Source organism: Colossoma macropomum, unplaced genomic scaffold (genome assembly GCF_904425465.1).
Source record: "Colossoma macropomum unplaced genomic scaffold, Colossoma_macropomum, whole genome shotgun sequence".
Lineage (NCBI taxonomy): Eukaryota > Metazoa > Chordata > Actinopteri > Characiformes > Serrasalmidae > Colossoma > Colossoma macropomum.
Window position 1 is genome coordinate 15,606,643 of NW_023494784.1, and position 121,896 is coordinate 15,728,538.

The window sequence follows — 121,896 nt, forward strand, 5'->3', positions numbered from 1 at the left end:
AAACTGACCAAAACTGTGCTAATTTGTCTTCGTATTCTGATTGTCACTAAACAAAGAAACTTTTAAATTATCTGTTAAAACATTTTTCATTTTATATTTTGTATGTTTAAATGTAGATTGATTGATTTTCACTCACGTATGTTTTTGCCACTATACTTTTACTGTTAACTGAGTAAGATTTTGATACAGTACCCATACTTATCCTCACTTAAGTACAGTTTCTCTGTACTTTTTCCATACCTGTTTATACATCACAGTCAAATCTGAACGAACCGAACTACAGTAACACTTCTATAAAACTGCTGTGGACAGAGGAATAATGGATGGAAGTAAAAAAGGACAAAAAAGAAAGAAATAAAGAAAAAAGTCCTTCCAAAAACATGCGTCCCAGCATTATGTGACTGGACGCCAAAAAACAGAAAAAGAAGTGTGAGACAGACAGAAAGAAAAAGGAGAACAATGGTGAACAAACCCCGAGAGCAGAAGCAGAGTGAGTGAGAGAAAGAGAGAGAGAGACAGAGGGCGGGAGGAAGAGGCACATGTGTTATTTATTCCTCTGGTAAACAGAATCGGAGGCAGACATAATCAATAGGAAACTCCAGATTGTAAATAGGCCGCTCTAATAGCCTAAACACAGAGCGCTATGGTTACAGCGGCCCAGAGAGCAGCGGCCCAGCCTTATTTACCAATAAAGAGCCTGATGATAAGATAAACACATGGGAGACAGAGAAAGGAGGGGGATGGAGGGAGAGAGGGAGCAAGAAGAGGAGAGAAGGCCGAGCTTTCATCCTCCATTTACTGCTATAGGAGTGAGCAAGCAGCGAAGGAGGCAGCCGGTGTCAAAAGGCATCAGAGTGACGCTGAGCCATGACCCAACGACCCCATCACAACACACACCCACACGCAGACACACACACGCAGACACACACACACACACACACACGTGCACTAACACACACACACACATTACCCATCAAAAGTTTGGGGACACTTTGCCTTCTTCTGACATTTTAATTCCCCCACTTATTTTTCAATTAAATAGTATATTCAGGTAATATAATAACATTTTATATGTTTACAAGTCTGATATTATTTATCGGGTTACTCATGAATCCCTCAAACTCTGAGATAACCTCACTCATATATATATATATATATATATATATATATATATATATATACACACATAAGAAATACAATTTCTATTATATATATATATATATATATATATATATATATATATATATATACGTAAGAAATATAATTTCTATTGTATATATTTTTTTTTCAAGGTCCTATTAAATGTATGTAGTACATGTATATAATTTAAATATTACTAAATATTTTTACTAAACTAAAATTTTTACTATACGAAATAATATTTAGTAGTTATAATAACAAGATGTGAGATTAATTACTGAGTTATTACCTAGAATCTTTCTTTTCAGAAGACTTGATTTCAGTTTTTGAAAGACATCTGCAAGGATATTTTTAAGTTGGTTGCACTGGTTGGACAGTTATTGAATTATACTAAATAATACTTAGTAGTTACTAAATAATTCATAACACTTACTGACTAATTCAAAGTAGTTCCTCAAACAATTATAGTGGTTCCTGAATAATAAGTCTTAAGATTAATTACTGAGTTACAATCTAGAGTTTAAAAATAATTATTAAAATGTTAAATTACTGCAAAGTAACCAAGGAAACTCACTTGTAGGTGTCCTTAATCTCTTTATAGGAAGTGTAGGCACTCTCTCTCTCTCACACACACACACACACACACACACACACACACACACACACACGTAGCAGATTGAAGAGTGAGGCCCCTGACTCAGTTGAAGGTTTATGATGCTGACTGTGGCGTTGTGGTGAAAGCGATTAAGGCCCAGACTCTGACAGCGTTGGTGGTCTTATTGTTGCTGTATTCAGACTGTGGTGTGAAACGTATCTCTGCATGACTACCAGCTCACACACATCCATCTGAGTGCAGGAATCAGACTGAGCAGCACTGAGTTTCTCAGTGTAAATTACGACAGGGTAAAAGTGAAAGGAGAGCATAGAGCAGCCGTGCGGTTACAGACTCCGGGGCTGTAGGTCATGAGAACTTCACAAAACAAAAGACAAAGATTTGGCTGAATGAATTTTGATATTTCTAGTGAAAGGAAAGAAAAGAAAAATGTTTACAGTGTAAGATCACTACATTTTTCAGTCAAAGCACAATCTCAGGCAATCATCTGTCAGCCCCACTCATTATACTAGTCCTGTCATATGAGTAGTTATCTCTCCTCTACTGGAAGTAAGTGGGGCTCACTTCTGGTTAACAATGTTTAATATCAGGGAGAGAAAGACAGGCTGGTACATTTCGAATTTACAAGTCAGGAGAAATCACAGATCCCAGGATGTAACATTAGAATGCTGCCCTCTTGACCTACACCCATTCCATGACCTTAGTGAATCTATTTTCTCCAGACATTGGAAAGTCAGAATCTATCAAGGTGGGAAAAACTGTTCCAAAATGTAGAAACTTTTTTTTTAAATGAGGACAAACAAAATGATGACAGAAGTAACTATGCCAAACAACTCTGGTCTCTGGCCATCCACTACACACTTACAGCATTAAGGTGGGCATGACTTCTTCAAAAACTTGTGTTATTTTCCCTTAATAGATACTTTATAAAATTGTTTAAGAGAGACATAAAGAAGTTACATTTTTCCGTAACATTTCTACATTTCTCTGAGATTGTGTGTTAACTGAATGAACAAGTTGTACTTGCAGTACTGTGCAAAAGACAGAGATCACTTTTCATTTATTTAATTCCTATTCAAAACAGCCATTTATTTCTCAGTGTAAAGACTAAGCAGAAAACTTATATTTAACACAAAAGCCTCGAGTACATATGACTTCATAGTTTTCAGTATTTTGTATGTCCACTATTTGCCTTTATTACAGATTACATTCTTTTCAGGAGACTTGCTTTCAGTTTTTCAAAGAAAGTCTTAGAAGTTGGTTGCATTTTCTGCTTCTCACAATCCAAATAATCTCAGTCTCAAATGTTGAAGTCTGGGCTTTGAGTTGGCCAGTGCATTTGTTTGACATGCAAATTTTCTTTTTATCTGTTTACTTTTCTCAGTAACCGCTTCTTGATAGCTACTCATCCTTTCAGGCCCATTGTGTTAATTTTTTTTTTATAATGGAAGGATGAGCTCAAACACCTGTGGATTTTTTCAGATTGGAGGCCTAATTTTCTTCTGTCTCTCAAAGATGAAAGTCCCAATAACAAAGCAGCAGTTCATAGAAAATGAACTAACAACAAAGATGAGTATGGGCATCATACAACCATCTAGCTCTCCCTGGACAGCGCTGGTGGTCTTAGTTCCAAGGAAAGGTGGAGATTTTGTGTAGATTACAGAGCACTGAGTGCAAAGACCCTATTGGATGGATATCCAATTCTGCTAATATCAGACACTTTAGAATCCTCGCCCCAGTGTTTAGCTTGCTGAATATAAAGAGCGGCTACTGGCAAGTCACTATCCAAAAAACAGACAGCATTCAAAAAATAGCATTTGCAGTAACAGGCAACTTTTTGTGTTTTTGCGTTACCCTTTCAGGCTCAAAAATGCCCCTGCCACATTTCAGAGATTGATGACCCATGCCTTGGAGGACTACACTGGCCAGTTCTTCTTTGTCTGTATCAATGATGTTGTATACTCACAAAACATCAGCTGTTTAGCACATTGGAGGTACTAGGGCTTGTCGTTCCTTGGACATGTAATATCCAGTGAAGGGACTATGATTGAAGCAGGCAGGTGCAGGCCGTTCAGATTTTCCCAGATCCACATAAGCTAAAATATGTTCAGCACCTTCTTGGGTTAGTTGGCTGGTATCACCAGTTTATCACTCAGTTTTCTGAACCTGCAGTCACACACTCTACTCAAGTAGAAAGGATCTGTGTGGGAATCGACCAGTCATTATCAGAAAGGTTTTGAGGATCTTAAGTATACATTACTATGAGCTCCAGTGTTGCAACCACCTAATTTTAAGAAGCCTTTCAGGGTGCAGACTGATGCAAGATTGGATTAGGAGCAGTGCTTTTCACTTAGTTCACTTTTTCACTTACTTTACTGATATAGATATTAGTTTAATTTTTGAATAAAAAAATATTCAAAAAAAGTCCATTATTTTAGCCACACCTTTGCAGGAAATGAGACTGCATCTCTGTCCTTTATAGCCACATAGTGACCAAAGAAAGTGGTCCTATCAGTAACACATCAACAACAGATCAGTGAAGTGGCAGCAGTAGAACATCTGAGTACCTTGAGGTGAATACCTTGAAGATGTACTGTTGATACCTTACTTACATTAAATAGATGTAGTGTTCATATGTTACATAAAGTATACTTAATATGTTACTTCCATTAAGCATAACTTTATCTAACCTTACCCATCCTTACCCCAAACCTAACCCCAATCTTGGCCTTAACCCTAGCCTCAACCCAAAACATAATCCTAACCTTCACCCTCACCCTAATCCTAACTTTAATCCAAAAACCTAATCCTAACCCTCACCCTGGCCCTAAGCCTAACTTTAATCCAAAAATCTAATCTTAACTCTCACCCTGGACCTAATCTTAACCATAACCTCAACCCAAAACCTCATCCTAACCCTAAATTTACCTTAAACCTAATCAGTTGGTTTTTTTTTTAAGTGAAAAACAACTGAATTCAGCAGATTATTCATCAACAACCTTAATTTATGCAGTTAATAAAAGTCTCTTGTTAATGCACTGAATGTATTCACTGCTGCTACATCATTGAAATGTTGCTGATGTGTTACTGAGAGTCTGTTGAGTGTTCATTTCATCTAAAAAAGACCTCTTAAAGTGTCACCGACAGTAAATGTATTCCCAAGGTCTGAAAACCAGTGTGTAACATTAAAAACTGCCACTACACAGTTCCTGAAATCAAGTTAACTTATTTGTTTTCATGAAAAATACTATGATTTTATGTGTGTGCAACAATTTAAGGCTGTGTTTGCTGTTCGCTAGTGATGTTTCTGTTGTCTCTTGGCAGGTAAGGAACTACAACTCGAGGAACACATAATCGTTCAATAACTCACAGTAGGCAACATTGTACACATGTAAGCATGTACATAGTGATGTGGAGTCAGCCCTGTCACAGTGAGTGAACTGCAAGCTGGAGAAAACAGACCTAGGAAAAGAAAAGAAAAGAAAAGAAAAGAAAAGAAAAGAAAAGAAAAGAAGTGAGGGATGGAAAGGAAGGACATCAGAGAGGTCTGTCTCTGCTCTTCCCTCCACACACTGATTGTTGACTGCAACCATTAATTGCTGGTGTTGTGTTTGTTCAAGTCAGTGCTTATTTTGTCACAGGAATGCAGGGCTGGGGAACCAGAGAGAGGGATGGAGAGAGGGATGGAGAAAGGGATGGAGTGAGGGAGGATGATGGAGGGGGTAATAACAGGGCGGAGAATAGCCAGTGTTTAGCTGGCTGACCACGCAGGCCAGCGCTTCTCAGCCCCAGACGCCCCGTCTCTGCCTGACCACACCGTCTGTGGTCACACTACACACTCTGTAGTGTGTGGAAACGGGCTGCACCAAGGGGATTTACACAGCACTGTCATCATACACGTCCTGATACACCAAATTAGCCTACTTTTCAACTTAATAAATGTAGCATATGAGATGTTACATGATACATGTGAACAAGTGTACTTCTCCACCGTCACACCACTCTTGACATGATTCCTGATAAGCAGCCTGTAAGTTCACTCATGTAATACAGTACTGTGTAACGATTTGATTTATATTTGACACGGTAATTTTTTCAACTCAGTTTTAATCCTTAAATGCAATTTTAACCCCTCAAGTGACCTGTGATCCATGGCCTTATTTCCCTCCTTCTATCTTTTAAGTTTTACCTTCTATGTTTTTAAGTCAATAAAATGTCAGTTTTACACCGTTGTGGCATCTCCTGCAGTAGGATATTAGAAACAGCCCCCAGCATTTGTATGCAATGCATGTGAGTTGGGCTTCTAAGGCATGAGAGGAGCATTTGATAGAGGTTCTCCATTCACTCCCATTCATTTTGAGGTATTCTGAATCAACAAATATAAGCCCAAAATTTTTTTCTCTGAACAGCCTCTACTCTTCTGGGAAGGCTTTACTTTTAGATATTGGAACATTGCTATCAAGATTTGATGGCAGCCACAAGAGCATTAGTGAGGTCAGCTGCTGATGGTGAATGCCACTCCAACCCATCCTTAAGGCATTGGATGGAGAGCCATAACTCCAGAGAACACAGTTCTACTGCTCCACAGCCAAGTGCGGGGAGCTTTATACCCCTCTAACCAGCGCATTTCATGTGCATCCGCTCCAGAGTGTCCCATTCTATTGGCAATGCTTTTCTAAGGAGATTATTCAGGCTGAGTGTGCAATCAAACTCCTGTTTCAGCAGTGGGTGCACATTAAATTAGCAGAATTCACTAATTAAAGAGGCTAACTGGATATCTCTGAGTTATTGCAGACTATTATATGGCCCTGGTCATCTTCTCAAAAGATTACATTTTCTATCTATTCTTTCTATCTATTTGATCCACAAGCTTGACTGTCACTTCATAGTTCCAAAGAAATGACAGTATGACATAACAAAAACTGATTCAGTAAAGCTGCGACCTGTAAGACAGTGCTGTAATATTTAAAGAACAATCTCTTTAATAATCCTAAAGCACTTAAATGTTGTGGACAGTAGCTTAATTCTTTTATTGAAAACAATACCTACACCACACAATTCATGTCACCCCTTTCCTTTGCATTCATGAAAAGTGGCCTATTGTTGATCAAAATACAAGTGGGTGACAAACAACAATAACTGGCTAGAACAGCTTTAGTTCACCTTGGAATAGATTCGACAAGTCTCTGGAGATAAACTCAAAGGATGGAACATCCAATAAGATCTCCCATAAGTGATCAAATGAGTTGTGGTGACTGCAAAAGCTGTAACTAATGATCTACCTTCTTTTTTATACTCATCAAACTACACAGTGAACATTCATGGCCTGTGCATGTGGCATTGTCATCCTGAAATGTTTCATTACAGGATAAAAGTTAACAGTCAGAATAACTCTGTATTTGCAGAGACCACTCCCTCTAAGGGGCAGCAAGAAGCCCCCCACAGTATAACAGAGCCACCAGGCCCATCACTGTATGGGGTCAAGTATTCAGGCCTGTACTGTTCTCTTGGTGTATACCACACATGCACTCGGCTACTTGTGGAGAATATGGTGGAGGATGACTCATGTGACAATTTCCCATCTCTGTAGACCACTGCTTATGGCTTTCACACCACTGAACTTTTCAGTGTGCATTCTTTTTTGTTACAGAGGGTTTACGCTCTGCAACCCCACCATAATGCTCTTCATTGACATTCTCAGTCATCTGAGAAACAATTGCTCTTCTGTTCTTCCTAAAATGTCGCACTAATGCACAAGCATCACAGCCATTAAATATTTCAGGCACAATTTCTAACCCTATTTACTAATGTCTTTCACATAGATCTAAAGATGAAGATGTCACTTTAGTCACTGTTCCTATTGAAACAGCAGTCAGTTGAGTAGTATTTGTGACTGAAGCTCCTGCCATTCATGCCACAATAATGAACCCTCTTTCAAAGTTACTTAGATCTTTTCCTCTATCTGTATTGAACCAAAATCAACATCAGCTGGGCCTCTTCAGCATTTTTATATTTGCCAATGAGCATCATGCAGTACACCTGTCTGGACACATCTGCAAGTTTTTCCTTTGTCACCCATCTGTACATACACAATAATAATATTAATGATATAAATAATAAAACAATAGCAATTCATTACTTTGTTGGAATATGTATGACATATACACTCACTGAGCTCTTTATTAGGAACACTACCTTGCGTCTACACTCACTGTCCATTTTATCAGCTTCTTATACCATATAGGTGCACTTTGTAGTCCATCTGTTTTTTAGCATACTTTGTTAGCCCCCTTTCAGCGGTCCTGTGGGGGTCCTACACTAAGAAACAGGGTGAAAGGGGCTAACAAAGTATGCAAAGATGGACTACAGTCTGTAATTGTAGAACTACAATGTGCACCTATGTGGTAAGTGAAGCTGAAAAAATGGACAATGGACTACTACTCAGTGTATATGTATATTTCTACATATATATATATATATATATATATATATATATATATATATATATGCTATATTTTCAATGAGATTTCATGCCCTCTCATGTCATTGTTTAACAAATGTATAAAACAGCTAATGATGAAAGTCATGAATAAAATTGATGATGTGGTGAACTTCTGCTTCTGCTAAAACATTTCCTGTGTAATTTCTGCAAAAAGTGTGGTTGTTTGCATTGGAAGCCAAAGAATTTGGCTCCTCCAGGTGACTGCATAGTCTTAGGAGAGAAGCTGACCAGAAAGTGATCTCATTGAGAATAGTAGGGCAAATGGGTTTTGTATTTGTATTTATCGTCAATGTTACTGTCAAAAAAAAAAAACTTCCACAGCCATCCATCACTCAGAGACCGCAATGCATGAGTGAGCCACACTGCTAGAATGGCTGCTGCTCATTTTGCTTCATCTTATACCTGAAGAGCGGTTGTTTCCTTCTGTCCTTATCCTACATTTTTCTCTTTTTCAGTCTCGCTTTTTTTTTAGCCTCTCTCCTCCGTTACTTGTCTATGGGCTTTCTTCAGTCATTGTGCTGAGAGCTTTGAGTTTTGTCTTTTCTCAGGATCTCTCTCTCTCTCTGTCTCTGTCTCTCTCTCTGTCTCTCCCTCTCTTCTCTCTCTCTCTCCCTCTCTTTGTACTGTCTCTGTATTCACCTCTGTATCTTTAGTGGAGTGTAATGGAGACATGGATCTAAAGACTCCAGGGGGAAAGATTGATCTGAGCAATTCCCCGCAGCGGGAAACAGCAGGAGGTAGCTGTCACTCACTTTCTGTGTGTGTGTATGTGTGTGTGTGTGTGTGTGTGCGTGCGTGCGTGCGTGTGTGTGTGTGTGTGTGTGTGTGTGTGTGTGTGTGCGTTTGCAAGAGCTCTTACTTGAATCATTTAAGAGTCTTTAAAACACCCATCAACAACCTGTATAAATGGGTATGTTTAATAGTGTCAACTCCAGTCACTGTCTATTGCACTGTTTGTTTCCTCAATCATCTGGAAACAACAAACTGCACTGCAACTAAAATGCCATTCACGGCATTGCACTTCATACAAGCTTGAAGGTGTAACAAAATGCCTTTACCAATCATAACCATTACACTTCAGTTATGAATGTAAATGCAGGAAAGACCTTTCAACAATCCAACATACTATATACTCTCTACAGTACTGTGCAAAAGTCAGAGACCACCCTTTTCATTATTAAATTCTCATTTATTCAATTAGGTACTGGTTATTCCTTTTTAAGTGGAAGCATGAAACATTTATTTAACAGAATAATACACAGAAGCTTCAACAGCTAAATATAATATGAAATATTATATATTCAAACTCAACAACTGCATACTGAAAAAATGTGACTTCTAACAAACATGCAAGACCTAGTAGACCACCAGAACTGTCACCATGAGACAGTACTTAAAGCTTTCGTCTTTGAGAGGGAGGAGCAAATCATGCTCCACTCTTGCTTCAGCTCTAAAAAAAAGTCTGTCTGTCCTTCCACTGTGAGAAGACAACTTAAGACTATGAGTCTGAAAGGATGTGTAGTTGTCAAGAAGCCCTTACTGAGAAAAGAAATTAGACAAAAAATAATAATAAATTGCATTAGAACACCGGAAACTAAACATTTAAGATGAGGATTAAAGTTTTCTGGAGTCTAAGTTTGAGATCTTTGGAAGTAACAGAAGGTAGTATGTACACTGCCAATGTAATGAAAGATTCTTCAAACTAAGTCTGCAGCCATCAGTCAAGCGTGGTGGAGGATCAATGCAAGTTTGGGAAAGTATAAAACAAAAAAATTGAGCTGGAGATTTGTTTTTGATTGAAGGCATCATAAATGTGAATAAAAGCAAAACACTATGAAAGCATTTCAGTCGGAAGAAATTCTTTCTACTGCAAAATAATGATCCCAAGCACGTTGCTGTGAAGATCAACACATGCATTTCAAACAAAGAAGTGTTCTCAGAACAGTGAATCAGCCCAAGAGTCCAGACCTCAACATCACTGAAGGAGTTTGGGATTGCTTGGATCGTGAGAAGCAGAAAATGCAACTTAATTCTAAGACTGAACTTTGGTGGTGTGAAAAAATATCCCTGCAGGTTTCTTTGAGGAACTGAAAAGAATGGAAGCTAATAGGTCTTTTTCTTGATGCTTGTTGATGTTCATTTGTCCCAAAATTCAAACTTTCCCTGTGAGCAGATAGGCATGTTATTATCACTATGGTTTGTTGTAATAGAAAATTGACGTATGTTGTTCTTGCTTGGTTGATATTCAGTTGACTTCAGAGTCAAGGAACTACGAATGAATTTCAGTTTTATCCCTTTTCTTCTTATTATTTTTGTAAGCTGAAAAAATCTGGTCTCGGTCCTGATTCAGACTCAACTACTACAGCCTAACTCAGACTCAATGTGTCCAGGTCTCAGTCTTGACTTGGACTTGCCTCCAGTGGTCTTGACCACAACACCACTAAATACAGAAAGATTCTATATTTAATTCGTGAGGCTTCTCTGTAATGTTCTGTTATTTTTTTTAATGAATAACTTAATACCTAATGGCTGTTTAGACTGAATACTGAATAAACAAAAGGGATGTCTCTGACTTTTGCACAGTACTGTATAACCTCCACTCTTAGAAACCTCTCTCTATGGAGAAACATTAAGTCAAGCATTTACCTTTACTCTGAGGGGGGGGTATTGCAATGCTCTTTCACTTTCTAATTGCTCTGAGAAATGCCAAAGGCATGCAGTAAGCCCTCTCAATTAGCCAAGCCTACTCCTGCTTCTCTTAAAGCCTCCTGTGTTTAGAGTGAAAGGCACTGGCTAGCCTCTCGCACGCTGATTTAGTCCAAGGCTCTCTCAACGAAATCATACACACACAAACATTCATATTTCCCTTATGTAAGGCATCTGTGCACACACACACATAAACACACACACACACACATTCTCTAAGACATATACACACATGCAAACACACAAGCATGGCAGTTATATTTGGGCGCTTCACATTGTCCAGACGGCGCACTGTCAGAGGGTGAAATGAATGGCTGTTTATATTAGAGCTCTGGTTTAATGAATTAACCAGCTGCCTGCTCATGTCAAATAGAGACTCGCAGAAAGCAGAAAGCCTTCCTACCTCTGTCTCTCTCTCTCTCTCTCACACACACACACACACACACACATACACACACACACAGAGACACTCAGAGATTTTATACAAATGAGGGCATACATTTGTCCAATACATATAATATACATATAAGTATCATTATGTAATAACAATAATAATAATAACAATAATGTGTCCCATATGTATTACAGACATGTAAGTACCTACAGTCCTGTGCTGAAGCAAATTGTTTAAAACCATTTATACTGACAGTATGAGTGTTTCTGCCAAATAAAAAGTGAAACATAACAAGAATTTCTTGTCATTGAGGTGTTGTGAGCCCCAGCTTTCACATAGTTTTGATAAATTTCATTAAAAACACAGTCGACTTCATTAAATGAAGGATTCATTAGCCAAACCATGTGCTGGATGCAGAGATGGACTACTGACCGGACCAGTGGTGCCAGTGCACAGAGGTCTCTGGCTATCAGGCACCTTGGGGGGACCACAAGGCCTGAGGTGGCCTGAAGGCCTGGGACAGTCCTCTGCAGATGCAAAAATGAAATAAACACATAGCTCTTATGTGTAACCACTAAATAAATGGCCAAACACTGCCACTATATTTGAAATAATTAGATTTTTGCACAAAAATGTGCAGAAATACAAATGCATGAAATAATAGGCTATTGCACATTATCTGAAAATGTATTATTTTGCTTACATTACGTTTGCCTGCACCACTGTTCAAAGTGCTCATAAACAAACATGAGCATTTTTCTTATTAATACTTTTCCTTGATGACATTTGAGAATGGGACATTTAGAAACTTTAACAGTGTTTATATACTACATCAATCCCTTGTTTTCTCAAAATGTGACACACATGATGAGAAATGATGTCCTTTAAAGTTATCTTGAAGGTCTTTTTCAATTTTTTATTTTCTGCCTTATTTTGGGAGTGTAAGGGTACAGGAGCCTTCAGAGATACTTGTGACCAGTGGTCTCTTGAGACTGTGATCCAATCCTGGCTGGATGATAACTATTTAGTTAAATAAATAGTACAGGGCTTCTTCGAGACTATCTATTGGTCTGGCCATCATAAAATTTTAACACAATGCAAAAGATAAGTGGAGTTTTTAAATTAAGCAAGAAGCTAGAAAACAACAAAAATGAAGATAGAAGATTTTTACAAAGCAGCAACAATATGTAATAATAATGTGCCCCATATGTAACCTCATAACCTCATGTGTCCAAAATGGCAGAAGAAGAAGGAAGACGTGTTCTTAACTTAAAATGTTAGTTGAATTGAAATTTTAACACAACGTAAAGGGTAGCTTGATTTTTTTTTTCAAATTATGCAAAAAAGTCAAAAAACTACAAAAATGGATTTTTTGCACAACAACAAACAGATTTGCACAATCTATGTATATTGTTTTTCAAGCCTAACCCTACAACTAACCCTGAGTTTAACTTCAAAATGAAACCATCTCTTTCAAAATATAAAATGCAGCTTTTTAACTCAGAAAAACACTTTATAAAGTTAGGAGCATTTGTTGGTCCCGTAGGTTAGCCCTGTTTTTCTCTGTTCTGTCCTACAAAGTCAGGACATTTTTGTCCTGAAAATGTGTGAAAATAAGCACACCCACACACACACACACACACACACACACACAGTGGCACAGTGTGATTGCGTCCTAGGGGAGCGGAAAGGGCGAGATGCCCAACATCTCTCCAAGGATCCTCACTCATTTAGCAGAAGGCATCTGGCAAAGGGTCTCTCTCTCTGCTTGTGTGGTTGCCTCCATTTTTCAGAAATTGGCATATGTTTAAACAAATGGCAAAAATATGTATACAACGGTGGGTTCCGCCGTGTCTCGGGGCAGGCCCTGCTTTTTAACCCAAATTCTTTTGCCTCTTTTCCTCTCTTTCTTTCTCTTTCCACCTCTTCTTCTTTATTTTCCTCTGCTTACATGCTTTTTGCCACCCTCACAACTGTATTACTTTGACCCTTGCTGGCTTACTTGCTCTTGATCCATCATACTTGACCTATTTCTGGTTCCTTATGGAATTTTTAATTCATATGTCGCAAAGACATATTACATGATACATATCACAATATTCACTTTGATCAGTTGGAACAGACACAATCCACCATAAAAATCAGTACTTCACTCTACATCTAATTAAACATTAGATCATTCTCACAGTCACTGTGTCATCACATTCAGCAGTTTGAAGCATTTCGCCTGCACCACTTAATAGAGCAGCAAAGCTGGTGATCACTGGTTTTCAGCCTCCTTAAAAAATCTTCTTTAGGTCAAGTCTCAGCCCGGCCAATAGGACAGCAGTCAGTGTGTCTGGTAGCTCCCTTCAACAAGGCTAGTTTGACTTGGCCAAAGCTCGTCACATTAAAGTTGAAAAAAATTGGAAAAACTTGCACTTACTGTGCTTCAGTTGGAGAAAATGTCCACTGAGTTTAATTCTTCCTGCTCAACCCATGTAAACATTAGACACGTTAATGATTGTCCTGAACACCACAACCAGCAAACAGATATAACATCATATTTCTACATTAAACTACTCACCAAAATACAGTGGTGAGGGATCCATTTCTCAAGATTTTTAAGCAAACCTCAGGATAACAATTTCCAGGATGGAACAAAACACCAGTGAATTAATATTTATCTTCAAGCTGAGTATTTTTACATACTTACTTGTGAGCAAATCTGTCCTACTGTCCAGCCCTGCATTCACCCTCAGCTTCAGTCATTTAAAACTACTATTTACACTTCCAAATAAGCTATCATCCTTGCTTTGCCGAAATTCAAAGTGCCAGTTTCATGACAGAATGAAACCTTAGACAGCTACTACACTTAGGATCATCTTCTAAACCGGTGCAGTTGGTCAGTGTACTGGAAGTACTGACCATGGCAAGAGTATGCTCAGAAAAGCTTATTATGGTGTAATGCGTAGTCATAATGATATCATATTGTCATATTACCCACCTCTAGAACGCTAGAGATTATATGTCATCTCAGACCTCCATTGACAGCCTTGAGGGAACAGAAATCCACTCATTGCCTCAGGAAAGACAAGAACTAGCAGATGGAGAGAGACAGAGAGAGGGAAGATCAAATGGAATGAAGCAATAAAGAATAAATGACATGATGCTCTTATCAGACCAGAGTGTAACTTGGGAGAAAAGTTTGGTTTCAGCCATGACATTAACTCTGCGAAATAGTAGATGGCTGATGATATGTCCAAAACTATCCAGACACTCCTTCCAATGAGTGAATCCAGTTACTTTAAAGTGCCTGATTTGTTACATTAGCATTTGGCAGTCAGCTTCTTATTCGCAGCTTCTTGTTCATATTTTCCTGTTCTACCTTAAATGGTGGCTGAGGCACCAGAATGTAACTAACTATGTACCTAACTGTTGCACTATTTAAGGAGGAACAGGAAAATTTGAACAAGAAGCTGCCGAGCAAGAAGCTGACTTCAGCCTTGTGACTTTTCAGTGTTTGACTATTTCTCGTTGCAGATTAAATGTAACAGGAAACCAGAGTGCTTATAAATGCAAGTAAGTCCATTCGTCTCCAAATTATCGATGTTCATCTTAAATCTCTCTCTTTGCTTTTTTGATAGCTACTAGCTAGGCTAGATTGTTGTCGTTGCTATGGTGACCAGCAGTCTGCACGCCAACCTTCAGGGTTAAAGGTTGGTGAATTAGCAGTTATACATTAACTCCAGTGTTTAAGACCATTTACTGTTTAAACTGTGTTAGAACGATCAGCAGAGCTTTATTTTACTACAAAGGAGGATTATTTTACTTTTACCTAGAAATCTATTTCTGCTGTGGAGCTACAACAGGGCAGTAAAAGAGCCACCCGGGCTCCAGAGTGACTGTTTCAGCAGTGACAGTTTTTACTAATTTTGAGCATAACTCAGAAACAGTAACTAAACTTCACTTTAAAAGAAATCAAAAAGATCTTTTAAAAACTACATGGGAAAGGCAGAAAAAAAAATCATACAGAGGCAACTTTAGAAATAGACAAAAAACTTTGTTAACTTTGCACAATAGTTAATGAAACTAGATTTTTTTCAAGTAATTTTGGAGCATTTCCATTGATCCATTCATCATGAAATTATAACATAAGATCACCTGGCATTTTCAAATTATGTTAAATATGTTCAAATAATGCTTTGCTTTGCATAGAGGGGTATAAAGCCTCAGTACTTGGGGCAGTACTGAGCTGTGGAGCAGTGGAAATTCCTTTCTGGAGTGCTAGACAACCATCCAATATCTTCAGGATGAATTGGATGAGATGGAGTGACATTTGTGATCCAGAACTAATCGACCAACATCAATATCTGACCTAATTAACACTTTTGTCGCAGAATGCAATCAAATTTTCACATCAGTTTTCCAAAATCAGGTGGTTGCAGGTGTTTATAAAATTTTGCACGTATATTGTATCTGCCCAAAGCTGCATATAACTCCAATACTGACCCATGTTGTTAACTTTCAATGATCTTTAAATGATTATGCACATATTTGAGAAATAATATTCAGTTCTCTTTAATATTTTATGTAACTACAATCAAGATTTTTTTTAAAGTGCAGAACCTGAGAAACTTTGAGGACGAAAACGTCATGTTGAGATAAATTGCAAAAAAGGTATCTGTCATTTTTTAAATAACACGCAGCATTACAACTGCTTGTCCCCTTGATAAACCTTTGAGCACATCTTTAGCATGTTCTGTGCAAACCTGAGCTTTCAATGAAGATGTACATGTTTTATCTCTGTCGTAAACACACCCTTGTGCTCCGTACGCCGCTCCCACACTAAATGACCAATAATAGCCAGTTATTACATTTAAATCTCTCTCTTCAGGCTCCTTTGTTTTCCTCTGCAGCTTCTCTCTCTCCCTCTGGCCTCTTCCTCTAGCTTCTGCAGAATCCTGCAGGGCCTGGGCTCTTTTTAGGCTTTGTGTGGTCCAGACCAGTGTGTATGACGAATGTGTGTGCTTGTGTGTGTGCGTAGGGGGGGTAAGATTGCGGTAATTACCCAGTCGTACCTGTTCATTAAGCTCACAGTTGGATCCTCGCTCATAAGCAGTTAGAAACCAATTAAAGCAACGCAGGCCATTAACAACTCCTGCCTGGCTTCACTGTACAGGAGAGAGATGGAGAGAGTGCAGGGAAGAAAGAGGGAGATGGAAAGAAGAGTCATCATAATGAGCAAAGATAAACAGCACAAAGACATTTTGTGCTAATGACAAGGCCCTCGTGTTTAGCACAGCGAGCGATGTTGAGGGGGATTAGAGGACACAACCATGGTGGTTGAGGAACCTTTGAGTAAGTAAAGCAAAGGCCAGAAGAGAAGAGAAGAGAAGAGAAGAGAAGAGAAGAGAAGAGAAGAGAAGAGAAGAGAAGAGGAATGAAAAAAGGACAAGAGTCTTGAAGTGAAGACAGCAACACGATAACTGAGAACTTCAAGAAGTAATGCAGGGCCCAAATTAGGGGGTAAAAAAAGGAAGCTTGTCTAAATGGCTTGTGAGATGGAGGATAATGAATCTCGCCGTGTAAAAGCTGAAGTGCGTGAATTGGAGTGATTATGATACAATAGTTCTTGGTGTGGCGTCTGATTGCACAGGTATCCTCTCATCAGTAGGAGGTAGCGCTCAATCCTCAGGGCCAGAGGAGGGGGCTAACTCTCACCCGCATTGGTACAGTGAGACAATTACGCTCCCTCTTCCAAACAACTCTCTCCCCAACTCTACCTGACGCTTAAACAATGGGAAATGATTTAAGATTGACACAGGGAACCATAGAGGAGCCGCTTTCTTCATTTAGAGCCTTCTTCCTCATTTAGAGACTCCCTAGGTGCAACCGCTCAATCAGTGATCAATTTCTAAACTTGAAATGGATTAGCTTTAAAGCAGTTGGTTGGCTTCTTATACTTACTTGAATGTTAGTGATCCTGTGTGATTCCACATGAACTTGACTTTGGCTTAGGGTCTTCCTTCAATGTTGGCAGGAAGTTGAACTTGAGTTCTACAAAATGTTCAGAACACTAGCACTTGACTCACTGCAACCATGTAAGGGTAGGCCCATAACCTATTAAGCATTGCAGTGTTATTTTACCAAGCAGTATGTGGGAAAGTGAAGTAGAAGCACAAAAACTTTGCCTGACAAACTTTTCAATCACAGCTCATCAGTCCTCCTGTGACACTTTTAATAGGGCCCAGCTAATGGCGCTGCTAATGGGTCAAAACGCACTGTTGCTGAGGAGGAAACACGCCGCGCTATTGTCGTCTTGCCTTTTGTTGTGCTTAAAAAGAGGGGAAAATAAGATGCAATTTAGACACTTTTAAGAGGTGATCTTTTCTCGCTCTTTCTTTTCCCCTCCGCTCCTCCTCAATCACCACGAAATTGCTGCTCGAGTAAGACTGTAATTAAAGCCAAAGTGGCTCTCTCTGGAGCGGAGCAGCACGGCAGGCTAAAATTAACAGGCCCTATTAAGGCGGAAGTGCGGCGGGCTAGCGCTGACTGCTAAGCGTCTTCCCAACATCCCTGCTACAGGAAGGCTAACCAATCATGCAGGGCTCCAGCTGCTAATGGCCCTTCTCACGTAGGCCCCACTGACTGCTCTCATCAACGATGACGCTTCTTCTAAAATAATTGCTTTGTTTAAGATGCTTCACGTTGCTAGCATTAGCCCATCAAGTGGTTGGTTTTCTCAAAGGTGGATTTTTCAAAGTCTTTGGCACATTAACAGAATTTTCTCAATCTTATTTCAAAGGCAACAAAGCATTAATGCCAGGCTTAAAAATGTTTGGAATGGGGATATTTATTCAGTTCATGTCATCTCTATGTTTGGGTAGCTATTCTACAAAAGTGTGTATGTATATTTAATTTCATTTAACCATTTTGTTTCATTTGTGCAGAATGTAAACAGGCGAATAGGTAACAGGTGATGCTATCATGAATGGGTGTAAAAGGAGCACTCACAAACATTGTTTATGAGCAAGGATGGGTTGAGGTTCACCACTTTGTGAAAAACTGTGTGAGCAAATAGTCCAATAGTTTAAGTAATGCATGATTGCAAGAAATTTAGGTATTTTACCATCCACATTATTAAAGATTATTCAGAGAATCCCTCAGACAGCACTACATCGAAGACCAACATGCTTCTGTAATGAATATAACCATGTGTGCTCGGGATTACTTTGAAAAACCCTTGTCAGTAAACACAGTTTGTTGCTGTGTCTACAAACGCAAGTTAAGGCTCCACTTCACAAAGCAGAAGCCATTTATAAACAACATCCAGAAACACTGCAGACTTCTCTGGTCTAAAGCTTATTTGAAATGGACTAATGCAAAGTGGAAATATGAGCTGTGATCAAACTGTTTTTGGAAATAATGAAAGTTGTGTTCTCTGGGTCAAAAAGGAAAAGGACCATTCAGACTGTTACCAACACAAAGTTCAAAAGCCAGTGTCTGTCATGGTACACATCTATGTTAGTGCCAATGGCCTGGGTAACTTGCACATTTGCAAAGACAGCATTAATGCTGAGAGGTACATACGCATTTTGGAGCAACATAAGCTACTATATAGATGACGTCTTTTTCAGGGACATTCCTGCTTTGTTGCAAGACTATGCCAAGCCAAATTCCACACGTGTTAGAACAGCGTGGCTTGATAATAAGAGAGCTTAGGAGCTATAAATGCACATATATGCAACAAACAATTAAATTAATTAGTTAACTAACAAGAAACATTACATATCTTGTCTTTTTACTAATTTGCAAATCAAAAGTTGTCTTTAGCTGGTCAGAATGTACCTAACATATATCCACCACATCCACTGGGCGAAGATTATTATCTTTGCTAATTATTTGGAAACATTAAATTACCAAACAATTGATCAACATAATAATCAGGCAGACTTGAATGTTTTCTCACAGTAAGAGTTTAGCTTCTTATATGAGCACTGGTGACAGACTCTGGAGACAAAAAGGCCATTTCTAATCCAGTTTTACATATAGCCCCTTGAAGACTGAACACATCTCATAAGAGGAAGATGAGGGAGTATAGAGGATGAATTGTGGCCCCTCTGCTTATCCTCCAGGCCCTGAAGGACCCCTGCAGGCACCCTGTGAGTGGTGTGGCTCCGGGCGACATCATGACAACGGCAGGCTTTGACACACACCAGCAGCGACCAGATGTTGCCTACATTAGGAGTTGACTTCCTGTCATGTCACCTGTGTAGTTACCACAGTGTCCCATCTCCTCACATCTGTTCCCTCATGCCCCGAGAGACCAAGAGAGAGATAGAGAGAGAGAGAGAGAGACAGAGAGAGAGAAAGTGAGAGAGAGAGTGACTTGCATGACACATGCGTCATGCATTTTGTCAAAAATATCTTCAAAGAATTAATTAATTAATCAAACTAACATAAAGCTGCCATAAAATAAAAAAAGTTGTGTGTAAAAAGTAAAAAAAAATAATTGCTTTCTTTTCTGTTAGAATGACTGATTAGAATGATTTTCTGTGCTCTGTGTTTTATTCTCTGTGAGTTATTCCTTATGGTACAGAATAATTCTATGGCAATGTCTCCATCCAGAGGAGCTTATGTTAATAACAATTTTCAGGCATCAGCCAGCATCTAGCAATGTGAGCAAAGGGCAGTATGTGTGATCTCAGTACACTGCACTACTTTAGTGGTGCATATGCAGGCATATGGTGCATGCCCACCTCTGAGGAGACTCATTTACTGTATACACATCTATATGTGGATATCTTTGTATCTGTGTTTTGTGCTTAACTTTCATTGGCGTTTCTTGCTAAAAGTAATAGTGTTTTCCTTCCCCTGTAGCACGACCATTTTGGAGATACAAGGTTTTCGTTCAGACAGTGACTAAATAGAAATAGTACACTAAAATTTGCAGAAATGAAATGTCATATTTAAGTGTGCAAAAGAAAAAAAAGTGAGTGGGGGTGTTCAAAGATAGGATGACCGTATATTTTTTCTCCTTAGTATGATTTGTGTCAGTCATGAATACTGGCAAAAAACATTTGATGAACACATCACTGATGACTTCCAACAAACCAAAAAAGCAGAAATTACCCTTATGATGCTATATTTGAATTTAATTTTATTCATTTAGTTAGCTTTTTTAAATAAATAAATTAATAGTTTCAACATTATGTTTCCCCATTTATTGTTCACTATTTCATTTTGTTTGCTGTAGTATTCATTACATTTTTCTGATGACAATTAGTTCTAGTTCATTTTTGATGGGGTGGAAGTGGGGGGTAAGTAATATGTTGCTTAGGCCCTCCAAATGTTCAGTAATGGCCTTGATTTGTTGACTCAATGTAGAAAAAAGACTTCACATTTGCCCAATCCACAACCAGCACATGCCTTTCTGTGTTGCAATGTTTTCTGCTGTTGTTCTTTTTCTTGCAACTAGCTAATATAAGGTAGTCATGTAGGAATGAATAAATCAAAGTACATTATTTGAATTTATCATTTAATGACAACTGCATTAATACCAACGGCCACATTCCAGTCCAACAAATAAATCGATTTTGAAATACATTATGTGATTTTATACATATGTGAAGGCATTTAGGTAAAATACCTAAATGTCACTTTATAGTATTATACTGGCTTATAGTACACTGTATTAAGAAATATTGCCATTGTTTTGTATATGACATTTAGCCCAGACTTAGATTCTTTAGTTACAGACTATATAAAGGAATAGTGTGTGTTCCCAGTGTTCACAGTATGTGGATGGATGGACACTCAGGTGGAGGTCCTAAAAATGCACAGTATATCCACCTATCCAGCCACCACTTCATCACAGCACATAGTATCAGCTGACAATGAGCTGACATATGTATATGCATGTATATATACTTTGCTGCACCTGCTAGTTGAGAAATATATCTAATTGAGAAGTATATCTAATTCAAGATGTATTTCAGTATAATTTATATACCACCCTTCTCAACATTGGTTTCTTATTTGCAGCCCCCAAGTCTATCCACTGTCATTAAACAATGCCACCTAGTGGAAGACATTGGAACTGACTAAAACGAAATATTTCCACCCACAGGATTATGATAAATGGAAAAAACATGCAAGTTAGCATGACAAACAGAACAAAAAAGGAGTAGGCTAATTAGGCTTAAAAGGCATATAGAGTAGAGAAACAGTGGGAGAGTCAGTAAAAGATAGCTTTATTTAGTCTGGGGCACATCTGTGTTACATTATATTTGTTAATCTTTTAGAATACAAACTGGCTTTTCAAAATAAAAGCAAGGTCGCTTTAAAGTTTATTTGTTTAAAACACACTTGTCACCTTTAATAAATACTCTTTGTTTATACAAGGACAACTAAAGATAACAACAGTTAGACAAAACAGTAACAGTTTTGTTTGTAAAAGTCAGAGGAAAGGCAGACACAACAGAAGCACGCCAAGTGCAGAGGACAGTAGTCACACAGAAAGAAAACAAGAGAGCTATTTAAGACGAACTGGACTAACGCTGCTCGTTTGAAGAAAAGCCATTCTGGTAAATAAACAGTGGAATACCAAAGCACCATCTGAGGCGTTCACCTTCACTTAATACTGCAGGGCTACAGAATGTGAATTTAAATTCAAGGATACAGCACACTTTAGATCTCATTTACATGTAAATAGACCACTCATACTTACAGGGAATAAGCTAGAAAAGAACTCGGAGCATTTGAAGACTCCCATTCCAACTTCAAGTCCTACTGACTGATGCCTCACAGAAATGGAATAATTTAAGTTCTTCAAATGTTCATTCCGGACAGGACACAGTTTGCTGTATAACTTATAGCTTTTCACCATTTGGTAGTATCAATGCACTGCTAATAAATATTCTTCTTAAGTAATGGCTATTCTAACATTTGGCCCAAATAGATGCATTATATCTTCTGGAAGAAACCCAGAGACATTGTGCTCCCTTCAAGCTAAGCAGCCCATAAAAATCTACTCAGCTAAAATTCACAGACTGTACTTTTCATTTAACTTGGGATCATTTTAACATCCTTTTCAGTTGAACACCAAACCTCTATGGGGTTCTTTTGCTCCACTCTGGTATATCTAACTATCCCCCAAATCTCACAGACATGACCATCGATCTGTGGGTCTACAGCACTGCCCTCCTGACCTACGTTGATTTAATGTCAAGGTAAGAGCCATGTAAATTGAAGCAGAAAGCTAATACTGTGGCTGGGCATTCATTATTCAGCCATGGGCCCATTTACAGGTAAGCAGATCCTGTGCAGGACAGGTTCTGGGTCAAAAAGGAGGCAGGTCACACATACAGGCCATGACGGGGTACCTCAGGGCTCTACACTAGGCGAGCAGTGGATTTGTATGTTTTAAGAGTTAGCTGAGGTTCTTTCCAACACATGAAAACTGTTAATTAAGAAGAAATTTAGCTCTGAGTACATCTGCTGTAGGTGATGCATGCAAGAAAGCATATTTACAAGCTCTGTGACACAGATCCCTTGCTCAGCGAAAGAAGAGAGACGAGAGAGGGATTAAAAGACAAGAAAAGGCTTTGGCAATGTGCACCGGTGCTGATATCTCACCCAGAAACTAAAGGAAGTACATATAAACAGCGATTGGAGTGAGAATGGTGTAGAGTGAAAAGAAAAAGAAGGTGCAGGTGGAATGAGGAAAGGCAAGTCAACTGCAAGGCTCAAACCGTTGCTATTATTGATTTTTGTACACATTCATGCTTTGAAAATGCGATGCCCCTTTGGTCTCTAAATGGTGAATCCAAGGTGGTTCTTCTCTTTGAGACAAGGTAAGAAACTAAAGATGGACATGTTCAACAATCATGAGTCCTCCTGAAAGCAACAATCAAATCCTTCAGGTAGCAGAAAGTTCTTCACATTCAGAACGTTTTTTCCCCTTATAATCGACAAACGCACATATACAAACCTACAAACACCTAGCTACATACATAGGTGTGTTCACACACATACTTAATGACACACCCACTTGTCAATTATATAAAAAGAAAATATATTTATATATATATGCAAAAGTCACATATTCTTATTTCTATATTACTGTGTTACCATTGAGAAGGGTGAAACGAATTCTAACATGACACCATCCTTATGTAAGTGTTTCGTTTAAAGCAGTTGATAAAACACTGCTTTTTTCCCTTCTCTATATCACAACACTGTTATTAAGTGTTAAACTACCTAAGCTCCAACGTTAGCCATGACATTGGTTAATGCTCCAGTGTTCTTCAGCCGCTGTCAGGTTTTAGCTGTTTATTCGGTTCTCGCTGCAGAATTACTGAGATTTTATTCATGGGCTCTCAGTGCTCAGGGTGACTTTTTGACTGACATTCATTTGGCTTCATAATTTTTTGTCTTGTTTATGCCAAAACAAAATAACAAAATCATACATCCTTCAATCTTTCCAATCTGGAAGATTTGTAGGCTCTGCAGATTTTGGCCAGTTTGCGGATTTCATGGTGGAACAACGACTGGTCACTCTGTACAGGGTTTGATCAGAGGGCTCAGTTAACACACTAACACTGGTAACTCATGTCCGCTCTGTAACTTTAATGAGACAAGAAGCAGCTCCTGTTACTTCCCATCAGGTACAGGGGAGATGTATCCCAACCCACTGGGGAAGGTGAGATGTTCCAGGCCTGCTGGGCCAGATGGAGGACAAGAATGAACGTGACAGAGTAGGCCATCTGAGAATACTTCTGGAAGCACAGAGATGTACCGGCCTGTGTTAACTCCTGGGGAGCTTCCGCCTCTCAATCAAATTCTGAATGACAGCTCAGGAGGTGGAGCCCTAAGGTGAGAACAGACTGAGCATCTAAAAGTGGAACATTTGCACCATGTAAGCTGGTCTTCTGCTCTGACTTGGTTACATGATCTAATAGTTCAGCTGGAATTAAATGTCCCTTGTAAATCCTAGAGCTTGTATTTACTCTACAGAAATGGTAACTAAGCTATGACACAGCACTAACAATGAAAAAAAGCAGCTCCCTGTGAGAGGCCTCAAACTACAGTACGTAGAGCTGTAGAGCTCTCCACTCCATTCAACAGTATTGCAGGAATGTTACACATTAGTTTGGTTCTTCTCAGGACCTGCGTAAGAACATTTTGAGTAAAACATTTTGAGTGTGTTATTGAGGAATTTTCTTCAGTTGTCTGACTGGTGCATCACTGAGTACGTAAGCCCAGATCTATACATTCACAGGCCTGTTGTCTAAGCCCTTCAGCCAGTTACACTTCAACTCAGCTGGTATGAGAGGATCTCATCTATTGCACTAATGAAAAGAATTTTGTCTTTTCAGTCATTTGTCCATCTGTCCATTCATCTCTCAACGGTCTCCTTCTCTCTACACAAGTTCATGAATCACTGAGTGGCCCCAGAGTGGCTGGAAGGGACCTCAGATGCGGCCATTGCCATGACTACTGCCCCTCCTGGGGGTCAGGCTGTGTGGTGTGTACTGGAGGTCAGAGGTCACGGTCAGGCCACAGGCCTCACAAGCCAACACCAGCTGCCTCAGTGCATCCAGAGCATCCATTTTAGCAGTACGCAAGAGGTCACACTGACCCTGAGAGAGTGAGAGAGAGAGAGAAAGAATATTAAGCACACAGAAGATTAAAGGAACAAAGCTACAGACACAAAGTTTGGGCACCCCTGGTCAAATTACATATTTTGTTGAAAATAAGTCAAAATAAGATACCATATACTCTAATGCAGCTCTTTTACTGCCCTGTCGCAGCTCAACAGCAGAACAATTCTTTTAGGTAAAAATAAAATAATCCACCTTTGCAGTAAAATAAAGCTCTGCTGATCGTTCTAACACAGTTTTAAAACTAAATGGTCGTAAAAGCTGGAGTTAATGTATAATTGCTAATTCACCCTTTAGCCCTGAAGGTTGGCGCTGACTGCTGGCCACATAGTAACCCAGACAACAATCTTGTCTAGCTAATAGCTAACAAAATAGAAAGAAAGAGAGCAAATAGAGAGATTTAAGGCGAACATCGAGAGTTTAGAGACAAATGGACTTATTTGCATTTAAAAGCACTCCAGCTGGTTTCCTGATACATTTAATCTGCAACGAGAAACTGTCAAATATTAAAATGTCACGAAGATGAACTCAGTTTCTTGTTCGAATTCTCCTGTTCCACCTTAAATGATACCACACTTACTTTCTAGCGTCTCAGGCACCATTTAAGGTGGAACAGGAAAATTTTAACAAGCTGGCGAATGAAAAGCTGACTTAAGCCTCGTAACTGTTTTAATGTTGCTAGCTAGCTAGGTTAACATCATAGTATACACAGCTGGCCACGTGTTATATTTTTTCTAAAGTCACGTGTGCACTACACAATTTTTAGCCATATGTTAACCTCAGTTTAGCCCTTTGAGCATGCTACTGAGGAACTCTATTCAACTGCCCTGCTGATACATCACTGAGTACTTTTAGACTAATTTTTATGTTAGACAAACTTTCACAATCGGAAGCCAATTTTCAGGCTTTGAGGTCGATCAGAAGCGTATGACCTGACAGTGTAAGAAGAAAAATGTCATTCTTTAGTCTTCTGATTGATCTCCACAGCAAAGGTCTTCTGATGTGTTCAAACATTTTTTATTTTCCCAAACTTAAAAACATTCACAGCTCTTGTATTGTGAGATGGTCAGTGACGTGACATGATTTTAGGCAATAAGAGGGGTAGGAGAGTGGAGAAAAAGGTGAAGGGACGTATATGTGCCACCGTGTTTGTTGAACACTGGTAAATGCACAAGTGCCTCTATTACTTCAGCACCTTTATAGTAACCAGAACTTCAAGCCATTCATTTTTAAATCAGCTTGCTAGTCTGTAGTTGGTTGGTTATCCTGTTGTGAGGCACATAATATCTATGTTTCCCAAACACATATTCATGCACAGAATCTTCTTCTGTGTGCCTGAAAGAACAAACAAGTTTGCTTATTCACAAATGAAACGTGTGTGTGATATCTTCTCTCTTCCTTTATTGTTGTATACGCTGTGATTTTTCCAAGTGAGTGCAAAAACTCGTTCACAGATCATTCAGAGATCTCAGATCTCTGTCTGACTTTTATTTCTATTCACATGCTTTCTTGGTCAGAAACGTAGTTTGTGGCACAAACTGAATAAAACCCTATACATTTTCAGCTTTATTATCTCACATTATTTACATATTGAATAAATACAACAAAAGTTGAGTCTGAGTTGAGACATCACAAGATTAACAGAGAAGAGCAGGTTAAGTAGCAGAAATAGCCACATTTTGGCAATGGCTAAAAACAGTGCTGAAAACTGCAAGAACATTGTATCTGAAGGAGATTAGGATTGTAAGAGACAGTGGGGGAAGAAATAATCATGCAAGATTATCCACCTTCAGCACAGTGATGTTCCAGGTGAAGCTCTCCACAGCTTTGCTCTGCTTTCTCCCCTTCAAATTCTCCTTTTCCCCCAACTTGGGCAGATCCTCATGGTATACCATGCCTGAGAGAGGAGCATGAAGCACATTAAACAGACATAACACTCTCATATGCATCTGCCACAAATACCCACATATATATAGACAGGTGACAAATTGAAGGAAAAGCCTGAAGAAATGAGAGGAGAAATATAAGAGGTGCAGACACTTCTAGACAGGTCTACTGCATGAAACAATTAAGCAATTAACATCCTCCTATTCTTTGTGGCCTCCTATTCTTTGTGGCCCTCGATTTGAGGGCAAGAGCTAAAAACCTAAAAGAAAATTTAGTATTGGGACACAGAAGTCAGGAGCATTAGTAACAAAGACTGCTCAACGGACTAGTGTTTCAATAGGAACAGTGACTAAAAGGAGAACTGTGGGAAAAACATCAGTAAATAGGGTCGGAGAACGCACATTCAATGACCATGATGCTCATGCATTAGCGCAAGAGACCTGAATGCTGACTCCTAAAGTGAGAAGGTTAAGTAGCTCTGTCATGCTTTGGGGGGCATTTTGTGTTGAGTTGGGTCCACTTGTGCCCTTAGAGGGGTCACTGCAAATCAATCCAAAGTTATTCTGACTGATCACCTTTATCCTGTGATGAAATATTTCTATCCTGACAGGAGGGTCTCTTCCAAGATAACAATGCCCCATACACAGGACATGAGGGGCCACTGAATGGTTTGATGAATATGAAAATGATGTAAGTGGCCTTTGCAGTCACTGAATCTCAACCCAACTGAATTCCTTTGAATGATTTTTGACTGACATGCTGGACAGCGCCTTCCGCCAGCATCAAAACATTAAGGGAGTATCGTATGGAAGGTGTTACATCCCTCTAATACAGTTCCAAAGACTTGTCCAATCAATGACAATGACAATGCTGCATTGAAGCTGTTGTGGCTGCCTGGGTGGCCCAACACCTTCACTTAATTTGTCACCCATCTGTATGTAACTCGTCAGTACCAAGAAAGCACCATTTATAGTGTGATGCTGGTAAAAAATAAAGGCTCCTATGTATTTCTGGTGGTTAGATACACTGTGTTCCAAAAGCTGCCCTTTTGGCTCCCTCATTTTCTCTCTAATTCCAAAACTGCCGTGAGGTGCTCGTCCTGTTCCATTTCTGTATTTCACCCTCATAAGGACATGAGTACAAACAGCATTCCATTTCTCTACCGCTTTTTTTGACAGAGTTTATTTGCACACGAGGACACAAAGGAGGTAAGTCCAGCTTAATGAGAAATGTAATTTGTGTGTGTGTGCAAGAGTGTATGCGTGGAGAGGGGGAAAGCTAGGATGTCCCAAAGTTTATCTCCATCTGTTTATTGAGCATAAGCCTTTTCAGTGACAGCAGACGGCATCACGGTACAATGACACTGGGCCACATCAGTTCAGAACATGAGCATCCTGTACCTTTTAGTACAAATCGCTGTGATAACACACTCACAGTTATCTACACTAAGGAATAATACAACAGCATTCAAATGTTTGGAATCACTATAAGTTTTATGCAACTTTTCTGTAAGGATTTCTTATCAATGTTTTCAATTTCAATTTGGTTGTGAATATACACTGAGGCCGAAGAGTCTGAGACCTTTTTGACCTTTTTTTCCTTTAAACCTGGAAATGAACAACAGAAAGTTTTAGAATTTTGAAAAACTTATGACGAGTAAAATAAAACAGAAATATATATGATTTCGCACTATTCCTATTACTATTGAAATTTAAGCAAATTTGTGACACTGACTATGTTAAGGCCTTTGTACAAAAGTGTCAGATTCTCTTCCATGAAAGGTCATGTTCAGATGACTCTGGTGGATAACTCAGGTGGATCTGATCCACTCAACAGAGGCTTCCACACAAACCTGTGGAGTTTAAGTGATTGCTAGCATTAAAGCAAAACGGACATCATACTTACTAACAAATTCTGAAATTCACATTAAAATTCAAAGATTCTACTTTTCTCTCAAATTGGTTTATACTGAAAGTTTAATTTGTAAAGAACAAATTTGCATTAAATCAGAAAAGAATCCAAAATAAAATCACTGTATATATAAAATGATTCTACATGTAGCCAACTGTCATAATATGCACATTCACAGGTTTCATATAATTAGTGGGAAGAACAAATCTGATGATGTAATAATTACAGAGAAAGTTGTACAACACTGAAAATGAATTTATTTATGAGTTAAATAATATGCAGAATGCCTCATATTTCAAGAGAGGTGATTAAATCTTCAGGCAGATAACTTGACAAGAAACAACTATAAACAGACAATCATACAATGTTCTCATTTGATAACATCTTGCTGTTCCCAAAATACTTGAAATATTGAATACTAAAAGCTTCTCTGGGGTTCTAGTTTATATTATTTAAATCTACAGTACAAATTACTAATATAAAAAGTGATTCCAAATGTTTGAATGGTAGTGTACCTATATAGTGACTGCTCTGCGGGATCAGTATTCAGAAAAAGTAATTACACAGACACTTGGTGTTAATGAAATGAATGATATCAGCTGTTAATTAAACACTGTTCACAGTATCAGTATCAGCCTTCTAGGAAATGACATCACCCAGAGGGATGAGGCAGCATCCCTCTCCATTGTCTTTTCCAATTTAATATCCTTCTCTCTTTCTCCATCCTTGACCCACCTTCTTTCTGCACCTGAGCGATTCTCTCCTGCACGCCATCCGCATTCTCTATTAGCTGCCTATTGGCCAAGATCATCTGTGAAGGACACAAACACACAGATGATAAGGTTATTACAAACACATACACACACACACACACACACACACACACACACACTGTGTACTTGTCTCACAGTAAGCGGAGACCCTGCCTGCTCTCTCCCACAGTGAAGATATTTATATCACTCACCAAGCCAGACAGCTCGGCCAAACTTGTCTGTCTAACTGTCTGCCCCTCTCAGATGCAGCACAAGACCCTGAGCCAATAGTCCACCAGGGAGAGAAAGAAAGACGTGCGCAAGCTGGGAAATGATCACGGCTGACACAGAAAATAATAAAGCCTGTAAAAATGATTGTGTAAAATGATCAAGAGTAGAAATCATCAAGGGTAGAAATGATTAAGCCTGTAAAAATGACCTGTAGAAATGATCATGCCAGCAGAAATGACCGTGCCAGGTTTTCGGCCATGATAAGGTCAGAGTTCTTCTAAATGCATCTGTCATAGCGACCTAATCTGAAAGAACGAGAAGTGTGCTGCAGTAAGCAAGTGGAGGACAGTGCCTCGGGTTTGGGACAAAGCTTTACCCATGCTGAGCTGTTGTGCTTACTCATGCACTGATCTCTGTACTCCTGTGATTATAAACCCTAGAGTGCTGGTATACTCCTGCCCTGCATGTTTTGATGTTTGTTCTGCTCTAAAGCTCCCTGATCAGCTCAGCACTGCAAACCCCTGATCCTACAGCAGTTTGACTTCAGTTTAGTTTGACTTCTTTAAGATTTCTTTTTTTGTCCTTCTTTGCCGACTACTGCTAATGTTTCATGTGATTGGCTGCTTGTCATCATGCTTTCATGTGCACATGCACGAGGAATAATCACTGCATGAGTATGTAAACCTAGATTAACTGAGAAAGTTGTTAACTACTGTTATTAACAATTTAACCATGTCTATGTTTTGTAGTTGTGTGAGTTTTGTGAAGCTGAAACTCAGCTTCAGAAAACCTGTCTCAGCTGAACCTGCTTCATTAGACAGAGCACTTTCACACTATCTTGTTGTCCAACTACAAGCCAAAACAAATGACATAACGTTCACAGCACAAAAAAAACTCTTTAAGCTTTTCCTCCTCATCTTCTCTTTTTCTTTTGTTTTTTAGCTCCAGATGCATACGTCCTTTTTTAGATTAATTGCTTTTCCACACCTCACTTGTGTATCTTTGACAACATAATGGTACAGTAATGTAAGTTGTAAGGGGGCCCCAACTGACCGTGGAGCCCTAAGCAACTGCTTACATTGCTGCTTATTAAGTAGAGTCGACACTGCACACATACACACACTCACATTCACAGTTGTCGACCCAGAGAGAAATAAAACATTGCATCCAGTGGCCAGATAAGCCCAGGTCTAATAAAGGCAGAGAGGCAAAAGAGCACATCTATGACTCAATCATAAGACTGGAGGACACACCGGCAGGTAACATGGAAGGCCCATGATGGTGGCTACCTGCCTGCCTAATTTTGTATTTTGTAATTTTTTTTATAATAATAATCTAGTGATGAACAGACAGGATGAACAGGATGAAACAACTTAAGTGTCAAAGCACATCAACTGTAACTCCATATCAAGCAGTAGCTGTGATTTCACACTCGGCTGCTACGCTCTCCATTGTGTTCTCTAAAACTGTCTGTGGTGCTGCCAGACCAATCTCTCTCATCTCCAGCCCTGAAATTCATGTGTTTCTCACTTACTGCTTGTTGCCTATGGTTGCTTGCTGCTTGATTTAACAAGGCACAGCTATGAGATGATGTGCTGACCATGTATTTCTTGTCTAGTCTTGTATTAAAGTAGCATTTTTCAACCCAATATATATACATATATATATATATATATATATATATATATATATATATATATATATATATACACACTGTACCTGTATCATACCCCAGATTACCACAAACACTAATTTCAACATGTCTCCCTGTACTCCCTGAAATTAAGTGAAATGTCATTAATACAAATCCACTTATAACAGATGCCATTGGGCAGTTGCTGAATTTTGTGAATACACATTTGAATTAGATGACTACATAATGTCAACTAATACTACACTAACAATATTAGATCATAGTAAGACATGAAAGTGACACTGAAGTAACATCGTAAAAATAGTTCTGGTTACTTTCATTTATGTTACTTTGATTTATTTTCCTCAGGTTTTCTGGTATCTGTACATTTGTACATCAGTGCATTTGTAATGTATTACCAAAAAATGCCTTCCTCTGGAAAACTACTCTCATCTCTGAACAAATCACTCAGATTTGAATCTGAATTTACAAATATGTTTGACAAAACAATTTGACCAAACAATTCATGAAAGTACAAAAACACGTTTTGCCCATAAACATTCACTGATAGAATTTAGCAACTGTCCATTTGCTTCTAACAGGGGTGTCATGCTATGCATGCTAATATAACTTTTTTCAATACCAGGGTTGCGAGACAACATACACTGTGAATCGAATACAGATTTCATGCTATAAAATGTGTAATACTGGAAATAGTTTCTATAGTGCAGTTTAACACAGTCCTTGATATTCCTACTGATAAACAATAAGCACTGCACTTGGAACTGCAAAAAAGTGGTTTGATTAGCCAAGCTGTTTGAAATGACAAGGGGAGAAAGCAAGCCTGAGCTAGAACATGCAAAATCCTCATATTTATCTCTTGTTTGGGAACACTTGGGTCTCCCAGTTAGGTACCATAACGATGGGTGAAGAGTGGTAGATCAAACCGACATTACTCAATGTGAGTATCAAATACTTATGCTAATACCTCAATCATGTTAACTCACTCGTGAAGACATCACCCAAATGTCTTAGTTATTAGAGCAAGAAGAAAATACAAGTCATAGGATTTAAGCATCTAGCAAGTGTTGCTTCTTAACGTGCAAAATAAATTACTTGCTCCACAGAAATGTTCATAGCTTCTGACTTGCACCACTATGTGGTTGTAGAGTCCACCTCTATTTGGTTACAGAGACCACCTCTACTCGTTTGTGGATTCCATAGTATGCTGAAAGTGACTGAGCCACGTTAGAAAAAACTCTCTCTCTCTCTCATTTCAGCCAGAAGGGAAGAGCCAAACTTCATATACAAACACAAGATCAGATTGTAAATGAACTTGTAATGCTCAGTTTACGTAATTTGAGATGTAGTCCTGTAGTCCACAAATTGTTTGTTTACTTTTATCATTATGAACCATAATAAAATGTGTTTGCCAAAGCATATGTAACATGTAATATATATCTAGCACTTTATTCTTTTGTTTTTTAACTTTTGTTTTTTTTTTTATTTTAGTCCTTGCCAGTTATCCCTCTCACAAGCACAAAGAAACAATGAATAAACAAATAAATGTTAGGTATGTTAGCCTTTTTTTCAAATTCTTTATCAAAAATTTACCAGATTGCAATATGTATCAGATTGTGACATTTGTTTATCATTACACCCCTAGCTCCTATTATAAGCTTTTCAACTCAAAAGGTTCTGGTTATTGTGAAATGCTGCTGTATCTCATTCTATCTGTTATATTGGTTAGAAGCCGGAGGGAGCAAGGTAAAAGCAGACTCGTTCAGTCACGGATGGAGTGTGACAGTTCTGTAGAGGCTGCTTTACATTTATGCATCTCTTCATTGTTCATGCAAAATGTTAAACCTGAAAAGTCAGAAAAGCCCACTGAAGTAATTTTGCTTGTATGTGTTGTGTTCTGTCACCAGGGTAAGGGCTGCACGATATGGATAAAATACTATATTTTGATTATGCTGTCTTGCAAAACATTAAAAGGGAATTCATTTTTTTTCAAAATCTGTGGATATTCAAATTAAACAGATTAAATTAAACAAAGTCATTCAGACTGGTGTGAGATAAAATGGTGCATTGTAGGCAAACATACCGACTCTCATTTTTTAATGTTGGTGGTGACAGGAACGAAGGGTCTACATCGCAAACATAGACACTTTCTTAACTATTTAAACTGATCAGTAAACCTACGCTAGTTTTTATACACTGTATGGCCAAAAGTACATGGACACCTAATAACTGAGTTCACTCTCAGTGGCACTGTCATAGGATGCTACTTTTGCCACAAGTCAGTTTGTGAAATTTCTGTGCTGTTACATTTGCCCCAGTCAAATTTAAGTGCTATTATTTGGAAAGGGAAGCATCTAGAAGTAACAACAGCTCAGCCACAAAGCGGCAGACTTGCAAACTCACAGAGTGGGGACATCGATTGCTGAAGCACTTTGTATGTAAAAATCACCTGTCCTCTGTTAAATCACTTACTAGCTTTATGAAATGGGATTCCATGGCTGAGCAGTAGAGAAGGGATAATGAGCTGGGACTGTTTTTCAGACCTCTTAATTCTACTGAAGGGGAATATTAATGCTACTCGAAACAAAGTCATTTTAAATTATCATGACTGTGCCCGTGTGCACAAAGCAAGGTCCATAAAGACATGGTTTGACAAGGATGGTGTAGAGGAACTCCAGTGGCCTGCACACCTGCACAGAGCCCTGATCTCAACCCAGGTGAACACCTTTGGGATGAACTCTACATTAATGTTTATGGTTTTAGAATAGGATGTCCGACAAGCTTGTATAGGTGTGGCCAGGTGTCCACATACTTTTGGCCATATAGAGTATGTAACATGTACAATGGTAAAATAGTGGCAAATCCGAAAAAAAAAATTTTTTTGGGAACTGTTCTGCCTTACAACATCCTGCATGCATGTCTGCCATGAATGTCTGCCAACATTTGAAAAATGTTTTAAATGTTAAAAAAGACCTCGAAAATTATCATAAAACTCAATGTCTCAGGCATCATGCAATGTATTCGTAACCCTTTCATATAATTCTGTGATGTATCTTTTAGAGGCTTTGGATCCACTGTTGTCAACAATGCAGTCTTTCAGGAGCATTTTGCACAAAAACACTCAGAACAGTTTTGTTTTCATCTCAATGATTGAATTATACCAAAAGTTTGAAAAACTGGTGAAATTTAACAATTGGTGACATGATTACAGCATTAATTTAACCAAAATTATTTTTTTTTTTTGGATGAAATGAACACTTCATCAAAATTATGTGATATGGCTTGTTAGTGGGCTCATTTACAGATTCCAGTCTTCTCGAATCTTAGTGTTCAAATTCGACAATTACAAATAACAAATAATAGACTGAGCAGCACCACACCAGATACTTCCATATCAGCCTAAAGAAAGCAGTTTGGGCTTCTGGGATGGGTTTCATGTTATGATTACTGTATTCATCTGACAAATAAAACCACAGATCAAAAGGGCTATATAATAGTCTGTGTGCATGTTTGTGTAATTCACCGTGTCATAGGCATTCAGAAGTTTGCGTGTGGTGTCATTCAGGTTGCCCAGAGGCTCAAGGCAGGGATAACCATCCTTCAGAATGAGAGTGGCCCCCGGGGGCCCATCGGGACCCTGCAGCCTCGTGGCCAGGCTCTGGATGCACTGCTTGAGTTTTGCCACCGGGGGGAGCCCACACTGCTCTTTGAAAGCCACTGTAGCACTCTACAGAAACACAGAGTAAACAGAAAAAGAAAACAGATGTGTTACGATTCATAGCAGCTCAGAGGTACGATAATGCCACCACAAACACACAAATACATGGAACTCTGTGATGATTAAGAAGGCAGCACTATTCATTTTATTTGTGTTTAGTGCCCTACAATACAGCAATTCATTTTATCTAAACAGCAACCGATAAAAGAACGGTGTTATCACAGGCGTAACCAGGGCTAAGTTAGTCTGCCTCAATGTTTGTGATTACACTGATAAATTAAGGTGTCTGTTTATTTATCTGACCTTTCAGTATGGCCAGCTGTGGACAGCCCTAGTTTTTGTCCTGATCAGATTTGCAGATTTTACGATGGCTCATTCAGACAGGAGAGCCATTTCCACATGGCAGAGTCATATACCTACTGCCGTTATTACCATAACCCACCTGAGGGACTGCTTGTGTATGTGTGTGTTTGACAGAGAGAGAGAGTGTGTGTGTGTTTGAGATAAGCAGTTCTGTGGAGTGGAAGGTATTTATAGATATGGAGCAATCCTCTTCTTCCTTGCACAATTTACCTGCCCTCGCAGTACACCCAGGTGGCATCTGATCCCACAAATACTCAACACACACACATAAACATCACTCCCATTTCAAATACTCACCACATCAGTGACTGAGTACAGAACGGCAATGATTAAAGTACTTACATCATACCAGGTTTGTAAGTTTTGCTGCCTTAAGCTAGAAATATGGGGGCACTTAACACAGAAATTCAAACTAATTTTCGTAATTAGGTCACCCCAACCTATACACACGGGCAAAAACTGAAGCTTTTTGTGTGCTACTGTGTTTTCTATCACTATATACTGGAAGCACAATGCTGCTTTTACTGTTGAATGCGCTAAGAGCAAGTGTGCAAACATTCAGAGCAGCATTCAGATTGCTAAGGGCTTATTATTGATTTGTGTCTTCAGAGTTACAAAAAAGATGCACTACATTCCTGTTAGTGGGAATCCTCAGGGCCAGAGGCCTACTGTTTTCTGAGAACTAAAAAAAAATACATGTCTGTAGTATAGTACATTTTCATCCAATAGACTGATCATGTTTGTTGAATTTAAACTCTGCATGTACTGTAATTCTCTTATTTCATTAAGTTTTGCTTTGAAACATAAAGGTTAAAATCCTAAAAGGCTCACCAAAAAATCAATCAGGAATTTTTCCCTGTGGTATCTAGGTAGACACAGCTAAGTTAGCTCTCCCATTAATCAGGCCTTCAGGAGCCAAGCAGAAGGGCCTTACCCATCAAATTAACTACTAGCTTAATTAGGAACTGACATGGAATCAACCATGGAATCACATTCTGATTTTGATTAAGTGTGAGCAATTTTGTAAAAGAAAAAAAAACACCACTCTGTAAGTCCCAGATACGTCACTGACTGTACACAAATGCTCTCTTTACTAAAAGAGTCACTACAAAACTGCAACGTACAAGGTAGAAAATGTGTTAGTCCTTGTTACAAGCTTTAAACAAAATCTTTTTAATCTAAAATGGAAAAAAAACATTCATGAACAACAAACTATTAGAAATCCCGTAAGGGTGCTAATATGAATTAGCACTATCATAGAGTTACTTTTGTCAGTTTTGATATTAATAATCCAAATTGGAGATCTGGCTCTAAAGGTCACAGCTCACCACTGACTCCTATTCATATGTTTGCTTGTTCAAAATGGCAGTTCTATGAATTTTCCATCAGATTTTTTGTTAAATCATGTTCTTCACATATCAAAGTAAAAAATCCCCATTGAGAAATCACATTATTAAACGGGAGGAGTAAATTAAAAGGTAGGAACAGCTTATTCAGTATTAAAGGGTTAAATAAACATTTTTCTAATCTCCTGCTACACAGACACTTACCAGTGCATCCTCTCTCAGGTCAGCGGCCTCTTTGAGTGGAGCACCGGCTGGGCGAAAGGTGTCGTCCAGCACTTTAATGCCTGTGTTTCGCAGGGTGACGTACTCTCTCCCACGCCGTGCTCCTCTCCTCACGGACAGGCCTCGTCTCTGGGCCTTACCGCCACCACGACGGTTTGTGATGGCAACATGCACAAACAAGCTGGCATGGGGTAAGGGGTCTCCAGCCAGACCCAGCAGGGGTACGTTCCGGTAGCCAGGCTGAAGGCACTCAAAGGCAATGCTGAACTGGCCGATAAAGTCGTCGCCAATGTAGTCATCATCCAGAACAACAAAACGCAGCAGAGCCAGCTCTGGCATGTTCACCTATGTAGAGTAGATTTAAAACACACACACATTAAATAAATAAATAAATAAATAAATAAATAAATAAATAAATAAATATAGCAGTTTAAATAATGTAATCCACAAAGACTGCATTGTTCAGTAACTGCAATAAATTATTCAGTAACTATTACAAAACTAATATGAACAGATAGGTGACAAAAGAAAAGATACAGTGTTAATGAACTACATCAAACTCATATTTCAAAGAAATGAAGAAAAACTGTGTTTTCATGATATGGACTCTTTAAAATAGGTGACTCTCACCTGATCATATCACTTTTGGTTGGTTTTTACATCACTGAACTCTCAAATGTGCATTTGTCTTTGTAATAAGGAAGTTATGCACTGCAACACTACTATATCCCTCTCTATATAGTCTGATCACTGCATGGACATTCTCAGTCATATTGGAAACAGCTGCTCTTCTGCTCCTTCTTAGATATTACAGTAATGTATAAGCATCACAGTCATTAAATATCCACTTGTAATTACAATTTCTGACCCTATTTACTGAAGCCTTTTCCATAGATGTAAATGTAGATGTCACTTTAGTCATGGTTACTGTTGAAACACCAGCCAGTTAAGCAGTCTTTGTGGTTGAAGCTCCTCTTGCTTTTCCTCTTGCTATCAGTCTAAATACAAACCCAATTCCAGAAAAGCTCAGACAGCATATGAAATGCTAATAAAAACAATCAGTGATTCGGAAATTCTGTTTGACCGGTATTAAATTGAAAGAGGTACAAAAACACACAATTTTGTATTACTTTATGAATTTTTAAAATATTGGATTTTTGCTGATGCATTTTTTAGAAAGTGGCAGGCCTCGAGCATTCTTGTTTTGTTTTGTTTTGTTTTTTTGATTAATTCTTTCATTGCCACGCAACAAGCTGGCGGTAACTGTATCTGCTGTATCAAGATGTAATTCAACTCTGTTGTAGCACAATACACATAAACCTACAATATAACATATATACAGTAAACAATAAACAATACAACACACAACATTTAGTGTAAGAGAATTACGGAAAAATACACCATAATTTTTTCTGTGAATTCATACAAAAGACTGGAAATATCATGGACAGACTATAACAACATACGCTACTCAGAAGAGTTTAGTAACCTTATTGCAATACAAAAAAAGGAAAAAATAGGAAAAATGTTTCTTAAAATCCTTGGATGCTCCTTTTATATCCAAGCATAATTGCCTCACTCGTTTTTAGGATGTTTTATGAACATTTCACAAGGTTCCTAATATTAAACTGCCCCATTTCAACTTTTTGGGAACATGTAGCAAGCATTAGTTTCAGAACAAGAGTATATTTACAAAAGATAATAAAGTTGATAAAGTAAAATGTACATATCTTGTGTTTGTACTGTTGTCGTTTAAATGCAAGTCAAAGTAAAATTAGAAATCACTGCTTTTGGGTTTGTACAGTATTCACACTAGTCATGGAGTTACTCTCCAGGTAATATGTCTATTGAAGTCATTAGTTACAGGTAATTCTGCTTGCTAATATCTTATCAACTTTTACTTTCCCACAACAGACAGAATAAGTCAAAATCCAGAGAATGAACAGAGTATGAATATGTAGCCAATTACTATGGATCAAATATGGAGCTTGCCTAGTCTGCTCCTTCACCACACACATACTTATACAAAAAAAGACTACTGACTATTGAAATCAACAGTCTCTTTCAAGGATAAGCAAAGATGGGCATGTATGGTACACCTTCTCATACACAGGCACTAAGAAGTGGGTAAGCTGTGTGTGTTTATGTATGCTTTACTCGTGAGAAACTGACATAGACCTTAAGACAAAAAGAACACACAACAAAGGTGCATAAGCCCAACAGCCCACCCTTACACAAACAGCAAATAACCAACACAAATCTCAATAAACAAATAAATGAACACAAGAAAATGGTGCATGAAATAAACTTCATATAAGACCTACACAAATGTAAATAAATCAGTATGAAAGAGACTGGACTATAAAGTCTAAATGCACACACAAACACACACACACACAGAAATAAGGACACACAGATGCTGAGAGATTGGTATTATTAGGGTACAGTCCTCTTTATGATGAATGTGCTTGGTAAAAAAGGCCAGAGCAAAGGAAAGAGGCAGCAATCATCTATCATACTACACCAGAAGCAATGCACTTGCTTCTCCATATGTGTGCGTGGGCATGTATGTATGCGTGTGTGCTACACTCTCCTTCTGTCAGGTGTACACTCTCCTGTGACTTATAATTGTGAGGCAACAGCCGCAAGTCAAAAGGCCACAGCTCCATCAACAAGTGGCATTTTGTGTTATTGTTATAATCGTTATTACTGTTGTTATCCTATGTGGAAATAAAAAAATAAATAAAAAGTAAAGCAAAAGGAAAATTGTTTTTTCACATGGTTACCTGAATAATAGGACTCTGTTACTGGCTCAGATCTTTGTGTCTGTGTATATGTGAGTGTGGGCATCCTAAACCCTATGAGAACACACAGGTAAAGCAGGACCCTCTAAATCATCAGCAGGGAGAGGTTGGCCTCATCTGCATCTCTTAATTATAGCAGGCTGTTTGGAAAGCTGGCATAATTAGGTCTATCTAAAAGAAAGGTCAGGTCTGTTGAAAAAAGAGTGCGGGAAATTGGCGCCCCCTGTGAGGAGCGGGCCAGTGAGTGATCTAGACACCAGGCTTGAACTACGATCTGAGGGTGCAGTGTTAGCAGTAGCAGGCCATTAAGTTTTCATGCCATCCTTCCCTAATTACAGATCTGGGAAGAGTTGTGTTCAATTGCACCCACACCTGCGTCATTATACTGAATCCTTAACAACAGGTCTTGTCCACTAACCTCATTTTGGCTTTGCCACACAGGTCAGCAGTAATCTTAATCACGTGTTTTATATCCTCACATTTAACAATAAGAATAATACAAGAGAGGTGTGGAAGGTAATACAAAGGAAAAATGAAACAAGTGTAGTCTTGTTCTTATGGAACAGTGTGGATAATGTATTGGTAAAACAATCAAGTATGTTAATAATGTGCACTGTAGTGTGTATTGCACAAACTTATATATAAAAATAAGAAAACAAGTGCAATTGAAAGTGCAACTGTCCACATTACAGATTAAAACACTGTATAATTCCTTAACCTTTTAAAAAGGAATATTACCCATAATTCAGAAATAGCTGAGGGAAATCGGCAGGTTTTCGTGTTGGGTGAGTAACAGAGACTCTTCAGATGACCTAATTATCTAACAGAGCTAACCAGTGTCAGGTTGGATGCTGACTTGTCTTCTGTGTAAGGTGTTTTCCTTGGTGGACAATGTGCCAACAAGTAATTTGTCAGAGAAATATATGTTCAGTGTTTCTGGACCTAGCTAAAATCAGCTAAAGTAGACAACCTACTTAGTGATACAGCTGCACTAGTTCTGCCTTCTCAGTCACATCCTTAACAACGCCTCCTTGGCAAAGCGCTGACGTTTAGGCATTTGTGTTTCAGAGTAGCAATGTATAATATACTTACTCACAAATACAAGCAAAAACACTGTTTAACTGAACTGTTTGTCTGTATATTTTCTGTCTTCTTGCGATGAAACATAACGAACGATTGAATAGTGATTTCTGTATTTGAATACTGAACCAAACAGTTAACTGAGTACTTGAGCGTTCAAACACCTTCCTATTTTTAAAATATATTTGTAAATGTATCCTTTTTTTCAGATTTACCCGTTTCATTATTATTAACATTACAAGTAGGTTCACTGGTCATTTTGGTAATAAATAAAATTGTTATATTTGCATTGCAGATATTGTGACTCCTGGTTCCTATCAAGACCACTGCAAAGAAATTTGAGCTGGTAAGTTTCTTTACAGTGAACCATTTTGCATCAAACCACTCTGAATGACTGTTTACAATGACTGAATTATGCAGAAATAAAAAAAAATGGTCACTAAATAAGTTCACTGCTGTCTTGGACAAAACATCACACGCCCACACGACCTGCTGGTCAGAAATCGGAGCACCTTCAGTAACAGACTCATTCAGCTCCGATCCTGTAGTAAGGAACAGTACAGGAGATCGTTTGTACCAACAGCGATCGCACTGTGCAAAACCTCGTCACTGTGCCGGGACATTATTGTATACTGAGCCAGTGACAGGACAGGCACACTGAGCAACAACTGGACATTATATCTCTCTACTCTTTATTGTGCACTGCCATTTTGTTTATGTATCTATAAATATTGCATATTGCGCTGTCACTTTGTTTATATATCCATGCATATTGCACAACTATTAATATATGTTATCATTTACAGTGTTTAGTCACTGGGTTCATTCACTGTACGTGACATGCACCACTGCACTGTCACCTGCATAATATTTATGCGATTTTACTTACGTATTTTTGTACCGCACATTATATTTTATGGGTGTTTTAGTAAAGTTCATTATATATCTTTACTTCCTCTATTTAACCATCTGTACAATAACGTACGGCAATACATTTGCTCTTGTTTTTCTCTTTACTGTACTTTGTGCTGCTGTAATAGACAACTTTCCCTCTGGGATCAATAAAGTGGTCTGCCTGTCTGTCTGTCTATCTATCTATCTAAATTCCCTTTTGTACTACAGGCCCATACTTAAATTCACTGATCTCAACTACTTTACATAGATATTAGTTCCATAGTGGTTACCAAATTAGTTACTGAATAATAAGTCTTAAGATTTATAACTGAATAATAAGCCTGCAGTGCAAGGGATTTGTTCCTGACAGTGGTACAATACATACAGACCAAGCAGCTCATTTGTATGAATATTCTGCACTGAACTGTCTACTGTCTTTCATTAAGATATGTTAATCTCTTCCGTTTTATGCTCCAAGAAATAAAGTTCTTGAAACAAAGTCAACACAGGCAACAAAAAAGACAATTTAATCATATTTAAATCTGTCACATTTTTGTATAAATTAATGTACAGCAAAGCTCTGTAATCTACCTACAGTTTCAGATGAGCACTTGGCAGACGACTGAGGACACGGGTGACTCCAGGCATCCTCTCCATGGATATTTGGCCACAGCTTTAGAGCTACAGCCAGTGTCTGTCTTCTGTCAGAACTCAGAGCTGCTTTGGCCTTCAGCCATTCTGTGGCGCTCACTCAGATCTGCTTTAATTGTTTATGCCAAGACAAGGCTGAGCAATAATATTTTTGTTATTGTCACACTTTAACATGACACCATCTCAGCTTTCAGCAATATGTTCCAGTAGCATGTTTTTTGACTTTGTCAAATGTTTTGAAAAGCTGAGGTTATGGAGTTAGGGCTCAGGCGTGTGGTGCTGTGTTATTATTATAATGGAACAGTGTGGATAACTGATTGGTAAAACATTCAAAAGGTGTGCAGGTCTGTGCAATGATACTGCAATCAGTGCTAAGTCAATAATGCATACTATAGTGTGTCAGTGTGTGCATTGTAACATCACTCGGTTGACCAGTTCTCTCATGGACTTAGGTTCACAGACTAAGAAACATGAGAGTGTACAGAGAGTGATACTAACTGAGGCTCAGCACAACTTTGCACATCTGTTGGCACCTAGTCCTGCCAAAATACATCCCTCTGCCTTTGCCTTTCAAATGACGTTATAAACGTAGACATCACATTTCAACAGTAAGACAGCCCACACTTTGAAATATTTCTAATGAAAATAAGTTTTTAGAGCCTAAAGCAATCAATATGGAAATTAACCTATGGTAATCTATTTCTTCTCTGCTGCTGCGTTTTGTCTTTTACAATTATAAGCCTGTCTGTTTCCTAATCCCACTTAGAAATCAAACAGCCTGACTGCAAAATCCCTCATCAGGCTCAACTTTTAAATAAGCACTACAGAAATGTTACATTTAGCATGCATAGTGCCAAACCTTCTCTCTCACCTGAAACTCAAAGGTCTCATCAAAGAGCGGGTCGTCCTGGTTTTGGGCAGCAGTGCGAGTTCTCTGCTCGGCACAGTCAGCCGGCACACCGTGCAGTTCCAGCACCACATACGGATCGATGACCTCACCCTTGGCCCCAGATCCCTGTGGTTTGGGCAGGCTGTGGGCGCTAATGACCTTCACCCTGAGAGTTTGTGGAGGCACCCCAGGCACACAACCCTGCGACTGAGCACTGAAGTATGAGACCTCATCTCGCATGACGGACGGCCTGAGCACATAGCCAGAGCTACCATTCTGTGCAAAGCGGCCTCGGTTGAGGTCCAGCATGGCACCTGGGGTCTGCTGGTTGAGCGCTACTAGCTGTACACCTCCTTTCCAGTAGCCTTGTGGATTGGGGTTGCTGGAGTCCAACCGGACAGAGCTGGGTCGGACCCGCGTTAGACAGCGCTTGGTGAAGCTCACCAGCTCCTCTGGGCTCTCGCTGGCCAGCCGGCCTGCCTCACCCTCACCCAGAGAGCACAGTGTCCAAAAAGGGGGATCTGGGGGAACTGGGGTGCTGGGAGTGGAAGGGGTGGAGGGTGGAGAGTGCTGCTGGGATTGCTGGGCATTGGTCCGGTGAGCGTAAAAGTTACGGCTACCCGTACGAGCCACTGCCACTAAATCAGACAACTCCCTGCGCAAGCGGAGTCTTCTTGGCTGAGGGGGTGGGGGCACAACCAAAACAACCCCGAGTTCCTCCTCTCCTGGAATTGTCATCCGACGACCAGCCAGTGGGCCTCCGCCACCGATCTCCTCATCTTCCTCTGAAACCTCTCCTTCAGAACCCTCCTCTTCTGGAGGCAGCTTCTTGCCCACCAGAAGCACTCTTCCTTTCAGCTGCTCAGGGGATGGGAGTGTGGTGGCACGACCCCCGAGACTGACTGGCAGAGCTTCGGGTTTGTACAGCTTTGCCCCAAATACCTTCTTGAGATGCTGTGCCAGAGTACGCTGCTGGCCAGGGGAGCAACGCTGACACAAGTACAGCAGCAGTGGGTACTGGGAAGTGAGGAAGGCATACTTGTTGACCACTTCCAGGGCACTGCGCAGAGTGACTGGACTATGATGGTGATAGTGATGGTGGTGGTGGTGATGATGGTGTTTACCTTCTGGCCCATGGTCGACCCCCAGAAGAGGTTCCCCATCAGAGCCATCTGTCACCCCAAGCTCCAAACATCGACATCCAGCTTGCAGGGCTCGTATGAGCCCTCCCAGATCAGCCCTCCCGTGCACCTGGTCATCTAGCAAGTAGGAGCGGTAGGAGGCGTTGATGTAGTAGTGGCACAAGGGCAGGCTCATATCCTGACACACATACTGATGCTCAGGGTCAAATAGCTGGCACTCGGCTGACTGTAGGTAACGGGTGAAGCCGTCAAGGCCCAGGAGGCCTTTCTCACGGCCAGCTGCAGAGGGTTCAAAGCGACGCAGGAGCTCCAGGCAGCCTTCAGTGGTGGCCAGTGGGAGCCCCTGCTCCGTCTCCAGAAAGAGCCGCAAATCCTGTGTGTCCAGGCACTCCCGGTCTTTCGATAGCTGCACTAACAGGAAGTAGACGTCTGGCCTTGTGCACAGCTCACAGTAAGCTTCCTGAAACTCTTCTAGTGTCACATGGGATGTCAACTTCTCCTTGCTGCGCTGGATCTCCTTAAAGCGTAGACGTACCTGAAAAGGAGAGTGGAAAGAGCTTTTACAGGTAAACAGGTAAGCGGTCAGCTTAAGGATTCTTTAAAGCTACAGTACTGCTGCTAAAGTGCACATGCACCTTCACTGACACAGTACTCACTCATCTGTTTTAGCTTACAATGATAACTAGATATCACTGGTGCAGATCCTATAGTAAAATCATTCTCAGGAATAATATCTTAGATTTAGGCCTTTGTTCTTTTTCATACCATCCCACAATCCCCCAAAATTATTTCTAACATCTATGTTTGAGAATGTTTTTTTTGTAGCTTTTGATCATGAGCTGCACATCAAGGATGAATCATGCTGGCACACACAAATACAATTGCACCCGCACACCTTATGCTATCAGACACTTTGGAGCATGCATGTGAATAGTAGCTAGAACTACTAATATTACATTGACAATATTTAGGCTACTAAGCTAAATATTACAGAGAGGGCACATGACATATGCTACTGTGGGGATCCCTGGTGACTGGCACCCTAAATACCACCGCTAAGGCTATGTCAGACATTGTTTCACCGCGAGATTGCAAAAGGGATAAGGTTTGAAATCCACCCAAACTATCATGGCAGATTTGAACCAAAATATGACTTTGCCGTTCATATTCCAGATCACAGTACATCCTGGGGTGCAGAGAATCAAAACACAGCCAACAGCATGGATGCTGCTCTTTTCTGCCCTTTCCATGTGCCCAGTTTGTCTTTGGTTGTCTCTCTTCTCTTGCCACATGAACCAGATGCCTCACACGGCCTGTCACAAAGACTTAGAGACATGGCCCTGTGGCTCCTGCCTGTCCTCCTCCTGTCCTCAGCTGTCCATACACACACACAAATACATACACAAACACACACACACATGCACTCAGCCTCCCTGCAGCTGCTAGATTAAACCCCCCACAGCCACTGTGAAGCTCAGCAGGGATGGTTAATAAGCCTGGCTGAGTAGTGATGTAGAGAGACGGGCCCTGGAATAACCGTCCACCCAAAACACTGTACCCTTATGATTGGTTTTGTTTTGGTCTATGGGCCACATGTTTTTTGTAGATGTCCCTTTGGTTTTCCTATTGAGTTTTAATGACTCAAGTTCCCATTATGCACACATTTAGAGTATGTTTTAGAATTTGCTCCAAAGATGAAAAAACAGAACAAACAAGATTTTGAGGTTTACTACTCGTATATTGCACTGATGGTAAACTTTATTCATCTTTATTCTACTTTATTCATCAGTATTGTGGTCTTTTTCAAAAGGTTGTAGACATATAAACTTGATAAATACTGATCCAGCTCACTCACCTTTGCTTCCTTGATGCCGGGGCACAGTTTACAGATGGTGGCCACTGCTATGTCCTCAGACACAATCCCATGTCCATCCTCATCTCCCTGAGCAAACTCCGCTGCCAGCCATTCCCTCCTTATCCGACTCCCAATGCTCCCCTCTCCAACCCCTCCCTCTCCTCCACCTCCCCCCACCAAGGCCCCTGGGTGGGACACCAAATACCGCAGGCCTGTCACCCAGATGTTGGCTACATCAGCTGACAGTGCCACCAGGTCCAGTGACTGGTACTCATCCCCATGGATGATAGAGAAGGCTGCTTCCTCAGCCAAGTGATCCGATGGGCCATTGTGAAGGAAGGTTTCGGTGCTTTTGCCTGTGCGGACTTCTCGGATGGCAGAGATGTCCAGCCGGGCACGATCCCCGTCCTTCTTTGAAGGCTCCCAGCGTAGACAGGCCTGGTCTGAATCCAGGGTGTAGAAGCGGCAGTAGACACGTGAGTTGGGACGCACCTTTTTCAGCTCACAGCCACCCTGCATGAAGGCCAGGCAGTCTGCAGCACTGCTCACCTTTTTTTCTGATGGCATGCTACTGAAGGAGACTGTTTTCTTTCGCCCACCACTGACCTTGGCCACCGATGGGTCCTGCAGGACAGATAAAATAATGTTCCAATTTAGGAGAAGTGCCTTAGTCATCACAGATTAAGGCTAGATTTAGGCAGAGTGTTTTGAATTTTGAAAGAACATTTTTAAGGTACTTGAGATTAGGTTTTGAAATGGCACTGGAATGGAAAGGAACAGTGGAAAATCACATTGGGCTTATATTTGAAAAGAACATAAATATAAATTACAGTACTGCACAAAAGTCAGAGATCATCCTTCATTTATTTAATTTCCAGTCAAAACAGCTATTAAGCACATGTTATTCATTTTCCAGGAGATATTTCTGAGGAGATATAAGACAACCCAGGAAAATAAGTGAAAAAAAACATTTGTTTCCAAAATAAGAGTTCACAAAATCATTAAAAGATATAGAGAAAATGGGACTCCTAACAGCCATGCACGACCTGGTACACCACCAAAACTGTCAATATCTGATAAACAGTACTTTCATTTGTGAAAGATAGGAGAAAATCAAATTCCCAGGTATTTCTGTCCATCCTTCCCCTTTGAAAGAAAACTCAACAATATGAGTCTGAAAGGATGTGTAGCTGTCAAGAAGCTGTTGTTGAGAAAAGAAAAATTGCAGATCAAACACAAATCTGTTGGATGTTCTCAGAACAACTGACTGGCCAGTCCAGACCACAACATCAGTGAATGTGTTTGGAATTACTTGGATCATGAAAAGCAGAAAAAGACACCAACTTCTAAGACTGAACTTTGGCTGTGTGGAAAATCATCCCTGCAAATTTCTTTAAAAAACTGAAAGCAAGTTTCCGGAAGAGAATGCAGTAAAAAGAAAGCTGTAAAAAGGCTAAATTTGGACAAATTAATACTAAAAAAAGTGATACTATATTTGGTTCTGGAGGCTTCTGTGTAATTTTCTGTTAAATATATGGTTTCTGCATGTTTTCCCCTTACACTGAACAATGAATAATTTGTACTTGCTGTTTTGACTGAAAATTAAATAAATGAAGGGTGGTCTCTGACTTTTGCATAGTACTGTACATACATTAACATAAAATCTATCTATTTTTTGTCCTTCCATAAATTCAGTCTACAGGATTCACACATCCATCCTTTCCAACACTAAAATACCTCAAGTATGATTTAATCTCAATACTGAGCAAATTCTGAATGCCTCAACAAAAATTCATCATAATGACAAAAAACTCTCCTATCAAATAACTGAAACTGTATGCATATTGTGACTACAGGGTATTGAACATGGATAATGAGAAAATAACAGATTACTTTGGGAAATGTGCTAACTAATCTGTAATTATTTCATGGGTTTATTTTGTCGTGGGCAAAAAGAGAAGTGGTTGAAATGATCAGTTTACACATCAAGTGCCATCATTCATTCTGTGATAATTATGCTTCATTTCCCCTCCTTGGCTTCATTCAGTACAAACCCGCCTTCCCTTCCGCATTCTGGAGATGCCATGCTGCCTTACTCTAACTACCAGCATGGATCTGTTTGTGGAAATGTCAAAACTGTTACGGTAAATTTGGAGCTTATAGAAAACAGCCTGTCTTCTGTGTTTTACAGTACTGCCCATTACATGAATTTTATTCAGTTGAAAATGATTTCTGTGTGCGAGACTGGACCAGACTATAAACTTACATGTGTGACTTCATTCTACAACAAATCATAATGTACTGTATTATCCCTATATGTTTTCAACCTATATGCAGAAAACATAATGAGAGAAGTAGAAGACCACTGAGGATGGGAAGACCATTGAGGACAATAATCTTCGATATGCGATATGCAGCATTCATAGTGGAAAATCTGAAAGACCTGAAGGCCCTTATAAGGAGAGATGGGACTTCTGCTCAGTATGAAGAAAACTAAGGTCAACAAGAAAGTCTGCAAACTTTACCATTGATGGAGAAGATGTGGAAACAGTGGACAGCTTTTGCCTACTAGGATCAAGCACTCAAGAAACACAACACAGACTGGCACTCAGAAGAAAAGGATGAAGGAGCTTGACAGATCGTTAAATGTATCAATAAACATAGATCAGAAAGTGTCCAAGCTATGGTCTTATCTGTGGTTCTTTATGGATCTGATAGCTGTACAAGCAAAACAAGAAAAAACTGACGCTTTTGAACTTTGGTGTTGGCGAAGATCTTTGGACCACAAAAGAATTAAAATAAAAATAAAGGATCTTTGACCAAATCAAGTTTCACCTCTCTCTCAAAGCCCCGATAACCAAACTGAAGCTCTATTATTTTAGACATGTTCTGAGATGAACCAGTTCATTGGAAAAGACTATTATGGTTGTAATTGTTAAAGGTAAAAGAGGAAGAAGGTGATCAGCTACGAGATTGGTTGCTACAATCAGAAGAATCATGAACAAGCCATTTAGAAGCCTGAAGACCCAAACAGAAGACAGGACATACTGAAGAAATATCCATCCAAACATCCACATATCTATGGCAATTCTGTCATTACAAAATATGACGGTGAACATAACAGACCTCCCAACTGAATTATTCAAGGTTCTATTATGCAGCCAGGTCTGATGTAGGCAATGTAGAACATGTTTATTGTAATCAGTGAAATGGTCTTTTTCTGAATGAACAAGTGTTTAAAATGCAGGTGTTAGTCTTACTTCAGTTGGCACAGATTTACATAATTCAGGTGCAGTGAGTCGCCCCCAAAGGCGTACAGCAGTAAAACAGCAATGGGTTTGAGGATTATTTCCTTTGGCACATTACACATCTAAATAGCAAATTGCGGTACATAAATGATGACATATTCAGGACAGTGACCTTAGCCACCCTTATCTTGGGAGTGAAGGTGCCTGTCAGGACTCTGACTAGTTTTAAAATGTCAGCTTTCACCACAGCCTATTTATATTCTCATGTCCACAACTGAACCTTCAACAAAACCTCTAAAAACAAACACATTTTGTCACTGTAGCAGTTAGACTTGGTACCAAATCTGGGTTCTTTATGCTTCTTTATGCAACTCTCAAAGCATTCTGTGAGTGACATAATCAGACACACATAGTAACAAAGGGATTACAGAAGGCACATAGCAAAATAAGATATTTATGCATTCAAGAAACAACTAGCATGCTGCACTGCAAAAACATGTATATCTTGGCAAATGAAAACATCTTAAATCTAGCCAATATATCTAACATTTCATAGAATAAGATGATATTGACTATATAAAATTACTTATAATACGTTTCAAACATCTAGAAATAAACTGACTAATATTTTAACATTCTTACAGCAATCCCAAAATTAGAAACAGTAGATACACAATATGGTCAACAGTAAGTGGCCACTAATTCTCCTAATTATTGTGCTCAGGTATTTCAGCCACACCCATTGCTAACAGGTGTACAGACTCAAGCACACAGTCATGCAATCTCCATAGACAAAAACTGGCAGTTTTTTTAAATGTTGCACTGTCACAGGATGCCACATTGGTCACAATTAAGTTTGTGGAATTTTTGCTAGATTTGCCCTTGTCAAATATAAGTGCTATTGTGAAAAGGAGCAACAACTCCTCAGCCACAAAGTGGTAACAGGGCTGCCGGGTGCCAAACTATGTAGCACATAAAAAATAACCTATCCCCTGTTTCATCACTTACTACCAAGCTCCAAACTGCCTCTGCAAGCAATGTCAGCACAAGAACTGTGCATACAAGTCTAAGATCATTGTGCACAATGCCAAGCGTCGACTGGAGTGGGGTAAAGCATGCCGTCACTGGACACTGGAGAAGTGGAAACGTTCTCTGGAGTGATGAGTGATGCTTCACTGACTTCATCTGGCAGTCTGGCAGGATGTATCTGGGTTTGGCAGATGCCAGATGCCACTACCTACCAGAATGCATAAAGCCAACAGTAAAGTTTGGTGGAGGAGAGATAATGGGCTGGCACTGTTTTTCAGGGTTTGGACTAAACTCCTTAGTTCCAGTAAAGGGTAATGTTAATGCTACAGCATACAAAGGCATTTTAGACAATTATATGCTTCTAAATTTTTGGCAACAGTTTGGGAAAATATTTTTCCTGTTGCAGCATGACTGTGACACATTGCAGCACAATGTGTCCATAAATACATGGTTTGAAAGTTTGGTGTGGTGAAACACCAGTGGCCTGCACAGAGCCCTGACCTCAACCCCACTGAACACAATCAGGATGAATTTTGAAGTCGATTCTCCTCCAAAACCCGTGCCTGACCTCACAAATACTCTGAGTGGAGGCTGTTATAGCCACAAAAGCAGGGGCCAACTCCATATTACGGTCAGGTGTCCACATAATTTTGGCCACATAGTGTATATCAACTATACCTAAGATGACGTTAGTATAGATCATGCTGACATGTGTGTGTGAGAGTGAGGCTGCATAAATGATTGAATACAGAGGTGGCGTAACCTGACATGCCCAAATTCTTATCTGATCAATAATACACACACCAAATGGAACCTGAGCTTCCGGATCCTTCCTGTAACACAGAAGCAACTGGAGCTACGCTAATTTGGGACAGTGTCTTATGATGCTCCGGCAGACAAGAGAAACCTTCAGGCCCCTTCTTAATGCCATAGCAGAAGCTGGGTCAAGAGGGACAAGTCTGCACAGCTTGAAGAAACTGGAGATCTTTATGCTGTCATCTATCTCAGTTTCCCTGGCTCTGTACTCCGATGGCAGATGCCATTCCTCAAAAACCACCTGGCTCTGCAGGTCAAGACTCAGCTGATGAGCCAGAACCTGCGGCAGCAAATTCAGGTCAGCAGGCAGTTAGGCTGCGTGGCCGAAATGAAGCCAGCCAGGTAGTGTAGCCCACCCATGGTGCGCTGGGTCTGGTGGCAGCAGCCAAGCAGGACTCGGGGGAGCCCAGAGGCATTAGCGCTGCAGCTCCCAAGGGCACTACAGAGGGAACAGGAAAGCAGGTTGGCTGTGACCTTGCAAACAGCTACCCGTCAGTATTCTCCAGGAAACCATGACGACGGGTCAGCAAAGCTTTTAATGCACCGTGCTGGCCTAAAAGGGCATCTACAAGGCTTAATCCCCCTAAGCTCACTCCATTTTGTGCTTTTTTAGTATAGATTTTTTCCCTAGTTTTGTCTGGATTCACCACAGTTATTGACTTCCTGCCACTAAGCACCATAAGAAAATGATAAGAGGGAGCAAGTAGGGGAAAAAAGTACAGCTAGAGTAGAGTACGGTATCAGAGATAAGAGAAATTAATCAGCTGGGACAGAAAGGAGATTAAGAGAACTGTTAAGAGGCTGAGTGGTAGAAACAAAAGAACAGAGGCCTGAAATACTGCAAGAAGAAAAAATAAGCTTGCCTGGTCATTAGCAATAAAAGAGTGTGAAGAATAGGTGGGCAGAAGAGTCTGGTGTCTTCATAATATGAATAACAGCCACAATATAACCCAACCCCCATTCCATGACTATAAGAGCAACAAGAGCTACAAAGCAACAAGCACAGTGGAGCAGTACTGGGAGATGAAGTGTGGTTAAATATAGTGCTGTTCCCATCTTGAGCAAATCAGGAGAAAGAGAGGGAAGATAATGGAAGACAGAATCAGGGGAGGAGAAAAAGTAGAGATAATGGTCAGATGGTTAGAAGGGGAGAGATGAGGAGAAAAGGGGGGCACACAAACAGCAAGGGATACACACACAAACGCAAAAAAGATCCAAAGAATCTGGGAACAGAGGAAAACAGCCAAGAGAAACAGCCAAGCAAGAGAGTCGAGTTGTTCCAGAAGAGCCTTGCCACAGCTTGTGAGGAGCCGGCATTGGCTGTTTTTAATAAGTGCTCAATCCTGGCCCTTTAGGAACACCCCATTCTGAAGTATTCGGACTCTGCAGTCGTTTGGCAGCGAGAGGCTGCAATGACATCAGCCCTTCTCTGGTTCTGAGCCCTCATTGAGCCCTCAGTAGGTCCTCCCAGCATTCCCTGAGGCTACATTAATTCTCACATTCACACATCACACTCGTTAATGCTAACATCTGCTACGAGTCGACACAAGGGAGAGGCAGATATCAGAGCAGATTTGCAAGCCGAACTCTCTGCGAAAAGATTTCATGTAAAATCTGAGACAAATGCAGCCTTGCAAGTTATCACGGACTACACTGACAGAAAAGGCTGAACGTCTACTGAATATGGGCAAACAGAAGAAGAGTTCAGACAGGACTGAAAAGGCCAGTTTATACATGTCATGGAAGGTCATGGGGAGCCTATTGGGGGCAGTGACTTCATTCTATAGAAACTTAAGTGAGCAAGTTCCACCAAGATCACTGAGAGAGGGAACAGCAGCAGGCCGAGCGAAATGGTCATATGCTGTTATGGAAACAATTTGACCGTGAACCATCATTCTCATGCCGTGCCTACCTTTGCGAAAAAAGCATACTTTAGTGCATCGATAGTACACTTGAAATACACACAGAATATTCAGTCAGTTTTTTATTTAATACATTTTATGGAAGTACACCTAAAATATAATTTTAAAAGTAACATTTTAAATGATACTTTGGTATATGTAAGGCAATAAACTGAACAGATATATCTCCTAAAGTACTGATGCATTAAACATATAGTTTAAATGATTGGCGCATCATTGTATTCTGTTTTTATTTACATTTTTCACAGGGTCCCAACTTTTTGGAAACAGGGTTGGAAGTTGTCAAGAGACTTTATTCCAAGCCATGGAGCATTTCTACTGGTCATGTGAAGTACATGTAAATGTGAAGGACAGCTGCTGAGCTCAAATTATACAGAAAACTAAAAATCGCAAAAAAAGTAGATTTTTTTTTTTTTTTTGGACAGCAGCTATATTTATAATATATTCCAAGTGCAACAACAGTTATGTCCACAAATTACATACTTAAACCTACTTAGAATGTGTAAAAATAGCACTCAAAAGCACAACTAAATGCATTTAATATATATTTAATTACAGCTTTGTTACAATTTCAATTCACTTAATTTAAGTTATACATAAAAATATGTACTTCTCATTTTAAATACATTTGTGAAGTGTTTGTAAACACATTTTCACAGGGGTGTGGACAATGCTTATAGAGTTCTAAACAGTCTCTCCATGTGTGGATAACTGGAACTGCCTCTCTGCCCTATGATGGTTACTGAAGTGTCCATTTGTCCAGTAATTCATTAACCTACTTACTACTAGCCCCCAACTACAGTCATCACCCACACCGCACCCATCCCCAGCCTCTCCAACACCTGGTGATGCGCATAATCTGTCCCTCCATGCAGGGCAGAACAAAGCTCCGATCCAGCTAATGATCCTGCTTATGGAAAAGCATTAGATTAGCACTGCCCGCCGCCCATCCCACCACGCTGGCACTGGCTAATCCAAGACGGATGGAGTGCCAGCGGCTCTATGGGGTTGGGGGGGGGAGTGGACGCGGATTAGCCCACAATGAGTTGAGCCGCCCAACGATCTTAGCGTCCAACTAATTGAAAACGTTGACGTCCTGCTAGAAGGGGAATGGGAGGCAATGCTGATCTCCTGACATCAAGCTTATCTATAAACAGCTTGAAATGTCATGATGTTGTGGCAGAAAACAAGGGAGCAGGGAGCTGAAGATTATCATGCACCTGTTCATTCAGTGATCTAAAAACGAGGCAAAGAGAATGTCAGAAACATCAAATGAAAGGGGAAAGAGGGTATCTGGAGAGGTGCTGCAGAGGTTCCCAGCTGAAGGCATTAGGTCAGTGGTGTTTGTCGCTAGACCACCCAAGTGTACAAATTAGCTGCAATTCAAAACAGGAATGCGAACTAATTAAATTAAGTGCTATAGCGCATGATAAACAATCGACTGCAGGGTATTCAAGCGCCGTCCAAATAACTTGGATCTTTGGCTCCTTGGGTTTAATTTGGAAAGTCAACAGTGAAGATTTCTCCAAGCTGATTCCTCACTGGGTCTTAAATTGTTTCATAATGAAGTTGCTGCTGTAAGGCCTAGCAGAGATTTAAGGCCAGTTGTTTGGACTCTCTGGTTAGGCAAATTTCTCTGATAAAATCAGTCTTGGCATCAAAGTAATGCGAAATCACTGCCTTTAGTATGAACTAGTCCTTGCAATCTCACAAGCTATAAGGTGCCCTGAATTGTAAGTAAAGAGAGTAACAACAACTTTTAAATTATGTGACAGAATGTGCAGTCCATGAATGAGGCCTTGACACTTTTTTCAAATAAAACCATTTTCAATGCTCAAGTAAACTTACTCTTTTAGGTTAAGAGGGGCATATTATTCTGGGATGTCCCTTTTAGCAAGAACCATTTTTAACAACTAAAGTAAATTAGAAATATTTTATAGTGCAAAATGATAAGAACAAAACTGAACAATATATAGATAAACGTAAGTCAATATTACTTTCTAAAATTAGCTCTGTAGACCTGGCAAAAACAGTGCTAAATGTTGTTTCAAGTTGTCTAAAGGCTAAAGTTGGCTCCTTTTTGGGCAGCTTTTTTTTCATTTTCAGTTCCACCTTAAATAGCGCAGCAGTTACATTCTTAATGTAACTGCTGCACTATATAAGGCAGAACAGGAATCTTGAATAAGAAGGCAACTTCAGCTTAGCTGAATTTCTCAAGCAATTGTCTCATACGTGCGACAGTATACTGTCAATATATTACAGTATATTACCAAATGTTGCACTTATACACACCATTCTACCAAATTACTTCAAACTGCAGTACTAAAGGGAAGAAAATTAAGAAACAATTAAGTATTCAGATCTCAGACATTCACAGTTATTATATTTTGATATATTTTAACCCAAGTCATTAAATGAGCTAAATAAAAGCCCATTTCCAAAAAAGTTAGGATGCTGTGCAAAACGTAAATAAAAACAAAATGCAATGATGTGCAAATCATTTAAACCCTATATTTCATTGAAAATAGTACAAAGACAATATATCGCTGCTGTCAGAAGAAAACCTTTTATCTCCATTTTTGTTGTTTTTCAGTTTTTCACATAATTTGAAAATGTTGCCCTTTACATTGTGTCTAAATTTCATAATGAATAGACCAAAATAAATGACCCATAATGACTTGGAAAAAAGTCTGGTTCCATTGACTTACATTAAAAGTAAAGTAGCTTTTTTCCTCCTCCTGTGAAGTTACCATTTTGAAGATACAAGGTTTTGTTCCAACAACAGCGATATCAAATGTTGAAACTGAGAAATTCTATTGTTTTTTGAAAAATATTTGCCCATTTTCAATTTGATGCCAACAACACATTCCAAAAAAGTTGGGACGGGGGCAACAAAAGGCTGGTAAAGTTGTCTAATGCTAAAAAAAACATCTGGTGGTTAATTGGCAACAAGTCAGTAACATGATTGGTATAAAAAGAGCATCCCAGAGAGGCTGAGTCTTTCAGAAGACGAGCAGGGGTTCGCCACTCTATGAAAGACTGTACAATCAAATAGTGCAACAATTCAAGAATAACGTTTCTGAATGTAAAATAGCAAAGAACTTTTGCTTTTCATCATCTACACTACATAATATCATTAAAAGATTTAGAGAATCTAAAGAAATCTCTGTATACAAGGGACAAGGCCAAAACCCAATACTGGCTGGCCATACCGTTTTTGAGTTATACATTAAAGTAGCTAAAGTTGTCAACACCAAAAGAGTGTTCGGATTGTTTTTTTAGTGACAAAATGGAATGTTTAATCATTAATGATTTTAGTCTAAAGTCCAAGTTAAAAGTCAAAAATGTGTTTTCTACTCCGAATTTGGACCAATTCCATACCGCTATCAGTATCAGCTGTTTGACAGACACAAGGCCCAGACCGGAGCTTTATTGTTCTACTTTTTCAACAGTACAATAAATACCACATCAAATATAAGCTTGAAATATTGGTCAAATTGAAAGCATATGCCCATTGCTGATTTTTGAGCTATTATCAGCCCATATCAATAGCCCAAACCAATACACAGATCTTCATGCTGGAAACAAGTTTAAGATATTTGTACTATCATCTTCCATTTTCTGTCTATCATCTTCCATTTGATAACACAGGTAAGCACTTTGTCAGTGAATGAGAACAAGATTTGCATGTATACTCAGCAACATGTGACTTATCTTACCCAGGCAAGAATGTAGCACTCAGAGTAATTGCTGGCAATTTTCACAATCAGCCTCTTCTTATCACAGCTCTGTATGCAGCCTACATAACCTACACAGCTTCCACCAGCCTACACGGAGCTTCCACTTTGAAAACAATCGCCCACAGCCCCGGGCACTCTTCCAAACAGTGCTCGCGAAGCAGAGAGAGAGAGAAGGCTCTGATATGCTGCTCAGTCCAGCAACTGCTTACCAAGGCCTGTGCCAAGAGTGTATTTCCAAGCATTATTTACTTTCTAAAAAAGGGCTTCTTACGCTCCTAGAGAGCTTCTTGCACCCTCAAAGAGCCTACCCTGCCAGACGTACATAAGAGAATAAGTGAAGGTTTGATGGGTTTCTAAGCACCGTCTTCTCATATTCGCAGTATGACTACAGATGAATAAGATGCTGGATATGATGGAGGTGACATGAAAGAGGAGTCAACCTCAGCAATCAGCTTTCTAAAGCAGTCAGCAGTGGATCAGTGGTCCAAGTATCCAAAGCACTGGACACTACTACTATATTGCCCAGGGGATTTCATTTGTGCAGGAGGGCAAGTTCCCTCTGACCAACGTCATCCCTCCAAAAGGACCTTCAAATTGCAACTAGGAATTGCAGAAAGAGCGCCAAGGCCGCCTCAGGACTAGTTCTGTTTACTAACAGAGAGCTTGGTAACAGTAAACACTTTTTAGTGAAAAGCTTTGCTGTTTTGGAAAAGCCTCTGTAGACAAAGTCTAGGGGTCTGAACCCTATGGAGCTTTATATACACCACAATTATTCCTTGTTCAGTTTTGGTTGCACGATTCACATAATCCCAAACACATTCAATGATGTTGAGGCATGTATTCTGGGGTGGTTCTGAGAATACCAGCAGTTTCTATACATACATAAGATGACAGGACAGTACAACTGGAACTGAACTGATTCAGATCCACAAAAATCAATAACCATTCGATATGGCAATCAACACATTCATTTCCTATGTGTTTTTAAATATCAATCATCAAAAAGTCACTTAGTGCATCACTAAGCCTAGAGGCTTTGTTGTCCCCTTGCTTTCCTTGCTTTGAAGGGCTGCAGGACACATCCTGGTTCCTCCAGGGGACCCTTATCCACAGCTAGCCTGCTCTGAGGGATTCAGCAGAGCATAATTACGCTGAGGGAACAAAAAGCACTGCCAGGCTTTAATGCAAGAGGGAAAAGCAAGACAGAGGAGGGTCATGGAGTATTCAAAGATATTCATGCCAGCAGTAAACAAGCTGCACGCATTCCACTGCATTTGAGCAGTGTTCTTCAGAAGGAAAACAACATCTGTAGAATCACCGGACAACATGTCTGTACATTTACAATTCTTCGCTGTGGATGGAAAGACTTTGAATTATTATTGTCTGGCAAAAAGCTTATGACAAAATGAAATAAAAATGTAAAAAGAGGGCTGCCAGGCATTAAGACTTGCTTGAGCCTGAGAACAGCTACAAAATTAAATACAAAGCTGTTAGGTTGACATTTAAAAGATTTGGCAGAACATAACTGCCAAATGATTGGCAATTGTTCTATATCTCTGCTGCCTAGCAACCCAAGGGTGAATGGCACGTGCCCGGGCAATAAAAAAGCAATGGCTGCGTTTTCTGCGGTTATTATCTTAACAGAAAAAAAGCCTTCCAGGACACATTCGCAATATACCTGGCCCGAGATTTTGTTTATTCAAAATTAAGTGCCTCACGTTTGACATTGGTAGGGTCTGCAGGCTGAGAAGGCCAAGGACTCACTGTCAGAAGTTAGAAAAGACACAGTAAAACACAAGTACAGTGACTAAGCTCCAGTCCTAAGGGTGCCTCTGGCCCTGAGGAGTTATTTCTGGCTGCTAATTAGCAAGGCTCTATCCTGCCCTAGTGTTAATTACTGTAGACAAGAGGAGTCAAAGCACACATGGAGAACCCAAGCCACAGTCACAAAAAGAGGTTTAAAAACATGCCTCTAATGAGCTGTCAATACTCAAAATGTGCTTAGAGGTGTCAATAAGGACTGCTCAACTTCACAGAAGGTGTAACTACGACATCTGTAGGGTATGGTTATAGTAGTCAAAGAATCACTGCCTAAATGAACCTCTGTGGAGTGTGAACTGAAACCATGGCATTGTGCACCACCACTGGTGCTTGCACACTAAAACCTCCACCCAAAAATAACAAGCTTGATGCGATAACATGTCACACCCAATTCCTGTTTGGGGAGATTTATTCATCCCCACCAGCACCACATTTGACTGAAAGCGTAATGCTCGGCTGGAGGTGTGAGGACATGCAGTCGATGAAGGTGCCGGTATCTGTCGGAGCAGACTGAGTGAAAATGCCAAACAAGGCAGAGAGGACAGTGCAATGGAGTGCCAGTGAGCCAGAAGGCAAAGAGAGTGGAAGAGAGTTAACTGGCCGCCTGACACTTACTCAGGCGTCAACAGCATGCTCAGCTCCACGCTTTCACCATGAAACCGTGACCAAGAGTGTGACATGAAAAAGAGCAAGAGTAGGATGGGGGAAGTGAGCTTGCGCACTCGCTCTTCCACAGAGGTCTAAAGAATAAAAAGACCTGGGGGCTGAAGGAATGGATGGCCCCACTCTGAGCAGACCTGAAGACGCTCAGCAACGAGGGAGGACATCAGACACACTCCTGAGCCCTGAACCACTCCATACACACCGCAAAACAGGCTTTCTAAGGGCAGCTCACTGGAACTTTATCAGGAACTGACACTAACGGTCACACAATTTGCCTAAAGCATGTTATTAGAAGAGCAGAACAAGCAGGGAAAGTCCCGCAGATGCTTGGTGGGGCTAACACTTGAATATTTTTTTCTTTAAAGTATAATTCAGTAGGGTTTTCTGTGCTCACATAGAGCAGTGTGTTATAGCAGTACTATGTAACTAAGCAAATTAAACATGGCCAACATAATCATACAGATACAACTTCATACACATTTATGCACTAATCCACTGGATGGACCGACTGATTAAAATGAACCTTAAAAGCCATCCATGGGCCAGAGTCCAAGGCATAACTGGCCTAGCATTTTCTGGGTGATTAAGATGACCCTCCCTTTCCTTCGAGCATGTTGAGCTGTCCAATGATAAAGTGTTTTTGACTGAAGCCAGCCACTGTAACTTTTCAAACTGCAGATGGGTAGCACACCTGGTACCCAATTTCAAGGGACAATTAATGAAAACTTGTCATGTTTAATAAATCCTTTGCAATAAAAGACTGCCTGAAATCTGTGACCAACAAACATCACCAGACAAAAACATTCCCAGTTTTGGCCCTAAAACTCCATAACTACATTAGTAGTATTTTCAATTCATTATCATACTCCAAGCACTGTCCCCTAGACTCAAGTCTGTGCCTTCTGTTATCTCTTGTGCATGCAACAATACCACCTGGCTAAGAAACAACTGAGCTACCCACTGTCCAATAACTCCAACTGGTACCCTGAAATGGAAAACTATGAATAATAAAGGACTTAGATTCCTAAATGTTTCACTCAGTGCACATGTAAATATCCCTAAATTAGAGTTGACAATCTGCATTTTAACCTCAGTTTCATATTAAATTCAACATGTCAGTCCAAGCAACTACTGTCCAGAAGGCTCACTGTTTATGTGTTAGTGGTTTACATATTTTTGGTAATCAGAGTTTGTTTCCACACTTGCTCAAATAGCTGTTTATCCTAAAATGAAGATGTTTATAATCTTTCTGTGATATGCTTGTTTTTACACCTTTATGGCTGGCCAGCTCATTCTCTCTTGCTCAGTGCGCATTTCGAGATAAAAACACCAATATATAATACCATATCTATGAGAATGTGTTGTACTCTCCTTGCATCTTGAATCTCCCACTCCCCTTATCATTTTCCTCCTCAGCTCTGTTCCAGCCCTATTTTAGCAACTCTGTTATGCAGCTTTTGACAGGCTGATAATGACCACTGAGCTAGACTTGACTTCATTACAACAGAGCAGCAGTTATCTTTAGAACCACCGCTTTGACACTGGGCCTTTTCATTTAGGCAGTGATTCAGGATGTTGAACTTCAAACAGAAAATTCTTTCCCACCTATCTTTGTTTAGTTTATAAAGAATGTCCAATATTCTGTATGTATACCTAAAAAACAGCAACTCACCAACTGATCTATACTGTACCAGAAGGTGTATATGCACTCACTTGCATGTTAGGAGCACCACTCTAATACTAGGTGGGGCCCCACTTTTCTCTACACACAGAAAACACACACTCTCCTTTTCAACTGCCCAAATAAAACATCTTCTATTTTATTTTCTTGTCCACTGAACTGGTGAAATCAACAGTTGGAAAGTATGTTGATGGATGTGATCACATGGTGTGTTACTGGCATTTTGACTGGCTGTTTCATGAAACTTGTTCCACGACACTTGCAGCTGTTGCGGCCGATTTTTGAAAGAGTTGCAGGACGCTTCACATTTTGCAACTGAGGTGCAACTTAGTTTCATGTAGGTTTCAAACAACTAAAGTTGCATGGAAGTTTCACTATGTAAAGCCAGCCAAAGAATAATAGACTCCTTTCACGCAGCATCAAAATGAGTTGCGTGAACTGCTGCTTCAAACATGTAGGACAAACAGCAGACACTAAACTAGACCACGCTGAATGAAGTTTGCAGAGAAGAGTTTTAATAATGGTGAATTTCTGTGTTTGTTTTAGTTGTGGAAGCTGATCAAACAGAGAAAGCAAGCGCAGTTCGTTTCGTTCACCTGTTGTGAAAAACAATGCTAGGGTTGCAAACTCTGTGCCAAGACAGTGATATTACACTGCACTCCTCTGCTTCTCTTTTTTTTCAAACTATCCTTGAAGTAAAGTTTGAATATCTGGTAATTTGATGTCTTATGCTGGAAAGTGCCGTACTTACTAGTTCACACTGCCTGCGCTCCTCCAAAGCGAAAGATGTGAAGTGTTACCATAGTAACAGGCATTTTGATGATTTTGTTGTAAAGGGTCAATTCCCACACATGCAAAATTTTAATGAAGATTCAGATGGATTGACATAAAATCAAATGAATTCTGATCTCACTGTTCAGACAGAGGTTGCATTGTGCATCAGATATGTATCAGATTTCAATTTTCACACATATAAGTGGCACCAAAAACAAATCGTTGTCACATATGAAGAAAAAGATTGGATTTGGGCCACTGTTACCTGCAGTGTGAATGTAACCTAATAAAGTGGCTGGTGAGTGTAATGAGTGTCAGAGATCTCTACTTCTTTATTCAACTCTAACCCTATTCAACCCTGATCCTAGATCAGCTATAATGTGTATAACAACAGGTTTACGATGACCACTTGTTCTCGCTCCTGTGCAGACTGGCTCACATTAGTCTTATTCAGTGTCTCTTCTCCATTTCTAACCATTACACTTTTCTAAAGCTCTCTTAGGGCAATTTAACAAAAGGGCCTTTAAATTTTCCAGCTTACGGATCCACTTACAGCAGGAAAAGCAGCCGATCTGCCACTCACGCAGCTAATGCAGGGGATTTGGGGCCACTTCCCACAGACTAAGTCAAGGTCACACTGGTTTCTGCCACAAGCCGCTGAATGCTGGATTGAACGCAACACAACTGTGCTCAAGTGCATGGCAAGCTAGGGATGTGAAAATAAATGCTGGACCACTTTGGGCTTGGGGATTCAGCATTACAGACAGCTACTGATTCTAAACAGCTGTGAAATTGTGATGGGAAAAAAAAAGAGTTTTGTCCTCATGTAACAATGGCACCAATTAATGCAGGTTAATAACGAGTGTTGAAGCTCCAAATCCCCTTATCCGTATTCTCCATGAGTTAAATGAAGAGAAAGGATGACAGATAAAGGGAGAGGGAAGAGTGAAAGAGAAAGAGGGAAAATGAAAGAAAAACGAAGTAAAGGACTGGGAGAACTTAGAGCTTTAAAGTAAGGTCATTAGGCAAAAGGAACGTCGGTCCCTAATGACAACAACATCTCTCCACCCGTGGGTCTGCGGGCATAAAGCTTTTAAGCATCATAATTGATCTTTTGCTCATTTGTATACAGAGGAAAAAAACAAACAGTAAGCAATAAACAGTGCAACAGAGGAAAAAGCAGGAGGCCACTGAGGAATTAGACAGACCATGAGAGTGAAGGGGATAGGAGGAGGAGACCCAAGTAGCAAGAAAGCAGCCCTTATCTCTGAGAGAGAGAGAGAGAGAGAGGAAGAGAGAGAGAGAGAGACAGGCCTAGGGGGAGTACGAGAGGACAGCTGAGGGGAGACTGTGTGTTTTTGTGTTTGTGTGCCTGTGTAATAAAGTTGTGGCCCAGAGCACACAACAGACCAGACCAGTGGCAAAACACCACAAATTGGGAGGAGAATATTTACTAAAATTCAGCTCATATTTTGGTCATAATCATACTTTGCACTTGACATACAAGTGCATCTAGATGTATATATAGCCTTATATATAGCTTTACACATTTTATTGCATTACCAATTTATAATGGAATATTGCAAACTTAATTTTATTGTATTGTACAACGAAAATAAAGAGTTTCTATTTTATTCTATTCCATTCCATTCCATAGCACACTGATGGATAAAAGCAAGCTTAAAAAATACACAAAAAACTTTGTTTTTAAGTTAAAGGTAATATAAACAGATGTTCACCCTTCAAACTTTAGGCTAATTACTTAGTTATTAAGCTTATGACTTTTATTTGAATTACAAAATATTCAGCAACTACAAGTAACTACTAATATGTTACATTACATTTCAAAAGTTTGGAATCACTTGTCGTATTTATAATTATTATTCAATAATAACTTTCACAGATTTCGCTGAAATAGTATAAACCAGACACTAAATCATAAACCAATGTTCCAAAAAAGGAACATTGTATTAAATAACTTCTTAAATAACTTTATTAAATAACTATGTGTGTAATTATCTATTTGTAAATAGTAAATTACTATTAATTAATTGTTAATTGTGTGTGTGTGTGTGTGTGTGTGTGTGTAGGTGTGTCTGTGTGTGTCTGTGTCTGTGTGTGTGTGTGTGTGTGTGTGTGTGTGTGCGCACATATGTGTGTCCACTAGCAGCTGTGTATGAATGGCATGGCTGAGTGCTGTGGTTAGTGAGTGGCCCAGAGGGAGTCCACCCCCAGGCCAGAGTGTGTCTCAGCCGGGCAGCAGGGGGGCAGCCAGGAGCTTACACAGCAGGGGCTCCTGCAGGGGGCTGAAATGCCAAGAGCATGACTCACAGCACATATACACAACCCATACACTATAAACTGTCAGTAGAGCTTATGCGACTCAGGCCCACCATCAGAGGTGGGGGCTGGACAGCCATGTGCCCCACCATTCATAAAAGAACACATTACAATTCCGTGCCTTAAATGTTTATTTGTACTGTTTTTTGTGTTACATTGTTAAGTGGCAGCGGGTAACTGTGACTATTACAGCTTGGCCTTCTACATTAATGCTAATTACTGCTAACACCTTATGGTATATCTGGTAGGATGTGAGCACTAAGCTAATAGTCATGCAGTTAAACATTCTAGAAAAAACAGGTACGTCTGGAGCTTGTAAAACACATTTCATGTTTTATTTGAAACTTAGGGTGTGTCTCAAAGAGCTCCCGAGTTTAGTAGTTAGGCTACTGCCCAGTTAATCAGCCGTTTTCTAGAGTGCCTCACTGTCAAAATCGTTTTAGTGCACTAGGCCTGGGACATATCTAACCATAATCTGCACAATATTTTCTAGTTAAAAAGTTGCAATTATAGCTAAGCACAGCACAGTGGATAAGCTTCCCGGTTGGTGTTGTTGGCACTGTGTCGCTGTGTCTCCACATCTTTGACACATGTAAAGTTGTCTGTGTCCCAGTGTTCCCACCTCCAGGGACCTAGCCAAATTTGTATTGAGTATTTAATGATTCACTACAGACGGACCTAGCGAGCAAACTGAGACACAGCCTTAGACATATTAACATATATTTTACCTTGTAGCAGTTTTATAGCAACTTGATCGGCAAAGGACCCTGACAAAGAGCTGCCCCTGTTTTCCATTTCTAAGAGCTAACTGAAGTTCATTAGTTAGACTACAGCTTGTTTTCACAGAAAGTATCTGGAACACATAACATTTTATCTCACTAAATCGGTCTCACCCACTGAAAATCAAAACTTGATTGGTTGCCTTCACTGTCAGTTTCTGATTATATAACTAGTTAGTCTGAAGTGTTCTGAAGGCCTGATCAATGGTAGAAATTGCTTGGCTGTATCTACCTAGATACCACAGGGGAAAGAAAAATTTTAATTGGACAATTTTCTGTAGGGTGTTTCAAGAATTAAACCCTTTTTTCCAGCCAAACCACAATGCTTGCAGAGTTTAAATACAACAGGCATTATTATTCTGTTAAATTAAAATAGCACTTATTTTTCAGTTTAAAGAAATCATTAGGCCTTCTCTGAAAACCTAGAAGACCCTGAGGCCTCCAATCTGATGAGCAGTAATGTCAATGTTCCTCTGACGTGAGGGTGGAGAGATGCTAAAGTACACTATTGCTAGTAGTAGGCTATTTTTATGTTTACCTTTAATGGTCTGCTTGATTCAACTTGCTTTTAAGAATGACCTGACGAATCAATGCACTAATGAGTAGAAAGAATGTGTTCTCAGTCACTCAAAGCACTTATAATACAAGCCAGGTGCTAAAGCCTAGTTTTTGATGACATTTACACTTGACATCTCTGGTGCAATGGTATGTATGGTTTGTTTGAAGGAACATTTTGTTTTGGCCTGTTGGTGGCATTTGTTTATTGTATTTAACTCCTGTTGTCGTCTATGTATGGGTATGAGATTCAGTTGGGATGAGTGTTATGATTTGGACCCCACTTGAAAATGAATTGTGCTCCCTGTGTTAGCGATGATTTATTGCCAGGCCTGATGTGACCTGTCCCTCTTTCACCAGGCCTGTGAGAGCTGCTGGGGAAATGGCTTCAAATGAAGTATACAATCACATTTCAGCTACCGCAGCAAGACGAAATGAAATTAAACGAACAAGGTGATATGTTATGACCACTCCACCCCGTGAACAATCGAACAGCAGCAAAAAGCATAGAATCAAGAAGGTGGATGGGTTGCAGAGGGGAGGTCCAAATTTCTCTTCCTCGGGAAATATATATATATATATATATATATATATATATATATATATATATATATATATATACATAAAGGGTTACATTCCAAGACTAATAGACTACATTCAAGCATTTTTTTTCATGATTTATGTTTTTGGGAGTGGGCTTTATGCATTCAAGAAATATTAATGCTACATTATGACTAATACCACCTTTATTAGGAAAATAAAATGTGTTTCCCATTACATGTCAGCTGTTTTTCTACTTTAAATCTATTTGTGGTGGAGATGCAGGGCATGCAAGGCATTTTAAGGCAAAACAGTTCCCAAAGAAAACTTATTTTTTCCATTATCTTACCATCATCGGCACTACCTACCAAAACTCAGAAAGCGCAAATAGGTTCGCTGGTGGTTGACCCCTGGTGCCTATCATCACCACTGTAAATCTTAGTTGGTATGTTTCTCCACAATGAACCATTTCACATCAATCCACTCTGGATGACTTTCTTTACATCTCAACAAATTAATTATACTTATTATTATTGTTATAATTATGAAAAATGGGTGGAATTCTCTTTTAACAATTGCCCACTCTACACATGCAAAAACAACAGTCTGTGATTGGCCAATTTCATCAGTCAAATGGCCCTTTCTTGTTAAAGTAGGTGGTTCTTGGACATGTTGAACAGCTAAAGTCACTAAATCCTCTGACAGTAGGAAATGTAGACTGCATTTTTTCTATTTGTTCTCAAGTAAGACAACATCAAAATGTGAATTTCGAGTAGTATTTTACGAGTCAACTGGGGGGTTATGCAAGGAGTACTCAGTTAGTTAATGACTTGTGCCCATCCCTAGTTTGAATAAAAACAGGCTAGGCAGGGTAATAAATCCGCGTATCATCCAGTATTGCTCTTTTCATATTCTCAAAGCCGTTCACCCAGTAACACACAGGGGCAGACCTCAATGAAAGGCCAAAGGAGTGGAGAAATGAGGGCCAGTGATGGGCCGCCGGTTGATTGATATGCAGATAAACAGAAAGACAGGTGGAGCAAAGGAGGGAGGGAGCTGCAGGGAGATAGAAAGAGAGACAGAGAGAGATAAAGAGAGAGAGTGAGCAGGAGAGAGAGATTATGACGGATGTCATTATTTTCCTGCTTTGGCAAGCGTCAGGAGGAGAATTGAGGGCAGGCAGAGGAGACGTCAGGATTGAGTGAAACTACAGCATCAGGACACTCACTGAACTAGGTATTTAAAAGCTTTCATTCTGTGTGAAATGACTGTGGCTTTTTAAACAGACTCACACACACACAGCTCTGTCTAGGGAACCCTGAGATTTCTTGTATCCACCGGTCAGCTGGATTTGAATTGAGATGCAGAATGCGCTTTTAATTATAATGTTGCAAACCCTAACAGACACATCAGACAAAACACCCACTGACTGCCAAAGTCTTTCATTTCCCTCATTGACCTAAAGGAAAACACAAGGCAAGTCTGCCTGGTGAGACAATGAGACTATCTATTGAAGCTGATGGCTGAACTTCCCACGCAATCTCAACATGTGAGGCTTTTCACAATGCTATTGATTAAGTGGCCAATACAGCTGGACACAATACAATAGAAAGGCAAGTGGTTCATGTTATAAGATAAATTGATTATTGTTCAATACAACTGTTTACTAAAATCTCAAATAAAGAATAATAATTTACGTGTCCAATATAATAGATTGCATTTGTATTTAGTGGGCGCCTTACAGGTGATTTGCAAAAAGTAATTGTAGAGATGACGACGCATGCAAAAACATGGGGAAAACAATATTAAACTGAGCCTTTTTCATGTGGGAATTGTTCTCAATACCCGCATATGATTTTGGACTTGTGGAATTAGAGGTGTTAGTTAAAGTATATAAAAAACTTTAAGAAAACTCAAAGTTTAGGGCTTGGGACAGGATTTGGAGCTTGCCTGTCTTGAGTTGGGACTTGGGTCAAGACTTGAGACCTACTTGCTATTTGCAACACAATGCCTCGTTCCCACCTGCAAATTTGGGAATGTATAGATGTTTTGCCTCTTTTCATTTGGTTGGTATGATACCACTTTTTTCATCGACCTTTTTTTGTGATTGACATTTTGTTGAGTTTTAACAAACATAAAGCAGAGAAACATAAAGGGAGAATATGACAACGCATAGTGTGTGTATTCGTGTGTGTACATGGGGGGGAGCTAAGCCATGAGTTTGGCTGTAAGGGCCATTAATGTAGTGAAGAAATCTTTCCCATTTCAAGTAATTCTGTTCTGCCCAGGATGCAAGCAGATGATGCCAGTCTGTGATGGTGTGTGAGCTGATTTCCAGATTAGGACGAGCAGCCCCCCACCCAACATCACACCCTGAACTCCTGAAAAATAGACGAATACTAAAGGGGACTTCCTGGCCCACAGTTCCCTGAATACGATCATGGACTGAAGTCACATACTTTGGGGTAGCACCATTTGACATGAGCTAATGTAACCTCACCAGGGCACTTGTAGCATCCAGGATCACTTTTAAGGTTAACCTTACATTGGCTAGAGGGCACCCAGCATATTTCCAATTCGAGTTTATTTTTAACAATAAAAAAAAGGATATGATACTGTAAATAACAATAACTATCTTATTATGTCCTAAGAATCTGCTAATGTCCTGCCTTGCTTGCTAAAGATTTTTACAGGTAACAGGCAGACTTGCATTGCAATGGAATACATGTAACGACGTTACATAATCAGAATACAAAAAAACTGTTACAGTTACAGAAATGGCAGTAATCAGATTACAGATACATTATAAAATAGGTGTTTACTATCGGGATTACATTAAAACCACTCTTGCACACCAAATGCAATTCAGATGGCAAAAATGTGACATTATTTTATTTGTCCTCTGGTCAATTTTTGCCAACTTTCACTTGCGACATAAACTCGCTTTACCGATCTCTGTGGATGGCATAGCAAACCAAGCTGACCAGACAATCGTAGCTGCGTTCCAAAGTCTAGGCTGCAGCCAAAGTAGGCTGCATTTGTCGGCCTCTACGTCATAGAAGGCGGTTCCAAAGAGAAGGACCCTTCGCATACAGCCTAGAAATGCAGCCTACGTTCTGATGTATCCTTCCAAGCCTTCGGTTACCCACAGTTCTCTGCACACAAACGATGAAAAGGGAAAAAAAAGAGCGCCACAAAAATTATGGAAAAAGAAGCCGTTGGAGCAGAGCTTGTTTTAAAATGTAAGTTGTTCACATACTTGAATTCATCTGTTACCTTGCCTTGTTTTAAAGATTAACTTGTTTAATTCTTTGTTTATTGATATGACTTTAAAAAGACAAGAAATCCAGAAGTAACAGAAAGCAATCAGATTACATTACTTGAATGTAATCATTTGCATTAGGTTATATATTACATTGTAACCAGTAATCTGTACCATTTTTAATGCTCATTTTTGTTCAGCCAGCCCGATGTGGTGAGCTATGAGCTATAAAGTCTATTCAATTCACCCCAGAAAACATCAAAACACAACCTAACTTTAGAAAATAATCAATGTCAACTGATACAGATTGACATTAAATGTGGCAAAAGCAAATGATGCCTATTGGAATCAGAGTTTATGGATGTTTATGTAGGTTTATGTCAGTTGTCATAAAGGGTTTATGTAGGAGTCACACAGCCTTATGAACACTGCCATTCAGTTAAGTGTTACCAAATATTCTTTGGTCAGTCTGCCACTGCTGTGGTCTTCCATGGTCTGCTCCTTAACAATGTACTAGACGGTTCATTTTAACACAGTTAATCCTGTGCTCTGATTGATTTATTCTCAGGATGGTTTGCTTTATCAATACTGACACGTCTTTGTTCCTCAAGTTGAGAAGCAACAGCATCAGACTTTAGATGCAAACGCCAATCAGTGCCAGACCTTTCACTGAACTAGTGAGCTAATGATGCACTGAGTGGCCAAGAAACTGCTGAACAGGAAACTGACCAACTTCTTATGGTGTATGGAGAGAGAGAGAGAGAGAGAGAGAGAGAGAGAGAATGAGAAGTAGCACCCAGCTGTGGAAACATAGCCTACCTTTCAGCTGTCTGAATACACAGGGGCAGCCAGACCCACACATGTGTATGCAAACGCACACGCACACACTGATTTATGACTACAGTGTATTTTGAGTGCAGTGGGGTAGAAAGGCTGCAGGAAGAGTCTGAGCTCAATCCAAGCAGCCGTGTTTGTTTCTCTCCTTGAAAAAAGCCCTTACATAATATAATCTGCTTATGCAACATACAGCAGCCTCAGCTACTGCTGCACTCTGTCCTCTACTGCCTCTCTCTCCTAATGCCTCTCTCCCCAGCTACTGCTGCACTCTCTTCCCTACTGCCTCTCTCTCGTAATGCCTTTCTCTCCTACTGCCTCTCTTGCCTCTCTCCTCAGCTACTGCTGCGCTCTCTCCCCGCTGCCTCTCTCTCCTACTGCCTCTTATCTCAGCTACTGCTGCACTCTTTCCCCTACTGCCTCTCTCTCCTACTACCTCTCTCTCTCCTAATGCCTTTCTCTCCTAATGCCTATCTCTCTTACTGCCTCTCTTTCCTAATGTCTTTCTTTAATACTGCCTCTCTCTCCTAATGCCTTGATCTCGTACTGCCTCTCTCCCTTACTGCCTCTCTCTCCTACTGCCTCTCTCCTCAGCTACTGCTGCACTCTTTCCCCTACTGCCTCTCTCCCTTACTGCCTCTCTCTCCTACTGCCTCTCTCCTCAGCTACTGCTGCACTCTTTCCCCTACTGCCTCTCTCCCCTACTGCCTCTTGCCCTTACTGCGTCTCTTCTACTACTTATCTCCCCTACTCCCTCTCTCCTTAGCTAATGCTGCACTCTCTCCCTTACTCCCTCTCTCCCTCACTGCCTCTCTCTCCTCCTTTACCGCTGCACTCTCTCCCATACTGCTTCTCTCTCATACTGCCGCTCTACCCTACTGCCTCTCTCTCCTCCTCTATTTCTGCACTCTCTCCTTTACTGCCTCTCTCTTCACGACTACTGATCTTGTGCTCTCTCTCTCCTACTACCTCTCTCTCTCTTACTGCCTCTCTCTCCTCAGCTACATCTGCTCTCTCTCTTACTGCCTCTCTCTCCTCAGCTACTGCTGCTCTCTCTTACTGCCTCTCTCTCCTCAGCTACATCTGCTCTCTCTCTTACTGCCTCTCTCTCCTCAGCTACTGCTGCTCTCTCTCTTACTGCCTCTCTCTCCTCAGCTACATCTGCTCTCTTTCTCTTACTGCCTCTCTCTCCTCAGCTGCTGCTGCTCTCTTTCTCTTGCTGCCTCTCTCTTCTCAGCTATTGCTGCTCTTTCTGTCTTACTGCCTCTCTCTCCATAGCTAGTCCCCCCCCCCGCTACTCAGCTACTATTGTTCTCTCTCTCTTACTGCCTCTCACTCCTCAGGGAAAGAACCTCTTCTGTAAACACTACACAATAACACAGTCACATATGAGTAGACACATACAATGAAATTCACTCAAAGATATTCATGTACCTCACGCACATTTACCAACATGCACACAGACAAGAGCAAACTTTAGTTAAACAAGGGTGAAATAATATTACTCATTTTGCTGACTGTCTCAATAAATACTAAATAAAAATAAATACACATCCACTACAAAGAACACACTTCTGCACATGTTAATGCACAATTACAACTGCTGAATTTAACATACAAAAAACATAATGTGGCTTGGCACACAGTTTTATTTTTGTCCTGCATGTTAAACTCAGCAAATAAATGGAAACTGTGCACAAAAATTGCTGAAAATGTTGTGTTTAAGTTTGTTCCCTGCAGAAGATGTGTTAACCTGCTTTCACTTACAAAAAAAAAAACATCAAGTAATTTGATTGGGGGTGTTTAAAGTTTTTACGTAAGAATATGTGTATGTATATAAAGCTGTCCCACATTTTCACGTCATTACCAAAACAGAAAGGGCCAGGCTCATTAAACTCGGTGGTAACAGCAGCATGCAAAGTGTTCAGCACCTTATTCATAAAGTCATGCAAGAGGTGATTAACGCACCTGTGTCCTTTTTAAAGAGGCGGTATTTTCCTAAACAAGAGCCAATCAAACTTGACATGTAACTGAGGTTACACATATTGTATACCTATGACAAATGATGCTCCAGCTGGCTGTCAAAATGGATATGATGAAAGAAACAAAAACAAAGAAACAAAGAAAGCTAAAATGCTCAGAAACAGCTACAAATTTTAAAGGAAGAAGTGCTGACAAATAATAGTAAACTGTTTGTTAAAGATGCTTTTGACTTTTAATAAAAAACAAAGCTTCTTTATCAGAAAATGTTGATACTAGAAAAATATGACATGTATATAAAACTATATCTTGTAACATCTTAAAATTCAAATTGTAGGAATTACATTTCAGCATGTAAGACTTCATTGTTCATTGATAACAATTTGAGCATTTTTCCAGTTTATTATAACCTCAGTAAACATGTTTACTAATATGCAATAAAGTTTAATATGTGGTAAATTGTCTTTAGACAATGAAAATTAAACTGACATGCTGAAATGTACTATGACAAGCCGTGTTAGCTTTCATTTCCTATTTTACTTGATCTGACGAATTCAATTTGCAGATATGAAAATTGTACTAGTCAACAGTAAACTATGTAATCTGAATACCTTTGAAAAATCCATTGTGAATGGAAAACTCTGCTTGCAATAAAATTAAACATGTAATAGAATCCCATCATGTCAAATTACTCTTTCTTTATTTGGATAACAAGCTAAGCCTACTTTCCATACACAGGAAGGGATTCAACAAACATCGAATTTGATGCAGGAAGAAGAGGCTGTTTTAAGTAAACCTGCCAATCTGAAAATCTGCTCATGCAAGTCCTCCTGCTTGTGTACTCCTACAACAGCACTTACAAAGTTTACAGGCGAAAATCACTATCAGAGCAGTTCAGTCGTCATTTTTTTGCAGGACTGTGGGATAAAAACACAGTCACGCTTCACATCACCCAAGCAGTATTCCTTGTTTATGAATGAGTGAACGTGTTATAACCACACTGTTTTCTCTTAACTTTGCGGTAAACCTGACTCTGTGTTTTATGAATGAGCCTTATTTTAGCCACACCCCTGCATTATAGAGCAGGAAATGAGACTGCATCCCTGTCCTTCATAGCCACATGATAAGCTGTGATTCAAAGTCTGAAAATCAGTGTGTAACCCGAAGAATTGTCACTACCAAAACACAAATTTTATGCAAGAAAGTAAAGTTTTGGTGTTATAATATAAACATTATGAGGTATTAAGGTATAGATCGCGCCTCATTCAAACAAGCTTTTCAACATTTCAACATTTTCTTACTGCTTCTGGTGGCGGACAGGTCAACGTGATTGACACGAAATGTGGTCACACTGCTTGTTACCATAGCTACGCCACAGCCACCTAAAGCACTGCTGCGAGTTTGCCTCTCTAGCAATCTAGAAAGTTTCATTTATTGTTAGCCGTGTAGTGCCATTTTTGCATTTTCCTTTTGTAACCTACACTGACTCTTTCAAACCTAGCACAAAGAAACTGAAAACTTTACTCTGCATCTGCTTGATTTGCTAAGGAACATCAAGAGGCAACATCAAGAGGCATTTTCAAACTATACACAGAAACTATGATGACAGATTCCCAGCTAAAAGTGAACTACACCAACAGGCTAACACCATTCAGTGCAAATCATCAGAATAAGGTTAGTGTGATTTTTCAGTCATTTGCCCTGTAATGCTATCAATATAGGCCACTGAAGTGCATTAAAAAGCGTCCAAGCTTTTAAAAAAGGATGAGGCCAGCTTTTTTTAAGGTAGATCACGATGACTTGTCCACTAGAAACAGCAGATCTCAAGCCACAAAAGTATGGGCACCCCTGAGGTGTAGGGTCACACAAAGCAAAAGGATTTTAGTCCAAGTCAGTTAAAAGTCTGAAAGGGTTTGAATTCTGACTGCTGACTACATGAGTGCACACATAAATATGATGCATATATGCCTGCGCATACAAACATGAATATCTATCCCATTATCACCCACATTCACATGTTCACACAGAATATATGTAATAAACTCCCAATCTTGTTTGTTCAAACACTCCAACCTTGCAACAACACACAATCAATCAGACAAACACACACAGACCATCTGATAAACTCAGTCTTTCCCACACACTCTCAGAGGTGTACCTCCTCATGCACACTCAAACACAAATGCAGACACAACCAGCGCAATCACAATTTGTTGACACAAATCACACAGCCAACACACGCACACATGTGAACACAAGCATATGCAGCACATATATTCTGCAGTGTGCCACTGTGTACGACAGTTACCTGCGTACACATTTCCAACAACACCCTTTATGGCAAACCATGCTGTGTATGCTGTGCTTTACATAAGCCATTTCAATTCCTCATCCTGACCTACACTGACTCGTCCATTCACTGACACGCAACCCCTCACTCCCACACGCAAACATACACTATGAAGCAGCCACTCAAACACCCACACACACTGCAACACACACACAGTAAACCCTTGCTGAGGGAATCAGAAGATGCTCTTGGGATACATAAGCATGCAGTGAGAGGTATTTGCTGATGGGAGCCAAAACAAAGAGTAACACTACCGAAATATGAATGTGCCTCCTCACACCTACAAAACTCAATAATGCTTAATAATAATTTAACTTTATTACACACACGCACAGTATCGCTTGCTCAGCTGGGGTCAGGATCAGATGTGTGTCTATGTGTTTCTGTGTAAGCGTGTTTGTTTTTGTACAGTTTCAGGACAAAAGTGTGAAGAAACAGGGTTTACTTACAATGTCACTAACAAAATGGTCCTGACTTTGTCTTTGTTTTTATTTTTTTATTTTTCATTTTTTTTTACAAAAGCTACATGATTCATTTTTTGAAAATAACAAGGCAAACCCATTTCTCTGTCACTTTAGAGGCTGTGTTAGGATTCTGTTTACATATAGTTACACATATATAACACATACGGGACACTTTATTATTACATTTTGATCCTTACACATATATAAGACATATGTATGACCTCACTTCCTGACATCGCATTAAAACAAACGTGTGTGTGTGTGTGTGCGTGTGTCTGTGTGTGTGTGTATGTGTGTGTGTGTTTGTGTCTAGGGTTCAGAGAGCAACGTGGGAACTGAGCAGAGACACTGTATTAAGTTCCCACACCATGACTCTTGCACTACGGCGTCCCAGAAGGCTCAATCTGCAAACCCAGTCAGAAAAACAGCAACTCATGAAATTATTCTAAATACTACCAGAATTATTCTAAATAAAGTAACTGACCTACAGCTCTGTGCAAAAAGAGAACACGATTCATTTATGTGATTTCAGTGCAGGTTTATAGGAGATCTTTTTTTTTTATTAATTAGACATAAAATATTCCTGTTGTGTAAGGAAGGGGAAAGTCAAAGGAAAATTAGTGAAAAACAGGTGGTTCTAAAACTGGATTTCAAAAAAAAACCTTTTAACTGTCACCCCATTTCTGCCTGAAACTGCATACCCTAATTAAAAGGAGTGTTGTTCCCATATAATCAGTCTACAGATATGATCTTGGTGTCAGTTGAGAGGTAAGTTTTTTCCCGACCATGAGAATAACTGTATGAATTACCGACACAGACTAACACAGGCTAGAATGAAGGAGTTTATTTCTGCCTGACTCATAGATCTTTAAACCAATCTCTGACGCTTGCTGTGTTATGAAGACCACATGTTTTGGATTATGATGTCTCTTTGGATAGTGGCACGGCTTTGAAAGTAAGAACCCACAGATTTGCTAGCGTTTGCTCATTTGGTGCTAATGTTGCAAATGAGACGACTGTTACTGTGCCGGATCATAAAATGGTTTGTGAACATTGAATCCTGAGATTTCAAGCTTTCTAACGGTTTATTGCATCACCGTATTGCTGGACAATTTGATGCATAATAATGATATATAAAAAAGGGAACGCTTTGACGGACGTACAATGATCTAGAAAAAGATTAAAAGAGAATACAACTCTTAAAAGAGAAAATAAGACCTCTAATAACCATGCAAGTCTTGCTAGACATACAAAACTGTCACCATCAGATAAACAGACCTTAAAGCTTTCATCTTTGAGAGAGAGGAGAAAATCAAGCTCCACTCTTGCTTCACATCTGAAAAATTCCACAGGTGTTTCTGTTTCTGTGAGAAGACAACTCAACACTATGAGTTTAAAAGGATGTGTAGCTGTAAAGAAACTGTTACTGAGAAAAGGAAACAGGCAAAAGAAAAAAAGCTGCTAATGTTGGTGAACAATGGACTGACCACCTTCAGTCCAGACCTCAACATCCGTGAATGTACAAAATGCAACGAAACTTCTAAGACTTTAAACTTGTTGAAAAACATCATTGCAGATTTCTCTGAAAAACTGAAATAAGTCTCCTGAAAATAACAGAAGCTGTGATAGAGGTTAATATTAAAAAAAAGGTATTACATTTAGTTACTGAGGGAGGCTTCTGTAATTTTCTGTTAAATATAGCCCTATTCGAGCTAGATTGGCTTTACCAGATGTGGTGAGGTCTGGTAATGAAATTTGTGTGTGATTTGACTGACTGTTTTTTTGTATGGGATAAAGGATCTGTGTAATTTCCCAAAATTGCCCCAAATAGTCTGGATCCAAACATCATTACATAGATATGTACATCATTATTACACAAGAGGTGCGACACTTTCAAACAAAAACAACACGTTGTGAGGTAAATGACTTCTAGACTAGCGAAACACAGAAATTTATTCGACTAAATTCCTTAAACCTCAAGTTTATGACAAGAACACTGAAATTCACAACATTTTCAGTGATGGCCAAATTACAAGCAGAAGGACAATGAAATATCTCAGAAATGTCTCTCACAAGGCAATGCATTCTGGAAAGCTGAATGAACTGTCTTTACTAGCCTAAAGCTAGTGGTTATGCCATTTAGTCGCACAACGTGCTGTTTTTGTACGACTGCGTCATGATGTTTTGATCTGGGCTATTTGGGGTAATTTGGTGAAATTATACAGATCCAAATCACGCACAGATTACATAGCCAGACCTCCTCTGGTAAAACTAATCCAGCTCTAAAAGGGCTATAGAAGGTAATTCGGGCCAAAATTATTACTTTGCAGAAATCATTCATACTGGATTAAATCCAGTATGATCTCGTCAGTCTCGTCGGTAACCACTCAAACTACAGCACCTCCTCAGGTAAAACTAATCCAGCTCAAATGGGGCTTGTTTTTTCTGTCCTTTTCCTGATGCTGAAAAATGAATAACTTATACACAGGAACATCTTTCAAAATTTATTTACAAGCTCATGGACAATTTTGATCATCTGGTTTCCAAGCTGCCACTGACATTTACCCTTTAATCATGGTGGAGGAAAGGAAGAGATCAAGAGTAGAAAGTTTACTGGCTCAGCGTGAAGGTTTAAGAGTTTAAAAGGCAAAGTATAAAATAATAATGTATAAAAAATAATGGAGCTGTCAACAAGCTTGAGACAAAATAGAAAACGAAAACTCAGTGATGTTGATGAAGTTCTTTCCCATTAAAACATTCCAAAGGTGTTTTTTAAACTCTGACTAAAACATACACAATTTGGGAGACAAAAACCTAGAAACAAAAACTTAATAGTGTATATGAGAATGTATAGGATTCCGACTGTAAAACTATGTTACCTGAATGTGTTAAAAGCTTCCTTATGCAGGGTGGAACAGTGTAGTATTAAACCGTAAGCTTGATGGTAATGTAATATGGCAAAAGCCATTATGCTGCTGGAAGAAATTAGCATTATCATAGTGGAGGATATATAAACCCTATTTATAAAGTACAGGCTTCCACACTAAGCAGTTATATCGGACACGTTTATGATTATATGATTGAAATATTAAAGTTTATATCCTGCGCTGTATTTATGTTGAAGCATTTCCCAGCTCTCAGAATGGCAGGGGTACACATAGGACTACATGATAATCATATACACAGAGAGAATTATTATTGTGGTTTTTATGTTTAATTATGCTTTTGTCACTTCTGTTTCTCTTTCTCAGTTAGGGCAAACAGCCAGTCAGAGCACAACCAACACAGATGCAACAAGTTCAATCAGGCAGAAAAAAGTTAATAGTGTGAGACACACCACCGAAAGTACAGGGCGATAGATGGCCCACCGATACTACTGATAGCACCAGATACATTGTCTACCACATACTCTCACTGACACACAGATACAGTACATGGCCTAACAAACAGCTCCCACAGACAGTATGGAGTTTTCTCTCTCTGCTGTTACTTGCTGGAACACCCTCAGCCCCCCGCCCCCTCCCCTCAGCCCTCTATCTATGTACCAGGCCTGATTATCCCAGCAGAGATATAATGGTTCTCCTGCATGCGTCTGACAGTAAGGGTAAATAATCCTCATCTCGGTCCTGTTTGTCCTGTTGATTACTGGCTCACCGTGAGGTCATCACCAAGACCCCTCACAGTATCGGCTCTCATTATGACAGCCGCAGCTCAGGGAGCACGATTGGCTAATGAAGTGTCGTCCCCGCAGCGACATGGAGACACACATCAATACAACATAATCAGTATCAGCACTAATTTGTGTTGTGACAGATTTGATGGATGACTGGAATCTGTTGTTCACTGGAAATATTGGATCCCTTGTAAATAGTTATTAGTCATATGCTTAATTCACACGTGGGTAGATCTGAGAGCGTTATTCGTGGTAAGGCTAATACTGCCAAGAATTTAGCTCTCTTTCATACACACACGTGTTAAACATCTAATCACATAAACAGCACTTCGACCACACCAGGAGTGGTCCGGGTTTACATTGTAAGCAAGCAGTGTACATGTGCACTGATGCACTATAATAATGATAATGATAATGATACTGTAATTATAGAGCATTTTTCATACCGGTGGCAGCTTAAAGTGCTTTGGAGACAGAAGATACAGCTTAACAGTCATAGAAGAAAGTATCTACTATTAATCATATCAACTATTCAAATCATAAACAGCAAATTGACCAAATTAATGAGATAAAAACCAAAGAAAGCTAGGATCTTAATTAAATGCTAAATTAAAGAGATACGTTTTCAAGTGTTTCTTAAAATGTGCATTGAGCTTAAGTGTCTAATAAAAGGTGGAATTGAGTTCCACAGTCAAGTAGCATAATAAAGAAAGAGGACTCTCCACGTTTTCTGTATTTCAGGAAAGGTTTTTGCAGAAGGTCAGTACCTGCAGATCTAACTAATATGAAAACTGCCAGCCAACAGCTGATCATTTAGCAAAAAAACATTGATCAGTACCAGTGCTCAGTGGTCATTCTGCTTCCATATGTTTACACTGTTTGTGACCACACCAAAAAGAAAATTAATTCCTGCTCTGCTCTCAAGGCTCTGAGAGCCCTAACAATCACTGAATGCTTATGTCCTTGACCACAGAGAAAAGACAGCATCAAGTACAATAAATTACATCACCGTCTGAATAAACATTTAGCTTTAGTGCTGTCCAGCCTGAATTTTCTGCAGTTTTTGAATGTTTGTGTGACAAAGAAGGTCGCATTAGCTTCTGCCAGGAATGATTCTTAGGCATTTTGATGCAGATTTCTTTGGAAAACACTTCATGTTAGTGTTTCATGCTTTCAGGTGACTAATCAAGTTTGAAGTGTTCAATTTTCTAATAGCCGTGTTGCCACAGTAATTTCATTCTTTAAAATCATTTTTGCATAGTGGCTCTACATAGGAGACATTTTAATCACTGAGTGGACTACTGGGCATGAGCTTGTGCTTTCTTATTTATTTATGTATTTATTTGTTTAATTAACGCAACATAACATGCACTAACATCAGTGGTGACCATCATATAGCTATAGTCCACCCGAAGACAGAATGTAGTTATATAGCTATACTTGAAAAATATCACAGTGCATCCAATAAAGTCTCCAACAGAACAGAGAATGCTAGAAGTTATATAGCTCTAGCCGACCAGAAGCTGACTAGTAGCAACATTTCTTGATTGAGACTATAAAACCGATCACCTGCATTATTTCCTCCTGCCCATCACTCAGCTGCACCTCCAGGCTCTTTGTCGTGTCCACGCCCGCACGCTGTCACCTGTAAAGACCCACGCGCCCTGGCACACAGTAAATCTCTCCATCACACCCTCCTGCTATAAAACCTCTACAGCGTGAAGCCTGTTTCTCTTTTCAACACACTGCAAACAGCTCCCAGACACTAAAGCGGAACACTGGTTATGGGCTCAGAGATATCAAACTATAAATTTCATTTTTCTAAAGCTGAGACTGTCAGAGTGTGAACCGCAAAAGGTCAAAGGTCAAGCATTGAACTGTGAGTACAGCACACTGCTACAATACAAGACCAACAGATGACCAACTATTGAATCTTAGACGTCTATAATCACATTTTGCTATGCTATTGAATAGCAATTATGCAATAATTAGGCAGTAATTGTGCATTATTAGATACGTACTTAGTTACATAATGAATAACATCTACATGTTCCTCTTTGTTCTGATTGTTTCAATGTCAAGAAATAACAAAAACTGGAAAAATATGTAGTTAATGTTTCTTTCTATACGCAAAAGATGACAACACACACCATACTGACTTTTTTCATCAAATTTAAATCATAATCAAATATTTAAACTTCTTTGTTGCATTGTGATTGCTGTAAAAAATAAACGTAATGACAGAGATTTAAAGGTTTCCTCATAGTTTTAGCTCTCCTCACCACAGTTCCTTAAAAGGACGGTACTCCTTCTTTGAGCTTCTTAACTTGCATTCTCTGTGTCTGTCCTTGGTTCTTGAAATCCTTAAGCTTAAGTCTCACTTTTAAATGATTCATTATAAGACTTTTATTCTTTAATTACTTAGTAACTATTAAATTCATGTGTAAGTCATGTAGTTATGAGTGAGCAACTGAGGTGTGGGTCCACATTAGAGTTCATAGAGTTAAAAGCAATACTCCAGCGTTTTCAACCTTATCTCTGCCACATCCCCAGCACATGATGGATTACTGCAGACAATAATTTCTCAGAAACGTGCTGTTCTGAATGGTTCACTCATTAACCTCTTAGTTTCCTGGGGGTTTTTTTGCCTGAATTTACACACCCAAATTTTTAAGGGGAATTCCATCGATTTTCAAAAGTTCTGCATAATTCGGTCAGCAAGATACATACAAAGCCATATAGAGTGGTTTGATGTGAAATGGTTTATTGTACAGAAACCTAATGAGTCAGATTTCTTTACAATGGTGGTGATTGGAACCAGAAGTCACCATGTCTATAGTGCAAATATAGACATTTTATTTACTATCCAAAAAAGACCATGTCTTCTGAGTTTTTATATGTAACACTGATAATGGTAATAGTAGTAAAACAGAAAATGTATGTTTTCTTTTGGGACTATTTTGCCTTACAATCCACCGCACGTACCACTCCGCCATGAATGGATATCAAAAATAGATTAAGGCCAAAAGCTTATAAGTACTGTAAATAATGTCTTGGGCCTCAGTAAGTGTATCTGTTACTTCTTCATGTAACAACTTTCTGTGATGTAACATTTAGAAGCATTAAACTTTCTAGATGTCAGGTCCCTATTACCACCACTGTGAATAATACAGAATCACTGCATTTCTATAGAACGAAGCATTTAACACCAGACCACTCCGAATGATTTTGCTTGCATGTTATTGATTTAATTATGCCAAAATTTTTAAAAATCGGTGGAATTTCCCTTTAAGGAATATAACTCAATTATGCAGAAGATCAATGTAAAATGTTGGCCTTTTTTTGTAAATAGACCCTTTGCCTCATTAACTCATTCAATATTTACTACACAGCATCTGCTACAGCTGATGGTGAATGACCATGGAACAGCTAAGATTTATTGATAACCACCACCATACTGCTGAGACACTACACAGGGTCCTTTTTCCATAAGAGTGAGTAATTTTGATCACAAAATATCCTTACATTAGAAGCCAATGTTAAGGTGTTTCAGCATCTGCCCATTGGCTTCTACTAAAGATGTCACGATACACATTTTTTTTGATAAGGGGGCCTCATGCTTCATGACTTTCTATAGTAAATATTCTTAGTATTAGTATATTATAGTTTATTTAACACAGTCCATGATATTCCTAAAAGTAATCGCCATTAACTCTTGGAACTGGAAAAAACTGGTTTGGTTAGCCTACCTTGGATGGTTGATTAGCCAAGCTGTCTGAAATGGCAGTGTTTCTCAGTTAAGCACAATAATGATGGCAAAGAGAGGTAAATCGAACAAAAAAGCTGGATATGCTAACTCATTTATGAAGACATCACCCAAATATCTCAGTTACCGAAGTGAGCAGAAAACACAAAGCTAAAGTTAGCCAGCTACTGGTTCAAACTTTCTGTTCCACCTTAAATGGAGCAGCAGTTACATGTAATAATTGCTCCATTTAAGGTGGTACAGAAAATTTGAATAAGAAGCAAGCGGATACACAGAATACACAAGTCTCAGCAGCTACTTTTCTCCACAGGGTTCAAGCAGCTGCTAAGTACTGATTCTGAATGGAGAAACAAATAACTCGCTTGGCTACAGTTTTGCACCTCTATTCAATTGTAGAGTCCACCTCTATTCGGTTGTAGGGTCCACCTCTATTTGGTTGTGGACTCCGCAGTTTGCTGGGAGTGACTGAGCGGTTAGAAATGTTAGAAAATCCCCTCTCACTCATTCCAGCCAGAGGGGCAACACTTCATATAGAAACAGACGGTAAATGTACACTTAGTCAATTTAATACTGAGATGTGCCCTTAAAGTTTGCATTTTTTTTTTGTTTACTTTTATGGATGTTTCACTTTTGTTTATATTCTTTTTTATTTATGTCTTCTAAGAAAACGACATGTGTCAATTATCCTTTCAACGAGCACTGTTGTCTTTTAGAGACAACACTGGAAATTACAAAAAAAAAAAAGTATGTGTTGAAGTTATGTTAGGATTTCTCTATCATGAAATCTATTCCTATATTGTGAAACTTCCGTAACGTTACACCCCTGCTGTTAATAATGTGTTTCGAGTCAACAAGTTTTCTGTTCTTTTCTAAGTACAGGGGAAATAGCTGTGCACAATCCACCACAGATGATGGTAGAGACAAGGCTGAAAAACACTGGAGTGTTTCCTGAAGGGGTTAAGACAGCCCTCTATGCTTCTCTAATAGTACTGATGCAAAAAGAGCTAAATTAAAAACACTGTTGAAGGAACTCGGATGAAAGCGAACACTCACGCCTGGTGTGTGAGTATGAACAGGAGTCTGGAGAGTTTCTATATAAGGCTGCGATGCTGTCACTAATTGTGCGTGAAGAGCTGAAAATGCCCAGGCACACTCTCACCCACCTCTCCAGTGACTGACAGAGGATTAATTGAAGGAAACATGAGACATATATATATAGAGAGAGAGAAAAGAGAGAGAGTGAGAGGGCGAGAGAAAGAGAGAAAAAATAATCCAAATGGAATGAGAAAATATGCAAGTGCTGAACTGTAAATACACTGTAATAGAACTGCCAAGGCACTCTTTCACCTTTTAAAGCCTAATGTGTGTTGTTTCTTTTTCTCTCACCTTTCCAGTCTGACAGACACACACACACATGCTCGTACGAACACACGCTGCTGGTGGCAAACACATACAGTGAGGTAATTAGGGCCCATGGTCAAATCTGCAGGAGACGCGCTTTCATCAGTGCGGCTGGATAATGGTTGCCATGGCGATAGGGGCCACTGCACACAGGCTCGCAGATGCTGGCGTTCGACTCGAGAGCCGTACGGCACACCTTCACTTCTGTCCAAACGCTTATTAACTCCTGATCAAACGACTCAGTCCTGCCCATCTGGCCTCGACAAGCAGTACAAATGTCCAATTATGCAACTATGACAGCGCAAGGGTTTGTTATCGTGAGTGCTATAAGGTTCGCAAATCCATATTATGTTTAAGTGGCATCCTGCAGTTACAACAAGTGGCCTGGAAACCAAACACACACCTACAGAAAAATACAACTGGTCACCAGGGGCATAGCCACAGGTAGGCCTGGGTGGGCATGGGCCTATCCAGATTGATCACAGGCTTACCCAATCAAATGGGGTAAAATATTTACTAAGCTGATTTTATTATGATAATGCAATTTGATTTGTTTACTGTGAGTGCTGTCACTGTATTATAGCCAATCAAATTACCACGCTCTCTGCCAAGATCTGCCTTCTTTTCTCAGCCCTCCAATCTCTGCTTAGCAATCATTGCTATCCTCTATTGCCTCAAGTCTTCAGTTCATTTTCAGTACACCAGTGTTTGTATTTGAAACTTGCTGTTTGTATTTGAAAGGTGCTGTTAAAAGCTGTAACTGAAGGCGTCAGTTTTGTGTCATCATCGGTTTTACCACAAAAGCTGAAATCTAACGTTATTTAAATGAATCAAAGGAAAGACATGAATGGACCATAAACACTTTTATGCCCGCTGTCACAGTATATTTTTGGTTTCAATGATAAGTTTAGGTTTTTCAATCTGCTGCGTGCCTCATCTTCAAATCTCGGCTGTCTGATTTTATCTCGGTCATGTCATCTTCTTTGGGTCCGCCGTTGTGGCAGTAACATATGGCTTTGGCCTAGGATGATTAGGTTTAGGTTTTGGAGTTTGCTGTGTTGTTTTTCCCCCACCTTTGTACATCTCAGCTGTCTGATTTTAACATCTCCTGTTCATCACCGGGCAATGCAGTGTTTGTTGGATTTATGTGAATCCAGTATTCTGGTTGGACTGCCAGAATACAGTGATATCGCCACAGGCTCAAGGTCTTTGAATAGGCAGGGTGATCATTGCATGGCTACAGGCTATAACTTGATGTAATGACACTGTGGGACATTAGCGCGTTTGGAAATTGCATCTACCAAACTGGCCTACACACTTTTACACAGACCTACCCAAAAATGTGTTTCTGACTACCCACTGCTGGTCACACTCAATGCGCTGCCCATCAAAAGTTTAGGGACATCTCGCTTTCCAAAATATTTTGGTAACACTTTTTTTGGGCTTTAAGAAGAGATTTCCTCTCAAGAACAGTTGGTGAATAAGGCCCCTTGTTAGTTCATGTCCCTGGTCATATTAAACCTTTCGACTGAGCATCTCACCAACGATTACGTTAAGTTTAATATGTGTTTTGGAAAATAAAAATGTCAAATCATTATTTAGGAAAAACAACGTACCATAACAAGGACACTTTGATGAACATAAAAGTTGCTGAACATTGCAAAATATACCTGAAATAGTCATTACAAAACAAATACTTCAAAAATATAATTGGCTGAGCTACGTTTAAAGCAGTTAAAACAACACCCTATAAAATCACTGTAACATAAGTTTTGTCACTTATTGCTTTATCTTAACAAAACCTCTACAGGTGTTTCTTCTAATTGCAAAGTAACCAATCTTTTGTTGGTCAGTGTACATAGATTAATATTATAGGTGCTACTGGCAGAAATAGTGAAGCAGCCAGGTGTGTATTTTCACCCCTTTTTCTATCAAAACTCCCACAGTTCCTCCCCATAAAGCCTGTGCTCCAGTCTGTTTCAGGTGTGAAGGTCAGCTGACCACCTCACTACGAGAGGAAATGGGTTTCTCTGTCGGAGTGTGAAACTGGCGAGGAAAAGGTTGGAGGAGATTAATCCAGGCCCAGTGGAACATGGCCCAGACCAGCCATGGACTTCAGAAATACAGCTGGAGGAGGGAAGAGCGCTGATGAAAAGGAAATAAGCAGGGAGGCTTATTTGGCAGTAGCCAACTGACAGGAGAGGACAATGAGTGAAAGGAGAGAATGACAGCTGCTGAAAAGAAATGCACGATCTTAGACGGCAGTAAATACAGAAAGATGGAGCAACAGGGGGTTCATAAGAGAGTGACAGTGAACTGAGAGGATGAAAAGAGCGTCTCATAGGGATCTTGTTGTGACAGCAGTTAGCTTTAAAAATGATAATTGGAAGGGAATTAGAGGTCACACTGAATAGGCAATTCAAAGAGCCATCTGGGGATAAAAATGAAAGGCTTTCCATGCGGCATCGCAGAAGACAGAAGACGGTTCCTTAAGTAAGACGTTGACAATGGCTCTAAGTGTTTCTCAAGAGTTTCTGACGGGACTTTTGGTGCTGGTCATAATGTCCAGGAATGATTCAGTTTCCTGGAAAAATGTGTTCAGTCATATACAGTCATGTGAAAAGATATGGGTGACCCCAGTCAAATGACAGGTTAACACATCCTCTACAGTGAGTTAACACATCCTCTAAGGAGAACACACTTCGGCATATTTTAATACACAAGTATTTGATTTATTTGATTCATTTAAAATATTGGAAAAAAACCAAATGAAATGTGGCCTGTGCATTTTACATTTTATACTGTAGGTTTATTTTTTTTCTAAAATGTTGAAGTCAGCAAATAAATGAAACATGTGCACTAAATGATGTTCCCTGTAAAGAATATGTAAACTTATTTTCACTTCAACAAAATGTCTTTTGACCAGGGGTGCTCCAATTTTTGCATATGACTGTAATGTTCTTTGGGCTAACGTTGTGCAGAACTTTTATTATCCTTTCTTATCATATGACATGATAATCCAAACTTTTCCTACAGCATATTCTCGAACAGCCTAAAATAAAACTCTAAAGAAGACATTCACTGACATGGCTGCAGACAGCATTTTATTTTCCCTGTCTTCATGGCAACAGATGAAGATAGGGAAAATAAAATGCTGTTTGGAGCCATGCCAGTAAAAGTTTTCTCAAAGTTTCTCAGCATCTTGAGATGCACTCCAGTTTCAACCTCAAAACTTAGTCCTTTTTCCCTGACCAGAACTCCTGAAGTTACTTTCAGGCCGGAACACCATGGCTTGAATGGCAAAGAGAATTCATCAGTTTATATCCTAACAGATAACAAGCAAATGTCTTTATTTATCATCAGATCAGTATAAACATGCATTGTCACCCATAAATAATCAAATGAATGTTACATACTAACAATAAGAATCTGTGGTTTAAGCTGTGTTGACATACAGTTTGAGGTTCAATGAACTCAAAAGCTTAAGGCAGCCCCGTAACAAACTTTTTGAGTTACAGTACATTTGAGCATTAATAACTGTTTCACAGACAGTATATGAGCTAACTTGCTGTGACTTTTTATAGCCATAACTAGCTGTTAGCTACATTTAAACACATAAGAACAACATTACTTTCTTTAGCATATTCTTACATTCCTGACAAAATACATGCATTTTTGATAAAAATAAAAATGGTGTAGAAGCTTCAGTGGTAAATGATGAGGAGACGAAGCTAAAATAACCAAACGAGTGCTTTATTTAAGCTAAACATGTCAGAACACAGGCCGGCAGTCGTCTATCGAACTTTAAAAGCGTCAGGCAACAACTGAACTGCAGAGTAGTAGCAGTCCATGGGTGGTCACTTATCCAAATGTAGATTGCTCATCAGGGGATTTTATTTGCTTAAATATTTCCATGGATTAATATTTTTCCTGTAGTACTTCACTTTACCAGTCTTGAATAGCTTTTACTTATCAAAAGCTGGTATCTACTGGCTAATGGAAGCCCTGGTCTAGAGTTTTTATTGTCATTCTGCAATACATGCAATCTAACGTGTACAGTCATTAAACATAATTACATAATTAACACTATAGTTATCCTAATGAATTACATTTATTATTCATTTTATTTACATTCTGTATAAATAGATTTGAGTCTGTACATGAAAAATTTCAAATTAATTCTTAATAAAATATTGCCTTTAACACTTCCAAACACAAACATGGCGTCCATGATTTTACGCCATGTTTTTGTTATCGCCGGCAATGACTATAATTTATAAGTTTATAAAAGTTAAAAGGGACACCGGAGGAAAATTTTGATGACAACATCAGAGGACAGTTGTGAAGGTGACACTGTGGACGGGGTTTGAAGTTGTTGGTGAATAAGAGTTCTGAGCTAATAGGCAGCCTTTTACGATGTCTGCTGCAAGCTTACATGCTCTGCGGTGCGTGAAATGTGTCGCAATATCGCAGGAGCTGCGTTCAGGCAGTGATGCGCATGCAAATCACCCAGAGGTAAGCAAAAAGAGAGGCAGCATATGAAGGCTGCGTGCCATGGAGACGAGTGATGGAGGACTGCATCGTCATGCTCCAGTCAGCACACACAAAAAAAAACCTAGCAGGCTTCCGCCTAAACAACGGGAAACAGGGTAACACATTTACATAGGCAGACTCTGACACTGCTGAATATTAAAGACAGAAACATGAATATTCATTAAAACTATTAGCGACATCCCAAAAAATGGCTCGAGGTAAGTTCACACACACAAAACCCAAACACATACGGACGTATTTAACACTGTATACGGAAAATAAATGACACGCTTTTTTTAGATAATCATAGATAATGATCTCTGCTGGAAATGCCAGTAGGAATGGGGTACATTTGAACACTCTATATGGGAGTGTGCACTTTAATACCCTTCTTGGAATATAACCAAGGGTGAATTCAGGATTGTGACCACAGGTCTGGTATCATCTTCAAGGATAATTTTGAGACACAGGAAATCCTCTAAAACACCAGACCAGGTAGTTTTTTGACAGAAATGACCTCTTAGAAAAGTATGTTAGGGCATCTGGTCAGTATGGAAAACATACTACGTTACAGTAAGATTCGTGGTGTAATATGTCACTGGATGTTTAGTTTGACTCTGCCTTCCATTCCTTGTCAAGTGATCTTGTGTTTTGATACTTGCTTTTTGGGTGTGGAAATCAAAACTTTAATTACAGAAGAATGAATATCATCTTTCTGATTTTTTTATCAGAGTAACCAATACATTAAAGTTGAATTCCAGTGGTTTTTAAACATTTCTGCATAATTAAAACATTGTCTGATTGAATATGCTTTAGATATTAGAAAAGTATAGAAAAGTATGTGGACACCATCACCATCTATGAGAGCTTGTTGGACATCCCATTCCAAAACCATAGGCATTAATATGCAATTGTCTAAAATGTCTTTGTGCGCTATAGCATTAACATTACCCTTCCCTGGAACTATTGGGCCCAAACCCTGAAAAGCCCATTATCCCTCCTCCACCAAACTTTACTGTTGGCACTACGCATTTCGGTACTGTTCTCTTGCCATCTGCCAAATCTAGATTTGTCCATCAGACTTCCAAATAGTGAAGCATGCTTTACACCACTCCAGCCGACACTTGGCATTGTGCATGGAGTTCTAAGGCTTGTGTTCAGCTGCTCGGCCATGAAAACCCATTTCATGTAGCTCCCAACTCACAGTTCTTGTGCTGATGTTGATTCCAGAGGCAGTTTGGTACTCTGAGAGTGATGCAATGAAGGACAGGCAATTTTTACATGTTATGCTCTTCAACACTTTATAGCCCAGTTCTGTGAGCTGTTGTTGGTCTTCGACACTTCCATTTTACAACAACAGCACTTACAGTTGTCCAGGGCAGATCTAGCAGGGCAAAAATGTACGCACTGACATGTGGCAAAGGTGGGATCCTATGTCAGTGCCACATTTAAAGTAACTGAGCTCTTCAGTATAAGTGTTTGTCTAAGAAGATTGTATGACATGTGCTTGATTTTACACACTTGTGGCTGAAACACCCAAACACAGTAATTAAGCAACATCCAAAGCATTTAATACCGCCCTCACAGAAATGTATTATATGAAATGGTTATGAATATGCCACCTGATGACCAAGACAATGTTTTAAATAATGATGAACATTATTTGTTCATGTCCAAAATTTCATACAAGTAATTGTCTTTTTATTCACTACTATTTCACCATTATTACCATTACACATATAAACTCATAGGAAACATGTAGGTTCACTGGTGATTTTAGATAGTAAATAAAGTGACTATATTGCATTGTAGACATGGCAACCCCTGGTTTTTATCATCACCACAGAGAATAGAGCATTTCACATCAAACCACTCCAAATTTCTTTGTTTACATTTTAACAAATTAAATGTTTTGAAGTTAAGCCTGTCTAACAGGAGGGGAACGGCGTGACTTTTACTCACTTTGGGCTTAAATGATCCAGCTTTACTAAGTGATCTGGCTTTATAAAATATGCCTTCCTGCTCTCTGTAGTATCTTCAGGCTCAGACTGACACAGTGAGCTGCACAATCAAACTGATATTAATAAGAAATCTAGACACAAAGACATGAATAGATGAATAGAGAAGGGGTGAAACCATATCTAAAGGACCTTTCATTTATGATATTACTCTGGATACTTCAGGAGGTGATATATTTTCATATCGTCAGAGCAATAATGAATGAAGATTGAAGTGAACAATAACACGGAGAGGGTCTTAAATTTCTTTTTGACAACTTTGGGTTTATTGTGTATATTCAGGAGAGAGAACGAGTGATACGAGAGTGAAAGAATGATACCAAGGAGGGAGAAAAGAGGGAGAGAGAGAGAGAGAGAGAAAGAAAGAAAGAGAAAGGGGAGGGAAATGAGGGTGACAACTTAATGACAGCAGGAAGTAGTGTGGGAGGAACGAAGGACACATGAAAGCAGGCGAGAGACAGTGACAGATGAGTGGACATGGCTGGAGATGTAGATGGGAGGAAAAAGGGTGTGAGAAGGTGAGCGAGAGAGAGAGAGAGTAGGAGAGAGGGACCTGGAGGACGACCGAGACACAAAGACAAGGAGTGAAAGAGAGAGTCAGAGAGTGAAAGAGAGAGAGAGAGAAAGAGAGAGAGAGAGAGAGAGAGAGAGAGAGAGAGAGAGAAGGGGAGAGGAGACACATTAAGTGAGATGTAGTGACAGGCAGAGATGGAGTGGCCCGATTAGAGTCCAGGCAGACACAAGGAAACATTAAATAAATCAACCTCTGCTGGTAACACTGACTGAGATGTTTACAATACAACACGTGCAGAGAGAGAGAGAGAGAGAGAGAGAGAGAGAGAGACAGAGAGAGAGACAGACAGAGAGAAAGCCAAACAAAGTGAGAGGAGAAAAGAGAGAGAGGAACAGGACAAGAGAAGGGGGGGTTCAAAACAGAGAAATAAAAAGAGTTGAGGGAGAGACAGAGAGATCGAGAGAGAGAGAGAGAAAGACAGAGAGAGACAGATAGACAGGCAGACAGAAAGGGATGCAGAAAAGATATAGAATAAGAGAGAGAAAGAAAATGGGAAGAGAGAGAGAAAGAGACAGGAAGAGAAAGACAGAGAGAGAACGTGTGAGAGCTGAAACAGTAGAAGAGTGAATGATGGAGAGAAAACACTCAGAACAGGGTGATAAGAACAGGGGCTTAGTGTAATCTGAATATATATTTGCGTGTGTGTGTGTGTATGAAGGTAAATAAGTAACACAGTGAGTCAGTGTGTTAAGACAAAGCTGTGGTGCAGCATGATGATCAGCTTTAAGTGGTTTATCAAAGCAGGAGGTTCTCTGCACAGCAACAGCACTGCTCTGTCTTAACACAGTAACAGAAGAAGCGAGATTCATTAATGCATTAACCTGTATGTACAGACAGTGTGTGTGTGTGTGTGTGTGTGTGTGTATGTCTTACACATACACAACCATAAGTTAATGAATGAATGAATACTAACACAGATATACACAAAAAACAAGCATTTACGCACACACACTCACAATGATAAAGAGTCCTGCAATCAATATTCAATTCCTTCAAGATTTAAAAAGTAAAATGCTCTGGAACTTTATTTACAGAAGTTGCATTTTGGTTTACCATATTCACCCAGCATGCCATAGTGATATATTGAAGAAATGATCCAAAGTTTTCTTCTTTAATTTTGCACTGGAACTACCGAAGGTATAGACAGAAACACATTTTTAGGCCTGTGAAAAAGAAGGTAGGCTAACTTTGTCAATACAATTTCCAAACATGCTATTGTCCTGCAATGTCATTACATTTACATTTAAATTTACAACATTTAGCAGATGCTCTTATCCAGAGCGACTCGACTTACAAAAAGTGCTTTGTCTACCTGGAGAAAGTATCTTTGCTAGTTACCAATAGTTTAGAGAGAAAGCTAGCCCTGAGCTCAGATACTGCTAGAAACAAAAGTCCATGTTCATTACATCAGGCTGTAGCCTATAGTGGACAACAGTGCAGCCACAACCCTACCTATTCCAATGCTTCTGCCCTATGATGATATAAAACAATAGCAATTAACCAAAGCTGGATTCACATAAACACAGGCAACACTGCAGCACCCTTCACTGCAAAGTAGGGGTTAACCTCTTCCACCCAAGCCCCACCTGTTCATAACTATAAAGCACAGTGGCCCACAGAAAAATAACATTTTTTAATAGTTTTAGTTAAAATTATTTTTTTCTTAATTGCTCACACTGAAAACCTGTGAATTAGGGCCTGAATAAGATCAGATCGTCCATTTCAGTTCAATCTCAGAAACCAAAATTCCAATTATTGTTATAAAACGTTGACAAAACATATGTTTGCAGAGATGTCAAAAAAGGAGGAAAAAGAAAAAAAGGTAGATGTGGACTGTGATTTGGAGCTGCAGTACATCTCATTTTCACTAAAAATACACTTGTGGCTTTCCCACAGAAGTAACTATTTGGTCTGGAGATGTCTCTTTAGGTTTGAGAGTTTTAGCGCCTCATTTGAAGTAAACCTCACTCCACTCAGTGGGCTTCTGGATTAGCGTTGCCCCCATCAACAACAATAATAAACCTTACTTGATATCTGCTTCTTTATGGATTGTCTGTCGTTTTTATCAGCTGCAGCTGTTACTGCAGGAACGACATAAGAACAATGAGAGTCTGCAAAGAGTCAGACATTAAAACAGGAAGATTAAGCTGACAGTACAGCGCAGAGGTGCTGCTTGAGGAAGAAGAAAGTAGGCTCTACTGATGAATTCCCTCGTTTCATCATAAAATGTGTTCCCACCAGCAGTGAACTTAACAGAGTTCGGTTGGAAGCGGACCGAGACCAGTGGTTTGCACCGGACTGGTTCAGCTGTTTGTTGCGTCCCCAAGTTTGAAGCCAACAACAAATCTGCATCACCATAAGGAGATTATTAAGAACTCTAAACTAACAAGTAATGGAAGCCTACAAAAAAGACAGTTCTTCAATGGTTCTTTAGTCAAGGTAATGGTTCTATATAGAACCATGAACACTCAAAGAACCCTCTATGTTTAAAGAGTTCTTTACATCATGAAAGAGTTCTTCAGATTGATGGAGAATGTGCTGTAGATGGTTCTATTTAGAACCTTTTTGAAAAGGGTTCTATACAGTACCCAAAAGGGTTCTTCTATTGTTATGATGTCAAGCTTGTAACATTAGAAGTCTGAAGAACAAGTGAAGAACCACCTTTTTTAGGAATGTATGTCAACAAAAAAATTTTTATCTTCTATCATATTAATTTCCACTGTATAACTAAAGAAGAAAAATTTGGACACTAAGCACCAAGTCTTGGCTGACCAACTGAGCTTGGCTGATCAATCTAGGTAACCCACTCCTGTAAAGGCTTTGCATTTGGGAAAGGAAAGTGATTAAATAAAACCAAAACATTTGGACTCATGATTTTCTCATGAGTTCAGAAGTAATTGCCCACCCAAGCGAAGTTGTGTTGCTGCTGAAAGAGATTCAGACTTTGCCAGGCTCCAGGAGAACTCCATAATCCCGGCCAGTGAGCTTATTATCCATCTACTCTCCAGTGAGGAGATCTGACCCTGAAACTGTAAACCAGACCACCTACACTACAAGCTCCAACCTCTCCTGCTGTTACACCTATTCGGGAGCTCAGAGCACAGGAGTGATTAAATGCTCCTGTCTCATGTTTCGAGCCTTCCAGTGCTCAGAAGTCTTTATCTCTAAACTGAGGCCATGCAGTCCAGTTACACACTGCAGTTTAATGTACTAAACTGGCCAAATCTACCACAGCTACTTCCTGAATTCAGCAGAAATCATTTCTATAAAAGGTTCTGGAATTATATCCAAGAGTTAAAAAACCAACATGTACAATCTAATTCTGTTCAAAATCTAGCATAAAGTATCATATACTTGCTTGTAGCAAGACATAATGTAAACTACACTAGGTCATATGATAACAACAGTGGCTACAAAGTAGTTGGAGATTTTTGGTGAGGTAGGGGGGGTTACTAAATAAAAAAAGCTGTGGTTTTGTGTGATGTCATGTTGTTAGCTAAGTGTTTTTTTTCCTGTGGGGTAGTAAAGTTTATGAGTAGTTAAAGCATAGTACTTTTAGATGGTCATCTTAGGTGCTTAAGCACCTTAATTAGAATTTTTTTAAAGCTTCATTGTTTTTAAAGGGAAAAAGTGTTAGCAGTATCAGTCAGTACTCTAGGTTTCAGTATCAGCATCAGTAAAGAAAAATGTGCCATGTCTAATAACCAGTAACATGTACTAATGTAGCTAATATGTAATGAGCTAATTAGTCAACTGTGAATCAATTTGACGCCTATAGGGAAAACAAATATATGTACATATATTTGGTGGAAACACAAAAATATATGTACATATATTTTCTCATGTTACATATATATGTAAAATATGTGAGATGCTTTAAAATGCTAAATATATTTGAATTTGCCATTTATGAAAATTTAAATATGTCTCAAATCATGCTCACACTAGCGATGTGGATGGGTAAACCAGTACTCAATTTTATCTGAATACTGAAATCACTATTCAGGTATTCATTAAGTACTCAAGACAGAGAAAATATTTAACAATAAAATGGCAATTTTATGTTTTAACAGGACTGTAAAATGTGACAGTTGTGCGAGTATGTTATGTTATACTTTGCCACTACCAAACACGTGTCTGAACGTGAGTGTGACACTAAGGATGTTGTTAAGGACACAGCTGAGAAGGCAGAGACAGCTCTGGCTGATATTAGGTAGGTCCGGAAACAATGAATACGTTTCTCTGACAAACTATGGGAGCTTTCACACTTTCCTTGTTTGGTGCAGACTTATCAAACTTTTTCTTTAGTTTTGACAGGTGTGAACACTCCACCCGGGTGCACATCAAACAAAAAAATCATGGGTCTCGGGGCACTTCCTGCTGGTGGGAATGCATTTTTACAGTCATTCAAACCAAACGAGGGAACCCATTGCACTGTTGCACTGTCTGCATAATCCTGATTCATATCGTTCTTGCAGAATGAGCTGCTGATAGTAAAAGCAGATGAGCAGTAAAATAACAGCAATGCATATATGCATATATGTCAATACATATATGCCTTTAATTTTGGCACAAGGATCATGGAGCATCAGCGACCTGATTGGTTACATTCAGACTGAAGTCAAGTAAGCTTTATTATTATTCCTTTGACTGTGATACATTTAGATGTTCAGTGTCTCTATTTTCATGCATTTCTAGTGTGTACTATTTGCTGAGTGAAAGCAATCAAACCAAATAAGAAAGATACAATGTTACAAAAACTCAAACTCTGGTTAAGACTTCAGCAAATGAACTAGGAGTGAAAACAGCCAAACAAGTTGGCACAACGTCAACTGAAGAGAAAGGAACTTGTGTAGGAAACGAATCCTCATCAGCCTGCAACATTCTACCAGTCAGAATTAGCTGCTTAGCTGTCCTAAAGAGACAGCTTCTGTTACTCATTAAATAAAACATGTTTTCAAAGTTTAACGTCCAGTACGGATTTTTTTTTCTGTTTTTTCTTTTCTTTCTGTTTTATTCTTGCAGATACTTAAATATCAAAATTAGTCAGAATGCAAATCCCTAGATACTCAGATACTCAGCCTACATTGGATGTATCTGTAGTCAAAAAAGATTTTCTCAGAAATGACTGCACTATTGAGCCAATAATTGCTGATCATAATTCTGGCCCTGGGAGAAATCTTGAATGCTGTTACAGATTCAGAATTTGTTAGGTTCTAGCAAGTTTTCTGGTATTGGACAGGCTGAGTAACCACATATTCAAAGTGACTGTCAGAGATGTGGCTAAATTGCTTTGTGCTAATATTATTCAGCTTGTAGCTGTTCCAAAGAAACAGCTGCCTGCTGATACATCCACTGTTAGCCAAACCTAAAACGCTTTACATTGGGCAAGTGTGTTGCAATGACAGGTTAGTGTAGCCCTGGTAACACAGAGCAGAGAGCACTGCGCCCTGTAGATGGGAAAATCATTGGGAAAAAGAAGACTTTTGAACAGAGCAGCCAACTTTTAGTGCTGTGTAAGTGCAAGGAAGCGATAACCTCAGAGTGGCTCAAACTGAACAATAATTAGATGTCCTGCTTCTTTGAGTCTTTTCCAGACATTTTTCACTCACTTTCTCACTGTTTCTGTGCAAGTGTCTCTCGGCGTCAGAGTTTGGTTGAGTTAACTGGGTTGATCAGATTACAGAAGCAAATGCGATTAGAAGTCATCAGTGGAAAGCTGCAATGCTAATCTGACTTGGGGTCAATGCAGAGCAGGTGAGAGGTGACCAAAGGCCACTGCCGTGTTTGAGTACAGGTCAATGTTGGCTGCTGCTCTAAAGTGTGGCTAACATTACTAGAACAAACACAGCTATTTTTTATGAATGTCTCAATTCAGTTTTTAGCCCCTGATTCCAAGCCAATCATTTAATACTGAAATTCTGCCAACAGAGTCCTAATCCAATGCTTATATTTTCATGAATAATACAGACTCCAGGTTTACACTTCAAGTACAATAAAGTTAGTAATAAACAAGCTAATTTAGATAAGATATGCAAGGCTGTAGTTAACTTTAAAATGCTACATAAAACAACTATAGAGTATGTTTATTATGTCATGAGTTTTATGATGTCATGAACACAGTCATGCTGGAACAGGCCTTCCCCAAGCTGTTGCCACAAATTTGAAAGCACTTAGCAGCACCGCTCTGTGAGTTTGCGTGGTCTACCGCTTTGTGGCTGAGCTGTTGTTGCTCCTATACGCATCCATTTCACAATAACAGCACTCACAGTTGATGGGGCAGATTTAGCAAAGCAGAAATTTCACAAACTGATTTGTGGTAAAGGTGGCATCCCATGACAGTGCCACATTAAAGTCACAAAAATCGAAAATAGGGTGAATATAATGTTGCATTTTTGCCATCAAAAATATAGTGTATAGATTTCATCAGTTATAAACATCTTCAAATACATTGGTTCACATTGCACTCAGTCTGTGAAGGCCTTTTATACTGTAAGTGTGTAATAGTTACGTACTTTTTCAACAACATGCAGTCAAAACACCAGCACCGCAAACATTACAAAAAGCTGTTGGGCTGTTTTCATTTTTTACTTTAAAAACTTCCACCGAGATTTAATCTGTTTGTTGCATTCTGAAAACATGTCTCACTTTTACAAGTTGTGGACACTGATCCATTGAAATATGCCTGGACTGACTCTAATACCAATCTTTCAGTTCAGATGGGAACATCACTATTAACGACAGAATGACGAGTAAAGCAGCAAAAATAAAACAAGGTTGTAATTGAATTATATTCATCTCACATTCACTTGTATTTGTCTTAATTAAAAACAGTGTTGTTTTAATCAATTCACAATTATCTTCTGACCTTTTCTCCAAAAATACAAAGAATAAAATATGAAGAAAGTGCTTTGGGAACTCAGGGAGTTTATTTCCCAAAATGCTAATCACCTCTTGTTTGTTAAAGGCTGCAGACTACACAGCAAGCCAGTAAATAAATTCATATGGACCCCCTTTCCGCTACTTACCACTGAGCTTTTGAACACTATACTAATGCTAATCTCTTATTTTGTAGTAGTCCTTTGAGCAGATTCATACGTAATGAGATTATGTTGGCCCTGTTTGCCCAATAGCATTGTGCTTTCCTAAGCCAGAATCCTCTGAAGTAAAACGTTCCCTAATTGCAGTGATCAGAAAGCAGAAGCTGGAGTGTGATTACCTCACCAGCAGTCTATTCTAGCAAACAAGAAGTTTCAACGAAACACTGCTGGGTCTTTTTCCAGGTAATGCTAACATCAATAACCAAGTGACCCACATTGGACAGAGAGAAGAAGAGGACCTGAGGCTAATAGCACATATTCAGACCACATTTTTCCCCTCTCTGATGGACTTAAATTATGGCCAGCAGCGGTCAGCTGAAAAAGAACCTCTTTTGTATGAGCACTTAAGGACATGTATCTTAGTTCAGTCACCGTGGCCTATTGATGTTCTCTTCATTGAAATCCAGCGCACAGACACAAAATACCATATTCTGCTGTTTGACTAAATTATTCCTTCCGCTTTGTTTTTGGTTCACTGAAGCTCAGGTCAAGCCTTGGGGACGAGTGAGGTGTGCCTTTCAATATTCATGATAAAAAACACACTCTCACATTAATATGCAAAAATAAAAGGCCAGATTCATAAAACTCAGCAGTAACTGGGCTATGCTAGTGCTTATGGAAGCACTTATATAGGAATTGTGGGCCAATGCCGATATCCAGTGTTTTTCGTCTTTGTACAGTGGGGTCCAAATGAGACCACTAGTGAAAATGCTTCTAATTTGCATTCTACTCTAATTTAATTCAAAGTGTTTCCTTATAAATGATATGATCAGCACAACAATCTGAGTGGAAAGTAGAATCCTTTAAATATTTACATAAAATTCAGAATTTTGTAGTATGTGTCCCCATTTTGCTTTATGATAACATGCACTTGCACAGACTCTGATCACTAAAAGTGACAAAAGCCTCTGATAAGTAGATCAAATCCACATAAGAGTGGTCTGAACACAAGCTTCAACAGCAGGAATAAGACTTAAGAAAACAATCTACCCTTTTTGTACAATTTTACTCACACTTCCTCTACTGAGTGAGAAACAACTAATGCAATTTATATTTCTTTTGTTATCATTGGCAATAACTGTGTCCTCTAAGGGTTAAGAATCTGTATTGAATTGAAGAACTCAGTTAGAGACGGGTAAAAGAAAGAAAAAGACAGAAGATGAAAGGTGAGGGCATGGTGGTGGAGGGAGCTGTGGAGGAGAAAGCAGCTATGTATGGCTGAACGGTCTCTAATGAAGACTGAACTCCTGCAGCAAGAAAAGAGACTGCAAGCTAGAGCCGCTCTTGCCGCGCTCCAAAACCACTAATTATTTTAATTAGCCTCTTGTTTGCATTTGAATGGCAGCCCAAGGCACTTTTCAGCGTTGCAGTGTGTGTCGCTTTTCAGTGGTGTGCCTGAACATGCGTAAGTGTTTTTGGACTCCAGCGCCAACAGCACGCTGGGGAAGGGAGTATTTTCGCCTCGTCCTGGGAGGCCCTGGGCTGCTGATGTAGACAAATGGTGTACAGATCTAAAGATTCACATGGGTTAAAACCACAAAACCGCTAAACTGCTAAACCTTGGGTGCCCAGAGGGCAGAACATGTGGTCAGAACAGCTCAGCCTCACTTGTTTCTGGTTCATTAACTTCAACCCGACCACATCGAGTGATGTACTGAAGCCTCCGTGTACGATGATAAAAGATGCGCAGGTGTACACAGGTGGACATGGTCAAACGACAGACGAAGCTTAGCAGTGACCGATGGACGCAGGACTGATCCTCCATTTCATGCAGTTTGTTTACATTCGATTACAGCTGTGCGAGGTATCATTTATATCAAGATTGCAGCATTAGTGTCACAGAAAGGTTGAAATAGTAAGTTTCCTTTATGCAGTGTTTCAGCCTGGACTGCTTTTTAAGTGAGACACACTACAGGGCAGCCAATCAGAACATATTTATTTTACATATATCAGTCTTAAAGACACAGTAACACAAACAGCTTATGTTAGATGGTCCTCTCTTATATGGTTATGTAAAATGAAATATGATCACGTATTATACATAAATGCATACAAGTGTCACAAGAGCATCTAGGTTATTGGTACTGACACTGTGGTCTGTTAATATTTGGACATCGACAAAATTGCTGTTATTTATCTGTGAACTGCAGAATATTGATGCTGGAATTAGATATGAACTCAAAGTGCAGACTTTCGGCTTTAATTTTAGGTTATTTACATCCAAATTGGGTGAATGGTGTAGGAATTACCACCCTTTTCATGCATAGCACTCCCCATGGCCTCCCACAAATCTGTAGGAGCTCAAAATTAACTAGACAAGTAACATTATCATAAATTAAATTGTAATTTTTAATACTTGGTTCCAAATTCTTTGCAATCAGTGACTGAAGTCTGGAACCCATAGACACCATGAGATGCTGAGTTTCTTCTTTAGTTTTACCTTCAGTTTTGCCTTCAGTAAGTGAAAGGCATGCTCAGTTGAGGACAGTCACTGACTTGGCCATTGCAGAATATTCCACTGCTTTGCCTTAAAAAAAAATTATGGGTTGCTTCTGCAGTACGCTTTGGGTCCATATGGGTTTTGAAGCATTTGTATGAACCTGAGCAGATAATACAGCCCCACTTTAGAATTCATCCTGCTGCGTCTGTCAGCAGTCACATCATCAATTAATACAAGAGAACTGTCCACTGGCAACCATACATGCCCTCGCCATAACACTACCATAACACTGCTATAACACTTAACACATGAGGTGGCATGGAATCATGAGCAGATCATTAACTATGTATGAAAATGGTTGTAATTACTACATCGTTGATCTAATTTGGATATAAGTACCCTGAAAGTAAAGCTGAAAGTCTGCTCTTTGAGCTTTGACCTTTAACCCCGATATGCTGTGGAGGACAGCTAACATAACAATAACTTTGTTGATGTCCAAATATTTATGGACATTAAATTTAATCAATACAGCCCAGCACTGCATTCTATTTATATCTCATCAAAGTTTTATTTCTATCTAGTGGTCTAGCAGGTCCATGCAGAGTAGCCTTTCGGTTCCTCCTCATTGCTGTCCATTATCTGCCCAAGCCATTTAAACCACAATCAGTGATCTACTAATGTTCCCTTAACAACAACCTCCGCAGGGTCTGTTTTTATCGTCAGCTGGCTGCTGTCCCTGCTCTTTCCACAGACAAGGATGATGGATATCTGTCACAAAGCAAAGTGGCTCCTCCCACTCCATGGATAGAGAGATCTAGCAGTTTACAGCCAGCTATTACTAAGCTATAGGGAAGAATAGATTGGTCAGTAAAATTAATCAATAATTAACACCACGTAAAGCACATTTTTTCCATTTTTTTCTAAATGATGTCCAGTGAACAAAAGGCAGGGAAAAGTTCTATGAAACCTTGATTAAATGCACTGGTAAACCAGACAAGACAATTATTGTAAATTTACACTATCCCATCCAGAGCCACACAATAATAGGTGAGTGTGGCCAGATGGCTAAGCAGGATCTTTTCGACCCATACAAAAATTACTCAGTGAATAAAAATGACAGTGCAATTCACTTGACCACTTGCTATTTTGTATCTTAAACACGCTCTCAAGGCATGACATCCACTAGCATCCAACATTACCCTAGACATAAGACTACTAAGATTTTTAAAAGATTTAAAAAGAATATATCGTGTTGCAGGTTGGGAAGCATGGTTTGCATGATGAATAATAGATGAGATGGATTATGAATAATAATAAGAGGAAGAATGTAAATATCACTATCAATATCAGTACGAATCAGGACTGTCTGTGTAGTGTTGATGGAAGCTAACTGGTAAGGTATGTTATTAAGAAACTAGATTTTTCTGTGGGTCATGACTGTGCAGTTGTGTAGTATCTATTTAAGGGGCTCAATAAAGATTTTAGGGGGGCTGGTCACCATTGCTTCCCTGCCTTAGAGCCCAGTGTGAATGCCCCTCCTGCCACCTTAGCAGCCACTGAATGTAGCTTGAGGAATCTTAATGACTTTTAATCTTCTTTGTACAGAAGCGGAATTCCTGCCTGGACAGGGAATCAAACCTTTAATCTTGTGTGTGCAGGCGCTATTCTCTACTTATATAAGGTAAAAAGAATGAACATACCCAGCATTAGTCATTACGCATGAATTTGCTACGCATGAAGTGCGCTGTCATCTGTGCTTTTCAGTTCTAAAGGTTGTTTCATTATCTCATCAGATTTAATCTATTAATTTTGGATGTTTGTCATCTTTTGTGTCATCCTCTTTATATCACTATCCACCCTCCTGCTGACACACACACGTCTGCATGTGTGTTTGTCTGCTCTCCTGTCTGCTCCGCATCTGCTCGCCTGTCCACTCGCCGGTCATCAGTGTCTCCGTGTCTGACTTGCTTTAGTGAGATGTCAGCAGGGGGAGCAGGCAGGAAAAAAGAGGAAAAGCAGAGGGAGGGAGAGCGGGAGATTAACAGAGATAAAACTGTGTTCACTGGCTGTGGCAACTTCCAATGTGTCAATTAAAAACTCCAGAGGCGGTGCAGGACTGATCTCAGAAAGCAATGATCATAAGAACAAAGGGATCCATTCAGAGGGAGAGAGAGAGAGAGAGAGAGAGAGAGAGAGAGAGAGAGAAAGAGAGAGAGAGAGAATGAAAAAGAAAAAGAATGAAAAAGGAAGAGAGAGAGAGATAGAGAGACAGAATGAAAAAAGGAAGAGAGAGAGAGAATAAAAAAGAGAAAAACAACAGAGAATGAAAACAGAGAGAGAGGGAGAGAAAATGAAGAATAAAGAGAAAGGAGAGACCAAAAAATAAGAAGAAAGTGAGGGGGGAATGAAAAAGAGACAGACAGAGATACAGAGACAAAGTCAGGAGAGAGTGAATGACAAACACAGACAGGAAAGAGAAAGACAGAGATACACAAAAGACAGAGAGAGAGAGAGAGAGAGAGAGAGAATGAAAAAGAAAGAGAAAATAGATAGAATAAAAAAGAGGGAGAGAGAACGAAAAAGAAAGAAAAAAGAGAGAACAAAAAGAGAGAGGGAGAGAATGAAAAAGAAAGAGAGAAAGAAAGTCAGGAGAGAGAGAATGACAGACAGGAGAGAGAAAAAGAAAGAGATACACGAGAGAGAGAGAGAGAGAGATACTGAGAGAGAAATAAAAATATATTTCCTATTTTTGCTTTTTTTTCCACAAGGTCAAAGGTCATGAGGTCACTGCTCGCTCCCCGTGCCGCACAGGAAATGCCTACTGCGTGTCTGTGGAGCTTCAGCGGCAGACAGAGAGCGCAGTGAGGAAACGAGAGACCTCCACAACACAGGAGCAGAGGACTGGAAACAGGGAGAAGAGCAGGCTGCCATGAGAAACACGAGATGCCAGTTTGAAGTCGAAGTGAAATCCTGAGCTGCTCCTTCAGCAGTTTAATCAGCGTGGCCAGTTAAACTGTGATTTATCTGATGTAACAGTCAACAGTTTGTTGTTATGGAGACAGAGGTGGGTTTTTCAGCAGCGCGGCCCTCTCGAGGGTTTGATTTTGAACACTGCGAGGCAGATGGAAATGATTACAGCTATTTAAAGAGCGATAACTGAGGAGCTGACAAGACATGAAGCTATTCAGTGAGTTATTCATTGCCTCTGCCTGTTTTCCTACTGTCTTCAAGTTTGCACCATCAATCGTGCTGAGCCTCGGCCTTCCCGAGCTCCTCAGAGTAGGTGGAGTCTAAAGCGGGTTTTAAACTCCAGGAGAACGCAGTGATTTCTGATTTTATGGGTTTGGCCAACAGGCACATCTGGGAACATCTGAGTGACAGCACTAAATTGCATAATGACCTTCTGCAGATTCTGGTTAAGACCTGTGAGGTCAAGATCTGCTTGAGAAAGCTGAACCTGCTGAAACTGGCTGTCTTGGCTTTTGTAGGCTACAAACTCTCTAGTGTATTGGAGCATATATATGGGTATAAGTAGGGCTGGGTAAGGAGTGGGATATGTGAAAAAACATCACATCACAATCAAAATACCACCTGGTATTCAGGGGGTCCCATGTTGGCTGGCTACTCACTCACCATAGCTGCGCTGGTGATAGCTTCAATAGTAGCAAAATGTTTGGTTTAACAAGCCCTCTTTTGGAAATGCTCTGTTCTAGTTTGGTAATATTCTCTTCCATACATTAACCAAAGTCTTACACCGAGATCTTACACCAATCTCTTTGCTAATTAGGCAAGTTTTTCAGAGGTATCCCAGGCATAGTTACAGTTGCTAGGCAATGAAGGATCAACTGGGTGAACCAGTTTGATACAGCGCCCCCCTGAGGCAGACCAGTGCTGCAGCTCCATTTAGTTGAGAAAACTAAAGACAGAAGTTCTCTGATTGTGGGTGAAACAGCTAAACAATGACCTTCCCTTGAATTTGTATTTAAGTGTTTATTTTTCCCTAATGGACGGCATAATGTAATAGGTTCACTTTCAGACCTGCCCAGATGCTCTGTATTTCACACCTTAATCACAATACTTTTTCTCAGTACACAGTATCAGGGTTAATAATCCTACGATATTTAAATATCATGGCTATTAATTTGGAACCAGTTGTGTGTGGAACCAGTCCACTGTACTAATCCAATTAAACAGGACTAATTATGTCATCTCTATAATGAGGTAGGCCGTTGTCAGTGTTCTTTAAGTACTGGCAATATCCACAATACACTCAGAAAAGGCTACTATGATATTATGTGATGTAATGTATCATGATATTAATAAACATTTTTATCTTGCCAACTTCTAGGCTGGGTAACGACATTTAATACCTTTATGGTATTTACTGAACTGTCTTAATACTAATAAATACTGACAAAATCAATACTAAACTTCATACTTTGTTCAGTGAGCTAATCAGCATGTTCTAAAATCTGGACTGGTAATTCTCCGTCTAAATTGCATTCTTTATGCATGATGGCCAAATATCTCTGTTTAAGTTACCAGAAAAAGATAATTACAGTTTATCACTTAATAACATTTATACTGAATAATAATTATTAATATGAAAAGTGATTCCAAACTTTTAAACTGTAGTGTAAATGAATGCGCTGGTGTAAAATAACACTATTATAACATGATCATGATTTTTACAGCATTAGGCTATATTGGCTTGTAATATATTGCATTAAGTTAGTAACTATATCAATGTTCATAAAGAATATAATGACTTCCATTATAAAATAGATTTTTAGATCCTTTAATTATACAGTTTATGGGGAATGCATAACACACATAAGTTTGGAGAAGTATATGCACCCATCCAGACACTACCACTGTATGAACTCATACATATACACAATTAATTCCCTTCTCCTAACTCCACCAAGAGACATGAAGCCTCTCTACTCTCTCAAAATGTCATTCTTCCTTTTCCATCTTCCTCTAATTCTCTCTCTTTCTCTCTGGCATGTCAGAAGTCTTTTCAAAGGTTGAGTGGCGGAGGGGACGCAGAGGCGATTAGGAGTGTAATCCTGTTACTCACACTGCTTCCAGGAATCTCTGCTGTTTCTGCAGGTTCTCTTCTGTTTCTGACAGTCTCAGCATTAAAGCAACAGTTCGATAAAAAAATCTAATTTACACAATTAACCCTTACCTCAAACATAGTCGATTAGCCAAGACGTGTGTTGTCTGAAGTTTGTTTTTTTAGTTTTGCACCAGTTTTAAGTCCAGTGGTATATCAAGTCTCTCCTGTTTACAAAGCTTTTGGACCGAGGCCTCTTAATCTGAGACGAGAGTTCAGCAAGTCGTGAAACAATAGTGCAAAATCCTCATAGACACAATATCACTATGGTACAAAAACATAAAAGACTATTAACTCAGTAGAGGTTTCAGTTTAAACGCCTACACACAGTAATACATGCTTATGTACTAGCAGAGCAATTTCACACCCAACACAACCTCCACAATTGCCCTCAGCATTAGTAGAAGTATCAGCAGCTTCGCCAAGCAGACAATGTTTTCTTAACATTTTGATGCACAATATCATTACTGACAGCAATAGAGAATAATGGGCCTATCTTGGGCAGTGTGTTTATCCCACTTACCCTTTCTGCCTTTTCATAGGCCCCATTTACACCTGGCATTAACTCACATAGTGGGTGGTATGAGCAAAAATTTGTATCAATTATATCAATAATTATATATGTACATAAAAATTATTGATATAATGTTAAACAGTCACCATCACGTCAGTGTCACTGCAGTACGGAGAATGATCCACCACACAAATGATACCTGCTCTGTGGTGGTCCTGTGGGGGTCCTGACCATTGAAGAACAGGCTAAAAGTGGGCTAACAAAGTATGTAGAGAAACAGATGTACTACAGTCTTTAACTGCAGAACTACAAAGTAAACAGCTATACATCTCATTGCCCACTTTCGATCAGATCACTCGAGATGGATGCTAACACCATGTATAAACAGGGCCACAGCTACATTAATTTAATATGCCAGTACATACGTCTCATAAACATCCCACGGTTCCTCTTTTTTATAAATCACCAACCACATAAAAAACACAAACAGATTAATGTAAGTCATATTTGTTTGAATTAATATTTTAAGTTACATCTAGCGTAGCAGTCTTACAGCTTAATCTCTGTGTATTTGTGCATTGATAACATAAGAAGGGGCGTACTATACTCAGATGTTACGCTAATGTAACTGATGCTTGTGCTGCACAAAATAGCTTCAAACTGCATGTAGTTGTTGAGTAATCTCAAATAGACTTGTGGTTTTGACACTGTATGACATACTGTTATCTATAAAACATGGACAAAAGGACCTCACATGGCTAAGAATAGAAGTATCAGCCATCTTAAAGCCTGAACGTTGTCTCTTTTGAGTCTTAACGTACAACTGAAAAACAGGGAAAGAACAACATCACCAAACTGGGAGCATTCGGCTCATGTTGATCTTTGAGGCTGAGTGAGATGAGAAAGAGAGTGAAAGCGAGAGAGCGGTTCTTGTTAGTCTGTCTGTCCTCTTGTTGGGATCTATTGATGGGGTGCAGATGTGTGAAGTGCTATGGTGCTTAAGAGTTCCTGCTGTAATTCCTCCAAACTAAACCTCGCACTCTCAAAGACATCTGCTCCTCTTACAACATGCTTGGAGCAAAAACAAAGAGTGCAGAACTTGCTCATGCCTTTCCTCATGCCATGCTGAAGCACAGCTCTTACTTGCTGCTGAACTTTTGGGTGGGGGTGACGAGCCGGTTGCTATGGCAGTCTGTTGTCGAGCCAGGGATTTCCATGGCGAGCTGCAGTGATGTCACTGCACTCAGACAGGGAGATTACATTCCTCCCTTTATGCGAGGCTCCGACTTGCCCTTTACATGCACAAATCACTTAAAGTGATAGTTTGGCAAAAAATCTAATGTATACAACGTTCCCCTTGTCCCAAATGCAGATAATCAGCTAGGACTTTTTCGGTGTCTGAAGTTTGCTTCTTCAGTTTTCCACTGGAGCTACAAGGCCAAAATCATCACCTTGTAGCTCCAAGTTAAGACATCTCCGAGACTTGCTAGTGTGGGTTCTGATAGTGCATTCCATACTGTTATTTGGACAAAACTGACAAATATACAGACAAAATTCAGGCTTCAAGATGGCTATTACATGATGCTACCAAGCTGGGCGTGTGAAGGCTAAGACGAGCTTCCTCCAAGAAACGTGAAGCGCCACCGTGTTTTTTCTAGCTGCAGCTATGGAAGCAACAATAAAATTTCTCAAAGTGCATGGAGGAGAACGTTTACTACCGATTCTGTTACATTAGCAAACAGTTGCCCGCGTTGGCTAGCATCGAGCTGGGAGATGGGGAGAGGGAGGGCCACCCTACCCACCAGAGAGGGGGAGCTATATTATGCTCTCTGCGTGCCTTTATCGCTAACTAACTAGGCTAGCTACTGTTTGTGCTAGTAAATGGTTTTATCTCTTAACACTAGGGCTGTTATCTAAAAAGGCCTAAAAAAAACCTACAGCCCCAAATTACTTTGGTTTGTTTGTTTGTTTTGTTTGTTTGTTATTTTTTCCTACCCCATGGTTAATCAAAATCAGTCATAAGGCCCTAAACCCTTATACATAAGACAGATCAGTTGTTATAGATATACAACCTGTTAAAGCGTTAAGCAGGCTGTGTACTTCAAATTAAATGACGTTTGGATACAAAACAATGTCTTCTTGCTCAAAACGACCCGGTGGTTTGAGTTCATCTGGTGCAGTGTGTCCCACTTACTGAACCGAACTCCTAATCACTGCGTCATTTGTTCTGAGACCTCCCTGTGACAGCAACTGGTCAACATGATGTCACACCGTTGCCTGTGTCACTGCACAGAGCTTCTAGTGGTGCTGAGATGTACAATTTTTTTTAAGTATACTTGCAACAATTCAAAGATAGTTTGATTTATTTTAGTTCTTTCATCATTTGAAGTATGCTGCCAGCTTTAGAAACCACAAAAGCAAGTCTATTTGAGATTACTTAACACAATACAATGCAGTTTGGTGCAAGTATGTGCTGATTTAGTTATGCTATGTGCACACTGTACATTTTTATATGCTTAAAATGTCTTATTTGTACAAAATCACTTGATTAACAGTGGTTTACAGAAAAGACAGCAAATCTACTGCCTTCCAAAAAAGATTCTAAAAGATGAGCATATCAGTGATAGTTTGAAATGTCTTGTTTTTTGCTATGTTTGGTATATATTGAAATCTTTACAACCAATGTTGAGGTAGGAAAAATATCTCCCATTTTTACTACATTTTATTTTTTCCCCTGGGGTCCACTTTTGCATAGCTTCATGTACACGACCATTTTCCAACCTCTCTTTATACCTGACAAATAAGCAGGCTGTGTTTGTTATTGTGCCTTTAAGATTGATATAAGATAAATGATCTCTGTTCCGATTGACTGCCCTGTACTGCACCTCATTTGAAAAGTACTCTGTGCTGAAACACTTCTTAGAACGTCAATATAAATGGGTTTGGCAAATGCCAGGAGAACATTACCTGCCTGACTGCATTGTGCCAACTGTAATGTTTGGTGGAGGAGGGATAATGCTATGGGGCTGTTTTTCAGTGGCTGGTCTAGGCCCCTTAGTTCCAGTGAGGGGAAATCTTTATGCTTCAGCAAACCAAGACACTTTGGAAAATTGTATGCTTTCAACTTTTTGGGAACAGTTTGGGAAAGGCTTTTTCTGTTCCAGCATGACTGAGCCCCAGTGCACAAAGCAAGGTCCATTAAGGCATGGTTGGGTGAGTTTGGTGTGAAAGAACTTGACTGAACTGCAGAGAGCCCTGACCTCAACCCCATCAAACACCTCTGGGATTAACTAAAACAGAGATTGTGAGCCAGGCCCTCTCGTCCAACATCAGTGTCTGACCTCACAAATGCTCTTCTGGATGAATGGGCAAAAACTCCCACAGACACACTCCAAATCTAGGTAGAAAGCTTCCCAGAAGAGTGGAAGCTGTTATAGCTGCAGATGGGGGAACAACTCCATATTACTGCCTATGGATTTAGAGTTGGATGTCATAAAAGCTCCTGCAGATGTAATGTGTAGGTGTCCCAATACTTTTGTCCATGTAGTTATACGTACATATGTACATATTATACATGTTAATAAGATCACAGAAAAAATAAATTCAAAACAAGCCATTTTTCCATATATGGGCTGTTTGGACTGAGTACATGAGAAATGGCACATTTAACAATGTTTACATATTACTTCAAATATCTATGGGAAATTTGGTTTACTGTGATATGGGCACTTTATCTGTTATACAACCACATCCTGCAGGTCCATGTATATCTTCCATCAGACACGTTTATCACTGAAGAAGCTTAATGCAACCAGAAGTTGTTCTCTTCCCCAGTGTATTTGCATTCCCTAGCTTTTAGTTTATGTTATTTAAATCAGTCATGAGTAACTCATGTACAGATTAAAGCAAAGACCTACAGTTTCTACAGTGCTGAACTCGTGGCTAAGCTTCCATTACTTGTTAGCTACATTCTTGTACCTCCAGTGCAAAACTAAAGTAGCAAACTTTGCTACACTAAACACTAAACATGTCATAAAGCTGATCTACTTCATTTAGGCTAAGGGTAAAAATGTGCATCCCTTTAACATTAAGGTCCACTGCATGATATAACCACAGGAGTGTTCGAAGTCCATAGCTATAGCTATGTAAGAGACAGAGCCAAGGTGCTTACCCAGTGTGTGCCGGGCCTGGCAGTGCTGGGAAAAGGCTCTGACAAACTGCAGGCTGGAGCGGCCAAGCCCAGCAGACTTAGGAGATGACAGCTTAATCCTAGCGATCATTACGCTGGAGTATAGGAAGAGCTGCTGACTTAGTTGTTCATGCTGTCAGCAGGAGGGCATGCCTTTAAGGGCACAGTGAGATAACAAAAACAAGAATGGATTAGATTTTAATGTGCAGGCGCCTTGGATTTGTGAGCCCATGTGTGTGTGTGGTCACTTTCCTCCAGGCCTTGCTTTGCCAGAGGTTCATCTGGTTCATTCTAAGCTCCAGCCACAGGTAAAATGTGTTCCACTGAAGATGACAAAACCTACAATCAACAAACCTTCCATCTCTACTCTCCCTCAACAAGGCCATCTGTGATCTCACTCTTTCACCTTTCATTTTTTGCAGTCTTCTATCTTTGCTACACTAAACTTCCTGCCCCCTTTCCACACCCTACTTCAAACTTCTCAGAGTTGCTCTAAGTTCTGAGCTGACTACACTGTCTCTTCTTTTCCAGCACTCTTCCCTTCTTTTTGTTTAGACAAGTCTTCCCTTTGGTGACCCCAGCAGGGCCCTTACAATAACAGACTTTCAGATAGATTAAGCAGCGCAGTCAACGTGAGCACTCGCACCAGACATGCACATCATCAGCTGTGAGTAGGGTGTTACTAAACAGGAAACCAAATGCAGATAAAGCTCTTTTCCCACCCCACTCCCTCCATCTCTCTCTTTTTTAATTCATCTCTGAATAAATCATCCATGCTATTTGGTGTCCAAGCCATGGGTAGTTAATATAGCAAAAACAAACACCATAATACATCCAAGTTATCACAATATTTATTTATTTGTCGGACAAGTTGTAATGGACAAAGAATATCAGAAAAGCAATCACATTTCTAAAAAAAAAGCTGAAGATTTTTTTCAGTATTTAATAAAAAAAAATAAATAAATAAATAAAAATTTCATAATTGGCTGACTTCCAATCAGCTACTATAAACTGGTTGTTGTTGTTTACAGGCTCTTTGTAATTGGTCTAAATCAGCATTTCTTAATCCTGCTCCTGGCAACCCATAGTACAGCACAGTGAGCGCTTGGGTAGCCGTTTGAGGTGCCAGTATCGCTATTCGAGTAGTCAGTGCGTTTTCATTACAAGGAGAAAATATACATGCCAACAATTCAAGGAAATACAGATTTTTTTAGTTCTCACAGCATTGTAGAAAGTGAGTTTTGCTTGTACTAGCAAGTAAGTGCACTATATTACACTGCTACAAAACGTGTGCTTTAACATGAAGCCGCCAGTGTGGCATCTAATCATACATCACCTGCTGTTCTTACTTTCTTTGGTTTCTGGTCACAATTTTCGCAACGTTATTGGATGAATCATATATATATATATATATATATATATATATATATATATATATATATATATATATATATATATATATACATATATATTCAGGCACATAGAGCTCCGGGAGCGCCTGCATAATAATGAAAACGTGCTAACATGCTAGCTCAGCCCAAGGGTCCTTGGGAAGTGAAATGAGGATGTAGATGTGATAATGGGCTTCAAACTGGCTCTGGCGTGGCTTTTTTGGCGTGGCTTTTTCTCGGGTTGATGTTAGCTAGGCAACTAAACAATGAATTACATTTCTCTGAAAGACTAACATGTTGGCACATCGTCCACTGAGAAGAAAACACGTTGTGTGGAAGACGAGTGCTCACCAGCATCCAACAGTATCAATTAACTGTAGCATTAACCTCTTAGCTGTAGATGTAAAGAAGCAGTTACTCATCTGACACGCAAACCTGCCTTTTTGTTTGGTTAGTTTTGAATTAATAAAACAGGTTTTTAACGTATGCATGTCTGCTTTTTTAACCTCTGAACACCAGCGCTAATGCCTAAAAATGTAATCCTACAGCCCTAAAGTCAGATTTTTTTGCTTTTCTCTTATCTGTGGTTAATCAGATACCTGTACATTAACTCTTACAAATACTCATAATATTAAAAATAGTCATAATGCACATCCTTAGTCTAATTATGCCTTAAGATATTCAGTTGTATGCAAAAGTGAAATTGCACATCCTTTACAGAAAACACAGCTAATGCACAGTTACTGTTCATTTGCTGAATTTGACAACACTGGAAAAAATAAAACATAAAATGTGGACTGTGCAAAAGTTATTGCACTTTTTATATTGTTTGTTTTACAAGCACTGTGAAACTTTGCTGCCTTTCAGATGTTTTTCAAATATTCAGCGTTCATGTAACAGTAAGCCAAAGGAAGAGTCACTGTGGGAAAGAATGCAAAAAACTCATAGAAGCCGAAATCACATAGCACTGTCTCGTGACATCGCAATCTTTCAAATGACTACTGACGTTAACAAAGGGACAGATCAAACACACAGAAAAAGAAACCTCTGGCAGCCTGGTTTGCTATAAAGCTCAGACCAGGCTGTGAGATCATTAGCCTATTGGTGTGTGTGCACACGCATATGTGTGTGTACAATCTGGTCTGGGCTCCGTTCCTCACAAAAGCTTTGGTACAAATAGTTCTACAATACAATGCAAAACTCTTGTCCAGATTGCAAAACATGGCAAGTCAGAGAGAGTGAAAACAAAGAAAAAAAGGCAAAAAGAAAGGCACTAATGAGGTAAGAGACTGCAGGAAACACGGCGAGCCAGAGTCGCAGGTCAAAACACACAAAGAAAACTTCAGCATTTGCATCGACTCATACAAGCCTGGTTCCACTTCCTCTTGCAGGCACAGGTTAACGTTTCTGAACCACGGCCTGCCGCACAACACAGCCACACAGTGATGTTTCATGTATATAATTCACTCTTTCTCTCAGATCAGCATGCCGTCACGATGGCTGAGAAGAACACGGTGCGTCAGTGAGCGTTCGTGTGAGTAACCAAGGACATCACTCTGTACGCTGTGGCACCAGTAGCTGAGTGACACTAGAGGACAGAAGTGTTACTCTGGCCCCTGCCAACACCCAGCCTGCAGCACACGGGCACACACACACACACACATAACACAACACAACACAACACAAAAGCTCTCGCAACTGCAAAGAGACACAAACTGTCACAGCAGTTACATTGTCATTATTCTTGACCTGAAGCCAGTAGCATTTTGTAAACAGTCATTGTCCAGGACTGAGAACAGAGTGTGAAAACAAGATAGGGCTGATGGAGGATAACACTTTTGACTTCTCCTTTTCAGAACTTAGTGGCAAAAAAAAAAAAGATAAACTTGGGGGAAACGCTTTCAAAAAGAAGCATCATTTTAATAAGAAATAAGGTTAAGGTTAATAAGAATAAGATTACGTCAGAGCAGAATAAAAAAAAATTACCTGTTACATCAAATGTTTCATCTCCTCTTGACAGAAATCGATTTGTTTGCTGTCTCTCTCCTCAATTTTGTTTTGACTAAAATTAGATTCACTGATTGATGTTTGTTCTTTTCCTTATATGAAACAACAACAGGAGGACGAGAGGAACAGACACTGCATGTGCAATTATCTGAGTCTGGAAGGGGAAATGTGCATGTATGTGTGCGTGAGGAAGACAATTTAAAGCAGTTAGTTTAGGAAAAGTTAAAAAGCTGGTATGCCAGTCTAAAATACACAATACAGAGTTTCAGTTAGAGACTGGCAGACCCATTACTGCTGTTTGTGCACCCTCCTTTCAGGCACCTCTCTGCAGCTAGGTGTCCCTCAAGGCTTCATACTAAGTCCCAAATTTGTTTTCTGAACTAATTTAAAGGCAGAAAGTTTCCCTCCAACAGTTGTGACAACTTCCTACAAGTTTTTATGTTCGTGTTTGTTTTGATGTATGTGTCCTGAAACATTTTCTTATGAAACATTTTTCAACTTTCTGTTAGCTACATATACCTAGTTACCCAACTAATCCACTTTGCAGGAATTAGGCAATATACTCACATATATGTCTGGTAATTTATGCAAGTAACCCATAACATTAGCTAGCTGGCCAACAAGATAACTAATAGCCACAGCTATCAAAGTCAAAGCTAAGTGTGCTGACACTTTTGTCAGTTTGCCAGTCACAACACCTCTTTGGCCACTATGGCCAACCACTCACCCATATGGTGGTCTGAAATGTTGCATGTTCATATTCTCTTTTGAGTGTCAGGAAGGAGCTTGATAACATCTTGATTGATCATTTGCTCTATTTCACTCCCTCATTCAGCCATCTGAATACAACAGACACAGTTTTCTTCCATTTTAGATTTTTTTTTTTTAGATTAAACTTGGATGCAAATTCAGATGCTATATATTCACATATGATAAAAAAATGCAGTGGTATTTTTTCAAGCATCCTGAGCCAAAATATCAAAAACTGTCATGTGTTACTATGTATGCGTTACTAGTCAACATTGCAGAGTCTGATTGTGGGCAGGAACATCAATTCAAAGAAGCAGATCAAATGTTTTTGTTATTATTGAAAAGATAATTGTTTCTGAGAATTGGAGGGTTGGGAATATCAGTGTGTTTTGTTGCCACCAATAGAAAGAGCTTGCTCCCAGAATCTCATTTGAGCTAGATACACTCCACAGAGTTTCTGGGTTCTGCCGTCTTTGTATTACTCAATTCAATGCACAATATAGCTTATACATTGTTGTGATTTCATTGTTCCTCTTCATACAGTTCAAAAATTGCTACTGTACACTTCTGTAAGATTTGCAAACAAGTGATTTAGGAAAGCAGGTCACTGAAGCCTCGTACAATCTACTGCGGTGATATAAGGGGCCACAATGACACTTAAATCACCGCACTAAAGCTAAGGCCACATTAGAGTTGAGAGCAGATATACAGCACTTTAATCCTGGTGACTTTGGCCACCCTTACCAAGGGCAAAGAGAGCACAAATCAATCGGTTGTTATTATCCGTTCTATGCTCACAGGAGATATCATGCTTTTCTAGGGCAACATTCAATTACACCTTTGCACAACTGTGGCTCGGACTGAAGCTGTTCAGTCAAAGTACTTTTCTCAAGGATACAAGGACAATATATCCTCATAGTCACAGGCAAAACATGGGATCTATTTTGTTCCCAGTCACGTGTGCTCATGCATTCACCGTTGAATACTTACTGGTGATTTCATCAAGCAACAGGTCAAGTGACCTCTAACAAGAAATTCTGAAAAAACATACAGCTTCAAAGGATCTTTCAACACTGCTCAAGCCTGTAGGAAAATGCTTCTGCCTGTGCCACCATTTGCTAGGGAAGCATCCCTGACCACAGAAACAATACTGCCTCTGGATGCCATCTGAGAAGGGCTGGGCTCTTTGGCTTGGGCTGGGCATTACTCATACACTAGATCTAGAACAGGACGACCCAAGGCCCAAGCTGGGACAAGTCACATGAACGCTGCCCTCCCTTTCAGCTTCCCCGTGCCTGTCACTGACATCATCATCCTCTTTGCCATCTGTCAATTACCCAGTGCCGTTTCCTGCCTGCCCCTAGTCTCAGACAGACCCTATCAGGCATGTGAAAGCTTAGCTTCTGAGTGGAAGACAGGAAAGATGTGCTCCTTTCCATTGAGCCCTGAAGAATGCTCTCCATAAAGTTTGTATAGGCAGGGGTGTAATGATACATATCATTTCACAATACGATATGTATTGTGGTTATTGGAAATAACATTTTTATACATTTTATACAAAAATATACATTTTTCTATTTTTCTATATTGAAGTAAAGTAAAGTAAGACGTGCCAAAGCTCTTTTGGTCAGAGTCCAGTTGCCAAGACAACTGCCTGCATTGTGAAAACAGAAATAATGAAGGCATGATGCAAAATATTTGAGTTTATTAAGGTTAAATTCTATTTTTTTAAAAAGGACCTCAGCCTACATTACATCTAGGGAAACTGCCAGACACTCTAATACAGAACAGCCTCCAGTCTAATCATGTTACAGAGATAACTAATGTAGTGTTAGGTGTCTTCCCCTGGAGCGCTTATTGGCACAACATGATGAGCTCGCCTGGGCGGGGAATAAAGCCCCAGTCTGCTCGGCAGAGGACAGAGGTGTTAACCACAATGCTATAAAAACCACATTCTAAAGACCAGAAGGGAAGAACACTGTTCCTATCTAGAAGAGAGGCGCTAGTTAGCATTAGCTTAGCTAGCATGATAACAGCTCTGCCCACCACGGAGCATGTTCAATTCTGGCTAACTAAGGCACCAACACATATTTAAATGATAATTATTCAAATCTGAGGGTGTGAAGTTGAGCAACTTGCACTGAAGGGACAACCTTGTCCTGTTCAGTGGCGTTTGGATCTGTAGCTTAATTTTAGATTAGCGAGCCACTTATGGACCCAAATAGTGCCACACACTACAGCACAGGCTTAACTCTGAATTCTACAAGTATAAAGATTTGATGCAAAGTAATGTTTGAGAAAGCAAAAGCCTAGCAGCTGGTGTCAGAGTGATAGAAGTCTAAATCGCACCTTTTCTGTGGTGCTTGGTACTGTACTGCTAAAGAGGATATCTGAGAGCGCAAAGTCAAGTGACTAGTGTTAGAGCGAAAGCCGAAATCAAACGTGTTTTGTGGTGTGTTAGCACTCTTAGCTGAGGTCTTTCCTGCCTATGATTTTCCCCTCTTTTTATTAGTGCCACTTATTAATGAGTTCCAACTCCACCAATCAGAGAGCCTTCTAAAACATAAAAGGATAGAATGTGTTTATTTGGCCATTAAAACATGGAATAGAAATTGGACACATTATAATTCTGAAACACATTTTTAAATTCTGATTACAGCTGGTAAAGTGTAGTGGATAAAACTGCTGCTCTCTACACAGCAGACCAGGGTTTTATGAGATGATTTGAGATGAACAAACAAACCTAGGTTAGTTAAACAAATGAACATTAGTAAAGATGACTATAAAAGCAGCTGTTGAGAAAACTCAAAATTCTTCATACATCATGAAATTTTGAGTTGTCTTAACAGGTTCTTTGTTGCAGTGTGGTGAACGCATAGTTACCACAAACAAGCAATTTTCTCAAAACACAAATAAATTTAAATACATAGAAGGTATATATGGTAGAGGTTTTCTTCTTACTTTCATGGTGGAAACCATTTCAATGTATGTTAGATTGTCTAATATCACAAATATTTTTCATAGCAAAAAATCTAGCACAGCACAAATTGTTTCTATTGAATTAAGAATGTATATTGAAATGTGTACTGTAGCATCTCTACACAAGCTCAGCAGGCTGAGAGTTGTGCAAGGTACATTCAAGGTTTTTTTTTGTTTGTTTTCTTTTTCAAAAGACTTCTTGTGCGCCATAGACACTGTTGCTGTCATAAATAACCTAGTGTAAGAAATAAAAGCTTTATAGAAAGACTCATTTAAATGGAATGATTTATTCCAAGTAATTGTGGGCAATTTTTATTGGTGCTTTCATAATGAAATGTTCACACATTTCAACATTTACATAAAGTGCATCTGGCATTTTTAAATGGCTTTAAAAAACACACATATACACAGGTTTTAATATGACAGCAACAATTTGCAAAACAGAAAGGAAAATGATTGAAAGTACCATAAAGCAAACACAAATCACAACCTGAGCGGAAGCATAATCTAATAGTAGAAAGCTGCTGTCAAATGAATAAATATGATATCATATGATAATATGACAAATATAATATGATAAATATGATAATACTGGCATAGATGCGAGATATGTTACGTAGGCATCTCTCATTAACTATATTTTAGGTCAGACACAGTTTCAGGAAGCATATCCGCAGTAAGGGAACAAGTGCCTGGAATCAGCTGGAACTTCATGATCCTTCATGATCCTGCTACTTGACGCCTGACTACTCTGCTGCAGTGAAAACTGTTCATTTACATATACATAACTGCCTTACTGACCTTTAACATTGACATATGGATTTATGAAACCATATGTTTCCTCATCAGGTTGGCATTGTAGGAGAAAGGTGATGTCAAACATTTCTGAGACAATATCAAAATTCAACAGGGTGAGGCACGGCTGCATTTTTTCAGCGTGATCCTATCATAGGATGTTGCACAAATGTCAGTCATTTGATGAAGTAAGATAATTCACTGAACAATTCACTTAGTCATCACACAGTTTAGTCCCAGGTGTGCCTGTTGCACATAGCCTGCCAGCTTTTACTGCTGTGGTCTGTAAAGAGCATTTTGTAGACTATCAATATATCAAATAGGGTGGATACAGTTATTATGGACCATCAGAATAGAATAGAATAGAATAGAATAGAATAGAATAGAATAGGACATACTCCTGTTCTACTTTGTTATGGGACACACTCATATTCTATAATATTCTATTATGGGACATACTCCTACTTTATTGTTATATTATCTTCTAATATATTCTATTCAATTATATTATGTGACATAATCTTTTCAATTTTATTGTATTATAGCATATGCACCTATTCTATTCTATTCTATTACGGGGCATTCTCTCATTCTATCGTATTATGACACACGCTCCTATTCTATTCTATACTGCTCTATTCTATTCTATTCTACAACATATTACCGTTCTATCCTGTTTGATTATGGAACATACTTTTATTCTATTTTATTCTATTATTCTATTAATAGTGTAATAGAGCTATTATTATTCTATTACATACTCCTATTCTATCCTATTCCGCTCTAGGTAAGATACACTGTGTTAACACACACTGAACAGTGCTACTTGGTAATGGGAGACATGCATTTTATACGTTACAAATGATAAAGCCATTCTTTTAGTCAATCCCCCCTAAAATTAGGCTATTGTAACTTAATTAGATTATTTACAGCATTTAGTTTTGCTGAGTCAGAAGAAACACATTGGTAAGCATCACCTGAATCTCTGAAAGAGGTCAAGGAATTTATTAAAGTGTATTGTGGTACCGGATGACCCTTAATAGCCTACCAGAATCTCCCTCGATTTGGTGGATATTGGGGATGGCTGAGAGTGTATTTTGAAATGGGCTCATAGATTTTGCATTAATATTAAAATTCACATTAATATGCACGTGTTTACTCCTCCCGGAGCCCCATCCCCCCGCCTCTACCTTGATGATGCTGCTCCTCCTGGGCGCTGCCTTGGCTGTCTCCAGGAGCACCGTCTCCGGGTCTCTCTCTCCCGGGAGAATCACTCCACTCCTCCTTCCTCCACGGCTCATTCTGGGCGGCACCAGGTCCGGAGCTCCGTCCCCACAGACACCGTCCCCCACACACTCCCTGTCAGACATCACTGCCAGTCTGAGCCTCTATACCTCAGAATAAAACCAACTTTCTGGCTTTTCTTCTACGATCACAGTGAACTTGTAGGTGGCGTGGCGTTCAGATTGGCGTCCTCCACAAACCAGACACGGACTTAGGAGGGAATCGGAGGCTCCGGATCATCCCAAGATCAAGATCTGCTGGAAGAGGCTTTTCTGCGCTAATGACTTAGTTCAGTTTCCTTAACTGAGCTGAGAGGCGGTCAGAGTGAGAACAGTCTTCCACACATACTGACACAACTTAAAGGGTCCAGGCAGCGCGGACGAACGAGAACCAATCAAATTCTGTGTTTAATAATGAGTTCAAAATCTTAAAAGCGAGTTTAAAGCCTTCAGAATCTCCCGAGAACAGCCCTCGGTTCGTCGTGCAACAAGTCTCCTCTCATGCAGTCTGAACCAGGAGAGAGAGAGATGCTGCTTTCACAGCAGCCAGCAGAGAACCTGTTAGCTGTTAAATACGCGAGGCAAAGTTGAAGAAGACTCTTTCCGAGAGCCGGGCACTGCGAGACCAGGCGTCCAGACCAACAACGCTGTCCACACCATTCTTCTCTTCTCCAGTCACCTCAGCCGGTGAGAGCTGACGGTGCTGTGTGGTGAAGTGCTGCTCCTGTGTATGACCGCCGGACATCAGCGCTGCCGCGGAAACTGGGTGAGTTTTCAACACGCGCCAGAGCCGACAAGAACCGAGAAAACACAACAGTGACACTAGCCCCGCCTCAAACTGCAGCCACGCCCCGCCCTCACGCCCTTGAGTGACGCCTTCTTTGGCCAATGTAATCCAAGTTTCGAGCTGTCTCATATGCAAATCTCAGGGCTGGCGTTCTGAAGGGCGGGGCTTAAACGCGTTCACGAAAATGGAGCTCAGTACTAAGGAGAAGCAGCTGTTTTACATGTAAGACGGTCAGTAAGACAAACGAACGAAGTTTTTCCACATCCATGTTGCTCAGAAAGTAGAGTTTTATTTCAGTCGTTTCGACTTTACATTCTATAGTATTTCTTTTAAAGCCGAATATGGTCAGCAAGCACCTCCTCAGCCCGGCGTTGGTGATAACGATGATAAACGACGGCTCGTTGGCAGTCCGTGTAACAGCATCTGCCACAGTGAAGCATTGTTCCACTCTATCACACAGACTAACCAGAATTTGCAGCATTTTTCTAATCTTGTCAGTGACTTTGGCCAAGCCAGAAGTTTTCACTGGGAAAGTAGTGTGAGAACTGAATCAACTGTTCACTCTTGAAATCATGGAAGGATTTTGTTGATACTATACAGAAGAGAGGCTGCTCTTTATGTGCTATTTAAAGGGCCTTTATCCTATTTTCTATATTTTATTTTGTTCTTTTATGATGTTTGTGTGGATGTATATACCAAAAAAACTCATAATTCATATTTCCATTACAATTTAACAATAACAAGTTTTTGTTACTGTGTCTTTAAGAATCACACGTGTAAATGAACTCAGTTCTGATTGGCTGCCCTTTATTGTGACTCATTCAAAAAACAATCTAGGTAGAAACACTCCTTATAGCTTCAATGTGAATGGACGAGCTAAACAGCTATAGGCTGAATAGGCAGATATAAGTAAATTAATGTTTTTTTTTTTTTTGGTGTGACTTCCAAAACATCAAGCTTCTTTTTTTTTCTTTTGTTTTTGTTCATTTTTTTTGTTTGTTTGTTTTTTTGTTTGTTTGTCTGCTTAGCTCCACACATGAGGCATCCCCCATCCCCAATCCTGACAGCTTCATTAACTTATCATGAAGTCCTTCTTGAACTAAGTCAGGTGTTAGAGAAACACAAACCTGTGCAGTGCAGGTGAGCCAGGTGGATTAGGCTAATAAGTCTACACAGTAATTTCAGAGAGAACACAAAGCTCAATAGAAGAGGTGAGAGCAGGTGAAGGTTTAGGCTGGCTGTGGAATGTAGGCACAGCATGAATGTTATTAGCGCAGTTCCCTGAACTCTCACACCTTTCTGTGGCTAGTCACTAGCATCACTGTGCTATTCTGATATTGTTATAGAGCACTGTGTGCATGTGGCATGAACACTTT

General features: G+C 39.6%; 1 protein-coding gene across 1 annotated transcript; it reads right to left on the reverse strand.

Moving 5' to 3' along the window:
* Positions 1 to 21,572: 21,572 nt before the first annotated feature.
* Positions 21,573 to 120,549, reverse strand: plcl1 (phospholipase C like 1). Its single transcript, XM_036576423.1, has 8 exons — positions 119,641 to 120,549; positions 46,401 to 47,024; positions 43,386 to 45,080; positions 37,068 to 37,430; positions 34,960 to 35,163; positions 29,535 to 29,610; positions 26,789 to 26,898; positions 21,573 to 24,980 (listed from the first exon to the last, which is right to left on the reverse strand). The coding sequence occupies exons 1-8, from the start codon at positions 119,818 to 119,820 to the stop codon at positions 24,813 to 24,815; spliced, it is 3,420 nt and encodes a 1,139-aa protein (XP_036432316.1). The 5' UTR covers positions 119,821 to 120,549; the 3' UTR covers positions 21,573 to 24,812.
* Positions 120,550 to 121,896: the final 1,347 nt, after the last annotated feature.

Excerpts from the sequence above, each read along its gene's own strand:
- plcl1 (XM_036576423.1), bottom strand. The coding sequence starts at position 119,820 with ATGTCTGACAGGGAGTGTGTGGGGGACGGTGTCTGTGGGGACGGAGCT. Across the intron at positions 26,899-29,534 it reads CGCTCAGGTGCAGAAAGAAG|GCATGGTATACCATGAGGAT; the intron begins GTGGGTCAAGGA and ends CTCCTCTCTCAG. Across the intron at positions 24,981-26,788 it reads GGAACATCACTGTGCTGAAG|GGTCAGTGTGACCTCTTGCG; the intron begins GTGGATAATCTT and ends TCACTCTCTCAG.